Source organism: Capra hircus, chromosome 13 (assembly GCF_001704415.2).
Source record: "Capra hircus breed San Clemente chromosome 13, ASM170441v1, whole genome shotgun sequence".
Lineage (NCBI taxonomy): Eukaryota > Metazoa > Chordata > Mammalia > Artiodactyla > Bovidae > Capra > Capra hircus.
In genome coordinates, this window is record NC_030820.1 from 77,116,552 (window position 1) to 77,260,730 (window position 144,179).

A 144,179-nucleotide genomic window follows, 5' to 3' on the forward strand; every position below is an offset into this window, starting at 1 on the left:
CCACTCCTCAGCTGGAGGACATTGGGGTCGTTTCCACTTTGGAGTTATTTAATATTGACTCTTGAGTGACTGTTTCATTCTGATATGGAAGCTACTTTTCTGTGTTAGGGGTATTCAAATGTCCATTCACAGATTGTTAATGGAAGTAAATGACAAATGCATTTCTTAGTGTTCTTACCTGGCAAAATAAAACTCTGGAGTCTTTCTGTTAACTTTTATGGAACAGAATCTGAAAGGTCAAAACCCTGGAGCTGCATACTGCTGGTAGTCAATGGCTCAGAGAAGCCAAGTGTTGTCCCTCTGGCCCTGCGTGTGGCTCAGAGCATGGTTGGTAAACAAGAGAGCATAGTGCAGCACTTCTCAAGCTGGGGTACAGTCCCCTCCTCAGGCACATGTCGGTCTCCCGGAGATAAAGACTACATTTCCCAGACTCCTATGCAGTAAGGAGTGTCATGCAACTAAACTGTGACCAATGAGATAGAAGCAGATCTTTCTCTTTGCTCCTCTCTCCTTCCTGCTGGCTGGAATGTGGACAAAATGGCAGGAGCTCAAGCAGACATCCTGGACCCTGAGGTAGAAAGCACTGGTTACAGATGATGCTGGAGGGACCAAAAGGAAGAGCCTGGTGTGGAGATGCATTACCACCTCTGATCTCCTGTATCTGTATGAGAGAGAAAGCAATGTCTGCTGTATTGAATATAAACGTCTTAATGTGTGAAGTACTGCTGTGTAACTTTCAGATGTCTGTCACAGCCCAATCCAATCCCACCAAATGGGCCTCCGTGGGCCCCCACAGATGAGGAAACTGATACGACATTTGCCTCAGGACAGCATTTTTTCTTAAAGATTTGAGAGGGGAAAAAAGCAATTTTCCCTTTTCAAGTTTTCCCAAAGCTAATTTAATTAATTTCTTCCCAGGAATTCCTTGGTGATTGAGTGGTTAGGACTCAGCATTTCACTGCAAGGGGCATAGGTTCAATGCCTGGTCAGGGAACTAAGATCCCACATGCCTCGAGGTGTGGCCAAAAAAAAAAAAAAAGGAAAAACTTCTCTCGCCTTCTTTTAAATATTAAAACAAATGCATATATTTACATGAAGCATAGGGAACGTGGCAAATTTGTAAGAGACTCTCTCTGCTTGGTTTACTTTGGGTGGTAAGCCTCTTCCCCAAGGTCCTCTATGGACACCTGGTCCCTCCTCTGCCCTCAGGAGGATTGTTGATAGATTCTGAGCCTGGTCTCAGGAGGCAGGGAGCCTGTGATTGAATCCCGGGTCTACTACTTATTAATCGCGTGATCCTGGCCAGCCACTTCACTCTCTGACCCTCAGTCTCCTCCTCTAAAATGGAGACGGTCGTGTCACTTGGCGGGAGGCTGGGGGGTGTGACTTGATTCTGTCCATGAAAGGCTGTGTCCCAGAGCCAGGCACTCAGGTGCTCCATTCCCTTCCCAGGCGCTAAGCTCGCCTCTCTGGACATAGTCGACTCTTTTTTTTTTTTTCAGAGTCGACTCTTAATCTGACTCACAGTCAGAGGCAGTCCACAAACAGAATGATTTGATGTATTTCAGCACATTTCTGCTCGACAATATCTTATAAAAATAGAATTCTTTATTAAAACAGCAAGGCGGAACAATCACTGCTACTCACAAAACACCGTCTTTAAAAACAACAACAAAAAACATCCAGACGAATGTCGTTGGGCCAGAAGATTCAACTCTCAGGGCTGGTTTCTCCACCTGGAGAACGGGCAGGTGGGATGTCCCCCGCTCACTGTGGGCGGGAAGCACCGGAGGGAGATGACCAGGGTGGCCCTCGTGCTGGGCATGATGCCCCACTGTGGGGTGGGCACCTCGCTCCTCTTCCCGTCCCCTTCACCCCGTGACTGTCGAGGACCAAGTCTCAGGGTGCTGCTGGCGTGGTCGTAACGCCACTCAAACACCTGTCTGTTCCCTTTGTAACTCAGAAGAGACAGAGCTCAGGCTCTGAGCCTTGGTGACACCAGCACAGGGGACCCCTCCCCAGCAGATTTATCTTTCACAGTCACTTTCTATTTTTGGCAGCAAGTGATACATGTTGTTAGTTACCGGCAGTGGGAAAGAAGCTCCCTTTTTAAACAAATTTAAGTTTAAAAAAATGAGACCATTTAAAGGAAATAAACTGGTAAACAACAATACAAAATACAGCAAAAAATAATAATCATGATGTGGTACAGAAACACTCCATTAGGTCCGTGTCCGGGTATTTCCGACCTCGGTATTTTTAGAAGAAAGGGAAAAAAGAAAAAAGATGAAAACAAAGGTGGGTTCAAAGCACTTTCTCTCAAGCTGTACTTGATCTCCGATACCAGCTGGGGCTGCCTGGTGGGAGAATTGTCTCTTCCTAATGATTGTGGCTCCAAGGAGGTGTCCCCTTTAAAGGGAACAGGCTCTTTTTTGAACATGGGTGAGATCTAGTCTCGGCGACAAAGCAGCCCTAATGTGGAAGGGGATAATCAGAGGGCTTTTCCCAAGCGCATCAGGGTAGAAGCCACGCGCCAGAGATCTTCCCGGAGCTATTTCTGCCGGCCTCTTTCCTTCCCTTCCTAGTCAGGATAAGGCAGCTGAGGGTTGCCATGGAAACCGGCTCCTCCTCCCACAGGAGACTGCCAGCTCTGATTTCCTGCAGAGTTAAGAAGCACGCGGCAGCGGGGGTCACCCAGGCGTGAAGATGGGTTTCCCTAGGGATATCCTGCCTCCTGCCAATCACAGACTGTCTGGGAATCCTGGGGCCGCTTGGAGGCTGGGGGCCAGGGAAGCTCCCAAGCCCTGGTGCCTCTCTGAGAAGAGACCCCAGAACATTCAGAGATTTCAGGTCTTCTCTTATCCCTCCAGCTAAAGCTAAAGAAACCTAGTTATGTGTGTGTACGTGTGTCTGCATCTCATGAGACGCATCCACCCATGGGTGCCTCTGGCTCTGTCTGCTGTCTGATGCCAAACAGAACTGCCCCTGCCCCTCCACCACCCCTCTGAGCTCAAGGAGCACAGAGCCGCCCATCTAGCATTTGCTGCTGGGAGAGTAAGTCTGTGAGATTCTATCAGCTCGTAAGCTGTGCAAGTCACTTCGCCTTTCTGAAGCCCATTTCCTCATCTATGAAGAGCACGTAACCACCCTCTCTCCCCAGAGACGCCGTCAAAATAGAAGCTGGTCCTGTCACAGGCATTTAGAGGGTCTCCAATAAGCAGGACCTAATATTAACAAGAATACTTATCATCCTAATAACGGCTTCCAGGTAATTTTTCTCTTTGATCTGTTTTTTTTCCTCCCTAAATGCAAAGGCAGGTTGTCGTCACTGATCTGTTTGATCGAAGGGTGGCACACCCAGGACAGGAAGGACCGGTGGTCTGAGAAACAACCCATCAGCAGGGCCCTACACCTCCTACAACACCACCTCCAAAAGTAGGAACGGCGTTCTCAAACCGGTGCCTTTGGGGGACAGGAGGTACTGTGGATGGAAAAGCAGAAAGTAGAAATGCTGGTGAACCAGAGCACATGGGCACCAGATAAGGCAGACAGCTCTGGCTAACAGTGGCCCTCGGGAACACAGGCCCAGGGTGGACAGATCTTTCAAGCCTTCAAGAGAAGTTGGACATTTTCAATCAACTCTTCCAAAGATGACAAGGTAACATTACCGTATTTTCTATAAATGTGGGCCAAACGAAACAGGCCTGCAATCTAGATGGGGCCCAGAGCTGGAGCTCCTGAGCTAGAATGGAGGAAACCAAGGTCTCCTCTTGTTTGGCTCCATCAGCCCCAGGAGTTCTCGCTGCTTGCCTTCACAGGGGCCACCCAGTCTGGGCTGTCCTGCTAATTCCCTGCCTGAGTCCCAGCGCCGGGAGAGCCCATCCCATGTGGAGCCTGGAACTCTTAATGCTGAGAAGCCTGCTCCTCAGAGCCCTGCATCCAGAGGCCACCCCCAGCCCGTGGAAGCCCCAGCCTCGGGAAACCCTCCTGCGTTTTCTCAAGGATTGGTGTAAACGGAGAGATGGGGGAGGTGTCCAGTGAAGGGGACACCCAGGAAAGTGGATATGCTAAGAGACTCTTTGGCTTTAGGTAGTTTAATAACAGTTCAGGGACAGAGTTTATATCAACAGATGTACTGCTAGGCCCTGAATGGCCTTCTTATGGCCAGCGTCTGCTTTGACTCGTTATGACCTGGACCACACCCAGGGCATTGGATGGCAATCCCTTAGGGGTTGGGGACAGAGCAGTCTGCTGCAGCTGTAGGTGGCATAATATAAAGAGTCCACTTGCCAGTGCTAGCGACCCAAGAGATGCATGTTTGATCCCTGGGTTGGGAAGATCCCCTGGAGCAGGAAATGGCAACCCACTTCGGTATTCTTGCCTGGAACATTTCCGTGGACAGAGGAGCCTGGCAAACTACAGTCCATGGGGCCACAAAGAATCAGACACGACTGAACGGTGGGAGGAGCTGGGAGCAGAGAGAGTCTCATGTTGGAACTTTGCCGCAGATAATCTGTGCAGCTTTTGGTGTCTTTTCTTCACTCTCCTTCTCCCCCACCCCCCTCCACCACCCCCAGGCACAGTCTTCTGAAAAACAGCAGGGAAGGGGTAATGCTGGAACCACTGGATGTTCAAAGCCTGGCACCCGGGCTGAACGCACGCACGGGAAGTTGGGTGACGGGGCAGCTGGGCGAGGGGAGCTCACGGCCGGATGCGGTAGCGGACGGGCACATCGTGTTCCGGCTGCATCAGCCCGAAGCCGTACCTGCTGAGGTCAAACTCGGGGATGTCCACGTCCGGGGTGATCAGCTCCAGGTCAAACTGCGTCAGCACAAGGAACACGAATCTGGAGAGAGGCAGTGTCAGAGGCATGAAGAGGGAAAGAGAGGCGTCCGTTCAAAGTCAGGCAGGAAAACAAGGGCTTCCTCCTGGTCTGACCCCAGCTCTCATTCTGGGAAAACTGGGAAAGGAGGGTGAGCAAGCAGAGCACAAAGGCCACACCCTTCTGAGTCCTGGCTGACAGGCTGTGGGCAGGCATGACATGTGTCAATTCCAACCAAAGCATTTCAGAGCCAGTGCCTGCTCTCCAGCTCTCCTGGCTGCCTGGGCTTCATGTGGAGACGATGGGGTGGGAAGACGGGAAGAACCTGGCCCCTGAGTCCCTGCATGGAGGTGAAGAGCAACCCCCTAAACCCACAGCTGACACTGTATGAGTGGGAACCAAACCTGTAAAAGCTTGGGGGTCGACTTGGGTGTCATTTGCCACAGCAGCAAAACTGAGCTTCTCCTGGTTAATACGGACACTGACCCTTCCTGATTCTTCCCACCATCCTCAGCCCAGGCCCCAGCAAACTCCTGGAACCCCGACTGTCTACCCTGGTCTGGGCTGCTGCTAAACCACAGCCACCTTCGTGAGATCAGAAGCAGGCACCCCTCCTCCGGACAGCTGTGGGGATGCTGGGAGAGCAGGACGCACAGTAGGCACGGCCATCGCCTGGACGCTGTCCTGACAAGTACATGAACCGTGTGATGATGCTATCGGTAGGCCCGTAAAAGGGGTGTCAGGCCAACCCCCTGCAGTGTGAACTGGCTCCACCAGCCGGATTGTACCTCCGCCTGTGTTAGCTAAGCTCAGCCTGATCCTCTATTTCTCTGGGCCCTACCATCACCCCGCCCCCACTGCCACCCAGGTGCCCAATGCTGGCACAACACACGGCAGGGAAGGCCCTTTCATCTGACTAGACAAGTGCAAAAGAGGGAAGATGAGGACAGAGCAAAGTCAGCGCTCTGGGCAGGGGAGCTGGGCGCAGACTCGGGCTCTGCCTCTTAAGGGCATGTGACTCCTGTCGGGTTTCTTCCCCACCCTGGGCCTCAGTTTCCCCGTCTGGTCAAGGAGGGTCAAAGGGGTGGGCTGTGTTCCTTCCAGCTCTGAAGCTGCAGGGTGGTAGAGGGGGAGTTTATACCAGTGTGTTGGGGGGTCTGTACCCACACGCAGATTTGGAGCCTGGCACCTTCATTCACCAGGTGCCTGACCGTGAGGAATGCTTTGACCTGTAGAGTCAGTTATCATGACGATGAACTGAGACAAAAATAACAGATTAGCTAACCTATTGGACTCTGTGTGCCAGACACTTTGCTAAGCATTTCGTATCCATTATGTCTTTCATCTGTCCCAAAACTTCCTGGAGTAGGAGCTACAGTCAGTTCTGCTGTAACATTTGTTTTGAACACGAGAATTCGTGCCAGTGGGATTCATCCATCAGGGTGCAAACAAAGCGTAACGCAAATTTCACATCTGCCTGTGGTCACTTCATCCGCAAGGAACACTAAGAGAATGAAAAACTGCACCCAGCTGAATGAAGCTGAGCAGGAATTCACAAAATGCACACACCTAAACTCTGTCCCCTAGCTACCTTAGTACACCAGGTGGGTGGTGAGTCACACCATTCCCATCAGGCGTCCAACCTCAGATAACCCCCCTCCCAGGCTTCAGTGTGACTCAACGCTCCATCCAATGCCCACTTCCATGGCAAACGTCAGGTCATCGCCAAAGTAAAGCACCGTATTTATTGTACCACTTAGGTGTTTCTATTTATTCCATTTAACATGTGTAAACCTGTGGTAGGGCCCTAAAGTAAATCCTAAAGAAAATCAACCCTGAATATTCATTGGAAGACTGATGCTGAAGCTGAAACTCTAATACTTTGGCCACCTGATGTGAAGAACTGACTCACTTGGAAAAGACCCTGATGCTGGGAAAGATTGAAGCGGGAGGAGAAGGGGACGGCAGAGGATGAGATGGCTGGATGGCATCACCGACACGATGGACATGAGTCTGAGTAGGCTCCAGGAGCTGGTGATGGACAGGGAGGCCTGGCGTGCTGCAGTCCACGGGGTCGCAAAGAGTCACACGACTGAGCGACTGAACAACAACAATAAACCTGTGCTACCATATTTTCCAGGGTGCGTTCTCTTTCTGCGACAGTGATGAGGTTTCTGAGTGCTGGGCCCCGGCCCTATCTCCACCACAGCCCTGTGGTTTTTATTGTGTGGTTTCCCACAGCGCAGGGATTTTCAAGAATGCACTGGAAGTTTTAGAGTGGAACTAACTGTAAATGATCTCCATTTCACTGCTGCGAAAACTGAGGCCAAAGGTTAATGGAATGTGCCCATTCACTAGCATAATGCCTGCACATGAAGGTCGTAATAGTAGTAATTACAATCATAACTTGTATTAAAAGCCTACAATGAGCCAGGCAGTGGCTGAAGTACCTAGAAAGGTCCCATTTACTCATCCTGACACCTTTGGGATGTAAGATGATCAGTACCCCTATTTTACAGTTGCGGAAACAGAGGCAGAGGTTACCCAGCTGAACAGAAGGACAGGCGATGTCATACCCCTGGTTTGTTATCTGAGGGCCAAAGTGCACGGGGCCCGTGGCTCCATGTGCCCGGTACTCACTGCTTGATGCTGTTGACGGCGTAACCCCTCCCCAGGCACTGATTATGCCCTGCTCCCCACGGCAGGCTGTAGTTCTTCAGTCGCTTCCCATCTTTGTAAAAGTCTTTCTTCTCTGATCCATCAGGGTTCAGGAATCGGTTGTATTTAAATACCTGAAACAGGAAGAAGGTCCCTTTCTAACTCCATCCCCCAAACAGGGATGTATGGAGAAAAATGTCTGAAGATGTTTATCACAGTCTTGTTTATAAGAAAGAAACAGTGGACACAATGTAAAGCTCAACTGACAGGAACTGGCTAAAAATGGTGGCAGCTAATGATAAGGCTGAGCTTAGCCTGTGTGTGCTGACATTGGAAAGAACTTTCAAGACTGGCTGTCGGGTGAAAACACAAAGTGTCAGAATATAGTGTAATTCTGTGACTATACAAACACATACTTACTCACATGAGTGTAAGCATGTTGTGTGTCTATAAAAAGACATAAATATCTAAAGGACACGCTCCCAACCACAGTTAGGGAACCCTGAGGAACTGGAGGGGAAGGGGAACGAAGACAGATTTTTATTTGTAAATATATATATGTCTATATTTCTGTCTTAAAGTATATATCATTTTAAACATAAAACTATTTAAAATAAATGAAATTAAAATGATTTTTTACAAAAGAGAATGCCAGTTTCCTCTGGTTACATTGTAGATTGGTAACATGAAGAGTGTATCTGGGCACGGGGCTTTTTGGACAGAGTAGGTGGAAGGATAGGTGACTGGACCAGTGGACAGATGGGAGAGTGAGTTGATGATTGCTGCATGGATGGATGGATGGATGGTGGATGGATGCATGCAGGGATGGATGGCGGGTAGATGCATGCATGGATGGATGGATACAGGGATGGACGGTGGGTGGATGCATGCATGGATGGATGGATAGGTGGTGGGTGCATGCATGTATAGTACAGAACATGGCACACAGTAAACATCCCCAACTGTTAGAAATCGTGAAAGTTTGCCACATTTCGAAATCTGGGGAGATGGAAAAGCGTTGAGAAGCTAACATTATAAGATGCTAAAAATAGGAAAAATTGCTCAGCTGGCTCTTGCAAGGTGCTTAGTGTGTACCAGGTGCTGTGAAGATCTTTCTTAACATAATCACATGTAATCTTCCTGACAACCCCATGCTATTACGAGGTCCATTTCGCAGGTGAGGAAATAGACACACAGAGGTGGCAGTAATCTGGGCCAAGATTCACGGCAAATAAAGAGCCCAACGGGCTGCCGCTGAACGTGAATCCACTCATTTCCTCCCACGACCCCTGGTGTGCCTTTTACCTCCGGGTCTGTGTAGATCTCCGGGTCCTTCTGGGGACTCAGGAAGGGAAAGAGGAGGAGGCGGTCCCCACGTCGCAGGCTGAATTCCCGCCCATCCGCCATGGGCAAGGCCAGGTCGGCCACGACTTCGCGGGTGATGAAGGGCGCGGCGGTGAGCCTGAGGCTCTCACTCAGCACACTGTCTGCACGGGGCAGGTTCAAGGCGGGAACGGTCAGCGGCGTCCCCTCCACCACTGAAATGCCACCCCCTGGCCCTCATCTGACAGAGGCAGGTGCAGAGACAGAAAGGGTACATGGCTCTCCCGCCATCACAAAGCCAGGTCAAAACCGGCCGCGTGATGAGAGGCATTTGCCGCAGAGACCTCGGACATGAAGTTCTGGGTCTGATCCTAAAAGAAGCTGCGTGGGAAGGTGGGAGGCAGGCAGATATCAGAGAGGGCTGGAGAGACAGCGGGGTTTGGCTATGTCTGCCTGCCCAACAGACGGCCTCCTTCCGGAAACAGTTCCCTGTTTTCTTCCGGGGACCACCCCGTTACCTCCCTCAGGGGTTGGGCTGTGCATTCCACACCCAACACCTGGGATTGCACTGCGACTGGCTAATCAGAGCAGCCCAACCCTCCGAACCTCATGATTGGCTCCGGATGGGCACATGACCTGAAAAGAGCCAATGAAAGCCATTCCTGGGACTTTGGCTAGGAACGTGGCAGGGACGCACACCCTCCCCAGGCAGGCAACCTGGCGCCACTGGTGGCCATCTTGCCAGCTTGAGACTAGAGCGGAAAATGGAGCTGAGGACGGAGAGAGACTGAGACCCGCGGGTGTTGTTAAACCACCTGGATCTACCTGGGCCTGGAGCAAGTCCCTCTAGACTTTTTAGTTACCTGCCCCCAATGAAATCTCTTTACTGCTTCAGCCCCTTTAAGTTAGGTTTTCTGCCATCTGCAACCAAAAGCCTCCCACTAGACCATGAGACTCAGGTAGTGAAGACCGGGGCATGGAGACACCAGGTCTGTGAAGATAGGAGGCCCAGGGCAGGGGCCTTAGGTCAGAGGAACTGATGGGAACCCATGATGGGGAGGAAGGGCTTGGGGGGTGCCCATGATGCCCAGGTCTTTAGGGCTCTCTTGGAGGGTGTCTCACCCAGTACAGGCATGCTGTCCAGAACTTTCTGCGGGAGGCTGGTCATCTGTGAAATGGGCTGCTCTGCTCCCAAGAGGACAGTCTCTAGCTCTCCACGGACGGCGGCCAGGGCCTCAGGGTTCTTGAGGAGAAAGAGCAGAAGCCAGAAGGCGGCAGGACCCATGTTCCCCTGCAATAAGAAGCCCCAGAGGGCAAAGCTGGGGTGAGAGTTGATTGGTCTGTGCCATGAGCCCTGGCCCAGGTACAGGGGTTGGGAAGCCTGGGTTCCCACTCCACCCCCCGCATGACCCCCGTCTACCAGGACATGGCTCAAACATGCTCTGTGGTTTTGGCATAGCCCCGTGCCTACTTCAAGGCCGTTCTTGGTGTCCTGGACCTTGAGCAAAATGACTGCACTGAGGTCACACATGTAATCTCTGCAGCTAATCATTGAACTATTCACAGTGATTTCAGTGAATCTCTGTAGCTAACCAGACCACCTTACCTGCCTCCTAAGAAATCTGTATGCAGGTCAGGAAGCAACAGTTAGAACTGGACTTGGAACAACAGACTGGTTCCAAATTGAGAAGGGAGTACATCAAGGCTGTATATTGTCACCCTGCTTATTTAACTTATATGCACAGTACAGCATGAGAAATTTTGCACTGGATAAACACAAGGGGGAATCAAGATTGCCGGGAGAACTATCAATAACCTCAGATAGGCAGAAAGGGAAGAAGAACCAAAGCGCCTCTTGATGAAAGTGAAAGAAGGGAGTGAAAAAGTCGCTTAAAACTCAACTTTCAAAAAACTAAGATCATGGAATCCGGTCTTAGCACTTCATGGCAAATAGGGAAACAATGGAAACAGTGACAGACTTTATTTTGGGGGGCTCCAAAATCACTGCAGATGGTGACTGCAGCCATGAAATTAAAAGATGCTTGCTCCCTGGAAGAAAAGCTATGGCCAACGTAGACAGAATATCAAAAAGCAGAAATGTTACTTTGCTGACAAAAGTCCATCTAGTCCAAGCTATGGTTTTTCCAGTAGTCATGTATGGATGTGAGAGTTGGACTATAAAGAAAGCTAAGCACCAAAGAACTGATGCTTTTGAACTATGGTGTTGGAGAAGACTCTTGAGAGTCCCTTGGACTGCAAGGAGATCCAAGCAGTCCATCCTAAAGGAAATCAGTCCTGAATATTCACTGGAAGGACTGATGCTGAAGCTGAAACTCCAATACTTTGGCCATCTGATGTGAAGAAGGGACTTGCTGGAAAAGACCCTGATCCTGGGAAAGACTGAAGGCAGGAGAAGGGGACAACAGACGATGAGATGATTAGATGGCATCACTGACTTGATGGACATGAGTTTGAGCAAGGTCCGGGAGTTGGTGATGGACAGGGCAGCCTGGCTTGCTGCAGTCCATGGGGTCGCAAAGAGTCGGGCACAACTGAGCGACTGAACTGAAAGGAACTGAATCAGTGAAAATGTTGGCAATAAGAATACAATCTATCAATTAAGATTTCTGTTGGGACTTCCCTGGCAGGCCAGTGGTTAAGATTTCACCTTTCAATGCAGGGGGTATGGGTTTGATTCCTGGTCAGGAAGCTAAGATTCCACATGCCTTGCCAGCAAAAAACCCAAACATAAAACAGAAGCAATATTGTAATAAATTCAAGAAAAGATTTTAAAAACAAAGATTATTGTTAAATCTGAGGATGGATGCATCCTTAGCCCCAATTCCCCATGCTTCCATACATCCATGCCTCTTACCATGTGACTCTGTACTTCCTCCCATTAAAGGGGTAGGATGTATTTCCTGGCCCCATGGATTTGGGCTCAGCCATGTGATGTGTTTTGGCCAACAGAATGAGGTAGAACTGACTGAACACAGGCATTAAGAGACCTTGTGCATTTCTACTTGCCTGGCGAGCTACCTGATCCCAAGAGGAGACCAAGAAACACGGAGCAGAGCTGCGCTATCCAGTTAAGCCCAGTCTAGACCAGCTGACTCCTAGCAGCCCCAGACTGGTGAGTTAAATAAACACTCATCAGGGCATGCCACTGAGTTTTTGTGGTCAGTTGTCATGCAACAATAGGGAACTGGTACAATATCTGAATGTTTGCTTTCAAAAATTTGAGTATCGTATGTGGATATAGCAACGCAGCAATAACCAATGGTGATTGTGAAAGCTATTTGTTTCCTGAACAAAAATTATGTAAAACTGCTCAGGAGTTAGGTAATTAGGAAAATGGATAAAAACATCTTGCTCCAAGACTGCATCCTTGGCTGAGTAACACTCAGGTATTCAGCATGTGGCTAAATATGTATGGGGTACCCTTAAATGAACTACAGACATGGCTGGAATACAAATTAACCTTGATTTGGAGGAAGATTTTCATCTACCATAAATGACTCTCCTATCCAATCTTCATAATGGAATATTAAGTAGTCATCAAACGTCATGTTTACCCAGCAATTCTATTACAGACACAACTGCACGTGGACAAAAGGACATTTGCACAAGGATATTTATCACAGTGTTGTGTAACAGCAAAAGACTGGGAGCAGCCTCAATATCTAGCAACAGGAGATCAGTGAGATCACGATGATCCATCCATAGGCTGATGATACCGGAAGTGGTTAGAAAGGAACTGACTGTGCATTCAAATGTGTGACTAGAGCCAAGACGCACCGAAGCAAGCTGCAGGGTGGGGCTCAGTGTGCTACCCCTTGTGTGTATTTAAAGAGGGACGTATACATATGAAGAGCACAGACCAGCTCTGGAAAGACTCTAGAACCTGGCAGCTGAGGTTGCCTCTGGGACAGAAGCTGGGAGGGGCATCTGTGACAGAGGGATGGATTTTCTTTCTCTTGAATTTCTCATGAATTCAGAGGCGCCAGGTTCCCTCGTCCAGCAGGCACCGGTTATCACCCCACCTTTAACTGAAAAGGAAATCTAAGCACATCCAAGTCCTGCCCACTGCCCAGCGTATAGTGGGGGCTCAATGATATTTGTTGAATAAATTATTTGTGTCCTTTTGGGCTGGGGACCTCCAAGGAAGCCTGGAAGTGGGCTGGCAGAGCCCTGGACCAGGACCAAGTCCAGGCAGAATTGTGCAAATCCCGGCTGCCCACTTCCTGTGACTCTGTACAAGCCCCTCCCCTCTCTGGGTTTCAGAACCTCCCTCTTGGTAAAATGAGAGTAAAAACACACTCACTCCTGGGGTAGCTACAAGGAGTATAAAGGATTCCCTGCTCAGGCTGAGCTCAGAAATGGTCTCTCCCTCTCACCGGCCCCTCCCTCAGGCTGAGAACCCATGGGGGCCCTGGACTCTCTCTGAGGTTTCCTCCAGCACCTCAGGTCCAGCTGAGATAAGCAAGGTCACTTGCTGTCCATCACTTGAACAGCCGGTGGAATACAGGCGATAAATAATTCAGCTCTGGGTTAACTCAGTGCCAAGGCCCTTTTATCTTGTCCAGATGGTCAGATGGGGGCCACCGCTCATTAATTACAACGCAGGACTGGGAAAGGAGGCTGCTCAGTCAACTCTGCTTTCAGGAGGAAGCTGTGGAGAGTCAGCGAGGTGACAAAGACTGCCTTCTACCCAGCTGCACAGAGGTGTGAGTGTGCGCGTGTCTAATCACACAACCTTGAGATCTTTAGACCACTACCCTGGACGTTGAGTGTTCTCCCCTGGCGCCTTGCCTCAGCTCACCCAGGAGGACACTTCTGGTCTCATCTCATTCCCTCCCACAGCAAAGTCCACCTCCCAGCAGCATCCAGAAAACAGCATCCAGAACAGCATCCGAGCTCTCTTCTACCTTTTCTGTGAACGTCACCTGGGAGCTGACCTCCAGGGGGCGCTACTGGGGGCCAGACCCGGTGCGTGGTGACTCACGTGCGCCACCTTGTGGCCTCCTCACCGCACTGTCCGTCAACAGGAGCGGGGTTGGCCTGCAGCGTTGCCTGCTCCACATCGCTCCTCAGCCCATTTTCCTTTGGAGAACTGCCTCCACTTCACTCGAAGTCTGCGTGGACTGTCTGGGGCTGAACAAACCCCCTCCAGACCTCAGTGTGGTCATAGGAGCCGGCCTGGTCCAGTCAGTCAGTCAGTGATGGACTCAGAGGGGACGGGTGACCTGGGCTGGACCAGTGGGTACCAGACTTAGGATCTGCACTAGAATTCAAGAGAGAAGCCCTCCGCCGCTGGGAGGAGTGGCTGCCAGGAGCTGCTGGTGGCCTTTCCTGCCGCCCTCGGGGCAAGCCCGTCTGAGGCTCAAAAGAGCCCAGAACTGAGGGGTGGGGGAGATCACAGATAGCATTTCATTTTCGGGGGGATTAACATTTTTTTCTAAGGGAATGAAAGAATATGTGCAAAGCTGGTCCTGGACTGGACCCTGGAAGAGAAAAGGGACATGAGTGGGAAAACTGGGGAGATCTGAACGAAGTACGGACCTTCAATGACTAGTCAGCAGTGCTGACGGCTTAGTTTCTCCGCATGCACTGTGGTTCTGTGAGAGGTTAACACTGGGGGCCGCTGGGTGAAGGGTATTTGGGAACTCTCTGTACTATCTTTGTGACTCTCCTATAACCAAAAATTATCTCAAAATCAAACTACCGAAGGGGGAAAACCCAGTTCTGTGCACAGCTATTATTCTTATTACCCTGACCTCCTCTTTGCAGATGGTGATACTGAAGCGACCTGTTCAAGGTCGCACAGCTGGGATTCCACCCGAGTCTGTCTGACCTGAAACACCGCTTTTGCTTCTCATCCTCTTGGTGTGGCACCTCCACGATGGTGATTTCCCATCGGCAGAGCGTCTGTAGACCTCCTCTCTGGTCTCCCTGCCGCCACTCCCCACCTACTACAGTCTGTTCTCAACAACGTAGCCAGAATAACCCCCCTAAAGCAGAAGGCAGGCCATGTCCCTTCTCTGCTCAGAGCCTTTAAAGCGTTCCCATTTCAAGTCCTCCCCGTGGCCTGCAGGGCCCTCCCTGGTCTGGCATCTGCCACCTCCCTGCCCTGTCACCCTCGTCCCCGCCTCAGGACCTTTGCACTCACTGGCTTCCCTCCCCATCCTACATATCTACATGGCTCATGTCTCCCCTGCCTTTGAGTTTCTGCTCAGATGCCGCCTTCCTGGTGAGGCTTTCCTTGACCACTCAAAAAAAGCAGCCCCTCTTCACTCCCTTTCTCTGCCTTATCCATAGAACTCATTATCTGCAATACATCTTACAAGGTTGTCCACTGTCTTCTCTCACCAGAATGTCAGCTCCTTAAGGGCAGGGATCTTGGTTCTGCTCACTGCTCTATCCCCACCGTCTAAGAATGGTATCTGGCACATGGGTGGCACACTAAATACTTCTTGAATTTTTTAAATGACTTTTTAAAAATTGTATATATCTATCTAGCTGTGTATTTATTTGGCTGCACCAGGTCCTCACTCCAGCATGCAGGATATTTAGCTCTGGCACGTGGGATCTTTGAGTTTCAGTAAGAAACTCCTAGTTGCAGCACATGGGATCTAGTTTCCTGACCAGGGATTGAACTTGGGCCCTCAGCACTGAGAATAGAGTTCAGCCACTGGACCACCAGGGAAGTCCCTTGAATATGGTTATTAAGCTCTGGTTATCAGCTAAGCACAGTTACAGGACTTTACCTGGATCACTTCCTTTCACCCTCCCCACAATGCCTTAAGGAAGGTCTTGCTGTCTCTGTTTTACAGAGGAGTAAAATGAGCTTCCCCGGTGGCTCAGACAGTCAAGTGTCTGCCTGCAGTGCAGGAGACCCGGGTTCAATCCCTGGGTCAGGAAGATCCCCTGGAGAAGGAAATGGCATCCTACTCCAGTACTCTTGCCTGGAAAATTCCATGGACGGAGGAGCCTGGTGGGCTACAGTCCATGGGGTCACAAAGAGTTGGACACGACTGAGCGACTTCACTTTCACTCTAAACCGAGGCACCAAGAAGTTAAGGATCTGACTTTCCAGGAAGTGGCAGAGATTCAGGATCCAAGTTCAGGGAGGTTGGTCACAGAGCCTGTGCCCCAAACTGCTGAGCTACTCAACCTCTTGGCCCTGCTCTCAAGACTCAAGATCTCGAACGGTCTTCTACTGGCCTGAATGGTGGACGCTGCCAACAACTCAACCCGAGAGGACATCCGGACCCCAACTCCTTCCCGGTTCTCCTGGTGCCGCCAAAGGCTGTTCCCCAGACTTGCTGCCACTCAAGCCCCCAGGCCAGCATCCAGTTCCGCTGACAGAGGCCATTTCCATAAGGGATTCTGGGGACAGTTTGGAGCTCCAAGTCACTGCCCATAAATATGTTATTAGACACTGATGGGGCCCCAGCTGCTGACTAAACCCACTCCATCCCTTGCCAGCCTCTGCCTGCAAGGACATTTTACCATTCTGAGAGAAAACTAAAAATAAGTCGTAAGTCGATGGGAGAGGAATTACCCAGAAACGTCAGCCTGTGCAACCGCCCGTCACTGCCACTGCGAGGTGGGGCCGAGAGAAGGAGGGGCTCTGGGCTGGGGTGAGGGCTGGGGCCAGGCCTGGAGTTGCAGTGCCCTCACTCGGCTCGCTCTCGTTGCCAGCAGCGTGCGGGCATCACCAGCTCCACTGGCGCGGCCTCCCCTTTGTTCCCAGAGTCTGTCTAGTGCCTCCTCGTCTCCACGGCCACCACTGTCTGCTCACCATGTCCCCGCTTCTCAGAGCCTGTCCCTCCTCTGCTCAGAACCCTGCCAGGGCTTCCACTTCACCCAGAAAAAAAATCTCGAGTCTTTACTGAGTAGGGCCCAAGGGTCCTCCATGATCCCTGCCCTCAGTCCCACAGCCCACCCCCCGGCCCCCACTCTGCTTTGGCCACACTCAACTCCTCACTGCTACTCAAACACTTGGCATGAACCAACCCCAGGGCCTTTGCACATGCTGTTTCCCCTTCCTGGAATATTCTATCCCCATACCCTCCCCAAGTCCCCAAATCTAACTCCTTCTTATCATCCAGGGTTCAGCCCAGTCATCTCTTCCCCAGCGAGGCCACCCTGGCCAGAGTAGAGTAGACCCCCAGGACCTATCTAGTCATGACCTTGTTTTATATCCTTCATGTGAGCACCTAAAATCACCCTGCATGTTTTCTTGATGTTTCTCCCACCTCTACTCCTGGCTAAAATATAAGCAACACAGAGAGGTGTCTTTGAGGTCCATGGTAAGTTCTCGGTGGAACTTATATTTTTCTTGAGCAAGTAATGTATTTTCAGAATCCCCAATGCAAACATAATACATTGAATAATGAAGCAAAATTATCTAAGGTCATTGTAAGTAGGATTCAACCAAGTTTGGTTTCAATCAAAATGGATTTTAGGTCTATCTGTTTTCATTTTTTTTTAATTAAAAATTTTTTATTGGAGTATAGTTGCTTTACAATGTTGTGTTAGTTTCTGGATGATAAGCAAAGTGAATTAGCTATATGTACATATATATATATATATATATATATATATATTAGATATCCTTCCCATTTAGATCAACTCAGAGCACAGAACAGACCTCCTGGAACTTCTACATGAGTCTTCAAGACAACTGGTTTGCACACTTCAGTAATCTCAAGGTCATGAAAAACAATGAAAGGCACCAAAACTGTTCCATACTAAAGAAAACTAAGAAGGCATAATGACTAAATGCAGTCTGTGATCCTGGGTTCGGTGCTGGACCAAGATGAGATTATTAAAACAACTGGCAAAACTGGAACACAGACTGTATATTAGATAATGGTCCTGATTCTGGGTTAACTGTCCTGAATCTGATCACTGGGCTGTGGAGAGGGAGGAGAATATTCTTGCTTCTTAGGAGACGCACAATGAAGAAATTAGGGGCAAAGAATCATGATGCCTGCAACTAACTTGCAAATGATTCAATAAGATAATCAGAGTAGGGGAGAGAGAAAGCAAATGTGGCCAAATGTTTAAAACTGGGGAATCTAACATTGTGAATCAACTATACTCCAATAAAAATAAATAAAACTGAAGAATTAAGGTGAAGTATATATGAGTTCATGAAACTATTCATATAGCTTCTCTAAGTTTGCTATTTTTCCAAATTAAAAATTATATATTGAATGAAAGGTCCTGTTCATGAGACACTTTGACAGTTGAGAGAGTGAGGGAACGGGGGCAGATAGCTGGGTGTGTGTGCACAGACCCACACCCACACTCACAGTGGCCCACTCACACGTGTACAGGCACACACACAGGCCCATGCAAGCACATGCACACGGACTCGCAGGCACATTGCCTTAGTGTCCTCATAGTACACACGTGTGAGTGCACACACACACACACACAAGCACTCACATGCACAGCCTCACATCCGCAGCCGCTGGCACCCACCTGCGTGGCCCAGAGCTGCAGCACCAGGGCGCGGGCCTGCATCTCCTCCGGCACGCCCATCTCCTCCAGGTGCAGCAGGTAACTCTCCAGCCATCTGCTCCGTTGGGCCCGGCTGGCCAGCCTGGCTGGGGACAACAGCTTCCACAGGCGACCTTTGACCTTGCCCACCTGGTCCTTATCCCCTGCAGGGATGGAGCACAGGGGATTGAGGGGGGGCAGTTTACAGCTCCACCTCCAGCCCAGTGCCACCCTGCCTCGCCCTCCTCCCTGAGGCCAAGGGTCTTCGGGTGTCACCCCAGGGGGGTGGGTGGGGAGTGTCACCCCAGGGGGGTAGGTGGGGAGTGTCACCCCAGGGGGGTGGGTGGGGAGTGTCACCCCAGGGGGGTGGGTGGGGAGTTCCTTCAGGAGAAAGCTCCAGGAACCCCAGTCCTGAAATGCGGGCCTGGTTGAGAGGAGGTGCTCTGCCAGCATTTGTTAAATGAATGGGTTTCTTCGCAGAGCGGGGGAGGGAACAGGAAACAGGGAGCCGTGTGCTTCCTTCCCGGGGTCTGATCCCAGAGGAAAGCCAGCCCACGTGTGTGTAGAGACCTCGAGGGCACAGCGTCGGCCAGGAGAAATGACCGAGCAGACCACCAAGAGGGGACAGATGGATCTGAGCTTCAAACTCAACACCTGCAGGAAAGGGCAGGTCGAGTGCATGAGGGCGGAACTCCACCCCCGCCCAGCCCCCAGCTCCACCCCCCAGCCTCTCTGCCTGACAGAGAAGGCACAGCCGGGGAGCCTGTGATTCCAGGAGAAGCTGAAACCCAAATGTTCACGTGGAATCCTCTCATGTGTTTTAAAGTCAGCATCTCAGTAAGTCATTTTTAATCACCGTGCGGGTCACAAAAACTTCTCTGAGGGTCCGCTTTGGCACCCGGATCACCAGTTCACAAACACTATTAAATAATCGACGGCGTGTTTACATTCCGGAAAACTGTGCAGCGGCCCACACAGGCAGGCCATCGAAGGCCTAAAGTCAGTGCTCGCTCTTCATATATTTTGTTAATGCTGCAAGACGATGCTGCATTGACACGGGTGCAAATGTAAAATTTGTTCGTTTCTTTCCCCAAAATCACCCTTTGGAAAAGGAGTCACTCAGATTGCTACGAAATTCCAAAGTACTAGCAACTGTCCCACTGACTTTTTTGAGCCATAAAGCAGTGTTTCAGGAAGACCCATCTGCCCAGTGTCTCGAAATCAGGCCTCATGTGACAGAGCGTGAAATGGAGGCGAAACTTATTTAAGCATATTAATTAGGTTTTCACGTAATCTGCTCCACATACTTTTCTTCCACCTCTAGGCACTTTTTCAGGTGAAATACTTCTGAGTTTAAAGCAATGTGGCCACCTGTTCGTCTGAAATACATGATTTTCCTGTTATGTATATTTGCTATGTGTTATGTGTATTTTCGGGGCTTCCCTGGTGGCTTAGTGGTAAAGATGCCAAGGCAGGAGGCACAGGTTTTATCCCAGGTCCGGGAAGATCCCACAGGCTACGGAGCAACTAAGCCCGTGCAAGCTGCGACTACTAAGCCCACACACCTAGTACCTGTGCTCTGAAGCAGGAAAAGCCACCACAGTGAGAAGCCCTTGTTCCACAACTAGAGAGTAGCCGCCCCAACTACTTGCTGCAACTAGAGAAAAACCCCTGTAGCAACGAAGACCTACAGCAGCTCTTTAAAAAAAAGGAATCATAATAAAGTAAATAAATAAAACAAAAGATCCAGGAAAAAGTCTTTTAAAAAAATAAGCAAAAAAAAAAAAAAACCCACAACAACTATATTGGCAATTTGGTAAAATCAGCTTAACATTTTTAGAGCCCTTGGAATTATACAGGACACACAAAATCTTACACAAGATTTCATTATGGCTACTCTATTAGGAAAAAGCAGTGTCCACACCAGCGTGTTTACCATGCATTTGTGGGCAAAAGAGAAAAGAAAGAACAACATCATGTCCGCCTGTATTCGCATGAAGGAATTTTGGAAGGATCCAGGAGAAACTAGTAACACCAGCCGACCGTGGGTGGGCGGGGTGGGGGGGACAGGGGGGAAGGACGGATGGGAGACGTCTCACTGTCAGCATTTTATATCCTCAACGTTTAATCACGTGAACCAAAACCTGGCACCAAGCCCAGCCCTGTAAAGAATTTCCAGTGAAAGAGCATAGATTCATGGATGGATAGATTCCAAAAGTTCATTCTATATTTCAATCAGATGATACGGGAGTGAAGAAAGAGGTTCTGGAAAACTGAGTTTGGTGACTCCACCTGGCAGCCCGCTGACAGAGATGACACAGGAGCCTGAGATGGAGTCTGAATAGGCCACTTCCTGAAAGGTGAGGTGAGAAGAGAGCGACATCTCTAAACGGTTAGTTTACACAACGCTTAACCATGGTTGCTCAACAACATCGATAAGGAGATGTTGTTTCATTTCCAGTCCTAATTATTTCCACGTTTAGGTTGACTAAAAAGACAAACCAAGCCAAACAAAAAACAAAAAGCCCTTCCTGCTGGGAAAACCAGGGCTTGCTGTATTTGGAGCTGAGTATAACCGGGGTGTACCGTATTTCACATGTGTACCTGGAGAAGGGTCAAGACTAACTCTGTCCAGAAAGAAAGCCACAAGTCACATATGCTGACTCAGAATGGGGATGTCCTGTGAGTCAAAAGTACCTACCAGATTTCAAATCTTGGTGACAGACACAAAATGTAAAATTTCACAGTAACTCTATATTAATTACATGCTAAAATGCTAATAGTTTAGATATATTGGGTTGAAGAAAAATATTATTAAAGTTGATTTCACCTCTTTCTTTTTTAAATTTAATTTTGTGTATTTATTTTATTTTTATGGGATTTTTTTTCCCCTGGCTGCTCCCTGCGGCATGTGGAATCTTGGTTTCCCAACCAGGGATTGAACCCGTGTCCCCTGCAGTGGAAGCTTGGAGTCTTAACCACTGGAATGCTGTGGAATTCCTCTTTATCTTTTTTACAGCTTCCCTTGTAGCTCAGTAGGTAAAGAATCTGCCTGCAATGCAGGAGACTCGAGGTCGATCCCTAGGTTGGGAAGATCCCCTGGAGAAGGAAATGGCAACCCACTCCAGTATCCTTGCCTGGAAAATCTCATGGACAAAGGAGCCTGGTGGGCTGCAGTCCATGGGGTTGCAAAGAGTTGGGCATGACTGAGCGACTAACATTATTTTTTTTTAAACGTGTCTACTAGAAAATGTAAAGTTACATATATGGCCGGCATTCTATTTCTACAGGATGGCACTGTTCTAGCAGCTGTTGTTCAGTTGCTCAGTCTTGTCCAACTGTTCATGACCCCATGAACCATAGCAGTACAACACTCAATTGATAACAATGGTTACCTTGGAGATAGATGTAGAGTGAGTGAGGTCAAAACAGTATATGTCTTCTCTGCAATATTTTATTTTTTCACAAGAGGCAGGGGAGCCCACTTAAGAGCCCAAGCTCTGGAGCAGAGTGCCTGACCTTGAGTAAGGCACCTCACCTCTGAACACCTCAGTCTCCTCGCCTATAACCTCTGAACACCTTGGTCTCCTCGCCTATAAATTAGGGTAAGAGTACTCACCACATAGGGTTGTACAGGGATTGAATGCATTCACATATAAAGCCTGAAGAGTGATGCCTGGCCCAGGCCTAATAAACATTAGCTATACTATTAAACAAAGCTGAATGAATGTTAGTAAATTATTAGTCCAAGAGGAATGTATTCATGTATTATTTCCATAATTAAGAAATAATAAATGGTGAAATAAAGATCACCTAGTTTGCAGCCACAGCGACCCAGGTTGAGATCCCAGCTCTGTCCCTTCCTAGGAGGATAATCTTGGGTAAATCATTCTCTATTTCTGAGACTCAGTTCCCCATCTGAAAAACGGGGGCAACCTGGCTCAGAGGACCATTAGGAGGACTCAAAAAGATCACACACGGAGCACACTCCGTACTGGCAGGGGTTTGGCAAATTGCACTGGCTATATCCCGCCATTCTTATAAGGTATTATTTATCAGCCCCCATGTAATGACTCAAGGCTGTGAATCAGAACCGCCAGGCTCACATGATTGGTAACTTGGTCGGAAGCAGGAGAAACAGGTTCAGTCCCAGACTTCCGATGCTGTGTGGGCTTAGCTTGAGGCCCTGTCCCTCTCTGAGCCTCAGTCGCATTTTTTTTTTTTTCTCAAATATTTCTTTCTTTCTTTGGCTGCACCAGGTCTTAGCTGCAGCACTCAGGCTCTTCACTCTTCACTGAGGCACGCCAGATCTTTAGCTGTGTCCCGTGAACTCCTAGTTGCGGCCTGTGGGATCTAGTTCCCTGACCAGGGCCCCCTGCATTGGGAGTTCAGAGTAGCCACTGGACCACTAGGGAAGTCCCTCAGTCTCCCCATTTGTAAAGCAAGAGGTCTAGGTTTGGAAACACCTCTGTTCCCTGGAGACCCAAGAGTACAGTTCAGAAAGGCCCCCAGTGGAGACATATTTTTAAAGTCTTGTGTTTCACTTTTAAAATGCATTTGATTTTTGCAGTAGACCCTGTGATTCTTTAATATAAGAATGCTCCCCCCCAAAACAATATTCAAATAAAACACCCAATAATCCAGTGAAATGATTATTCCAAAAAGAAGCGATTTGCTTAGCTCAGGGCTCCATTTAACTCCCTACTGCCCCCTAATTCTCTCCTGTATGAGAAGCACCAAATTCGATTATCTGAGGGTCCCCAAAAGCTCAATCTTCTTTTAAAATGTTATATTTCTAAAACCAGAGGAGGAATAATGCATGAAAATAGTAAACAACAACAATAATAATAATAAAAGAAAAACCAAGTAATTCTAAGACAGTGGTCCCCAAACTTTTTGGCACCAGGGATCAGTTCAATTTTCCAGGGAAAACAGTCTTCCACAGATAACATGGCAATGAATATCTGTGGATTTGTAGACACATGGGAGCATCTCTGTGGGGTAACTCCAAGAAGCAGAAGTACGGGATCAAAGGTGTGTGTATTTTATGCTGATAGGTTCTACCAAATTGCTTTTCCAAAGTAGCTGCATAGCTTCACATGCCCCATAGCAAGCTCTGGGGGCCCTTCTGCACCCCAGCCTCCTGTCCTAAGTTGAGAAACAGTCCCCCACATTGCCACCTGCTGCCCATACTGAGAAATGCAGCCTTCCCATACCCAGCCCAGAGCTGCTCCGGGGATAAAAGGGAAGGTCCCTCTCTGCATCTACCCAGACTCCCCGGGAGTCTGGAATGGAAGACTTCTGTATACTTCTTCCATACTTCTGTATAGAAGAAACAGCAACAGAGAAACCATTCTTCCCTGGAGAAGCAATCAGTGCCATCCGTGCACTAGATTTTGCAATCAAACAGATCAAGCTTCTATCTTGCTGCTCTGCCACCTACCAGCTATGTGTCTATGAAAAATGACTTCACTTCTCTGAGCCTCAGTTTCTTTACCTGAAGAAAGAGTTTAATAATACCAACTTTCATCGGAAGGGCTGATGCTGAAGCGCCAATACTTTGGCCACCTGATGCGAAGAGCCAACTCATTGGAAAAGACCCTGATGCTGGCAAAGATTGAGGGCAGGAGGAGAAGGGGATGACAGAGGATGAGATGGTGGATGGCATCACCAACTCAATGAACGTGAGTTTGAGCAAACTCCAGGAGATGGTGAAGGATAGGGAAGCTTAGCATTCTACAGTCCGTGGGGTCGCAAAGAATTGGACACAACTTAGCGATTGCACGATGTCAGGATTCAAGATTCAATAAGATAAGGAGCTGTCTCAAAAAACACATTAAGAATCATGAACAAGCAACTCACAGAGGAAAAGCAAATGGCTGGTAACACTAAAACATGTTTTCTCATCACAGGATGAAATGCCCATCAAGCCAGATGCCCTTTTTTGCCCATCAGATTAGTAAGGATTTAAAGACTCATAACTGCATGCTCACAAGGTTGTGGGAAAACGCAAATTAAAACGACCAATTACCCACTTCTGCCCATTAGACTGGCAAACCATTGGAAAGACTGATAAAATCTGGTGAGGAATGAGCAGACGCCTTCCCTTTGGGTAGGCGTATGAATTGCTCCATGGTTTTGTAAAAGATACAGCAACAGCTAATAAAAATTTTAATGTGTATGCCCTTTAACCTGGCAAACCCACTTCCAGGAAACTGCTAGAGAAAAATAAAATCACCAGATTGTAGAAGAGATAACAAGTACAATCAAGTCCTATAACAGTCACACACACACAAAGGAAACAATTATAAATATCCATTGGAGGGGGTGGCTGTCTAAATAGTGACCTGAAAGAGCCAGAAGGATGTCTGGATTTTTTATGTTGATTTTCACATCCTTCTGCTTTGCTATGCAGTGTGTGTGTGTGTGTATATATATATATATATATAGTATGCTTGAGTTAATTTTATAGATTTTCTGGGGTTTTCTGAGTATAGTATCAGATCACTTGCAAATAGGGATAGTTTTATTTCTTATTTCTTATTATATCGGTAATTGATTTCCCTTATCTAATTGCATTGGCTAATGCCTCTAGAAGATGTTTGAATTAACAAGGGAGATTGTGCAGCTATATTGTTAGATTAGAAAATCAAGTTGTAGTTAATAAATATAATCCCTTTTTGTAAATACGCACAGTAACACTTCAGATATATATATTTGTCTCCATTTTTTAAATAGAGTATTCCTACAAAACACAGAAGGGATGTATCAGCATGTTAACACTGGTTTCCATAGGAAGATGGGTTTGAAGAGTATTATTTCTTTTTCCTGTCTACATCTATCACAAGAATGTGTTTCTTTTTGAAAACATATTTATTTATGTGGCTGTGTCAGGTCTTCACTGTGGCATACGGGATGTTCAGTTTTTGTTGTGGCACGAGGGCTGGGCTGCTGCAGCATGTGAACTCTTGGTTGAGACATGTGGGGCCTAGTTCTCTGACCAGGGATCAAACCCGGTCCCCGCATTGGGAGCACAGAGGCTCAGCCCCTAGACCCACCAGGGAAGTTCCTGTGTTTCTTTCTTTTTTATATGTATATAACTTTAAATGTTTACTTATCTTACTTTTGTTATATTGTTATTTCTGCCTTCACTGAGCCTTCGTTGCTTTGCACGGGCGTTCTCTAGCTGCGACGAGCACTAGTCTTTGTTGTGGCGCTCAGGCGTCTCACCGCGGTGGCTTCTCTTGCTGTGGAGCAGAGGCTCTAGGCGAGCAGGCTTCAGCAGCTGCTGTCAGGGGCTCAGTGGGTCAGCGTGCGGGCTCTGGGGCGAGGGCTCAGTAGTCGTGGTACACAGGCTTATTTGCTCCAAGGCACGTGGAATCTTCCCAGACCAGGCATTGAACCCTGTATCGCCTGGATTGGCAGGCAGATTCTTATCTACTGGGCCACCAGGGAAGTCCCCTATGTTTGTTTGTTTTGTTTTAACTTAAATAATATAATGTGTTAAAGTCTGATTTTTCAAAATATTAATATATAAATAAAGGAAATGGGGTCATGCACTGTTGTAAGCATTGAATGACACAGTATTCAACCTGGTATCTGGCACAAAGAAACTGCCCAACAAATAATGTTTTTTTTTCTTATTACCTCAGTCAATCCTAACAGCCACCTTCTAGGAAGATCCTACTGTTCTCTCCATTTTACAGATGGGATCACTGAGGCACGGAGAAAAAACATAAGAGCCAGTAAACCACTTCAAGCCACCTGAACCCAGAGTCTGTCTTAACCACTGCCTTCAACTGCCCCTCCAAAGAGAAGGCCCATAGCAAAAAGAAGTTAAATAACTTGCCCTAAACCACCAGCAAGGAAGAAGCAAAGTATTGATTCAAATCCAGGTCTTGCTGCAAGTTTCTGAGACCAGGACACAGTGTTTCTCCGCCTTCCCATGACTGATTGTCAGAAACTTGTCAAAAATGCACGTCCCAGTCTTCCTGAAGAAAGTGAAAGTGTTAGTCACCCAGTCCTGTCTGACTCTTTTCGACCTCACGGACTGTAGCCCGTCAGGCTCCTCTGCCCATGGAATTCTCCAAGCAAGAATATTGGAGTGGATTGCCATGCCCTTCTCCAAGGGATCTTCCCGACCCAGGGATCGAACCTGGGTCTCCTGCATTGCTTTGCCTACAAAAATCCATCTAATCAAAGCTATGGTTTTTCCAGTGGTCATGTATGGATGTGAGAGCTGGACCATAAAGAAGGCTGAGTGCCGAAGAACTGATGCTTTTGAACTGTGGTGTTGGAGAAGACTCTTGAGAGTCCCTTGGACTGCAAGGAGATCCAACCAGCCAATCCTAAAGGAAATCAGTCCTGAATATTCACTGGAAGGACTGATGCTGAAACTGAAGCGCCAATACTTTGGCCACCTGATGCTGACACATTGGAAAAGACCCTGATGCTGGGAAAGATTGAAGGCAGGAGGAGAAGGGGACAGAGGACGAGATGGCTGGGTGGCATCACCGACTTGATGGACATGAGTTTGAGCAAGCTCTGGGAGATGGTGAAAGACAGGGAAGCCTGGCGTGCTGCAGTACATGGGGTCGCAAAGAGTCAGACACGACTGAGTGACTGAACAACTCCTACATTGCTGGCAAATTATTTCCCCTCTGAGCCACCAGGGAAGCTCATTCAAATCAAAAGAACTGGCATGACGCTTGGAGACTTATTAACAAGGGCCCGAGAGGACTCTTCTCCCTGGGGAAGTCTGAGACACAGTGGCTGGGGGGGACTGAATCCCAGGGGTTCCTATGGGCCTGATGCCCTGAACGCAGCAGGAAGCTTTCTACCGATATTGATTCTCCTCTGTAGCCATGAAAACGAAGGCGGTGGGTTTTTGTAAACCCATGTGGGAAGTTCTAGATGAGGAGCTCAGTGAAAACTCTGTAGCAGAACAATTGCTCCAGAGTGCTACACCGACGTTACAAAAGCACAGGGCTAAACGCGAAGAGAAATGAAGGCATCTGCGCTCAGAAAGACACGGACAAGAACACACACGACCGCCTAATGCACAGCCACAAACTGGACGCCACCCAGGTGCCCCTCACCAGGAACATGTAACAAATTGCCATTATTACTCCAATTAAATACTGCAGAGCAACGAAAAAGAAACCACAGACACGTACAACAATCTCCATGAATCTTACAGACATAAAGTTGAGTGAAAAAAGTCAGACATCCAAGTGCACATATTCTATGATTCTTTTTAGAGGAAGTTCAAGAACAGGTAAAACTAGCCGAGGCGGAAGAAATCCATACAGCGGCTAACTCTAGGGGGTGGATATTGACTGGGACAGGGCATGGAAAGTTTAGATTTATCTCTCAGCTGTGCATTTAGGACTGTGTGCTTTCCTGTATAGAAAATATACCTCAATAAAAAAAAAAAAAAGAATTCTGTGTGTGTGTTTAGAGAAAACTCTCCACGCTAGGAATAAAGGTCACCTCTGTGGAGGGGAAGGGAAGTGGTAGACCGGGATGAGGAGGAGGTGGAGGACTCTTTTATTATTCCCTCTAAGTTATTCTATTTGGCTTGAAGTTCTTATAACCAGCATAAAGTACTTATAAGAATTTCTAAAGAAAACAAGAAAAGAATTTTTAAAGCAAATTAAGTCTTAAACCTGGAAAGGAAAGACACACACACAAAGGTCCCCAAGCCCCACTCCGGATGTGCTGTTTCAGAATTTCCAACAGGAACCCCAGCCCTAGTCCAGGCCCTGCCTCCCCACCAGTGCGCTCTTACACACCTCCCCCCAGGACGGGGACCTCACCACCTCAAAAGGCATTAGAATGTTTTCCTTCTCGTGTCGTCTATGATCCTTCGGCTTGAGGGTGGACATCCTCTCTGGGCCCCTCTGCCAGCCCCACAGCTCACCGAAGACCCCACGGTGCTTACCCGCTGACAGGGAGCCACGTGCCAGCTTGGGGAGCAGCAGGTCAAGCTGGCGGAAGGTGTGGAAGACGTCGGCTGAGTGGACGCGGTCCCGGGCCTGGCTCTCCTGGGTGTGCGGCGGTGCCTCGACGCCGTACTGGGTCAGGTAGCCGGCTCTGGGGGCGGCAAGCAGAGGGTCAGCAGGCCGTCTCTGAATGGTCCCAGCTGAGCTCTCAGGGCGGCCTACAAGCTCTTCTTCATTCGTACCCCTGGGGAGTACCAGGTTTTCCTATCCTGTGCCAGGGACAGTTCTGAGCCAGAGAGTCAGCAGAGAGGCAAACACACAAAACCCTCATGACAGAGGAGCGGAGGAGTCGTGGGCCAGCCGGGCTCGGAGGGAGGCGCAACGCGGGAGAGCGAGGGAGGAGCGCTCTTTCCGTTAAGCTGCAGGATGGGCAGAGGGCGGGGTCCAGGGCGCAGGGAAGAGCCAACCTCTGCCGCCGGAAGGAGCACGGATGCGCTGCTGGAAGCGGGTAAGCAGAGCAGGTGGAAGGGCGAGATGGGGTCCCTGGGTCAGGAAAAGAGGCTCCTGCCCCTGGAGAGGAAGTCAGGGCAGGCTCCTTGGAGGAGGCAGGATCTGAGCTGGAACCTGCAGCATAAGCAGAGGACAGGGGTTCTGGCAGAGGGCACAGCCCAGGCGAAGGCCTGGGGCCAAGGGAGCAGCCACAGCTGCGTCCGAGGACTGCCAGGTGCTGGGCTAGAGTGGCCTGGGAGTCGCCAGAGCCGGTCACACAGGTCTGGCCGTCAACGTGGGAAGGCTGGCCCTGACCTCGAGGGCGACCGTGGGGGGGGGGGGGGCGTCTGAGCAGGAGAGGGCCAGGGGCTGGTGGGGGAGCAGGGAGAGAGGATGAAACACAAGAGCAAGTGTAAGCCCTCGTGTGTGTGTGTGTGTGTGTGTACACACACACACACACACACACACATTCATACTGCCCGCAGGAATGCTCCCAGAGGAAATGTCTCCACCACCCAAGTTTTCCCTTTCAAAGCTCCAGGAGCCCAGCCCCACCGGCCTCAGTCCTGGGAGGGAAACCACAGGTTTTCACCTTTTCCACGTGGTGAGAGGGGCCAGGACTTCTGAGAGAGACACCGAGAGGCCCTAACCAGCCTCCCGCAGCTCCTCCTAAGTCCCTGGATCGCCCAGGTCAGGGATTCTCCCCAGGAGAGGATGGAAGCAGGGATGAGGGGGGTGGGGCTGAGAGACGCCTGTCTAGTCCCCACTTAACCCCTCATTTACAGTGCAGATGTGCAATAAGTCTTCAATGAACGTTCTATCAATGGATGGGTGGATGGATGGGATGGAGGCGGGGAGGACGGGTGGATGGATGAATGGATGGGTGGATGGGTGGATGGATGGATGGGAAAGAGGGAGGGAGACTGGGTGGATGGGAGGATGGGTGGATGGATGGATAGCTAGAACACAATCCCAAGAACACTGATCTTAGAAGAAAATACAGGGCCACCATGATTCTGAGCTCAGTTATCCGAGCTGTTCTCCTACCTTTTCCCTGCATCCCACTCCCCTCCCCTCCTCCCATCTTAGCCTCCACGTCCCCCAGAGATGGCAAGTTCAAGACCTGCCCATCCCACTGGACTAGGAGGAAGCAACCCTTCCTTCAGAATGGCTGGAACGAGCTCCCTCCAGAGTCTACCTCCGGGCCCCACTGATACCGCTGCATCAGCCCGGAAGGAATTCCCTGCTCCTTCTCCTCCAAACGTGTAAGCCCTGGGTCCTCATCTCCAGACAAATGCCCTCAGTCCCCTTATGGCAGAAGTAGTAAAGGTGCAGCCCACAGCCTGGATTCAGTCCAGAAATGTGTTTGGTTTGGTTAATCGTGTTTTCCTAAAAACAAACTGAATGCATGTTTAAACATTTGGGGAAATTCACACAAAATCTTGGATGGCATCACCAGCTCAATGGACATGAGTTTGAGTCAACTCTAGGAGTTGGTGATGGGCAGGGAGGCCTGGCGTGCTGCAGTCCATGGGGTCGCAAAGAGTCAGACATGACTGAGCGACTGAACTGAACTGAACACAAAACCTGGATTTCCCCCTCCATCTCGTCTTGAGAAAGGGGAGAGTCTGGCCACTGGCAGCCTGCAGTCCTGCCTGGCAGCCCGGGGCAGGAGTGGAGTCACTGCCACCCCTCTCAGACGGGAACGAGCTGGCAGAGTCACAGGGTCCTCCCCGGCCCTGAGGTCTCTGTGACATGGCAGTTAAACACCTGTCACCATTTGTCATCCTACTTGTACTGGTGTTGGTTTGTTTTTTTTTTTCTTAAAGCAGAAAACTAGTTCCTTAGATAAAATTTCTACCAAAAATAGGCAATGAAAAAAAAAAACCCTCCCCCCAAAAAAAAGAGAAAAAAAAGAAAATCAGGAAGAACCACGAGATTTCACACTGTGGAGGTAACACCCTTTCTAAGGCTCCTTCGCTTTGAAATAAAACCTAACAGCTGAAGACAGGCAGGAAGTGATTACATGACCTGTAAATACCTGTTTGGCCCGTAGGTGGCGCTAGGGGCCAGACAGAAAAAGCTGGAATAAGGCTGGGAATACGAGGTCTGTGTGCTCACTCCCTCACTCACGTCCGATTATTTGCCACCCCTTGGATGTAGCCCCCCAGGCTCCTCGGGCCATGGGATTTTTCAGGCAGGAATACTGGAGAGGGTTACCAATTCCTCCTCCGGGGAATCTTCCTGACCCAGGGATCAAATCTGCGTCTCCTGCATTGGAAGATGGACTCTTTATCACTGAGCCACCTGGGAAGCCCCGGGGACATCATAGTAAATGAGGGGTCAGGAAAGGCCTCCCTGAGGAGATAACCCTTGAGACGAGACTTGAATGAAGGGAGGTGGGAGCCGTGCAGACATGTAGAGAACAGCATTCTTGGGCAAGGGAACTGAAACTGCAAAGGCCTTGAGGCGGGAGCGTGTCTGGCCTGCTCAGCAAGGAGGCTGGTGAGGTGACCCCAGAGGAATCAAAGTCCGAACTTTGGATGGGACTGAGAGGGGCTGGGGTGCACACAGGACGGGCAGGATCCCGTGAGCTGGGCTCCGTGCAGACATGCCTCCCCGCCAGTGCACCTGTTGTCCAGCTCGCCCACTGCCCCAGGGGCTGCAGGTGGCTACAGAAAGGCGGGAGGCTGCTGCCAAGCCCGGAGGCAGAAGCTGCAGCCAGGGGTCAGGCCTTGAAAACACAGGAATCCACTTAAACCTGCCCCCGGCGCTGAGCCTGCTCTTAGCACGGACCTAAACAAAAGACTCCCCTGGACTGCAAGGAGATCCAGCCAGTCCATCCTAAAGGAGATCAGTCCTGGGTGTTCACTGGAAGGACTGATGTTGAAGCTGAAACTCCAATACTTTGGCCACCTGATGCGAAGAGCTGACTCATTGGAAAAGACCCTGATGCTGGGAAAAATTGAGGGCAGGAGGAGAAGGGGATGACAGAGGATGAGATGGTTGGATGGTATCACTGACTTAATGGATATGGGTTTGGGTAGATTCCGGCAGTTGGTGATGGACAGGGAGGCCTGGCATGCTTCGGTTCATGGGGTCACAAAGAGTCAGACACAACTGAGCAACTGAACTGAACTGAAACAGACCCAGCTGCCACCACATGGCCCCCTACCTCCCCCAGAGCCTCAGCTTCTCCTCTGACTTCTCTGCCCTCACAAGCATACAGGATGGCAGGAACCAGGAGATCCAGGGGCTCCCCACTGTGATCTTGCTTTGGAGGGCCTCTCTGTACCTCAGTCTCCCCACCATACGATGACAGGGTGGACCAGACCAGCATCACCCAGACCAGTCACAGCCCTTGAAGGTGTCTGCATCAGTCCAGGGTGAAATGAGAAAAAGTGAACCCAGCAAGGGTCATGCTTGAGGGTGTAGGCTCTGCAGCCAGCCCTCCCAGGGCCCCAGCTGTGAGATTCTGGGCAAATGACCTAGGCTCTCCAGGCCTTAGCTTTCTCATCCATCAAATGGGGTTTCTGAGGCACCTGCTTCATAGAGCTATTGTGCAGATTAAATGATTAGCACCCATTGAGCCTACATGTACACATGTGTCATAAACATCCCAGGGTACTCATATGTGTCAGGAAACGCCTGTCCTTTATTCTGAAACTGTGTTGCCATAATTTTTTCGAGCGGTTGAAATGTCTTGCTTTTATGAGGTGCTGGTCATTAATGGTGCCACCAAAAATTAACGCACTGTCCTTACTGACTCTCTTTTCCTCACTACCTGTGGCCATGTTCCTCCATCCATCAGGCCATCAAGTCCCTCAGCAGGTCCCATCAACCTCATCCCCCAGAGTGAAGTGGAAGTGAAAGTCGCTCAGTCGTGTCTGACTCTTTGTAACCCCATGGACTATACAGTCCATGGAATTCTCCAGGCCAAGATACCGGAGTGGGTAGCCTTTCCCTTCTCCAGGGGATCTTCCCGACCCGGGAATCGAACCAGGGTCTCCTGCATTGCAGGCAGATTCTTTACCAGCTGAGCCACAGGGGAAGCCCAAGAATACTGGAGTGGGTAGCCTATCCCTTCTCCAGGGGATCTTCCCGACCCAGGAATTGAACCAGGGTCTCCTGCATTGCAGGCAGATCCTTTACCTACTGCGCTATCAGGAAGCCCCAAGCTGCCCCCGTTCTCCCCACGGCCTGGTCCAGAGCGCCATCCTCTCACCTGGGCGGCTACAGCAGCCTTCTAACAGGTGCCCCGGCCTCTCTTTTGTTGTTACCCACCCAAACTATGATCCAGTCTCCATCTGGCAGACGAAGAGAGCTTTTAAAACACTAAGTCCAGGACTTCACTGGTGGTCCAGTGGCTAAGAACCTGCCTTCCAATGCAGGGGACACAGGTTTGCTCCCTGGTTGGGGAACTAAGATCTGGGGAGCTAGCATGCCATGGGGCTACTGAGCCTGCACATCGCAGTGAAGATCCTGCATGAAGCAATGAAGACCCCACGTGCACAGCTAAGACCCAGCACAGCCAGAGAAATAAATAAATATTCAGAAAAACAGTTCTAAGTCCAATAGCGTCACGTCCCCTGCTTACACCCTCAATGTCACTCATCTTACTTAGAATAAATTCCATAGCTTTGAGGTTCTGTGAGACCTGGTTTCTGCCAACTTCATCCTCATTGCCCTGCCCCATCTCCTCAGCTCATTAGGCTCCAGTCACACTGGCCTTCTTTTCCAAGCATCTGGGTGACCAGCAAGGCCCCTTTCCTGGCCTGTGTCTCCTTTACGGCCCATAGGCTGAGGACCAGGCGACCACTCGGAGTCCCAGGTACAAAATGTCATCTTGCAGCCTTGGCTCTGGAGCATCCCAAACTGCTTCTGCACCCATAAAGTCCTCTTGGTCCCCTTGGCCACTATTCACGGCGGTCCAGAGTGCTGGGCTCACCTGAGCAGGAAGCTGTAGCAGAACTCGAGGAGCCCCATCTCATGCCAGCCACTGCCCGCGTCCACGGTGTCACCCAGCAGGACAGTGCGGAGGTTGGTATACATGGCATCTGTGAGCGCCTGCAGTTCTTTGTGGAGGAGAGTCCTGGGCAAGGAACAAAGGAGTGAGAGTGTAGCTTCCAAAAATATATCTATATGCACACAAGCACCTCCTTCCCCAGACCTCAAGAGTCCCAGGGCTCCCGTCCTCTTTGGATGACCAGCTTAAACAGAATGATATTATTATTTCTATCACTGTCAACAACAGCAACAGTTACTATTTATTGTGCAAAGCACAATGATCTCACTTCATCTTCTGACCACACTAGGGATAGCAGTTACTGTTATGATACCCACTTTACAGATGGAGAGACTGAGGGACAGAGAAGACAGTGACTTGCCCAAGGTCACTCAGACAGTAAGTGATAGAGCTGAGACTGAAACCCTGATCTGCCCAACTCCAGAGTCCGAATGCTCAACCGTGATAGTCGTCCCTGCTTAGATAAGGAGCCCATAGACTTACAGAAAAGGTCTAATTAAGAAACCAACCATTTCTCCGTGAGATCCAAAGTTAGGGAGATCTGTTTGGATAAAGTGTCCCCAACCAAGGACTGCTGATAAGATATGACTCCGAGTGAAGGCTACATGCAGAGTAAGGGAATTTGGCTGGTGATCTGGTCTCATTATTTATGTACCTAGGATTCTGCGGAGAGGACCAGTTCTGGGAGAACGTGTGGCTGACGCTAGAAGCCTCTCTGTACTGAGCCTCCACAACATTCAACATTGAGCCATGACTGAGCATATGATTAGAAGCTGGGAAAGATGAGGTCTTCTATCTAAGTTTAAGGCCCCTCTACAGTTTGCAAGAACCTAGACCACTGCGTCAAGTGAAGAGTCCACGGGGTGGTGCAGCGCCAATGTTCAACAGCGCCACCTGGTGACAACAACGAGAACAGTACTAATGTCACAATCAGGCGCTCCAGCTCTCTGTCGCCTCCTGCTGTTTGGAAATAGGATAGATCCCTTTAGATAGAGCAAGCCCCTGGTTTTTTGTTTTTTGTTTTTTTTTCTTGAGGATTCAAGATGGGAAAACTTCCGGGGGGGGTTGTGAACTTCCAGATAATAAAAGCTTTTGGATGTTTCATTACTGGAAAAACAATAGACATGACCCACGTGAGACAGTATGTTAAAGGGCTTAACACAGTGCTTGGCACCTGGCAGCTGGCTCAGCGATCAACACTGATCACCCTACTCCAAGCGTGAGTCCTCAGTGGGGACTGTGGTCATTGACAGGTGCAGCAGCCATGCCCAGAGGACCTCATGCCAGCTTGTGAGAAAAGCCCAGAAGCTCTTGGGAGCAGACACTGGAGGAACCTGGGATCTTCCCTGGGTCAGGGGATAGCATGCAGTGAACTAACTGTGGACTCTTGTTGCTAAAGGGACCGTTGGAATAGCGGGATCCAGGACACTCAGGCTCAGGAATACTCCTAAAATCTGCTCCACAAAGCCAAGGTCAGACTGAGTACTGCCTCTCATCAATATTCACCTTATGATGCTGGCCTCTCCTCAGCTTTAGTGGTCCTGCAAAACCCAGACCCCTAGATGCTTTTCCTGACTCCAGGAGGTGACTCTTTCTAAAGATGACCGCCAGGCCGTATGCACTCTTGAGGCACAGATGCAGTCTTTTCTCCTCAGTATCTCGTGGGGAGGAGAATGGGCTGTGGACACAGCAGACCCGGGTTCAAATCCCAGCTCTGCCACTTGCTAGTAGTTGACCTTGGGTATGTCATGTCACTTCTCTGACCCTCAGTTTCCTCATCTGTAGAATATGGATTAAAAAAATAGCTACCTCTAAGGCTGTTGCACAGATATGAGCACGTGCCTATCAAAACACCTGCATTTGGCAGATGTCTTCAAAGGGAAGCCACCAGACTTCCCCGGTGGCTCAGAGGACAAAGCGTCTGCCTATAATGCGGGATATCTAGGTTCGATCCCTGGGTCGGGAAGATCCCCTGGAGAAGGAAATGGCAACCCACTCTGGTACTCTTGTCTGGACAATCCCGTGGACGGAGGAGCCTGGTGGGCTACAGTCCCTGGGGTTGCAAATTGGTGTCATTCTGTGCTTGTGAATCTAAGACAATGTCCAGCATGTAAGTGAAGACAGCAGATGTGCTCACAGGTCCTTTTGTCGGTGTGAACATCCTTTATGTTTTGGGACCTGCTGCGTGACCTCAGGCAAGTTGCTTCTCTTCTCTGAGCCCCCGTGTCCTCATCTATAAAATGGGGCCATAAGTTACCCTTCGGAATTGCTAGGAAGTCTCATGAGATCATATGATGCCCAGCACAGAGTACGGACTCAAAAACATTAATCATCCTACTACCTCCATTTGACAGATGCAGAAATAGAGGCTCAGAGAGGGTGGGTGACTTGCCCAAAGTCACAAAGATAAGCAGTGGGAAAGCTGGGATTTGAATCCATGTCTGGCTGACACCAACCCCAGTCTTCTACTAAAAATCAGCCCTGCCTCTTGAAAAGGAAAGAATTCTTCTTCATTTCAATTCCCTGCATTTTGTCTTTTGCCTTGTTTTTGCTTTCTCAAAACAAAACATCTTTTTTTTTTTGGTCACACCACAAAGCATGTGGGATCGTCCCCAACCAGGGATTGAACCCATGTCCCCTGCATTCCGGCAAGGAGTCTTAACCACTGGACCTCTAGGGAAGTCCAGAACGAAATGTCTTTACTGGACACCTGTTGTGGAGACCGGTTCAGCCCATGCAGGACTTGAACCACACAGGTAGAAGCCGACTGCCCACCCTGGCCCACCCATCGGGTGCTGTCTGAGGCCACTCACGGTTTCATCTTGGACTTTTCATCACCAGGGTTATAATGTGGAAGCTGCACATCGAAAATCCTCTCCATGAGGAAGATGGCGTAGGCGTGGAAGTCCAGCCTGCTGCGGGGCTCCCACACCACCGCGTCGTAGGAGTGGGGATCCAGGAGGACCGTGATGTACCTGCCGCCCACCAGCACCTGGGGAGTGGGCGGGGATGGAGCGAGGAGCATAGCCGTGTGCAACATTGGTTCTCAGGGACCGAGGGCTTCCCTGTGCCAGGCGCTGGCCCCACCAAGTACGTTACAGACAAGGTCCCCTCATCTACCCTCACAGCCACCCTGGGAGGCAAGGACTATCATTTACCCACTTAAAGCTGACATGTGAGGCTTAGAGAGGGCACAAATTGTGCCCAAGATGACCTAGCTGAGAAGGGGCAGAGCTGGGACTGGGATTCAGCACTTTTTTGCACTAAAGTTTATGCTCTTAACTACCTCACTTGTAAGCATCTGCCTTGGTTGTCTTAGTTGTTGTATTTCCAGCAGCCAGAAGACAGTCTGTCCACAGAAGGCAGCAGATGGACCTGTGTGCATCACAGGTGGAGGGACTGGATGGATGGAAGGATGGAAGGATGGATGGATGGATGGAGGGATGATGTTGGTAGATAAATGCTGGTGGATACATTATAGGTTCGTGTGGGTGAATGTATGAACAGGTTAAGGACAGAAAGAGTGGTGGACAAATGGATGAACTGGGTGGATGAATACATGGATGGATGGATGGATGAACGAATGTTGGTGGATAAATGGTAGTGGGTCCATTACAGGGGTGTGTGTGTGTGTGTGTGTGTGTGTGTGTGTGTGTGCGCATGGGTGGAAGGAAGGAAGGATATTGTTGGGTAAATGCTAGTGGATGTGAAAGCACTATCTACTTCTTGGGGGGCTGAACTCTGTATATAACACACTACTCAAGATGGGAAGGAAACTGGAGAACTGTGATCTTGTAGTCAACAAAGGTAAGGGTATTTCCCCTCAGAGGTCGGTGGAGGGTGTCACAGCTGTAACCACCCACTGTCCGGGCCCTGTTTTCAAAATGTGGTCCATGAGTCATGTTAATCGAATTCTTATAAAATGCAGGCCCAATACCCAAGAAAAAAATGCTACTGGATGGATAGTTAGATGGGTGGATCAGTGGAAGGACAGATCACTGAATATACATTGGATGGAAAGATGGATGCATGGGTGGCTACAAGTTGGTTGCAAACTAAACGTATGAATGCATGTTGGGTAGACAGATGGAAGGGTGCTAAGTGGACATTGGATCAACAGATTGAAAGGAGAATGCTGGACAGATGAAAGTTAGAAGGATACATGGAAGTGGACGGATCAGGTGACTGTTGGGATGCTGAAGTGCTGGATGGAGAGAGATATAAATAGATGTGGATGAAGCGGACAGACACTGGATGTTGAAAGGATGGATAATCGAAAGCTGGGTGGCGGCGGCAGATGAATGGCAGCGTGGGCAGGTAAGCAGAAGAATGGAAGCTGGTGGAAATTGAATCTGTGGAGTGAAGGTGGAGGGATTCTGGGTCCATGAGTGGAAGAATACCAGATAAATCTGAGTAGACAGATGGAGGATTGGATGACAAATAAATGAATAGAGAGATAATGGATAGATGTTTAGAAAGGTGGATAGAGGTTTGATGGAAATGGAATATGCGAATGAATACTAGATAGATACTAAGATGGAAGAAGGCTGCTTAGATACTGGGCAGAGAGGCAGGAGGATAAGATGTTGGATGGGTGGATTAGATGGAAGTTGAATGAATGGATAGAGGTCAGTTAGATGAATGTACATGCGTTTTATAGATCTTGAATGCATAGCTGGGTGTTGGGAAGATGCTGGAGGGGTAATGAAGGGACGTGTGTTAGGTGAGTGTTGGATATACAGTTGGATAGGCATACAGAAGGTTGGCTGGACCACTGGACAATTAGCATATGGATGGATATTGAAGAAATCAGTAAACAGCAGGTACGCCTGGTCCAGTTGCTCATCCCCTTCCTTCCCAAGAGGCACTTACAGTAAAGATGTCACCATGCTTCTCCTTCATCCTAGTGAGGAAGCCGGCAGCATCTTTTCCAAACTCCAAGGCGTGGCCCAGCCAGGGGATACTGCCCAGGTCCAGGGGAGGCTCGCCAGGTCGCCTGCAGAAGTCACGGCACTTGTCACCATTGGATAAAGCCGAGAAGAAGATAAACAGTGCAGTGCTGAGACCTTGGGAAGCCTGGGGCGCTGCAGTCCATGGGGTCACGAAGAGTGGGACATGACCTAGAGGCTGAACAACAACAAGGCCTCCCTGAGGAGACATTTGATCAAAGACTTGAAGGCGGAGAGGGAGGGAGCCACACGGATGGCTAGAAGGAGAGCTCCCAGGCAGAGAGAGCAAGGGCAAAGGCCCTGAGGTTGAATCATGCCTGGTGTGTTCGAAGAACAGTGAGGGGGCCAGTGTGGCTGGATTGGCAGAAGCAAGAAATAGCGGAAGTTGAGCCAGGGTGGTAACAGAGGCCAGACCACATGGAGTCTTGCAGGCAACGCTGGGGTCTTTAGCTTTTTCTCTAAGTGACGTGGGAGCAGAGGAGGGACTGGATTGGGCTCAGGTTATTACAAGATTCCTTTTACTGCTGATTAGGGAATTGACCACACGGGGCTGAGAGTAGAAGCTGGGGAACCAGTTGATGTTGCAACATATCAGGGGGTCCAATCAAGGTGGTCTTCTCCCTGCAGGTGTGTAAGGATACAGAGCTCTATGTTTAAGCCAGCAAGGACCAGGGTCCTGGTCATCTCACACTTCCTGTCATGTCCACCAAGAGAGGAAGAGGTTGGAGAGCATGGCAACGAACAAAACGAATAACCCAATTTAAAAATACACAGAGGAATCTGCATAGACAGTTCTCCAAGGAAGATACACAAACGGTCAGTAAGCACATGAAAAATACGCCCTACATCATGAATCACTGCGGAAATGCAAATCAAAACAACATGCGGTACCACTTCAAATCCACTAAGATGGCCATCATTATAAAAACAAAAAAAGGAAAATAAGGGCTGGCAATAATGTGGCGAAACGGAATCCTCATATATTTCTGGTGGGAATGTACAATGGTGCAGCTACTCCAGAAATGAAACTGGCAGTTTCTTGAAAGGAAGAGTGATTATACGACCCAGCGATAGATCCCAAAGAATTGAAAACACATGTTCATACATCAGTTCAGTTCAGTTCAGTTCACTTCAGTCGCTCAGTCATGTCCGACTCTTTGCGACCCCATGAATTGCAGCATGCCAGGCCTCCCTGTCCATCACCAACTCCCAGAGTTCACTCAAACTCACGTCCATCGAGTCAGTGATGCCATCCAGCCGTCTCATCCTCTGTCGTCCCCTTCTCCTCCTGCCCCCAATCCCTCCCAGCATCAGAGTCTTTTCCAATGAGTCAACTCTTCCTATGAGGTGGCCAAAGTACTGGAGTTTCAGCCTTAGCATCATTCCTTCGAAAGAACACCCAGGACTGATCTCCTTTAGAAAGGACTGGTTGGACCTCCTTGCAGTCCAAGGGACTCTCAAGAGTCTTCTCCAACACCACAGTTCAAAAGCATCAATTCTTCAGTGCTCAGCCTTCTTCACAGCCCAACTCTCACATCCATACATGAATACTGGAAAAACCATAGCCTTGACTAGATGGACCTTTGTTGGCAAAGTAATGTCTCTGCTTTTCAATATGCTATCTAGGTTGGTCATAACTTTCCTTCCAAGGAGTAAGCATCTTTTAATTTCATGGCTGCAGTCACCATCTACAGTAATTTTAGAGCCCCCCCAAAAGTAAAGTCTGACACTGTTTCCACTGTTTCCCCATCTATTTCCCATGAAGTGATGGGACCAGATGCCATGATCTTCGTTTTCTGAAAGTTGAGCTTTAAGCCAACTTTTTCACTCTCCCCTTTCACTTTCATCAAGAGGCTTTTTAGTTCCTCTTCACTTTCTGCCATAAGGGTGGTATCATCTGCGTATCTGAGGTTATTGATATTTCTCCCAGCAATCTTGATTCCAGCTTGTGCTTCTTCCAGCCCAGCGTTTCTCATGATGTACTCTGCATAGAAGTTAAATAAGCAGGGTGACAGTATACAGCCTTGACGTACTCCTTTTCCTATTTGGAACCAGTCTGTTGTTCCATGTCCAGGTCTAACTGCTGCTTCCTGACCTGCATATAGTTTTCTCAAGAGGCAGGTTAGGTGGTCTGGTATTCCCATCTCTTTCAGAATTTTCCACAGTTTATTGTGATCCACACAATCAAAGGCTTTGGCATAGTCAGTAAAGCAGAAATAGATGTTTTTCTGGAACTCTCTTGCTTTATCGATGATTCAGCGGATGTTGGCAATTTGATCTCTGGTTCCTCTGCCTTTTCTCAAACCAGCTTGAACATCTGGAAGTTCATGGTTCACATATTGCTGAAGCCTGGCTTGGAGAATTTTGAGCATTACTTTACTAGCATGTGAGAAGAGTGCAATTGTGTGGTAGTTTGAGCATTCTTTGGCATCGCCTTTCTTTGGAATTGGAATGAAAACTGACCTTTTCCAGTTCTGTGGCCACTGCTGAGTTTTCCAAATTTGCTGGCATATTGAGTGCAGCACTTTCACAGCATCATCTTTCAGGATTTGAAAGAGCTCAACTGGACTTCCATCACCTCCACTAGCTTTGTTCGTAGTGATGCTTTCTAAGGCCCACTTGACTTCACATTCCAGGATGTCTGGCTCTAGGTGAGTGATCATACCATTGTGATTATCCAGGTCGTGAAGATCTTTTTGATCTTCACAGTTCTTCTGTGTATTCTTGCCACCTCTTCTCAATATCTTCTGCTTCTGTTAGGTCCAGACCATTTCTGTCCTTTATCGAGCCCATCTTTGCATGAAATGTTCCCTTGGGATCTCTAATTTTCTTGAAGAGATCTCTAGTCTTTCCCATTCTGTTGTTTTCCTCTATTTCTTTGCACTGATCACTGAGGAAGGCTTTCTTATCTCTTCTTGCTATTCTTTGGAACTCTGCATTCAGATGCTTATATCTTTCCTTTTCTCCTTTGATTTTCCCTTCTTTTCTTTTCACAGCTATTTGTAAGGCCTCCCCAGACAGCCATTTTGCTTTTTTTGAATTTCTTTTCCATGGGGATGGTCTTGATCCCTGTCTCCTGTACAATGTCACAAACCTCTGTCCATAGTTCATCAGGCACTCTATCTATCGGATCTAGTCCCTTAAATCTATTTCTCACTTCCACTGTATAATCATAAGGGATTTGATTTAGGTCATACCTGAATGGTCTAGTGGTTTTCCCTACTTTCTTCAATTTCAGTCTGAATTTGGCAGTAAGGAGTTCATGATCTGAGCCACAGTCAGCTCCCAGTCTTGTTTTTGCTGACTGTATAGAGTTTCTCCATCTTTGGCTGCAAAGAATATAATCAATCTGATTTCGGTGTTGACCATCTGGTGATGTCCATGTGTAGACATGGACACATGTCTTCTCTTGTGTTGTTGGAAGACGGTGTTTGCTATGACCAGTGCGTTCTCTTGGCAAAACTCTATTAGCCTTTGCCCTGCTTCATTCAGTATTCCAAGGCCAAATTTGCCTGTTACTCCAGGTGTTTCTTGACTTCCTACTTTTGCATTCTAGTCCCCTATAATGAAAAGGACATCTTTTGGGGGTGTTAGTTTTAAAAGGTCTTGTAGGTCTTCAGAGAACCGTTCAACTTCAGCTTCTTCAGTTTTACTGGTTGGGGCATAGACTTGGATTACTGTGATATTGAATGGTTTGCCTTGGAAATGAACAGAGATCATTCTGTCGTTTTTGAGATTGCATCCAAGTACTGCATTTCGGACTCTTTTGTTGACCATGAGGGCTGCTCCATTTCTTCTGAGGGATTCCTGCCCATAGTAGTAGATGTAATGGTCATCTGAGTTAAATTCACCCATTCCAGTCCTTTTTAGTTTGCTGATTCCTAGAATGTCGACGTTCACTCTTGCCATCTCCTGTTTGACCACTTCCAATTTGCCTTGATCCATGGACCTGACATTCCAGGTTCCTATGCAATATTGCTCTTTACAGCATCGGATCTTGCTTCTATCACCAGTCACATCCACAGCTGGGTATTGTTTTTGCTTTGGCTCCATCCCTTCATTCTTTCTGGAGTTATTTCTCCACTGATCTCCAGTAGCATATTGGGCACCTACTGCCCTGGGGAGTTCCTCTTTCAGTATCCTATCATTTTGCCTTTTCATACTGTTCATGGGGTTCTCAAGGCACGAATACTGAAGTGGTTTGCCATTCCCTTCTCCAGTGGAGCACATTCATACATCAAGACACACACTATTGTTCATAGTAACATTAATCATAATAGCCCCAAAGTGGAGCCAATCCAAATGCCCACTGACTGATGAATGGACAAACACAGCCTGGTGTATTCATGCTGTGGAAGATTATGCAGTCATGAAAAGGAGTGGAATCCGGATTCCTGCCACAATGTGGAATCACCTCACAATCACCATGCTGAGCAAAAGAAGCCAGACACAAAAGGCCACACAGTGTGTGAGTCTATTTATATGGAATGTCCAGAAAAGGCAAACCAATGGAGAAGGAAAGGAGATTTGTGGTCTCCAGGGTCTGAGGGGAGAAGGGGATGGAGAGGGACAGCTCATCAGGACCAGGTTTCTTTTTGGAGAAATGAAAACACTCAGGAGTTAGATAGCAGTGATGGCTACACCACCGGTGACGATACTAAAAACGATACTAAAAACACATAATTCATTATATGTTTTGAAAGACTGAATCTTATAGTAGATGAACTATATCTCATTAAAGAAAAAAAAGAAGGTGATATGATACAGTGAGAGGGCTAGTTCACAGATGGTGGTCGGGGAGGGTCTCTCCAAGGAGGTGCCATGTGACTAGAGAGCTGAAGAAAGAGAGGGGTGAACTTTACAGGCAGAGGGGACAGCATGTGCAAAGGCCCTGGGGTAGGAGCACACAGGGTGAGGCTCTCAGGGTGGCAGGAACCCACGTGGCTGGAATGGAGGAGACTGTGGGGCTGAAAGGCTGGAGACACCCTGTGCACCGGAAGGGCCGATGGCCAAGGGGACAGTCCAGAGACCCTCTGGAGGGTTTGAAATAGGATTTAGGAAGTAATGTGATTATGCTTTTAAAAGGTTGCAAGAGGGAATTCCCTGACTGTCCAGTGGTTAGGACTCTGCACTTTCACTGCATAGGACACAGGTTCCATCCCTGGTCGGGGAACTAAGATACTAAGATGGTGCCTGCCGCGCAACACACCCCCAGCCCCCCAAAAAAGGCTGTAAGAGCGAGAGGCAGGAGGAAGATGTGTCAGGAGACCAAGCCAGGCCTAGCCTCTGACTTCCCCATTCCCAGGACAGGGGGCTTTGGTGCCATGCCCAGCAGGGGACCACCTTCCCTTCATTCTTTTCCCCATCCCAGTCTACCTTCCTCCACCATGGCCTCTGGCCTCCTTGGTCTGACTGTCCCCCAACATAACCCGAACGAGGAGACAGGTGGTGTATGGCAAGACTAGCTAGACTGGAGGGTGGGAGTCTGGGCAGTTTGGAAGCCCCAGCAGGGGTGAGGGTGCAGGGCAGCAGGAAGCACCTCCCCACCCACCACCTCCTCTCCCCACCCCCACCCTGCCCCTGAGCCCCTCACTGAGCAGACTCGCAAAGGTGCAGGCGGCTCTGGGACTTGAAGTGGGTGCAGCGGAGGACCCTTCTGTTCGCCCCTCATCTCTCTAGGAGCCAGCTTCTCCTGAAGGCTCCGTTTCTAGGATGGCAGAGCACAGGTGGGAGGAGCCCAGTGTGCACCAGCCCCCGCCCACCTCAGGTCTGAGCCCAAGGACGGGACACAGGAGTGGAGACTTTTGCACCAGAGCAGGGGTTCAGAGGGAACAGGCCAGGTCAGGGGCCCGACTTGAGCACCTCCTGGCTTCCAACCAGCCCTGCTTCTTGCTGGTCATGAGACTTTGCTTCTCCCTGCCCATTTCCTCATCTGTAAAACTGGAGTGTTGACACTACTGACTACATCGGGCTGTGACAAAGATGAAGTGGGTTACAGAACAGTGCCTGATGCCTGGCAACCGGGGAACAGCTGGAGCAGGTCTGAGAAGCAGGACCAACATGACTCTTGGGTGCATCGGCTATATGGCAGGTCCTATGCATTCTCCAAGGGGGCTTCCCTGGTGCCTCAGTGGTACAGAACCCACCTGCCAGTGAAGGAGACGCAGGTTCCATCTGTTAGGTAGGTAAAATAGGGAAAAGGAGTCCAAAATGGCAGTGGCTAAAAGACAAGGAAGGGAAAAGCCCATGAAAACAGAACAAAAGAAGGTCCGAGGACCTGAGGGAGGACCTCAGGTAAAACAAACAACACTCCTGGCTGGCCCAATTTACATAGGACAGGCCCAGAGAGAGAGAAGCATATAAATAGAGGAGCCAAAGCCAGGTCTCTCTCTCTCTCCCCCTGCACTGGGGCACTCTTCTCCTCGTGTCTTTGGATCGATGTGCCCTCACGCCTCAAAGATGGACTTTCCTGCTATCTTTAAATAAAATAGAGCCGTAACACTGAGCTATAACACTGATTTGTCTAAGAGCTGTAACACAGTCCATTCGAGACCTGAGAGCTATAACACGGTCTATCCAAGACCTGAGAGCTGTGACACGCCGAGGGGGCTTTAATGTCCGTCACTCCAAATCTTTGTTGTGACGAGACAAAGAACCGAGGAACATACACTCGCGTGACATCTAGGGTGCCGTGACTCGGATGTAACCTGGCTGAAACAACCTCCGCGTGGAAGAGGCCAAGCACAGCAGGAGCCCAACTCAGCAAAGCTCCCGCACTAGAAGCAAAAGGTGAAGAGACCCAGCGCAGGGGAACGCCCATCGTGCTGGAAACCGGGACAGCGGAAAGCCCACGCGGCCCAGTCTCAGATCCCAGAAGACCTCCGGTTAAGGTAAGAGGTCCTCGTTCCTATGGCTGGAGGGACATGCCTAACGAAATCTTAATTCCTTTACAATCTCTCGTTTCTTGTTCCCTCGAACCTCCCGCAAACAGGCGGGTGGCAGGGGGCACGATTGAGGGACTCTGGAGAGGCTACTCCTCACCATGTCCCAAAGGCGCTATCTTCTGAGCCCCAGTAGCTGTTACACAAGCCGGTGGGGGTTCTTCTGTCCTTTCTCTTCTCTGTGCCAAGGATCAGACCAATGAAATTGTGAGCACCGGTCAGATATTTAGCAAATTTTCCAGCAGACTATGAAGGGGATTCCTTGGCACGTTTTCCCCACTGCTTTTTCCTCCTGTCCTTCAGCGCTCTCCCGGGACTTGAGCCCGACCAAAACCCAGAATGGCTTCGGGTACCTAATAAAGCTCAGGTTCTGAGGTCTCATTGCGAAAATTCATTGAGAGAGAAAGCGATAAGAGGTGGACTTGTTAAGATTCAGAGAAAAGCGCCCACTCTACAGGGTACTGGCCATGAAATGCGGCCTGGCTAGGTTTTGCGAGCGGGGGGTGAATTCATATGCTAATGAGTGAGAGGATCATCCCAACCACTGGGAAACCACCCACTCCTCCCTCTTTTGACCACGCCTTGGAGCTGTCCTGCCACCTCTGGGTGTGTCTGCTGGCTTATAGCTTGGGGATTAAGGTTTACTTGAATTTGACTTGTCATCTTGGACCCAATTGATTTTAATTGGTTTATATTATACCCTTGTGCTATGTCATTCTTTCAAAGGTTGTGCTCTGCCCCCTTCCCTCCTGTTTCACGCTCTTTTCCTGAGCCCCATCCAGACCCACAAGGTTGCCTCTACAATCTTCTGGAGAGACAACCAGAAAATAGCTGGCCTTGGGAGGGAAATACTCTATAATATCCAACCCCCTAATCCTACCCAGTACTGGTTACACTGGAGATCTTGGGGACGCCCAACTCCAAGGAGGTCCCAGGAGGTCATCATGCCTTGACCTGCCTAGGGATCTGGTCCTCGAAAGGTTGTCATGCCTCAACCTGCTCGGGGATCCGCTAGTCCCAGGGGTCCCAGGGGTCCCAGGAGGTCATCACACCTCGACCTGCCCAGGAACCCAACTCTCGGGAGGCCATCATGCCTCGACCTGCCTGGGGATTCAATCTCTAGGAGGCTGTCACACCTCAGCCTGCCTGGGGATCTGCACCCTGACCCAGATATGCCTGGCTCTCAGGTTGCAACAGTTCTGGGTAGGATAAGCTTCAGAAAGACTCACCCCTAAGGAAGTCCACCCATGGAAACAGAAGGAAGCCTATTACTCATGCGACTGTGCCCAGTCTCAGCAATAACTCAGGAGCCCAATGAGAACCCCATTGCCTTTCTGGAAAGGCTAAAAGAGGCACTCCAAAAGTTTACCAATCTTGACTTAGACTCTTACAAGGGACAGGTGATTTTAAAGGACAAATTCCTGTCCCAATGTGCATCAGATATCAGAATTAAGTTACAACAGCTACAAAAGCAGGATCCTGCTGCCTCTTTAGATGAGATGGTCCAGACAGCCACCAATACCTTTTATAACAGAACAGGAAAAGGAGGCCAAGGCCCAGGAAAAGAGAAAATGAAAGAGACAAGGCATGCCCAGATGCTGGCCACCCTCCAGAGAAGCCCTATGGTAAACCCCGAGTCCTTGAAGGATAAGGCACAAGACAAATGCCTGATCTGTAGATAGGCGGGGCATTGAGCCAAAGAGTGTCCAAACCGTGACAAGTCTCCTAGAACGGCTTGCCACAAATGCCTTCAACTGGGACACTGGGTGGCACTCTGCCCTCAGGACGCAAGAGCCTCAAGGTCAAGCGCCAAGCCTACCCTCACGATGGTTCAAGAGGACTGAAGCGGCCTGCTCCAGCCAGCCCGCCTGTCACAGATAACCATTACGGGGCTGGAGCCAAGGGTGCAACTGGATGTGGCAGGTAGGTCCGAGAATTTCTTGGTTGGCACAGGGGCTACCTACTCTGTCTTTATCTCCTACTCCGGACACGTCTCCTCCCAAACCTGTACCATTTTGGATGCTACAGGAAAAGCAACTACTAAAAGATTCACCCGATCACTTCTTTGTTGCTGGGATGGACAAATATTTTCCCACCAGTGTCTGGTGGTCCCTGAGTGTGCTACTCTCTTATTGGGAAGAGATATACTCACTAAACTGGAGACCACCCTTGTGATGGGAAGTTTTTCAGCCCCTACAGCTCTATAGCTCCTGGTTACTACTGAAGAACCCATTACACCTTCAATAGAGAGGGACCAAAAACTATGGGAAGACAAAATTAACCCCCAGGTGTGGGACCAGGGGATTCCTGGACGAGCCCACCAAGCTGAACCTGTCATCATTGTCCTCCAAGATCCCACTTGGTTTCCTAACCGGAAACAGTATCCCCTCAAAAGAGAGGCTCAGGAGGGACTGCAGCCCCTAATAAATCAACTCCTTGCTTATGGGCTATTGGTCCCCACCAGTTCGCCATGGAACACCCCAATCCTCTAAGTAAAGAGAAAAGACGGAACCTGGTGAATGGTTCAAGATCTCCGGATCATAAATGAAGCTGTAGTCCCCCTCCATCCCACAGTACCCAATCCCTATGTAATCTTGGGAGAAATCCCACCCAGTGCCAAGTGGTTTACAGCCTTGGATCTCAAAGATACATTTTTTTGCATACCGCTGGCTAAAGAATCCCAATATCTTTTTGCCTTTGAGTGGGAGGCGCCAGGAGAAAAACGCCAGCAGATGACTTGGACAGTATCACCTCAGTATTACCTCTGAGCTGACTGTGGCTCAGATCATGAACTCCTTACTGCCAAATTCAGACTGAAATTGAAGAAAGTAGGGAAAACCACTAGACCATTCAGGTATGACCTAAATCAAATTCCTTTTGATTACACAGTGGAAATGAGAAATAGATTTAAGGGACTAGATCCAATAGATAGAGTGCCTGATGAACTATGGACAGAGGTTCATGACATTGTACAGGAGACAGGGATCAAGACCATCCCCATGGAAAAGAAATGCAAAAAAGCAAAATGGCTGTCTGAGGAAGCCTTACAAATAGCTGTGAAAAAGAAGAGAAGCAAAAATCAAAGGAGAAAAGGAAAGATATAAGCATCTGAATGCAGAGTTCCAAAGAATAGCAAGAAGAGATAAGAAAGCCTTCCTCAGTGATCAATGCAAAGAAATAGAGGAAAACAACAGAATGGAAAGCACTAGAGATCTCTTCAAGAAAATTAGAGATCCCAAGGGAACATTTCATGCAAAGATGGGCTCAATAAAGGACAGAAATGGTCTGGACCTAACAGAAGCAGAAGATATTGAGAAGAGGTGGCAAGAATACACAGAAGAACTGTACAAAAAAGATCTTCACGACCAAGATGATCATGATGGTGTGATCACTCACCTAGAGCCAGACATCCTGGAATGTGAAGTCAAGTGGGCCTTAGAAAGCATCACTACGAACAAAGCTAGTGGAGGTGATGGAATTCCAGTGGAGCTATTTCAAATCCTGATAGATGATGCTGTGAAAGTGCTGCACTCAACATGTCAGCAAATTTGGAAAACTCAGCAGTGGCCACAGAACTGGCAAAGGTCAGTTTTCATTCCAATCCCAAAGAAAGGCAATGCCAAAGAATGCTCAAACTACCACACAATTGCACTCATCTCACACGCCAGTAATGCTCAAAATTCTCTAAGCCAGGCTTCGGCAATATGTGAACCGTGAACTTCCAGATGTTTAAGCTGGTTTGAGAAAAGGCAGAGGAACCAGAGATCAAATTGCCAACATCCCCTGGATCGTGGAAAAAGCAAGAGAGTTCCAGAAAAACATCTATTTCTGCTTGATTGACTATGCCAAAGCCTTTGACTGTGTGGATCACAATTAACTGTGGAAAATTCTGAAAGAGATGGGAATACCAGACCACCTGACTTGCCTCTTGAGAAACCTATATGCAGGTCAGGAAGCAGCAGTTAGAAGTGGACATGGAACAACAGACTGGTTCCAAATAGGAAAAGGAGTACGTTAAGGCTGTATACTGTCACCCTGCTTATTTAACTTCTATGCAGAGTACATCATGAGAAACGCTGGGCTGGAAGAAGCACAAGCTGGAATCAAGATTGCTGGGAGAAATATCAATAACCTCAGATACGCAGATGATACCACCCTTATGGCAGAAAGTGAAGAGGAACTAAAAAGCCTCTTGATGAAAGTGAAAGGGGAGAGTGAAAAAGTTGGCTTAAAGCTCAACTTTCAGAAAACGAAGATCATGGCATCTGGTCCCATCACTTCATGGGAAATAGATGGGGAAACAGTGGAAACAGTGCCAGACTTTATTTTGGGGGGCTCCAAAATCACTGCAGATGGTGACTGCAGCCATGAAACTAAAAGACGCTTGCTCCTTGGAAGAAAAGTTATGACCAACCTAGACAGCATATTCAAAAGCAGAGACATTACTTTGCCAACAAAGTTCCATCTAGTCAAGGCTATGGTTTTTCCAGTAGTCATGTATGGATGTGAGAGTTGGACTGTGAAGAAAGCTGAGCACCAAAGAATTGATGCTTTTGAACTGTGGTATTAGAGAAGACTCTTGAGAGTCCCTTGGACTGCAAGGAGATCCAACCAGTCCATTCTGAAGGAGATCAGCCCTGGGATTTCTCTGGAGGGAATGATGCAAAAGCTGAAACTCCAGTACTTGGCCAGCTCATGTGAAGAGTTGACTCATTGGAAAAGACTCTGATGCTGAGAGGGATTGGGGGCAGGAGGAGAAGGGGACGGCAGAGGATGAGATGGCTGGATGGCATCACTGACTCGATGGACGTGAGTCTGAGGGAACTCTGGGAGTTGGTGATGGACAGGGAGGCCTGGCGTGCTGAGATTCATGGGGTCACGAAGAGTCAGACATGACTGAGTGACTGAATTGAACTGAACCTCAGGGATTCAGAGATAGCCCCCACCTGTTTGGACCAGCCCTTAGCCGGGATCTCCTAGATCTGGACCTGGGACATAATGGAAAAATATTACAATACATAGATGACCTACTAATCTGCTCTCCAGATGAGAAAAGTGCCCAACAATATGCAATTCAGGTTCTAAACTTCTTGGCAGAAAGGGGATATAAAGTCTTCCGTGCTAAGGCACAGATGGTCGAGACAAAGGTCACTTACCTGGGAGTTCAGATTACACATGGGTCCAGGAGGCTGTCCTCTGATCGGGTACAAGAAATCTTCCAGTTGCCCTCCCCCATGACTCGAAAACAATTGCAAGCTTTCCTGGGGCTAACTGGATATTGTAGAATCTGGATACCCAACTATGGTCTAATTGCCCAGCCCTTATATGAAAGCTTAAAGGGATGAGATGGTTCAATCCCACTGATGTGGGGAACTCCTCAAAAAAAGGCAGAGGCTACACTAAAACAGGCCTTAACTCAGGCACCTGCCTTGAGGTTGCCAGACCCAGAGAAAGCATTCCAACTTTACGTCCATGAAAGAGAGGGAATAGCCTTGGGAGTGTTAACTCAAAGGTTGGGATCTGAGCCCCAGCCTGTAGCTTACTTATCCAAGAGGCTCGATCCAACTACCCGAGGTTGGCCTCCCTGCCTTCGAAGTCTTGCAGCTATTGCAATCATGATAGAAGATGCTTTAAAACTTTCCTTTGGGGGGCAAACTAACTATTTTTACCAGCCACCAAGTAAAACAACTCCTAAATGGGAGAGGCCATTTATGGATGTCTGATCAAAGAATCCTCAGATACCAAGTAATGCTGATGGAAAATCCAGGCCTCACTATATCCCCTTGTGAGGTTCTTAACCCAGCCACCCTCCTGCCTACCCCCGAGGGCTCTCTCCCCTTTCACTCTTATCTAGAAACCCTGGACCAATGGACAAAACCCCGAGAAGGATTGTCAGAAGATCCTCTGACCAACCCTGAGGAAATCTGGTACACTGATGGAAGCCGCTTTGTCTTGGATGGAGAAAGAAGAGCCGGGTATGCAGTGGTCTCCAATTTTGAGACCATAGAAGCTAAGCCTCTGCCACCAGGTACTTCAGCCCAATTAGCTGAGCTCGTAGCCCTGACTCGAGCTTTAGAGCTGGGAAAAGGGAAAAGCATAGCCATTTACACTGATCCCAAGTATGCCTTTCTGGTGCTACATGCACATGCGGCTATTTGGAAAGAAAGGGGCCACTTGACCACCCAAGGGTCCCCAATCAAATATGGTGATCAGATTCTTAGATTCTTGGAGGCAGTTCATCCGCCCACCGAGGTTTAAGTCTCCCACTGTAAAGGACACCAAAAAGGGAGCACAGAAGTGGCACGAGGGAACCAAGCAGCTGATCAGGCAGCTAGGAGAGCAGCATTTACAGAACCATGTCCTAATAGGGGTTGCTACCCTAGTTCCACAGACTAATTTGCCAGAAACTCCTTCATATACTGAAGGTGAGACTCTTAAAGCTAAGAGCGAGGGCTTTCAAAAATATCACATGGGGTGGTTCCAAACAGAGGGGCTCCTTTTTCTGCCTGGGAACCTCCATTGGAAGTTGGTTAACTCCTTACATGCCAGTACTCATTTAGGAGAAAAGGCCCTCCAAAGACTACTAGAAAGGTCCTTCGGAGGAACAGGCTTCCAAACAACCATAAGATAGGTGGTCTCCTCTTCTCCCACTTGCCAATTAAACAACCTCCAAGGAGCTGGAAGACCTCAACTGGCCCAGCCTGTCCAACAACGTGGGGCCTACCCAGGAGAGGATGGGCAGATGGACTTCACCCAGATGCCAGTTTCTCAAGGGTATAAATAGCTATTAGTCATGATAGATACATTCACAGGATGGGCTGAAGGCTTTCCCACCCGGACTGAGAAGGCTGAGGAGGTGGTAAAAAAACTGCTCCATGAAATCATTCCAAGATTTGGTCTGCCCAGGTCATTACAAAGTGACAATGGGACATGATTTATTTCTAAGGTCACCCAAGGGGTCTCAAAAGCATTGGGCATTACTTATTATCTCCATTGTGCCTAGAGGCCTCAATCTTTAGGAAAAGTAGAAAGAGCCAATCAATTCTTAAAATCAGCGATAAAAAAAGATCACCCAGGAGACCTCCCTAGGGTGGAAGGAGGCTTTACCAATAGCTCTCCTCCACACCCGCATCGCCCCTAAGGAACAGCTTGGTCTTAGTCCTTATGAGATGCTATATGGGAGAACTTTTGTTTATGTCAATGACCTCTTCCTAGATCCAGAGGCTCAGACCCTCCAGTCTTACACCATGGCCATTGGGCAATTCCAACAGGATATACGCTTGTGGGGTATGAACCAGGACCCAGAAGATTCTAAGGAGTCACCACTATATGCTTCAGGGACTCAAGTCCTAATTAAAGTCTGGAAAGATGGGTCCCCAAAGGCTCAACTCCAGCCCACATGGAAGGGCCCCTACCCTGTAATACTTTCTACCCCCACAGCAGTCAAGGTATCAGGACATGACACCTGGATTCACTACTCACGAGTCAAGCCGTGGAAAAAAAACAGAAGAGGACACTCAATACACCTGTGAGCCTCTGGGAGATCTCAGATACCTATTCAGGACTACCAATGAGTGCCATTCTAATGAACACCCCCAAAATCTGGTTTCTGGAGATAAGATTTCTCAGGATAGCTCTAAAGAGCCAACACAGCTTGACAGAGACTGTACTCCAAAACAGACAAGAGATAGATCTTCTGATCCCTGAACAAGGAGGGACTTGAGCCATCCTGGCGATGTGAATTTAAAATTGACTAATGCCCCTACTAGTCCTTGTTATGCTATATTGATGATGCTTATGATTATACCATGTACTGTCAACTGTCTAACCTGTTTTGTCTCTGCCCAGGTCAACAAACTACAAAATGCAGTGCCATTTCAACAAAGATATAAAACTACAGCCGACCACGAAAAATATCACACACCCTTAGATGGGCACCGCTATAAGGACTCCGAGGCTTGAGATTAGCAAGAGGGGGAGGCCCAATACCCCTCGCCATCCCAGTTCAGCAGAAAGTAGCCAGAAAGACCTCAACACCCCTATTCCCAAAGAATTGGGCCCCCCATCTTTTGAGGGGGGAATGTTAGGTAGGTAGAGTAGGGAAAAGGAGTCCAAAATGGTGGTGGCTAAAAGACAAGGAAGGGAAAAGCCCATGAAAACAGAACAAAAGAAGGTCCGAGGACCTGAAGGAGGACCTCAGGTAAAACAAACAACACTCCTGGCTGGCCCAATTTACATAGGACAGGCCCAGGGAGAGAGAAGCATATAAATAGAGGAGCCAAAGCCAGGTCGCTCTCTCTCTCTCCCCTGCACTGGGGCGCTCTTCTCCTCGTGTCTTTGGATTGATGTGCCCTCACGCCTCGAAGATGGACTTTCCTGCTATCTTCTAAATAAAATAGAGCTGTAACACTGAGCTGTAACACTGATTTGTCTAAGAGCTTTAACATGGTCCATTCGAGACCTGAGAGCTATAACACGGTCTATCCAAGACCTGAGAGCTGTGACACGCCGAGGGGGCTTTAATGTCCATCACTCCAAATCCTTGTTGTGATGAGACAAAGAACCGAGGAACATACATCCCTGGGCTGGGAAGATTCCCCTGAAGAAGGAAATGGCAGCCCACTCCAGAGTTCTTGCCTGGAAAATCCCACGAACAGAGGATCCTGGTGGGCTCCAGTCCATGTGGTCGCAAAACAGTCGGATGTGCCTGAGTGGCTACACAACAGCATGAATTTTCCAGAGGTTTCCTTGCTTGGTAATAACAGCTGATGCCTGATGCGGCCTGAGGCTCACTGGTATTGAGAGAGTCAGTTCCCAGACAGGTTGATAAGAAGCTCCGAAGCGGTGGGGCTACAATATGTAGATGATATTCTGCTCTGTGCTGAGACAGAGGAAGCTTGTTCACAAGCCTCAGAAGATTTCTTAAACTTTCTGGCAGGCTGCGGTTACCAGGCATCAAGAGAAAAGGCTCAGAGATAGCTCAGATGGTTAAGCGTCTGTCTACAATGTGGGAGACCCGGGTTTGATCCCTGGGTCGGGAAGGAAATGGCAATCCACTCCAGTACTACTGCCTGGAAAATCCCATGGACAGAGGAGCCTGGTAGGCTACAGTCTATGGGGTCGCAAAGATTCGGACACGACTGAGCGACTTCACTTCACTTCACTTTTGTTAACAATCTGGGCCTAGATATCTGGGCCTAATTGTATCAGAAGGGACTAGGGCCATAGGCCCCGAGAGGATTAAACCTATACTAAATCATCCCCTACCTATGACTTTAAGACAATTGAGAGGATTTTGGGGGAATCACAGGCTACTGTTGCATTGGATTCCAGGTTATGGGGAACCTGCTTGGCCTTTGTATGAACTTAGAGCTGAGACTCAGCAGGCCCAAACCAACAGACTGGTTTGGTCTCCAGATACTCAAAAGGCTTTTAAGGTTCTTCAGACTGCTCTCCTGCAAGCTCCCACTTGGAGCTTGCCCACAGGGTCAGAATTTAATTTGTTAGTCACTGAAAGAAAAGGTATGGCCTTGGGAGTTTTGATACAACCCCGAGAGGGCCTCACCTGCAACCTATTTCTTATCTAAACAGAGAATTAGACGTAATTTCATGTGGGTGGCCACACTGTCCAGGAGTAATTGGGGCAATGGCTTTATTAACTCCTGAAACTTTAAAAATAATCCATGGACGAAATCTTACTGTATTGACTTCTCATGATATGAGTGGAATCTTAAATTCTAAGGTTAATACTTGGATGAGAGATCAGTCATTGTTGTTAGAAGGACCAGTAACTAAGCTTAAAGTTTGTGGAAATTTAAATCCTGCCACTTTCCTTCCTGAGAAGGAAAATGAAACACCTGATCACAATTGTTCCCAATTCCTAACTTTATGCAGCTCAGGAAGACCTAATGGATACCCTGTTAGACAATCCTGACATGGAAATATTTACAGATGCCAGTTCTTTTGTTTGGGAGGGGAAGAGTAAAGCAGGTTATGCCGTGGTGATGGCTGAACAGATTTTAGAAGCAAAATCTCTCCCCCAGGGAACCAGCGCTCAGCTAGCAGAGCTTGTGGCTTTGACCCAAGCTCTAGAGTTAAGCAAAGGGCAGCGTGTAAATATCTACACTGATTCTAAGTGTGCTTACTTGACTTTACATGCTCATGTTGCAACATGGAAAGAAAGAGTTTAAAATGGCAACAGGAGAACCTATTAAGCATTTCAGAGAGATCCAGAGACTTTTAACTGCTATATATTGTCCTAAAGAAGTAGCTGTTATGTATTGCAAAAGGCACAGCAGGGATGCAAGTAAAGAAGCCAAAGGTAACCAGACTGTCAAGCCAGAAAAGCGGCACTTTACGAAACCCCTCACTGCAGAGGCCTTTGATCTGGATAGGTGCTGTGAACAGGAAAAACCACAGTACACTGAGGAAGAATTAGAAAGATATGAGAAAAGAGGAACAAAGATGCCTGATAAAGGATGGTTATAGTCCGAGGATGGACAATTAGTAATTCCTGAAATTGATCAATGGAAAAGTTTTTCTAAAGCTTTAGAATTAACTAATCATGTAACTCAGCTCTCAGCTTTCCAACAGGCACTAACTGAACTCTGGGAGATGACTCCTGACCCAGTCTGAGTCAAGCAAGCCTCTATTTGAGCCAGAAACCGAGGTCCTGATAAAAACATTGGGGTCTGGGGTCCAATCTCTCAGGCCCCTCTGGGAAGGCCCTTACCAGGTTATTCTTTCTTCTCCCACTGCTGTCAAAGTGCCAGGAATTGATTCATGGGTGCAGCACACTCGAGTTAAGAGGTGGCACCCTGACCAGAACTAAGTGATGTCATTTTATGTCTTTACTTTCTGTGCTGACTTTGTACTTTTCAGATGGGCCTGATAATCTATGTGAGCCTACTTCTGCTGACTCCAAAAGTCCTGAGTCTGCCATTTGACCCTCAAGACAATGCCTTCCTGTCCTGGGCTCATTCCTACGCTGCATTCCACAATCGGTCTAATTGCTGGGTACTTTAATAAAACTTTATTATACAAAAGCTCTGAGCGATCAAGCCTCATCTCTGGCCCCGGATTGAATTCTTCTCCTCCAGAGGGCAAGGATCCTAGCATCTTTTCGTGGTTCAGCAACAACCTTTCAGTATTCTTTGCAAAAGGAAGTTCTATCAAGCCCATTTTACAGCAGACGAAACTGAGGCCCAGAAGGGGCTAAGCCACTTGCCCGAGGGCCCACCGTGGAGAGTGTAGGTCTCTAATCCAGGCAGGCCTGACTACAGAGCCCACAGTCTTCATGCAACCCTGGCCCCAATTCACCCCAAGTGGCCACGTGAACCCCCACTTTTCCGGTGAGGAGACTGAGACACAGAGAGGTTTCAGCGACCTGCCCAGATGCAGGAGGAGGTTTTCGCCCAAGACATCTTTCAGCGGAGTGGGTGGGGCTTCCCCTCCGTGCCTTTCACTCAGGCTGCCACCGGAGCTCCCCAGCGAGCCTGCTGTTATTGCTGGCATCACTCATCTTTCCCCAGAAAAGTCCCGAGGAGGCGCAGACAAAGGCAGGAAACTGGGGGCCCGGGCGTCTGACCCTTGAAGTGCCAGCGGCTCCTTCAGCCCACAGGCCTGGAATCCAACTCAGGCCCCAGTCACATTCCAGGGTGACTCAGCAGGAGGCCAGCAGGGCGAAGGAGGCTCTATTTTGGAGTCTGCGGTCTCTAGCCTCGCCCACTGACACTCTCACTGATTTGAGGCACTGCCAGGCCCTGGGGGACAGGGATGCTGGGCTTGACCCTCTCATCCACAGCTCCAGGCAATTCGGCTGACCACTGCCCGCCCTTCCTGGTTCAGATATGGAGGCAGCTCTTCTGATCCTCCCAGGAGCCTTGATTCTCACCATGGGAGTTCCTCAAAACCTGCTCATTGTTTGCTCACAGACCCCACCACCAACCCCACATCCTGTCCCGTCTCTCTCTCCCTTGAAACTTTGAGAGAATCAGGGAGGAAGTCATGCCTGGATATCACCCACCTTTGGGCCCCTTGGCGTATCCCATCCTTTCTGTACAGAAGGTGGACACTTCTTGTAGACCTAGTACTGAGACCAGTGGGGATCCTGGAGTGGGCTGCCATTTCCTCCTCTGTCTGGGACATAGCAGGCGCTTAATGCATATGTCTCAGATGAATGAGTCAAGCACACAGTTAGTGCTCAGTGAGCAGCACCTGCCTCCTGGACTTCAAAGAGGGTTCAGAGAGCTAGTGCAGGTCAGGCGCCTGACACACAGCCCATGTTCTGGACGGCCCAGAGCAGAAGCTGCTCGTTTAGCTGAGCAGTGTGGGTAGGTGGATTGCCGGACTTCTCTGCTCCGGAGTCTCAACTCCTTCAGGGCCTCGGGGAGGATTTCATGGGGGACCAGAGACGCTGTTTGCTGCCAAGTTGAGTTGGAACCTCCTGAGCTTCTATTTAAACTGCTTAACCCATTCCTTTCCCAGGATTCATTTGCAGGCTGCTGGCTGCTCACCAAGGGTTCCCCCTAACCCTCTTCCACTTTTCCCTCCCATTGCCTCCAGGGTATAGAAAAACCACATGGCTGTCTTGCTCTAGCTTGTTGTTTTCCCAGTTTTGCAATGGACACAGACTCACAGAACTGTTTCTCAGCATAACAAAAGAAAGAGACAGTAGAGCAAGCACAGCGATAAGTAGACAAATTGCACGTTGGAGAGGCAATAGGGAGTGGTGGGGACTGTGGCAAGGTTTAGAGAGGGTTCTGCTGCTGAGTGCCAGGCAATTGCCGCGAGATCTTCCAGGAGAAGCGGGAAGTCTGGAACTGTGTGTGTGGATGCCCCCAGTTTTCCCCCCTTGTACTGTGTGGTCCATACCAGACCCACTTGGGTCTGAATCCAGCCATGGACTATGATTTGGGGACCTCCAGTTACTGCACGTTGAAATGAGACAGAATTATTTGTGCCCAGTAATTCTATATCCTGGAAGGGCCCAGAGTGGCCCTTGTGCCTCTCAGAACCCTCATCTGATGCCACCAGGACCTCTGATTCCCTGCCCACCCCCCCCACCCGCCACCGAAAAGGGTCTCCCACCCAGGAGACCTCTTCCAATCCTCCCTGCAGCAGCCACACAAGCACAAAGAGGAAGACCAATGCATTCAGCCTGCTGCAGTGGGATGGGGCATGGGAGACCAGCTGCGTGAGCGATCTCAGAGCACAGATGGAGAAACTGAGGCCTGGAATGCAGGAAGGATGTTTCTGATACTCACCAGGGAGAGCATTAGCCCCAGAGGGCCCAGGAGTTAGACTTCCAAGTCCCAACCCAAGGCATCCTAACTCCACACTCACACCAGGGGAAGTACTCATGGTAACTGAGCCAGGTTTGAAAAATCTTTACCTTGATGGCAGAAATTTGAATTTGGACTGGGAACTAGATATTAAGAATTATCTTTTGGGTCGGGTGGAGGGGCGGCTCCCCTCGTGGCTCAAAGGTAAAGAACCCATCTGCCAATGCAAGAGACACAGGTTTGATCTCTGGGTCAGGAAGATCCCACATCCGACAACTACTCAGCTTGCTCTCTAGAGCCTGGGAGCTACAATTAGTGAAGCCCACGGCTGCTAGAGCCCGTGCTCCTCAACAAGAGAAACCGCCGACATGAGAAGTCCGCGTACCACAGCGAGAGAGTGGCCCCTGCTCACCCAAACTAGAGAAAAGCCCACACAGGAATGAAGACCCAGCACAGCCAAAAAACTAATAAACTGAAAAAAAAAAAAGAATTATCTTTTAGGGGACTCCCTGGCAGTCCAGTGGTTAGGACTCTGTTCTCACTGCCAAGGGCCCAGGTTTGATCCCTGGTGAGGGAACTAAAATCCCACAAGATGTGTGATGCATCTAAAAAAAAAAAAAAGACAGTAGAAATTTATTTTTTAAAAAAGAAATTTTAACATGTATGCTGAAATACTTAGTGTTGAGATATCATAATATCTGTAATTTTAAATATTATCAACTGTCAAATGAAGTGGTGGGTGCAAGGGTTTCCTATACAATTCTTTTTATTTTTTCTATATAGTTGAAATTTTTTATAATTAAAAATGTTTTGATTTTTTTTTTAAAGGCCAAAGGTAAAGACAAGAGTAATTGACTGGACTGAAGATGAAGGTGAGGTGAAGTTGCTCAGTCGTGTCCAGCTCTTTGCAACCCCACGGACTGTAGCCTACCAGGCTCTTCCGACCATGGGATTTTCCAGACTGACTGAAGTAGTGCTTTTTTTCTTCTTTGAGTGAGAAAAGCAACAATTTTGGAACCAGCTAGATGTACAGTATAACTTTCGTGCAGACGTAAGGAGGTCACTTAGCCTTCCTAAGTCCCAGCTGTCGGGTAGGGTAATGGACCTCCCTGGGGTGCTGAGCAGGCACGAGCAATGAGCTGTGGGAGAAGCATGGCCCTGAGCGTTTTGACTCAAACTTTGAATCACTGTCTACATAGCTCTCTTTTCCAGCACTTGATTATTTGTCCTTCTTTCCGTCTAGTCAAGGCTATGGTTTTTCCACTGGTCATGTATGGATGTGAGAGTTGGACTGTGAAGAAAGCTGAGCACCGAAGAATTGATGCTTTTGAACTGTGGTGTTAGAGAAGACTCTTGAGAGTCCCTTGGACTGCAAGGAGATCCAACCAGTCCATTCTAAAGGAGATCAGTCCTGGATGTTCTTTGGAAGGAATGATGCTAAAGCTGAAACTCCAGTACTTTGGCCACCTCATGCGAAGAGCTGACTCACTGGAAAAGACTCTGATGCTGGGAGGGATTGGGGGCAGGAGGAGAAGGGGACAACCGAGGATGAGATGGCTGGATGGCATCACTGACTCGATGGACATGAGCTTGGGTGGACTCTGGGAGTTGGTGATGGACAGGGAGGCCTGGCGTGCTGCAATTCATGAGGTCGCAAAGAGTCGGACATGACTGAGCAACTGAACTGAACTGAAGAATCTGATTGTAGCTGCTTCTCTTACTATCTTAACAACATGTGGTTTAAGACTTTTGGGCATTCAGATCACGAATAAAATGTGTGGGAAGAGTGAAAATTCATTTCTTCTGAAAATTAAAAATTCTTACAGCCTAGATTTTTAATCCAGGTGACTCAGTCTCAGTTTCCTCCTCTGTAAAACAGGGGTAACAAGAGTACCCCCTCGCTGAGCTGGAAGAAGAAAATGAGACTGGGGGTCTCAACTGGGGTCCCTGTGAGGTCTTCCAAGGGTCCAAGCAACTGCCCCCATGGTCTACATAACACTCCCCACCAGCTGTCAGTGACCCTCATACCCACCATAGAGCTATATGTGAAAGTCACTCAGTCGCGTCCAACTCTTTTCGACCCCATGGACTATACAGCCCACGGAATTCTCCAGGCCAGAATACTGGAGTACGTAGCCTTTCCCTTCTCCAGGGGATCTGTACAACCCAAGGATCAAACCCAGGTCTCCTGCATTGCAGGCGGATTCTTTACCAGCTAAGCCACCAGGGAAGTCCATAGAGCTACATGGACAGATGTCAAAACGAAACTCCAGAGGGAAACAGCAGAGGTGCAGTCCAAAACCAACTCTTTACAGCATTTCCAAAAAGCCTGACAACTTAGGAAAAATAATTCATAATCCATGGGGAAACTTATCTGTGGTCTTTTTTTTCTTTTTCATTTTTCCAGGCAAATGATTGAATGTATGGTTTTAAGTTTCACCTGGAAAGATGTCTAGAGGTTGAAGAAAACTAGGGTGAAATCATTGTTTGGAAATTCAGCCAACACTGTTTAAAACTAAAAGGTTTCCAGAAAATTTCTGCAAGCTTCAGACACACTGATTTAAACACACTTTCACTGCCCTGAGTTATCTATGGGCAAATGTCTGCGTGGATGAGGAAAGCTGGGAGGCTGAGAAGATATGGCAACCAAAGGCACCGAGGCACCCTGGATGAGATCCTGGCACAGAAAGAAGACGTTAATGGAAAAACAGACGAAATTCAAATAAAGCTTGGAGTCTGGCTAATTTTAACAGGCCAGTGTTGGTTTTTTAGCTTTAATGATTGTACCATGATAACGTAAGCCATTAACAATAGCTGGAATTTGGTGAAGGGTATCTGGGAACTCTTTGTACAACTTTCCTGTAATATAAAACCAATGTAAAATAAAAGGCGTACTTTTAAAAAGATCTGGAAAGTTCCTCCCAAATTAATCAACAGGAGAGGTACCGAATTGTTGGGAGGGTAGTTAGAAGGGCTTCAGTCTTATCTATAATGGGATAAATGCTTAAGTCAAATGTAATTCCTTGTTCAGTTTAAATTAATCTTCTAAACACTTTTTAAAAAGCGACTTAACTGCCATCTCCTTGATTTAAATTTTACTTTTCTCCTAAATGGCAGATTGTCAAAGGAGCAGGAGAATCTTTAGGACTAGGAAGATGAGACATCTGTTTCTCCTTCTCTGCCAGGCTACCAGACCTCAGCAGAAGGGAGCCCCCTTTCCTGGAGTGCGTTTCTCAGGCAGAAGGAAACACCGAGACTACTCAGCCCCTTCCCCTGGGTCGGGGAAGCCTGTGGAAGGTGGTTCCAGGCCCGGTAAGAGGGCATCCTTCAGAGCCTCTGCCTTCCTGGCCTTAACCATGCCATCTGTGTAATGGGGTGAGGAACAAGGCTGTCCACACGATGCTAAGAGCAGGGCTGGGGGCTGATGCGGAGTTGGTGCAGGACGCAGTCAGAGGGTGAAGGGCAGGAGAGAGCTTCTTCCCCCGGGAGTCACACGGAGCTTGCCCACGCACCCACTCTGCACCCCGGTTCTCACTGAAACCCCTTCTCAGGTACTGGCGCGGAGCTCTGGGCCAGGCCTGAGCTTCTTGCGGTCCAGCCCTGTTAGTGTGCGCAGTGGGTCATCAGCCCTCTGGGACCCTTGTCCCGGCACCTTCCCGCGCGCATCTCCCCAACGTTGGGCCTGGCGCCTTCCCCAGGGCGGGAGATGAGCGCATAAGTCCCCCTGACCGGAACCTGGACCCCCACCTCCAGGCTCGCCTGGGGGATGGTGGGGACGGCGGGAAGGTGACCCCCTCCTGCCCGGGGAACTGGAGCGGGGTGGGGGACTCCAACACGGGCCTGAGTGGGCTGGCGACCCCCTGGCTGCAGCCGGGAGGCGCGCGCCCGAGCGGAGACGCCCCTTTGTCTAGCCCGGGGCCGCGCGGGTTGTGGGGGGAGCCGGGACCCGGCCGGCTTGGGGGGCACTCACCGCGTGCGCCGGCGGGTCAGCAGCAGCAGCAGCAGCAGCGCGGCCAGGAGGCCGAAGACCACGGCCCAGGACATGGCAGGGGTAGCGTCCAGGCTGAGGCGGCGGAGCGCGGGAGGCTGGCTCGGGGGCCTCGCGGCCAAGGGGACCCAGTCCCGGGGGCGACCCCGCCCCCATCCCACGCCCCGCCCACCCGCCGGGGGCGGGGCCCGCGAGCGCTCCCGGGTCCCCAGGGCGGGTGGGATTGCTCCCGGGCTCAGCTCCAGGGGGCAGGCTCCCAACCGCTGGCCCGGGAGAGGGGGCTTGGCCGGACAAGCTGCGGAAAGTGCGGCTGCCGGGGAGGGGAGATGCGAGCTGGAAGGGAAGGCGGACGACGGGAGGGGTGATGTAGGAGAGAGGGGGTGACTACAGGGAAGGAGGGATCCTGCGGGGGTTGGGGGGCTGTTGAGTAGGGATGGGGGACCCGAAGAAGAGGAAGGAAAGGAGTATGGGGGGACGGAGGGGTGGCGGGGATAGAGAGGCAAGTGCTGCGATGAGGGGTCCCATGGTGGGAGAGGACAGACAGAAGCGGGAGAGGCGGGAAGGGGCCTTTCCTCCACCCTCCACCCAAGTATCCGCCACCACGGAAGACTCTCCCCTGCCCTCCCCTCGCCCCCTCCCCCCACCATCCCATCCCCCCACCAGAAGGGCTAGAGACCATTAATTAGTTTTCGATTCTGTTAGTCCAAGTGCAGTGGGGTTGGGCTGGATTATATCGCCCCTATATTGCCTTCAATAATACTTTGGGCCCCTGATTGCAAAGAACTGACTCACTGGAAAAGACCCTGATGCCGGGAAAGATTGAAGGCGGGAGGAAAAGGGGACCACAGAGAATGAGATGGTTGGATGGCATCACCGACTCAATGGACGTGAGTTTGAGTAAGCTCCAGGAGTTGGTGATGGACAAGGCAGGCTGGCGTGCTACAGTCCATGGGGTTGCAAAGAGACCAACTCGAGTGAGTGACTGAACTGAACTGAACTGAACTACAGTGGAGGGGACGCAAGAGCTCAGGGCATCTGGCTCTGAGTCGCCCATTCTCAATTGTAATGGACAAATCAATGAGCCTGAGTCCGTCACCTGTTCCAGAGCACAGTACACACTCAGAATACGGTGGCCATTGTTACCATCACCTGGTGCTTAGAGGGCTGGCTGGGCCTCCCAGGTGGCTCGGTGGTAAAGAATGCGCCTGCCAGTGCAGGAGACACGGGTTCGATCCTGGGTCAGGAGCATCCCCTGGAGAAGGAAATGGTCACCCCCTCCAGCATTCTTGCCTGGGAAATCCCATGGACAGAAAAGCCTGGTGCGCTACAGTCCATGAGGTCACAAGAGTCAGACACGATGGAGCACACACAGAGTGCTGGTCTCTGGTGCCAGTGGCTCTGCAGGAGACCACCCCTGGGCGCTGGCGAGAACTGGGCTCCCAGCTGGAAGGCCTGGACCTACACACCTCCCACCCCCATTTACGCCTGGGAAACCTTGGCTTCCCTGGTGGCTCAGATGGTAAAGAATCTGCCTGTAGTGCAGGCTAAGCTAAGCTAAGTCACTTCAGTAGTGTCCGACTCTGTGCGACCCCATAGACGGTAGCCCACCAGGCTCCCCCGTCCCTGGGATTCTCCAGGCAAGAACACTGGAGTGGGTTGCCATTTGGGGTTTAATCCCTGGGTTGGGAAGATCCCCTGGAGAAGGGAATGGCAACTCACTCCAGTGTTCTTGCCTGGAAAATTCCATGAACAGAGGAGACTGGCAGGCTACAGTCCATGGGGTTACAGAGTCAGACACAACTGAGCTACTAGCACTAACCTTGGCCAGGGAGCTTCACCTCTTTTAAGCCACTTCCTTGTCTGGGAACAGAGAGGTCAGAGCTGCACTTTACCTTGGCAGGTTGCTGTGAAGAATCCATGAGAGCTTGTCAGTGAAGGGAACTGCAAACTAGGAGTGCTGCACACATGTGGGTTTTCTGAGGCTGTGGGGCAGAGCGTGGAGGTAGGGCCCAGGAGGTCTGATCCTAATCCTGTGTCTGCCACTCGCTGCTTGGTGAATTAAGGCAGGTTTTGCTTCATCTTACTGATAGCCCTTGGAGGAGTTGTTACTCTCCCCGGGCCTCCTGGCTTCTGCCCTCATCTCTCTGCAGTTCATTCTCAGAAGGGCTTTTGTAGAACCTCAGTCAGATCCTCTAGTGAAGCCTGCTCAGAACCTCCATGGCTCCACGTTGCTCAGCCCACAGGGTCCTGTAAGGACTTTGACCTGCCCCCAACCACTGTTACCTCCCTGCCCTCCTCTCTCCTAGCTCTGCTCCAGCCACACCCACCTCCTGTGCCCTCACGAGTGTGCCAGACTCACTCTCACCTCAGGGCCCTTGCACTCACTCCTCCCGCTGGCTGGAACACTCCTCTCAGATCTGTGCACAGCTGGCTCTTTCCACTGCACCCCTCACCCCTCCGTCTCTGCTCAGTTGTCATCTCTTCAGAGAAGCCCTCCCTGTCTGCCTGTCTGGTCTCGAGCAGCCCCATCAACCTTGTCTGTTGCCTTGAACCGGTTTGTTTTTCTTGACAGTACTTAACATTTCCTGCTATCATATTAAAGATTCATTTATTTGCCTGTTTAATGTCGGCTGTCAAGGCAGTTGGATGACCCTCGTGTGGCCTCCAGCAGATTTAGAACATCAAGAGTCAAAAGGAGTTTCTTGAACCACTTGTTTATTTATCCAGCTTACCCGCCGGCGAAGCCAATAGTCCCAAAAAGGTCATGGAACAGGCCCTGGAGGGTTTTCTCCAAATTTGGGGAGCCCCACAGGGCTGCCTTCTGGCAACGGGGTTCACAGCTTATCCGGGCAAGTGCTAAACTGGGTGACCCCGGGTGGTCTGTGCCTCATCCTCGAGCCGAGGTGCCTCATGGGTGAAATGAGGCTGAGGTGAGGAGGAGATGACCTGATGCAGGTGGCACACCTGTCAGGGTGCCAGACCCCCAGTGAACGGCAGTGGGAGTCAGTTGCCATTAGCACTTATTCCAGCCCAGCCTCTCACCATACGAGATCAAGGTTTGGTCTCAGCTTCTGGTCTGAAAAATGGGAAGGGCAGTTCTTTCCTCATAAGACTATTATAAGGGCTGAATTAAATGATGAGGGAACGAAATCCCTTAGCACAGGGCCTGGTACACAGCAGGTGCTCAATAAATGTTATCTCTGCAATCCCACACCCTTGAGTGCAAACCACCATCACCTCAGCCCAAATGCCCCCCACCCATGAGATGTCCTTCTTCCCCTCTCAGCCCAGGGGAAGGAGGTCAACAGCTCACATACCAAGGAGAGAAGAACGTTTGCGGGCTTCTCCCTCGCGAGTGGAATCTAGTAGAATCTGATTTTGTTCAGGAATCAAACAGGTGTTTAGGGAGATGGCCCCACCCCTGTTCCCATGGAGTGAACCAGTGATGGCCTGAGCCAGCCAGGAACATCCCTCTTAGATAGAGACTCGGTCAAGGGTGGCCATGTGGGCACCATCTGGACATTTGTTGGGGGCTTCTGGGAATTTTTTCCTCCTTATTTGCCTCCTTATCTTTGGCGGGGGGGGGGGGGGACATTGTGTAAGGCATTTGTGAAGGGGGCATCTCCTGAGGGGGCAGGAAAATGACAGAACCCCAAACCAGAGCTGCCGAAGAACTGTCCCTGGAACCACTCACCTCCAAACTTCTTGTTTAATGAGATAACCAAACGCCTGTGTTGCTGAGGACACCATGAGTCAGATTTTCTCTTCCTTGCAGCCAAAACCTTCCCCAATTAAGATGACTTCAGTTATGGCTGTGCTGAGGACCACATGATCTCATTGGGTGTCCAAAGCACCTTGGCCCTGGGGAGCATTCAAAAATGTCACTTCTCCTCGTTAGTTTTGCCTTTTTTTTTTTTTTTTAACAGCTCAGTCTTTCTGTGCTTATCAGGCTAACAGAGGATTCAGCTCTCCAGTTATGGAGTATTGCAGAAACAGGCAGGCTCTGAAAAGCAGTAGAAAAATCCCAAACTCTCCTGACCCATGAGGACTGACAGGGCCCTGCAGAGGGCAGGGCTGGTGTGGCCTCAGGAATAAAGAGGAGGGGCGACAGCCCTAAGGGTGACCCCTCAGCCCGTGAAGAACGGCTGGAGAACCAGGTTCAAACCCAAACATTGTCCACTCATTTGCTGTATGAAACCTAAGCAAGGACTTCCCTGGTTAAGAATCCACCTGCCAACTCAGGGGACACAGGTTTGATCCCTGGTCTGGGAAGTTCCCACATGCAGCGGGGTTACCAAGCCCGTGAGCCACAACTGCTGAAGCCTGCATGCCCTAGTGCTCCACAAGAGAAGCCACCACAGTGAGAAGCCTGCGCCCCGCAACTAGAGAGTAGACCCCACTTGCCACAATGTCATTGCTGTGTGTGGCAGTGAAGACTCCGCACAGCCATAAATAAATAAGGACACGACTGAGCGACTGAACTGAATGAAAAAAAAAAAAAAAAACCTAAGCAAGTCACTTCATCTCTCTGAGCCTCAACTACTTCATCTGTGCAATGGGCATGTTGCTGGCAGTGATGTTTGCAGGCAGACATCCAGTGGAAGGTGAAGCATCTCAGCCTTCATCTGAAAAGTGAAGCCCACGTGTCAGGTGGACCTCAGGAAATGATTCCTTCCCTCCAGCTCCACCAGAGGCTGCCACCCAGTGACAAGCATCCTGGACTTTCCCCTGTAGGCGTCTCGGTACGTCCAGATGTCTGCTGTCCACTAGAGTGGAGACATCTGGGCCAATCCCCGAGCCCGCCCGATCTCCACTCTCTTATCTGACTGCTGTCGGGTCATAAGGATAATGTCAAGCCCCGACTCCTTCAGAAAACGAGGGGGCTTCGCCTGGGAAAGGGCAGCCCTTCCTACCCCATGCCCCTGCTTCCTCTCTTCCAGGTTCATGTCTGCATCCTAAAGGTCACAAACCAAACAGTCGGCTACACGCACAGGATGACCAACTCAGCCTGGCTTACCCAGACTTCCCTGGTTTTAGTTCTGAAAGTCCCACATCCCAGGAAATCCCTCGGTCCTGGACAAGCACGAGAGCTGGTCACACTATCAGCCCACATCTGTAGTGCGTGAGTGGGTGAGGCTGGTGGGAGATTGGTTCAGCGACTGACTGCCACCTTAGACCCTGAGAAGAGTCATCACCAAGTCACACAGCTAATTAACTACCCCAGAACGGCCCGGTGGTAGATTGGAACTCGGTCTCTAATTCTGACACTTTCCCTGTATTGGAATTAAACACACACACTCTCTGCCGCATGTCTGCAGTCCCTCCCATTATGGACAGAGAATATCCCCCTCACCCAGCCACGATGGGGTGCCAGTTCTGAGTAAAGATACAAGAGGAGGGGGACTTCCTTGGAGGTTCAGTGGTTAAAACTATATGCTTGACTGCAGGGGCTGTGGGTTTGATTCCTAGTCGGAGAAGGCAATGGCACCCCACTCCAGTACTCCTGCCTGGAAAATCCCATGGACAGAGAAGCCTGGAAGGCTGCAGTCCATGGGGTCGCTTAGGGTCGGACATGACTGAGCGACTTCACTTTCACTTTTCACTTTCACGCATTGGAGAAGGAAATGGCAACCCACTCCAGTGTTCTTGCCTGGAGAATCCCAGGGACGGGGGAGCCTGGCGGGCTCCCTGGGGAGCCGTCTATGGGGTCACACAGAGTCGGACACGACTGAAGTGACTTAGCAGCAGCAGCAGAGAATGAAGATCTCACATGCCACACCATGTGACTGATAATAAATAAAATTAAGTTACTTTATATTTAAAAAAACCTTAAATGTGTACACCTTAAAAAAACCAAAACATACAAAGGAACCACGTATCTCCATGTGACCTTCTTGGTTTCTGCCATTGGCCACGATACATGGAACAAGACTGAACTTAGCCTGCAGCCTAAAGCAAGACTCCACAGCTGACCTGTAGAGCTGTGAGTGAGGAAAATGAAAATTTGCTATTAAAAGTCATGGAGGTTTTGAGGATTTTGTTAGGCAGCAAAAACTGACTGTTCTAGGCTTTATCTCTTATCATCTTGGAGTCCATTTGGTTAGATGTTCTTTGTACCAGTTTGACACAGAATAGGCTACTTTCCATACTTTTCATATTTGGTTTTCTCATCTGTGCAAGGGGATAATGGCAAGGCCTCCCTCCCATGGTGGCTGAAAGGACTCAAGAAGGTCATGGATCTAGTTCATATAGTAGGCCCTTAATAAAAGGATTTTATTAGAGAAGTATAATTCTTTCAGCACTCACTTGCTGACCATATACTTACCAGCACTCTGTTAGCCTCTCTGTCAAGAATTTTAGAGGAAGAAATAGAGAAGGCCAACCTCCCCCATTTTTTCCATTTTCCAACAGGATTAGAAAAGGATTAGAGGCAGAGGGATGGAGGAAATGACCTCTTTTCTGACATCGAGGCCTTGGGGCTGAATTGTCTGCATGGTGGGGGCATGTCTGTGAATTAGGACACCTGAGGGTCTCTAATGAACAAGGATTTCAGCTGTAATAAGGCCAGCCTCCAGCGTCCTTCCCTGAGGAGAGCCAGGATTATGTAGGGAATGGAGTCGGCAGAAAGCCCAGAGGTGGGCAGTTGCGGGGGCGGTGGGGGGTGGCGGCGGGGGAGGGTGCAGCTGCCCAGATGGAAGCAGGACTGAGCTGGGTGGGCTTCTGTTCCACTTTCCCAGGCAAATTCCACTTGTGCCTCGTCTGGGGCTGAGAGATGATGCTTGGGGGTTGTCCTGCCCGTGTTCCAGGCTATTTGCCAGGGGGAGGGGAGGGATGGGGCTGGGGGCTAGGGGAGATGGGGCTGCAGCAAGTGTGCGCTCCTTTGATGCCCCAGGAAAAGGGGCCAAGGCGGCCTCATGGCTCCCAACCAGCTGCCTTGGCACTTTGGAATGGAAAAAATGAGGCTGCCAGACTTCAGTCTCTTCAACTCCCTGCTGCCCTGCCTGAGCGCCAGCCTGACCCAGAAGATAAGGAGATAAAAGACCTGTGTTGGTCAGATTCACAGACGGACCTCAAGTGCTGGCCCTGCTGCCACCTGCAGCGCCCTGAGAGCCTTCAGACCTCTGCTTTCTCATGTTAAAAAGGGGACAACAGTCAAAACTACTCTGTTTATGTCTCAGAGGACCTGAAAGGGCTCAATAAGAGGATGGGAATAGGAAAATGGTTGCAGAAGGTAACATATTCCCCTCTTCCTTCTAGAAATTATACCAAAGTATCAAAGAGAATGAAAAGGAAAAACCCCACAAACTCCATGTTTAGGAAAACCATGTTCCCAGGTAGCTCAAATGGTAAAGAATATGCCTGCACTCTGGGAGACCCAAGTTCGATCCCTGGGTTGGGTAGATGCCCTGGAAAAGGGAATGCAACCCACTCCAGTATTCTTGCCCGGAGGATCCCATGGACAGAAGGCTACAGTTTATGGCTTGCAAAGGATTAGACACATCTGAGTGACTAACACACACAGGAGAGAGTTATAATTCATAGGCTTCATACTATGTGCGAAATTTCCAAAAGTGGCTTTGAAATAGGGCAGAAGTCATACAGGAGGCAGCGAGTGGGTTCAGAGATGGCAAATCTTAGAAAGTATCAGCAAAGATGTACTTTCTGGGGAGGAGTGTTTATCTTGAGATGAACAACTGGATTCTTTATTTATAAAACTGAAGGTAGAACCAGGGTGAGTAGCAGAAGCCCTGTTAGACCTGATTTGATTCTGAGAAACAGAGATGATGTAACAAAGAATTAGAGAAAGGAGACATATTTTTAGGGAACAGTGTGTCTCTTTGACAGAGATGAGATAATCTTTTAGTTACGAAGTCCAAGAAAGTACCCTCCTTCTTCCCATAGAGACAGTAAGTACCTGACCCAGGAAGACCAAGCGCTTTCAATGATATGCTAAAAGAAAGACAAGTGTAAAAGCCTTGATACCATGATATTATAATAAACTATGCAGAAAAGAGCATAAAAATCTATCACAAATGAAAAATGTCATATCCAAATAATTTTGGCATGAATTAAAAAATTGAATGAGCAATTACCTCTATGAAGGAAAATAATAAAACAGATATAATTGAACGACTCAGGAAGAAGCTGGCAGGCAAAAGGAGGTAATGAATGTGAGCTGGCAGAACTCAAGAGAAAAACAGAAGGGAGAAAACTATGGAAATGAAGAAGACTTGGAAAGAGCATGAAGGAGGACAGATCTTGCAGAAAATACAATGAGGGACATGGATGACAGACGGGAGAAAAGGGGAAAATGAAAAAGAAGGGAAAATAGCGGAAGAAAGACTAGAAAGGAAATAATAGGTAAGGGGGAGCCAATGTATGCATAATCGGAAACTTCAGCAGAGAAACACGGAATAAGTGAACGGGACAAATATGTAGATCCAATTCAAGAAAACTTGATATAAAAGAAGCCCCAGGCCTGCTCAGTGAAAGGCAATACCATGTGCCAGGGAAAACGACCCAGAATAGCTGACACTAAACCACAGGCTAGTAAAGTTATTTTACATTAAAGATAAAGAAAGAGTCCTTTAGACAACTGGGCAAAAAAACCCCAGATGGTCTCATTTGCAGTATCAGGGAGCCAGAGTGTAGAACTCAATGCTGATACATCAAGTGATTATACTACAAGGCTATTTAACAACACAAAACTAAGCAGTAAGAAAGGTCGACTGAAATTAGAAAATGGAGGGAAAGAAAAGGGAGGATGAGAAAATGTAATTTTATGAGAAGGAACTAATATACACTGTCTTAAAAAATAAAGGACTAAAGATATATGCATAAAGTTAAACAATAGACAAAAACAAAAACAGACAAAAACTTTCCTAAATATTGGAAGAACTATCTACAAGAAACAAAGCAAATTTTTAAAAAGCAGACATCATAGTGGAATACTTTTAACTACTTTCTTCCACTCCCCCCACAAAAAGAAACCCAAAATGGAAGAATTCTGACTAACTGTATCACTATAGCAATTAATGGACTTCTCTGGTAGTCCAGTGGTTAAAATTCTGTACTTTCAATGCAGGGGGCGAGGGTTCAATCCCTGGTTGGGGAACTAAGATCCTACACAGACCCTAAGGCTGGGACGGCAGGAGGGCAGGAGGAGAAGTGGGCAACAGATGGTCGGATGGCATCACCAACTCAATGGACGTGAGTTTGAGCAAACTCCGGGAGATAGTGAAGGACAGGGAAGCCTGGCGTGCTGCAGACTATCAGGTCACTATGAGCCAGACACGACTTAGCCACAGAACCATAACGACATAGCAAGAAATATAAATGTGCTTAGTCGTGGAAAGAAAGAACATTTTCAGATTGAATCACAAAACAGAACCTGATTTTATGTTGTATAGAAGACAGTCTATATGTTTTATAGAAGACAGTCACAAAAATAAGTGTCTGAGAAAGAAGGAGAGGTAGAATATATCACACAAATGCAAACACGATGGAGGGAGAGACTGCAGTCTCCTGTGAGATGAAATTAGAGGAGGAAAGTAGTAAGCGAGATGAAGAAGAGCTCTGCCTAGTGCTAAGGGTTCAACTGTCATTAAAGATAGGAAGATGTGGCAACTATATACCAAATAACCCCAAAGTTAGTCATTTAAGAACTTAAGGCACTTCTCTCCGCCTTTGACAGATCAAGAAGACAGAAAATAAGGACATAGAAGCAAAAATAATGAACATATATCAGACTACAGCTTTGATATTGAAAGACAGCTTCCATAATTTTTTAAGTGAAATAGTACAAATGATACTCTCAGGTCACAATGCAATAAGGCTAGGAAAAAATAATACACTGATTTAAGAGGGTATATTCACCTTGAAAGCTGAGCTTTCAAGCTGAGCACTGAAAGAAAGCTGAGCCCTGAAAGAAAGCTGAGCGCTGAAGAATTGATGCTTTTGAACTGTGGTGTTGGAGAAGACTTTTGAGAGTCCCTTGGACTGCAAGGAGATCCAACCAGTCCATCCTAAAGGAGATCAGTCCTGAATATTCATTGGAAGGAGTGATGCTGAAGCTGAAGCTCCAATACTCTGGCCACCTGATGCAAAAAACTGACTCATTGGGAAAGACCCTGATGCTGGGAAAGATTGAAGGTGGGAGCTGAAGGGGACAACAGAGATGAGATGGTTGGATGGCATCACCGACTCGATGGACATGAGTTAGAGTAAACTCCAGGAGTTGGTGATGGACAGGGAGGTTTGGGACATGAGTTAGAGTAAACTCCAGGAGTTGGTGATGGACAGGGAGGTTTGGCGTGCTGCAGTCTATGAGGTCACAAAGAGTCAGACATGCCTGAGTAGTTGAACTGATTCACCTTGAAATGCTTTAACCTATCTCTTATCTGTTTAATGAAAGAGGAAATAAACCCAATATTGAAGAATTATCAGAATAATGATAATAGAAGTTCTATACATCAAAACCTGGGAGATTCATCTAAAGCAATATTTAGCCATAAATATCCTTATTAGCCTTGGCTCAGAGGGTAAAGAATCTGCCCGCAGTGCGGGAGAGTCAGGCTCAATCCCTGGGTCGGTAAGATCCCCTGGAGAAGGAAATGGTAACCCATCCCAGTATTCTTGCCTGGAGAATTCCATGGACAGAGGAGCCTGGCAGGCTACCATCCATGGCGCTGCAGAGTTGGACACAACTGAGTGACTAACAGTTTCATTTTATCACTAAAGAAAAGAAAAAGAAGAAACTGAATTAAGCATTTGACTCAAAAAGTTTTATGAAAAGGAATGACTGAACCAAACAAATGGAAGGAAAGCAAAAGTAACTAATATGAATAAAGCAGAAATCGTGGAGATGCAAAATAGAAAAAAAAAGGAAAATAACCAAAGCTTCTCTTTTGATGATGGCAGGGAATGGAGGCAACAACAATAAAACAGATAAACAGTTCACACAATCCGGGAAAAATGGACAGAGTGTAAGTATGTGGAGTACGACATGATAAGGAGAGAATTAACCACAGGGGGGAAAAAAAGAGAAAATTAAAAGGCTCACAAGAGTCTATTTTGTTTACCTCTATATAATTAAATTTAAAAATATGGATGAAAAGGATAATTTGTCAGGAAAATATAATTTACTACTTGGCTTCAGAACAAACAGAAAACAGAGTTCCATAGACACGCTTCTCCAACTTTAATGGACACACAAAACACCTGAAGTTTGTTTTGTGTTTTTTTTTTTTTTTTTTTAAATTCTCAGGGCTGCTGTTTTACTTTTTGGTATGCAGGATTTTAGTTTCCTGACTAAAATTCTGACAGGGATTGAACCCGCGCCCCCTGCAGTGAAAGTGTGAAGTCTTAACTACTGGACCAACAGGGAGGTTCCTCACCCAAAGTTCTTATTCAAGTTCAGACTCTGGTTCTGGGATTTTGCCCGGGATCCTGAATTCTATACAGTCCTGAGATGCTCTTGCTGTATTTGGTAAGTGTCAAGGCCGTAGAAGAAATAAAGGCTGACAAAAATCTGGCCACAAAAAAACCTATCTCATGAATTGTGCAGTCAAATTCTATGAAACTTTTAAAGACTAGATCATTCTGAAACTCTACGGCCCTTGCCCCCTTCACCGCGTTCTCTGCCTATTTTTTGCCTGTGGAAAACTTGAGTCAAAGAACAAGTTTAATCAAGGAAATGTGACCATATAAACACAAAGGAAAACAGTGAAAGGAAACCAAATAATAATAATATAGTCATTAAGCACAGTCAAGGACCTTTAGTTCCTTCTCGAGGACGGTAGATAATATTCTGAGCCATATCCTGTGAGCTGTCATAGATACTGAAACCCCAGGCGGAGGAACTTAACCACACGATGACCAGACTGGACCCAGGACACGAGCTGCCGCAGTTCCAAGCCCTCGCTACAAAGAAATAGGAACAAATGGGCCCTGGAACTGAAGATTAACTGGACCTAAAAGAAACAAGCTGCTGCTCAGACCACTGATGACCAATTTGAAGATGACGGTCAGAGATCTCTGTGCTGTTTCTGCATGTAGCCCCTCACCCCTCCACCATTTCTGTCTATAAAAGTTCTTGCTCCTCTGGTTGCCAGTAGGGGAGAGTTGGAGTTTGGACAGACACCCGCCACTCCCCTCTACCCCCAGTTGCCAGCATCTGATGTAAAGCAAACTTTCGTTTCCACCAGTCTGGCTTATTTACAGGCTTTTGAGTGGTGAGCAGTTGGACCCACCACACTCTTTCGATAACAATTCTAAGGTAGTCCAATTTTCTGAGAGCAAGGCAAAGAAAGAAAACTTTACAATTCCTTTTATGAAGCAGATATCATGTTGATACTTAAGCCTGACAAGAACTACACAGAGTAACAAATTTCACTTGTGAGTAATAATGCAAAAATTCTATTTTTTCAAGTTTTCCAGTGAAGTATAGTTGATTTACAGTGCCATGCCAATCTCTGCTATACAGCAAAGTGCCTCAGTTATACACGTATAGGCATTCTGTTTTTATATTCTTTTTATTAAGGTTTATCACAGGATATTGAATATAGCTCCCTGTAATGCAAAAATTCTAAATAAAATTTTAGTAAACAGAACCATAAGAAAGATACAAAAATAAAGAAAAAAGAAAAATACATCATGACCAAGTGGGTTTTATTCTAGGAATGCAAAGCTAGTTCAATGTTAGAAAACCTATTAATGTAATTCATGAAGAGAAAGGTCATATAGTTCTTTTTAGGGCTAAAAGGGCATTTGGGAAAGCTCAACGTCCATTCTTTATAAAAAACTCACACACATATTCAATAAGAATTCATGGATACTCAGTAAAATAAAAATAGATATTTACCTCTTAACATGGTAAAATATATTGGAGTACATCATACTTAATTGGAAAAACCCTTGGGGCATTTCGACTAGAGGACCAAGACAAAAATGTCCATTTTCACTGCTGTAGTTGAACCCGGAACTACATATTTAAGATAGTATTGGACGTACTAAAAACTCCAGGAGTTAGTGATGGACAGGGAGGCCTGGTGTGCTGCGATTTGTGGGGTCGCAGAGAGTCGGACACGACTGAGCGACTGAAATGAACTGAACTGAACTGAATCAGTACAAATGGATGACATAAAATTGTCAGTGTTACACATAATAAAATGACTCTGTCTGTAGGAAACACAAGATAATTCCGGAAAGTGTTGAGATACAAAATTAACATGTATAAATCAGTAGCTTTCGTTTATTCCAGCAGTCATCAGTTGGAAGATTTACTGAAAGGAAAGTTCCCATCTACAGTAACAAAATTAAGATTGAATGTTGTTGTTGTTCAGTCGTGTCTGACTCTCTGTGACTCCATGGACAACAGCTGCTCAAACTCATGTCCATTGAGTCAACGATGCCATCCAACCATCTCATGCCTCTGTCGGCCCCTTCTCTCTTTCGCCTTCAATCTTTTTCAGCATCGGGGTCTTTTCCAAAGAGTGAAGGGAAGTGAAAGTCACTCAGTCGTGTCCGACTCTTTGCAACCCCACAGACTGTACAGTCCATGGGATTCTCCAGGCCAGAATACTGGAGTGGGTAGCCTATTCCTTCTCCAGGGGATCTTTCAGACCCAGGAATTGAACGGGTGTCTCCTGCATTGCATTCTTTACCAGCTGAGCTATCAGGGAAGTCCAAAGAGGTGGCCAAAGTATTGGAGCTTCAGCTTCAGCACCAGACCTTCCAGTGAATATTCAGGGTCCATTTCCTTTTAATTGACTGGTTTGATCTCCTTGCTGTCCAAGGAACTCTCAAGAGTCTTCTCCAACAGCACAATTCAAAAGCATCAGTTCTTCGGTGCTCAGCCTTCTTTATGGTCCAACTCTCACAACTGTACATGGCTACTGGAGAAACCAAACCTAGGAATAAAACTAAACAAAAGGTGAGTAAGACCTACCCAAAGAAAACCTGAATTCACTATGGAATGACCCAAAACATACTTAACAAGTTGAAAGGTACACCATGATTTCAGATGGCAAGTTTCATCATGCAAACAATGTCTGTTATCCCTAAATTGATTTATAAATCCTTGTTATTATAATAAAAGTACCATCAGCCTTTTAAACAGAGAAGCTAATTTTCAAATTAATCCTATGAAAAATTAAGCAAAAATATCCAAGAAATCTCTGGAAGAGAGGGGAACAACATTATCAGATGTTAAACCATGTCATAAAATCTCAGTAATTCAGACACTGTGGTACTGGGCTGTCTTGATAGATTAATGGAACAAAACTGAAAGCCCAGAAATATATCGAATCCTTTCATGAATTTAGGATGTGATGACGTTAATCTGGCACGTAGTATTATCTTGGTTTTCTTTTTGTTGCTGTTATTTTGTTTATTGCCACGCTAAGCAGCATGTGGGATCTTAGTTGTATTTTCTAAAAATACTTGGAAACGATAGTAACAGATCAACTCTAGGGAACTGAGAAGTGGGAGCAGGGGCTTGGGGAATAGGAATCAAAGGGTGTAGGATGCCAATATTTTTTTCTGCTTAGCACTGGTTCCCCTTAAGTTTCTGGTTCTCCCAAGAGAAAGTCTGATTGGCTAGTTTAGGTCATGTGCCCACCCACTGATCTGGATGGACAGTCAAACAAGGTGTGAAATGTTGAGTCCCCACAGGAGGACCAGAACGTGGGGTGGGAAGGTTGGAAGTTGGGCAAGGATGGCCACATGCCTGTTTCACAGATGAGGAAAGGGAAGCCCAGAGACAGAGAGGGATTGGCAAGGCCACGGAGCCCAGGGACAGTGGATTCTGGGATCCGACTGGAGGCCCTAGCTGCCTTTCCCCTCCTGGGGCTCCAGGCTGGCAGGGGAACAAGAGGGCCTTGTGACTCCGGCACGGATGAATGGCTGGCTCTTGGGGACATGCCCTGACCCAGATGAGGCCTCTGCGGCTCAGGAAACCACCTCACACTGAGCTGCATTCAGGAGCTGAGATCTCCTCTTTCGGCTCCTCTTACCGTAGACAGACCAGACCCCCTTCACATGTGGCCCTGCCCTTCAACTCCAGCCCTAAGGTTTTTAGAAGAACCCTAGGGGGAAAAGCCTATTTTTCCAATATGTAAAGCACTGCATGGACCAAATAAAACATGTCTGGGTTGGAGGCAGCCCAAGGATGGCTAATTTGTAAGTCCTGGAATGCTCCTTTCTGCGCACAAACGTTAAAGCCCTATATTCATAGATACTACTAGGCTTGTGCTAGGCTTGCAGACTTCCTCACTTTGAATTCAGGCATGCCAAGAAAAATCAAGTGCAGCAATTATGAGTGAGGGATATTCTGGAGCCAGAGAATCTGGGTTCAGATCCCCAGCTCTGCCACATACTGTGTGGCCTCAGGCAAGTCATTTAACCTCTCTGGGCCCCAGCTTCCCTTGGTGAGGTGTGGGGACACACGTAAACAGTGGCTTTGTTGTTGCTGTTGTCCAGTCACTAAGTTGTGTCCAACTCTTTGCGACTCCATGCAGCATGCCAGGCTTCCCTGTCCTTCAGTATCTCCTGGAGTTTGTTCAATTTCATGTCCATTGAGTCAGTGATGCCATCCAACCTTCTCATCCTCTGTTGCCCCCTTCTCCTTTTGCCTTCAATCTTTCCCAGCATCACATATAGTAAAGACCACAAAAGGCTCTGCTATTGTCCTTGGTCCTTGGTCCGATCTTGTCATGAGCTTCATGTGGTTAAAAAAAAAACAAAACCTTAAGCCAGGCTAATCATTTAAACTGTTTAGGGGAGACCACCTTCACTTGGGTGTTTCAGGGACAAGCATGGCTGTTCAGTTCCCTGTTGTCCCCTGTTCCTCTCCAAGTTGGCTTCTCATCCAAGAGAAATATTAGGTTCTGAAGTGCCGTTTAGTGAGTGTCCCCTCTGCAGCAGCAGCAGCAGGTGTGTGAGCTCAAGGAGTGCTCATAACCAGCCCTGGGCGGGAGGAATTGCGACTCCTTGCACCAGTGTTGGGGAGCTTGCAGGCAATGCACACGTATGAGATTCCAGCATGTCAGACTCCAAAGCCTGGCTTTCCTCTGCTCCTATCAACTCTGTATCCCTTCCCAGTGTTGGAACAAGATTCAGTAGCTTCTCAGTTTTAAGTGGCCATGTCACTTGCTCCCTAAAGGAAAAGCTTTTTCTACCCTATCCACAAGACGTGTTCAGTATGACAGCCATTTGTCTACGTTTTTCATTGCAAATGATAGGAACTCAACTCAAATTGGCTTGAGACAAAAACAAACAAACAAACAAAACAGTAACTTATTAGCTCAAACAGGGAAATTCCAGGATTGCAACCCTGGCATTGGGGAGATGGGAGTAGGAGAAGGGCAGGATGAGGGGAACAGCTTCAGGTACAGCAGGAACCCCAAGGATGTCAGGATTCATTTCACTCCATCTTTCAGATCTCTTTCCTCTGTGTTGGCTTCACCGATAGACAGTCTGTTCCTGTGTTGCATCGTGATGGCTTTTAGCAGCGCTCACTTGCTGTGGGCTCAGCAACCACAACAGGAGAAGCGTCTCTTTGTCAATAATCTTAGTGAAAGTCTGAGGCTTATTCAGGTCGGCCTTATCTAAGTCAGATGCAAATCCCTTTACTAATCCCTGAAGCCATATGGGATGCTCACATGGGCCAGGCTGGATCTCCTGCCAGCTTCTGAAGGTGGAGTTGGAGACTGGAGTAGTTTCACTATAATGATGAGTAATTAGCGGCCTGCTTGGACTCAAGTCCTTTGCACTGCGAGTTTATCCCACATGTTCTGGCCTTGAGATTTGCTCTGAGTGATAGAATGCTGGGAAGTGATGCTGTACCTGTTCCCGGCATTGGCCTCAAGAATCTCTGCAGTTTCTGCTCTTTCTTGGAACCCTGCATAACCACTGTGAGAATCAGCCTGGAGGATGAGAAACCACAGGGAAGAGAGTCCAGTCCCTCGCAGAGGCTGGCCTAGACCAACAGACAGCCACCTGACCTCCCCACATGTGAGCATGCCCAGCCAAACTCAGCAGACTTGCTTAGCTGACCTGAAGCTGATCTCAGATGCATGAGACAAGCTGAGACCAAAACTGCTCCGTGCTTCCATTCGCTTGTGGGAAACGATAAATACTTTTTATTTATACATTTATTTTTGGCTGCCTCGAGTCTTGGCTGTGGCACACCATATCTTTGTGTCATGCAGAGTCTTTCTGTGGTAGCACTTGGACTCTCTAGTTGTGGCCCACGGGCTCAGTAGTCATGGTGCATGGGTTTAGTGGCTGTGCGGCATGTGGGATCTTAGCTACCCAACCAGGGATCGAACCCGCATCCCCTGCATTGCAAGGCAGATTCTTAACCACTGGACCACCAGGGAAGTCCCAATACTTATTATTTTAAGCCACTGAGATTCAGGACAATTTATGTACCAAAAACTGACAGATACATGGGTCAGTCCACTGGAATGATGTGGACTGAGTGGAGGAGGGGTGCTTGCTAAGAGGAGACATGTGTTCTATTACCAGAAGGGCAGGAAGAATCTTGGGCAATCTATTATTTCTTACTCTACAATTATCATCCCCATTTTGCAAGTAAGGAAACTGAAGCTCAGAAAGTTTCTTCAACTGGTGAGTGAGAGAGAAATCAATTTGCCCTTCAGCCTGGTCCAAGTTTCCCAGAACAAGTACAAAAATTGAGTTATGAACCTGGATTCAGTGGAACATGGACACAAATATGATCATGCATCTGAGATGAATCAAGCATGACAGTTGAATACTGATTTTAGTTGAGTTTCCTGGCAGCCAAGGTAAAAAGGGAAATGTATTGAGTTGCTTCGGTCTCTTTACTTAATATTTAATGAAGAAGGAAGTGGGGGAGAAGGAGGAAAGAAAAAAAGGAAAAAGACCTATATTCAAGGTTGAAAAGAACTATATCTAAGGAAAGAAAAAACAAAACTATATCCAAGACTGTCTGAAGACAAATGTTTTTCTAGCCTTGACTCCAAGATGGCAGTAAGGGCTTCTTACATAAGGAATCTAACAGGAAAAAAAAAAAAAAAAAGGTCTTTATGGTAGATGCTACTCATTTCATTCCCCATGAAAGTTAAAGGCAGCCTATGAACTCACAGGCTTTTCTGAGAGGAACTCAGATAATGAGATCCTTTCTCTTTCTTTTTCTTTCTTTCCTCTTTCCTCCCTCATGTCTTCCTTTCTTTCTTTCTAACAATATAGAAATTTATTTCTGTCTCTAGTGTAACAATTTAGAGATCACCGATCCAGGGATGCCTCAGCCATTCCTCCCATGCAGCTTCACCTTCTGGGTGCAGGGTGGCTGCTCTAGCACCTGCCATCACACATGTCCTCCAACCATCAGAAAATGGGAAGAAGCAAGAGTTTGCTTTTGAATAATTTTATTTACCTTCCTGGTAGGACTGGAACTGACAGAAGGCAAGGGAACAGAGGTAACGTGCATTTGTAAAGTTGAAAATTGAAAGGTTGCTAAGGTTCAAACCCTAACTCAGCCACTTACTAGCTGTGTTAGTTCCCTGTGACTGCCACAAATTACCACAGACTTGGTGATCTGCAACAACAGAAACTCATTCTCTCATGGTTCTGGAGGCCAGATGGTCAACATCAGTTTCATGGGATCAGAGCACCATGGCAAGATGTTGGCCGGGTAGAGCCCCCGCTGGGGCATCTAGGGGAGAATCCTTCCTCCAGCTCCTGGTGGCCGCTGGCATTCCTTTGCCTGCCGCCACATCACTGTCACCTCTGCCTCTGTCTTCAAGTTGTTTCCTTGTCTGCAAGTCCATCTACACTTCCTCGGCCTTGCTCTTATAACGACAAATGTGCTGGCCCTTACAGCCCTCCTGAACAGTCCAGAGTATTATTGATGAATATCATCTCAAAAGCCTTAATTTGGGCTTCCCTGGTGGCTCAGGAGTAGAGAATCCACTGACAGTACAGGAGATGAGGGTTCAATCCCTGGCCTGGCAAGATCCCACATGCCGTGGAGCAACTAAGTCCCTGCACCGCAACTATTGAGCCCCCGTGCTGCAACTGCTGAAGCCCACGCACCTAAAGCGCGTGCTCTGAAACAAACAAGCTCTGAGGCCACACACGGGAACTAGAGAGGAGCCCCTGCTCGCCACAACTAGAGAAAGGCCCACGCAGCCACAAAGACCCAGCGCAGCCCGAAATAAGTAAAGAAATATTTTTTAAAAGCCTTAATTTAACCACACCTGCAAAGACTTCACCATATTAGGGTAACCTTCACAGGAATTTATGACCTGATATCTTAGAAGTTCACCACCTAGCCCACTGCTCTAGTTGTGGGAGCCCAGGCAAGTGTCTTAACTTCCCTGTGTGTCATTTTTCTTACTGTAAAATGATAGGAGCCACCTCTGTAAGCTATTATGAGAATCAAATAAATTAATTACATATATTAATCACATAAAGATTACTTCAAAGGGTGACCAGCACACGGTAGGTTTTAATATGATCAAGACATTTCTGCTACGATGCAACTCCTCAGAAGGACAGTTGTCATCTTGGTCCTGTTCACCACTGTCTTCCTAGCACCCACCACACAGTAGGGACTTGCACACAGGAGGTCCTCAGTAAATATTTAATGCACGCATGCCGCAGGCTGACTGCGTGGCTTTCGGGAAGTTGTTTTCCCTCTCTGGGGCTTGGTTTCCTCCTGCCTCCATGAAGAACAGTTGTTGGGGAAAGTACATTCTCTATCTAGAAGGGCGTGTCCCTGTCAGGGGTAGAGGTTTGGGGGTGGAGGCAGGGGACAGCTGCAGCTGCTTTCTTTCTGAGTCACTAGATTTCTCAACTTAAGGTCAAGTGTTTAAATATTATGAGCAAGCCAATTGGAGATAAGGTGGGGAAACACTGATTTGGCCAAAGCGCTGGGTCTGGACTTTTCTGGAACTTTTCAGCAGCATGACTTGGAACTTAGCACCTGCCAGGAAAACGGGCTGCTGACTCACGACTAGGAGGGGCGTCCCAGATGCCTGATTTTCAAACCTGCTTTAACTGTCCCTGTTCACAGAGCTGATATCTACACAAATCCTCATGGTCTGAGTGGAGAAACTGAGACCCAAAAAAGAATGAAGACCTTGTCCAGAGTTATGCTGCCCGACGCAGCTACGATCTTCAGCCCAGCACCTGTAGCAGCCAACCTGGCAAAAAGAGAGGAAACCCTGCATGCAGGGCCTGTGGTGTGTGTAAATGCCTGGGGGTGAGAGGCGGGACACAGACTCGGAAACTCAGGCGGAGGAGAGAAAGGGGGCTACATCACATACCCAGAACTTTGGACTCAATTCTGAGGAGAAAGGGAAACCACTGATGCTTTTAGGAAGAGGACTAGCTAGACCTGAGAGTCTCTTTCCAAGTGTGGTCCCCAGACCATCAGCATGAGAACAACAGTGGGGATGAGGAGAAGGCAGTCAAAACAGATTCCTGGGGAAGGATAAACTGGGAGGTTGGGATTGAGGTACACATGCTGTTATATGTAAAATAGATAACTAATAAGGACCTACTGCATAGCACAAGGAACTCAATACTCTGTAATGATCTGTATGTGAAAAGAATCTAGAAAGAGTGCATATATGTATATGGATAACTGATTCATTTTACTGTACACCTGAAACTAACACAGCATTGTAAATCAACTATCAGTTCAGGTCAGTTCAGTCACTCAGTCGTGTCTGACTCTTTGCAACCCCATGAATCGCAGCACGCCAGGCCTCCTGTCCATCACCAACTCCCAGAGTTCACTCAGACTCACGTCCATCGAGTCCGTGATGCCATCCAGCTATCTCATCCTCGGTCGTCCCCTTCTCCTCCTGCCCCCAATCCCTTCCAGCATCAGAGTCTTGTCCAAAGAGTCAACTCTTCACATGAGCTGGCCAAAGTACTGGAGTTTCAGCTTTAGCATCATTCCTTCCAAAGAAATCCCAGGGCTGATCTCCTTCAGAATGGACTGGTTGGATTTCCTTGCAGTCCAAGGGACTCTCAAGAGTCTTCTCCAACACCACAGTCCAAAAGCATCAATTCTTCGGTGCTCAGCTTTCTTCACAGTCCAATCCTCACATCCATACATGACCACTGGAAAAACCATAGCCTTGACTAGATGGACCTTTGTTGGCAAAGTAATGTCTCTGCCGTTCAATATGCTATCTAGGTTGGTCATAACTTTTCTTCCAAGGAGCAAGCGTCTTTTAATTTCATGGCTGCAGTCACCATCTGCAGTGATTTTGGAGCTCAAAAAAATAAAATCTGACGATGTTTCCCCATCTATTTCCCATGGGAAATGGGAAATAGACCGGATGGGACTGGATGCCATGATCTTCATTTTCTGAATGTTGAGCTTTACGCCTACTTTTTTACTTTCACTTTCATCAAGAGGCTTTTTAGTTCCTCTTCACTTTCTGCCATAAAGGTGGTGTCATCTGCATATCTGAGGTAATTGATATTTCTCCCGGCAATCTTGATTCCAGCTTGTGCTTCTTCCAGTCCAGCGTTTCTCATGATGTACTCTGCATAGAAGTTAAATAAGCAGGGTGATAATATACAGTCTTGACGTACTCCTTTTCCTATTTGGAACCAGTCTGTTGTTCCATGTCCACTTCTAACTGTTGCTTCCTGACCTGCATACAGGTTTCTCAAGAGGCAGGTCAGGTGGTCTGGGATTCCCATCTCTTTCAGAATTTTCCACAGTTGATTGTGATCCACACAGTCAAAGGCTTTGGCATAGTCAATCAAGCAGAAATAGATGTTTTTCTGGAACTCTCTTGCTTTTTCCATGATCCAGGGGATGTTGGCAATTTGATCTCTGGTTCCTCTGCCTTTTCTAAAACCAGCTTGAACACCTGGAAGTTCACGATTCACGTATTGCTGAAGCCTGACTTGGAGAATTTTGAGCATTACTTTACTAGCATGTGAGAAGAGTGCAATTGTGTGGTAGTTTGAGCATTCTTTGGCATTGCCTTTCTTTGGAATTGGAATGAAAACTGACCTTTTCCAGTTCTGCGGCCACTGCTGAGTTTTCCAAATTTGCTGGCATATTGAGTGCAGCACTTTCACAGCATCATCTTTCAGGATTTGAAAGAGCTCAAATGGAATTCAATCACCTCCACCAGCTTTGTTCGTAGTGATGCTTTCTAAGGCCCACTTGACTTCACATTCCAGAATGTCTGGCTTTAGATGAGTGGTCACACCATCGTGATTATCCAGGTCGTGAAGATCTTTTTTGAACAGTTCTTCTGTGTATTCTTGCCACCTCTTCTTAATATCTTCTGCTTCTGTTAGGTCCAGACCATTGTCCTTTATTGAGCCCATCTTTGCATGAAATGTTCCCTTGGGATCTCTAATTTTCTTGAAGAGATCTCTAGTCTTTCCCATTCTGTTGTTTTCATCTATTTGTTTGCATTGATTGCTGAAGAAGGCTTTCTTATCTCTTCTTGCTATTCTTTGGAACTCTGCATTCAGATGTTTATATCTTTGCTTTTCTCCTTTGCTTTTCACCTCTCTTCTTTTCACAGCTATTTGTAAGGCCTCCCCAGACAGCCATTTTGCTTTTTTGCATTTCTTTTCCATGGGGATGGTCTTGATTCCTGTCTTCTGTACAATGTCATGAACCTCATTCCATAGTTCATCAGGCACTCTATCTGTCAGATCTAGGCCCTTAAATCTATTTCTCACTTCCACTGTATAATCATAAGGAATTTGATTTAGTCTAATGGTTTTCCCCACTTTCAATTTCAGTCTGAATTTGGCAATAAGGAGTTCATGATCTGAGCCACAGTCAGCTCCTGGTCTTGTTTTTGTTGACAGTATAGAGCTTCTCCATCTTTGGCTGGATAGAATTTAATCAATCTGATTTTGGTGTTGACCATCTGGTGATGTCCATGTGTAGAGTCTTCTCTTGTGTTGTTGGAAGAGGGTGTTTGTATGACCAGTGCATTTTCTTGGCAAGACTATTAGTCTTTGCCCTGCATCATTCCATATTCCAAGAAGCTGAAGTTAAACGGTTCTATGAAGACCTACAAGACCTTTTAGAACTAACACCCAAAAAGGATGTCCTTTTCTTTATAGGGGACTGGAATGCAAAAGCAGGAAGTCAAGAAACACCTGGAGTAACAGGCAAAATTGGCCTTGGAAATCAACTATACTCCAATAAAAATTATTTTTAAAAAAACATCAAAGAAATGTTAACCACTCATGGATGCTTCAGAATATAACAGGCAGTACAGTTTTAAATATACATGTTGGGGAAAGTACAGGAGTTATAAATCAATGAAACTCCATTTTGTGTAAAATCGCACTTCAGTACAACCATAATTAATAAATGCTCCTATGAGCGCCCCTCCCCGGCAAAAAAATGCCCCACAAACTCCTGGGATCTAACATAGATGGGCTCTTCATTTTAACAGACCCTCCTCCGAGGTGATTCTGAGGCACACCCACTGTTCTAGTGAGTCCAGAGATGCTGGGTAACATTCTAGTTTAAAGGTCTGGGCTCAGCCAGACCTGATTGCAAATCCCAGCTCTGCCACTCACTCACTGTGTGACTTTAGGACACTTACTGAACCTCTCTGAGCCTCAGTTTCCCCGTCTCTAAAATGAAGACAATCTTAATCTTTGTCTCTCAGGGTTCTTCTAAAGACCAAGTAAGATAATGTATATAAAGGGCTCAACACAGGTTGAAAACCTAGAACCTTTATAGTGCTCAAAATCACTGGTGCTTAGGGACTCGCCATGGTGGTGATGTGAAGAAACAGTTGGAAGGGAGCAGGCATGGAGGTCCATCTAGTCAAAGCTACAGTTTTTCCAGTAGTCATATGTGGATGTGAAAGCTGGACTATAAAGAAAGCTGAGTGCTGAAGAATTGATGCTTCTGAACTGTGGTGCTGGAGAAGACTCTTGAGAGTCCCTTGGACAGCAAGGAGATCCAACCAGTCCATCCTAAAGAAAGTCAGTCCTGAGTGTTCACTGGAAGGATTGGGGCTGAAGCTCCAATACTTTGGCCACCTGATGTGAAGAACTGACTCATTGGAAAAGACCCTGATGCTGGGAAAGACTGAAGGCAGGAGAAGGGGATGGCAGAGGATGAGATGGCTGGATGGCATCACTGGCTCAATGGACATGAGTTTGAGTTGGTAATGGACAGGAAGGCCTGGCGTGCTGCAGTCCATGGGGTTGCAAAGAATCGGACACGACTTTGAGATTGAACTGAACAGAGCTGAAGCATGGAGGCAGAGAGACCAGTGAGGAGGCGGCCCTAGGACGCACTTGAGGTTGGAATGTGGAAATAGCACAGGCAGGGTTCTCCCTGCAGAGACCTTGCAGTGCCCTGACATTCTGCTAGGAGATGGGCTGGGCCGGGAGAGAGGAGGGGGAAATAAACAGGAAGGAACAGCAGCTGCATCTGCAATCCTGACACCTGTGTGGGCTACTTCAAGAACTTCATCCTCGCCATAACCCTACGATGTGGGGATCACTTTATCCTCAGGGTTTCTCAGTCTCGGTACTATTGACATTGTGTGTGTGTTAGTTGACTGTATTCGACTCTTTGTGTCCCCATGGACTGTAGCCCACCATGCTCCTCTGTCCATGGGATTTCCCAGGCGAGAATACTGGAGCAGGTTGCCATTCTCTTCTCCAGGGATCTTCTCAACCCAGGGACCAAATACAGGTCTCCTGCACTGCGGGTAAATTCTTTACCATCTGAGCCAAGAGAAGCTCACACCAGGTAATTCTTTCTTGTGTAGGACCAGGCTGCACCATGGGATATTCTAGCAGCATCCCTGGCTAGATGACTGTAGTGCCCTCTGCTAGTGGTGACAACCGAAAATGTCTCCAGAATTTGCCAAATGTTCCCAGAGGACAGAATCACCCCAGTTAAGTCCCAGTGTGTTATCCTGATTATACAGGTAAAAGAGCCCCAGAGCCAAGCCATCTTGCCCACAGTCACGCAGCTAAGAAGCAGCAGGATTCAAATTCAGGTCTGGCTCAGAGCTCCGATGTTAACCTCTGCTGTGAAGGTCAACTCTTTGCAGTGGCAGATCCAGGCTGTCTCCATGGGAGGGTCTTGGGGGTGAAAGGTTATTGAACCATGAAAGATGCCTCATTAAGGCTATGGGGAGAACTTTAATCCAATTGTCCTGTGTCTCTTGAGTTAATTTGAGCAGATGTCTTTTGATAATATCCTTAGCTTTTTCAACCTTTCCTGAGGATTGGGGTCTCCAGGAACAGTGTAAGTGATATTCTATTCCTAGAGCTTTTGATACCCCCTGAGTTACAGCAGCTTTAAAGGTGGAGCCATTGTCACTCTGAAGGCTCCATGGCAGCCCAAACCTGGGGATAATTTCATGGATTAAAATCTTTATAACCTCCTTAGCCTGTTCACTACAACAGGGAAAAGCCTCAATCCATCCAGTAAAAATATCCAACCAAAACTGTAAGCAAGAATACCCATTAGCTTTTGACATATGAGTAAAATCACTTTCCCAGTCCTCTCCAGGATGCTTTCCACTTCGTTGTAATCCAGATTTTGCTAGCTTCTCAGCTTTGGGTTATTTTCCTGACAAACCTCACATCTTTTGATGATGTTCTTTAAAGTTTTCGTTGCATTTTTACCTTCAAATGAACAAGAAGCCATCTGGTAAGTACTCTTTACACCTAAATGAAAACTCTGGTGTAAACCCTTAAGAATTTTCCATTGAGCATTCTCAGGAATTATTAATTGTCCATCCTCGGACCATAACCATCCGTTATCAGTAATCTTTGCTCCTCTTCTCTCATATTGTTGTAGCCCCGTGTTCCAGGAAGTAAACTCACTCAGAAGGACAATGCGGATAGTAAAGTGCAGTTTATACACCGGTGGGCCCAAGGCAGAGTCTCCTCTTAGCCAAGGACCCCAACCAAACTTACCCCAAGGTAAGTTTTTGTGAAAACCTTATATACCCTAAGTGTATGTGCCCAAACCCACCTCCCCAAATTCCCTGAAACTAGTCTGAAGAGAGGAAGAGAAAGATACAATCAAAGTTAACCCGTGATTCATATGCCTTAAGCCTAGGTAGTTAACAGTGGACAATCATCAATAGGCCTGTGGTCATACCCCAATAAGCATAATAGAATTTATGATTCTATTTGGTTACACAGATAATTAAGGTATTCTTTTACGCAATGGAGAGTCTAGGTATGAGCCCTGGGGTTCTTTCTTCCGGGGGGCCTTGTTTTCCAGCTGGTATGTCGTTTCCATAGATACTGGGCATAGAGCTCAAAGTCCACAGTCCGACCCAAGATGGAGTCGTGCTTTCAAGATGGAGCCTGTTCTGTCCATTTCCCGCTCTTGACGCTCTTAACTCATAGTATGAGCATCACTCCTAGGGATATATTGCACCCTGGCTCTCTGACTGCCAATATGGGAGAATGACACCAACCTCTGGGTTACAAAGTTCATAACACATTGTAAAATGCAGGATCCACAAAGCAGAACTATCCAGACAACTATAACAATGGTAAATATAGTTTTCCACCAATCACTCTTCACCCAAGATAGGACCGAAGTCCAAAAAGAAAGATCGTCATCAGACATAGCTTTTACCTGACCTTTCATGTCACCTAGGGTGGCTGATATATTGCCAGATAAATCAGGAATATATACACAACATCCAACATTAATTATAGCACAGGTCCCTCCTTATGCTGAAACTATGGTTATTCTCAAGACGATACCAGCAAGTCTTTGTAGCAGCAGTTGATTGTAGAGCTTCACCTCTTTTTCTTCTTTAAGGTGATCTTGGTTTCACCCCTTGGCGTCTTCTGGGTCTGCATGATAAGCTCTCTTCACCCTCATGTGGTGGATCCAGGGAGTGACACCTGCAACTTTAACTGCTGTAGGAGTGGTTGGAACAACAGTACAGGGACCCTCCAATGTGGGGCCAAGGAGTCGTGTTTCCAGTCCTTGACCCATACCTGATCCCTGGGCACAAATTCGTGAATCTCTTCCCCAAGGGGGAACGGCACCCTTTCTTGTACAAACTTAGTTACCCGATTTACTACCTTACCTAGTTCCATCTGCTATGAAATCCCATCTCCCCTTACCTGAGGCAAATTTGTTGACACCTGTTTTATTATGGGAGGGGCCTCCCATACACAATTTCATATGGAGAATAGCCTTGGGACTGTGGGGTCATCCTGAGTCTAAGCAGAGCCATCGGAAGCAAGTCCACCCAGGAGCAGTCAGTCTCTGTGATCCACTTGGAGAGTCTCTAAGTGGCCGGTTGGTTCATTCCACCATCTCAGAAGAACTCTGGGCCTATATGCCATGTACAGTTTCTATTTGATATTTAAAGTTTTGCTTACTTGTTGTACTAAATCAGCTATGAAAGCCAGGCCATTGTCTGGTCCAATGCTGGTAGGAAATCCAAATCTGGGAACTATTTCCCTAAGCAGGCACCAGGCTACTTTGGATGCTCTTTCAGTCCAGGTAGGAAAAGCTTCTACCCATCTCAAGAAGTACATACCATGATCAGCAGGTAATGGTAGTGTCAGTGAGGTTTCATTTCAGTGAAGTCCACTCCCAGGTGTTCAAAGGGCAGCGTGCCTTTCAGCTGAATCTCTGGAGGTTTTTGTCTGTGTTGAGAGGCAGCATTAACCTGTGAGCAGGCAGCATGGCCTAGGTGGGTCGCTTGGTGTGTTTGGCTTACCAGAGTGTGTGCCAGCTCCTCTGATACCAATAATTTGCCACTTGGCAATTCCCACCATCCCTTTTCAGTCTTGATGGCCCCTTCCGCTTTGGCTAATCTGACAGCCATTGTCCTTGTTTTATCAGGCTAGTGATATCAGTATATAGGACCCAACTATAAACTGGAACCTTGTGTCCTTCTTTAAAACAAACCCCAGATACCATACCTCCTCCTTACAGATCTGTGCCTTCTTCTTCAATACCCGGTGACCTGCTTCCATCAGCAGCTGGAGCAGTGCTTTTGCCCCTTCCCATTTTTCCTTGGTCTCAGCAGCCAGCAGCTGGTCATCCACATATTGTAGGAGCCAACATCTATACTTTTCCGGGTGGAATGAGTCCAGGTCAGAAGCCAAGGCTTCCCCAAAGATGGTTGGGGAATTCTTAAGCCCTTGTTGGGGAGTCCAGGTGAACTGTTGTTTGGTGTCCCCGACTGGATCTTCCCATTCAAAGGCAAAGATGGACTGTGATGCTGAGGCGAGGTGTATGCAGAAGAAGACATCCTTGAGATCTAGGCAAGTATAAACTTTAGTCCTCGGTGGGAGGAGGCTAAGTAAGGTATAGGGGTTTGGAACAGTGGGGTGTAAAGTCACAGTAGCCTGGTTGACTAGCCTGAGATCCTGTACAGGCCTATAGTCCTGTCCTCCTTCCTTTTTGACTGGCAGGATTGGAGTATTCCAAGCCTACTTGGCACTCTACCAGACTGCCCGCTTGTTTCAATCTATTGATGTGGGGTAGTATGCCAGCCCGGGCCTCTATTTAGCCAGCCTGGTTGAGGGGCGGGGTGGGGGAGGTTGTCTTCTGCCTAGACTTCAGGGAATAATTGAGTTAGCTCTCTCTCATGCTCTTCCAGCCCACCTGGTTCTTCCTTCGGAGGCTCATGCAACCTTCACTTGTCTTGCGGGGGTATTGAGAGAGAGCAAATAAGTCATAGTGTCCATCCGGAAGGTGGGCCTCTCCTCCGGGGAGAAAGTCACTTGTGCTCCTAGTATGGAGAGCAAGTCTCTTCCCAACAGGGGTACTGGGCACTCAAGAATGTTTGGTCCCCACTTTTAAGGTTACCATGTGTTCTCAGGACCTAATATCTCTGAGCCCCGGCAGACCTATTTAATTTCCAAGTCAGCGAGCCCCACAATTGCGGGAGCTTCCTTCTCCTTTCTTGCCTTAGGGCATTCATTCTTCCAGTGTCCAAAAGCTTGGCACTGGGCACACTGGTTTGGCCGTAATGGGGCCTGGGGCCTCCTCTGGGACCGGGGAAGGACTGTCCTGTCCCTGGGGCAGATGAGGTTTTCTGGAGGGCCCGAGATAGACTTTCCCAAGCAGCAGCTAGCATTGCAAATCTCTTGTCCTCTTTCGTTCCCTCAGGCTCTCTGGCAGAGCGCAGTCTCTGCTTAATTCCAATGTCTCCCTCCCCTTCCTATCAGTACTCACCTGGAGAGGCGGATATGGCTTGGGTGGTTCAGCTGGAGCCGGATCCTAGAAGTGTTGGCCAGAGGCTTCTGTCACCGGGATCAGAGCCCGCCTAGGTGGCGGCTCTACGACCTCTGGGAGAGCTGGCGGAGGAGCAGCGGCTGCTGCAGGACTTCACTCGGCCCTGGATCGGGCAGTAAGGCGGCCTCCGGTCCTGGTGGAGCACTGGGCGGCCGGCACATCATTATCCACTATGGGGGAGGGGTCAGGTCGTCCCCGTCAAAATCCTGTAGAATTTCCCTTTTTATCATCAATTTTTGTGCCACTAATATTTTTCCCTTTCCCTTCTGGGTACAGAACCTTGTCCAGGTAGGAGGGTCTTGAGCTAAGCCTGGCCTTGAGTCAGTATATGGATATTGAGCCAGGTGTCCTGGCCCTCCTGTGACTACTGCATAGACTGCTTCCACTATTTTCAACTTCATGGTGTTCTCTGGTGGCCATCCTACTCCCATAGGGGGCCATTCGACCTCACAGAGTATGTGGAGGCAGTTAAGCTTCATCTTCACCCCATAGTCTCCTCCAAATCCCTTCTTTAAAATTTTAATCATGTACTCTAATACAGTTGCCTTAGATTCACTTTCCCTCATCTTGCTTACCTTCTGGGAACTTCTACTTTTCCTTTTCGTTCTGTCTGTAAAGTTCTCAGTACCCTATGTACTTCTGATATTTCCACTCAATGAAACACTTAAATTGCCATCCCGCCTCCTTCCTAACTGGGGTGAGAAGAGCCTTACCTGCCAGATCCCAGAGGGAGAAGGGGGATCGGCATGTCTTCACCTGCCGGTCAGCACAGCTGAACCAGAACACCACATGGTCCAAGACTGTTTCTCCCTTAACTTTCAAAGTCCATTCTGCTTTGGTGGACTTGATCAGGTGCAGATGAAAACACAGATGGGTTAAATATCCCATGTCCTAGGCCATCTCTGAAAAAGCCAATTCGTACTCACTTATGTATTTCCTTCCTTCTAGCCTGACAATTCCGACAGGGTCAAGAATTTCACAGCAGATGGGACACATCCCGGGGGAGGGTAGAATATGAGTACACAAGGACCAAGTTTCTTTTCCTAAAAATCCCCTGGCAATTGCTTGGTAATAATCTTCCCCAAGATGGTGTGGACACCACCTCCTAAATGACCTTCAAATTTCCTTTCTAAGCCCTAACACGCTCAGCGACCTGTGTACCAAGCAATTGCCGCCTGTCTATTCCAGGCTCCTGTGGGTCCCCGCTCCCTCTAGTCCATCCCAGGGGGGTGATCAGGCCCCCTCTTCCACCCTGCAGGCTGGGCTCCTCCCCACCTGAGTGCTCAGTTCCCCTGCTGCCGTTCACTACCTGCCAAAGCGAAGAAACCAGGCGTTGAAAGGCTGAATTCTTCCACAGGGCAAGGCCCCTTCCCCTCTCTAGGAGATTTAAGCCACAAAGCCTAGGGGTGGCCTCAGATGAGACCTCTCTCCTCAAAGAGAGCAGTTTCCCCGCGAATGCACCAAATGCTGTAGCCATGTGTTCCGGGAAGCAAACTCACTCAGAACGACAATGCAGATAGTGGAGTGAAGTTTGTTACACCGGCGGGCCCAAGGCAGAGTCTCCTAATAGCCAAGAACACCAACCATTTTTTGTGAAAACCTTATATACGCTAGGTGTACGTGCCCAAACCCACCTCTCCACATTCCCTGAAACTAGTCTGAAGAAAGGAAGAGAAAGATACAATCACAGTTAACCCGTGATTCATATGCCTTAAGCCTAGGTAGTTAACAGTGTGTTGTAGCCACGCGTTCCAGGAAGCAAACTCACTCAAGGACAATGCAGATAGTGGAGTGCAGTTTATTATACCGGCGGGCCCAAGGCAGAGTCTCCTCTTAGTCAAGGACCCAACCAGCATTTGTGAAAATCTTTATACCCCATGTGTACGTGTCTGAACCCACCACCCCTAATTCCTTGAGACTTACATAAACAAAGGAAGGGTAAATGCAATCACAATAACCCCATCATTCATGTCTTATGTGTTCAGACAGTTAATAATCAATAAGCTCGTGGTTACATTCCAACCAGTTAATAATCGGCAAGCCTGTGGCTACATTCCGATAGATACAGAAAAGATTTATGACCTGTCCAGAGGCAGCGGTGATTACAGTATGGTTTCTCTTAGGCGATGAGTAACCTGGAAGTGATCTTCAAGATTCCCCTGTCCAGAGCAGGGCTTATCCTTCTGTTGTAGTTTCCATAGGCACAAAGTCCAGAGTCCATTGGAAAAGGTGGCCGAGCATGATCAGCACAAACAGGCCTGAGATGGGGTCCAGGCCCTGTGAATTCCTTCTTCGTTGCCCCCTCTTGATGCGCTTAGTTTCCGTAACGAGCATCATTCATCGAGAGATTCATTATGCTTCTTCTGGGCAACCACATGAGAGAACGCTGTCAACCTCTGGGTTACAAAATTCTTAAGGATTTGTAATAAGCAGGGCCCACAAAGCAGTATGATTAAGATTATTATACCAATAGTAAAAATAGTTTTCCACCAGTCTAACTTTACCCAGGACAGGACTGAATTCCAAAAGGGAATCTTTACATTCATCATGACTTTCACTTGATTTTGCATATCCTCCATGGCAGCAGATACATTCCCAGACAGGTCTGGGATGTATACACAACATTCGACTTTAATTATGGCACAAGTCCCGCCCTGGGCTGCTGTGAGTATGTCTAATGCCATCCTATTTTGCAATACTGCCTTCCTCATCTGAGATTGTTCTTCGTTCAAAGCTTCAATGGCTTTTTTAGTGTCTAAGAGGGCCTGTTGAGTGAAATTATTTAAGGCGTTGACCTTAAGCATGATATCCACTGTCCCAATAGGAGGTACAAACGCAGCAGCGAGATATTCATACCATTGGAATATGGATCGTGTCCATCTTGCATGCCGATAGGGCAGGTTTGCTGGAGGATGGTGTAGGCTAGGCTTAATTCTGCCAGGAGCGAAAACAAATCCTAGTGTGCAATGCCCTACCCAGCCGACTGGTAACCATGGCCATATGTTAGACCCACAGACCCATTTGGTCCCATTGCGGGCTACCCAGCAGATTCTGGGACTATATCTCCAGTCAGAACCGGGCCACTGAGCAGACCGATTGAGGTGATAGGTTAAGTCCAAGATTTCTTGAAATTGTTCAGGGGACAAATAACCCACATGTTTTTTCTTTTGGGTCTACGGGGTGGTCTCCAAATCCAACTTTGTGTTTTTTTCATTCCCAGCAAATTGTAGTGGGAGCAATCAACTGTCCTTTCTCAGGAGTCACCCAAAATGTTCATCCCAGACCTGGTAGTATTGCTCAATGTACCGGGGTCCTGTCCCTCTTTTGTAATGGCACTGTTCACCGTTTTAATTTTCATATATGAGGTATAAGCCCTTGTTACCCCTGAAAGACTAGTGGTCATGTGAAATGTACGCTATATCCCAGGCCATTTGATGCCTCTTAGTCACACCAGGAGAGCAAAGAGAGATTATGATTGCTGAGAGAACGAAAGTTCCTTTCTGTTCTTCCAAGAAAGAGCACAGTGGTACAAGGTCTCCTTTCTGAAGTGGCGATACCCACCAGGGGAGTCCGTCCATTGCTGACAGGGGCATAGCCCCGCATACCCAGCAATTGGAGGAGTTGTGGAACTTTGCATAAGAATGTGCCCATGAGATGAAGAGGTTGCCTTGTACCGGAACAGCGATCAGGCTCAGAATTGCATTGGTGAGGCCGAGTAGCAGGAGTCGCTTACCCAGCTCCATCCTATAGAGGGCTCGTCCGGGACCTCGTTTTCTTCTTCCTCTTCAGGATGATCCTGGTTTCCCGTGGGTCGGTTGGGTCCTTCTGGGTGGTCCGCTCGGCGTCTTCTGGGTCAGCGTGTTATGCCTTCTTCGCTCTGGTGTGATGGATCCAAGGGGCGATTCCTGCAACTTTAATTGCGGCAGGGGTGGTTAAAACAACAGTATAAGGACCTTTCCATCAGGGGCTAGTGGGTCACGTTTCCAGTCATTCACCCATACCTGGTCCCCTGGTATAAACTCATGCATTTGCTCCCCCAGGGGGAACGGTATTCTTTCTTGCACAAACTTAGTTACTTGATTCATTACCTTACCTAGTTGTTCCATCTGCTGTGATATCCCGTCTCCTCTCACCTGAAGTATACCAGTTGTTACTCTGTCTTATTATGGGAGGAGGCCTCCCGTATGCAGTCTCGTAGGGAGAGTAGCCACGGGATCCGTGCAGTCATCCTGAGTTTGAGCAAGGCCGTGGGCAGCACATCTACACAGGAACAGTCATTCTCTATAATCCATTTAGAAAGCGTCTCCTTTAGGGTCCGGTTAGTTCATTCTACCATTCCGGAGCTCTGAGGCCGGTGGGCAGAGTGTAACTTCCGTTTATATTCATGGCTTTCCTTACTTGCGGTATCAGAGCTGATATGAAGGCTGGGCCGTTATCTGATCCTATGCTGGTGGGGAATCCAAATCGAGGAACTATTTCCCTAAGCAGGCTCTGAGCCACTTCTGATGCTCTTTCAGTTCAGGTGGGAAGGCCTCCACCCATCCCGAGAATGTACATACCAAGACCAACAGGTAACGAAAACGGCGATATGGTTTCATCTCAGTGAAGTCCACTTCCAGATGTTCTAAAGGAAGGGTACCTTTTAATTGGATGGCTGGGGGTTTTGATGTGCACCCCGGAGCTGCGTTAATCTGAGAGCAGGTGTTGCAATTTTGGGATTCCGGTCTACACAGAGAGGCGAGGCGAGGAACCAGAAAATACCTTCGGATGGATTCCTCCAATTTGTCATGTCCTAGGTGAGTCGTACGATGAGCTTGGCTCACCAGAGAGGGGGCCGTCTCCTCGGGCACTAGTAGCTTACCACCTGGCAGCTCCCACCATCCTTTGTCTGTTTGGGTGGCTCCCTCTGCTTCAGCTAGTTGGGTTTGAGCCTCAGTGTATGTCGGGGAGTCTAGGGCCAGCTCGGGTAGCTCAGCTAGGACAAATGTTCTCGTGGGGATTTCCGCGCATTCCTTTCTGTCCTCGGCTGCTCGTCTGGGGGTCTCATCAGCCAGTCTATTTCCTCGAGCCTGTGGGATGTCTTCCTTCTGGTGCCCACGGCAGTGCACGACTGCTCCCTCCGTGGGGCTCCAGACAGCATCTAGCAGAGTCAGAATCTCCTCCTTATTCTTAATGTCCTCTCCATTGGTGTTAGAAGGCCTCCCTTCTGGTGCAGCGCCCCATGTACGTGGAGCATAGGGAAAGCTTATCGGGAGTCGGTGTAGACGTTCACTCTCTTACCCTTTGACAATTGCAGTGCCCAGACTAAGGCCCATAACTCTGCTCGCTGGGCTGACCAGTGCTGTGGTAAGGAGCCGGCCTCGACAACAGTCCTCTCTGTGGCTACAGCCTAGCCTGACAGTCGCTGTCCTAGCTTTACCAGGCTGGCGCCATCAGTATACAGAGTCCAGTCAGGATTTGAAATCGGCCTGTCTCGGAGGTCTGGACGGCTAGCATAGACCTCCTCTAAGACTTCCTTGCAATCGTGGGTAGGTCCACCTTCTCCCATTGGGAGAAGCGTTGCTAGGTTTAAACCCTTCCAAGGCTCGATACGGAGGCTGGGGTTTTCACATAGCAGTCCCTGGTATTCACTAATCCGGGAATTTGACAGCCATTTGTGGGGGTCTCCTCGAAGGAGGGTGTTGACTTCATGTGGGACCTTTACGATCAGGTCCTGGCTGAAAGTCAACTTTGTGGCTTCACGTACCAGTAAGGCGACCGTGGCCACTGCCCACGGACAGCTAGGCCACCCGGTGGCAACGTTATCAAGTCGCTTTGAAAGGTCAGCTATTGGCCTGTCCCATGTTCCCAAAGTGAAGTGAAGTCACTCAGCCGTGTCCGACTCTTCGTGACCGCAAGGACTGCAGCCTACCAGGCTCCTCCGTCCATGGGAAATTCCAGGCAAGAGTACTGGAGTGCTCCCAAGGTCTGAGTCAAAACCCCCATGGCTGTTTTATCTTTCCCGGTCACATACAAGGTGAATGGTTTGGTGAGGTCCGGCAGTCCCAAGGCGGGGGTGGAGGTGATTGCTAGCCTTAGCTCCTTGAAAGCTTTCTGCTGTTTCTCAGTCCAGTTTACTGGATTTTCCTCAGGCCCTGTCAGGAGCTCAAATAGGGGCTGGGCTATTTGAGAATACCTTGGAATGCAAATCCTGCAGAATCCAGTGGCCCCTAGGACCTCCCTGACTTGCCATCGAGTTTTAGGCGTGGGGGGCCTCTTTTCTAGATTGGTCTAGCAACCTTGTGCCTCCCCTTAAGACAAACCACAAATACCTTACCTCCTCCTTACAGAGTTCTGCCTTTTCCTTGGCACTCAGTATCCCGCCTCTGCCAGCAAGTGGAGGAGCGCTGGGGTCCCTTCACAGCATTCCTCCCAGGTCTCAGTGGCTAACAACAGGTCATCCACATATTGTAGGAGCCAACATCCATACCTTTCAGGCTGGAAAGGTTCCAGGTCCAAGGCCAAGGCTTCTCCAAAGATGGTTGGTGTGTTTTTGAATCCTTGTGAGAGGTGTGTCCAAGTGAGCTGCTCCTTATTGCCTCTGATTGGGTCCTCCCATTCAAAGGCAAAGATGGGTTGTGATGCAGGTGCTAGGCGTATGTGGAAAAAGGCATCTTTGAGGTCCAAGCAAGTATAGATCCTCGTCTTAGGTGGGAGGAGGCTAAGTAAGGCATAGGGGTCTGGGACAGACAGGTGCAGAGTTACAGTGGCCTGATTGACCAAGCTGAGATCCTGTACGGGCCTATAGCCTTGTCCTCCTTCCTCCTTTACCGGTGACATTGGTGTGTTCCAGGCTGACTGACATTCCGCCAGGATGCCTGCCTGTTTAGGCCTGCTGATGGGAGGCAGAATCCCAGTTCGGGCGCCTACGGGCATTGGGTATTGACGCTTTCTCCCTGGGGTGGCACCAGGTGTGAGTTCTGTTATTACAGGGGCTTGGTGGTTGGCCAGTCCAGGGGCGTTATCTTCAGCCCAGACCTCAGGGAACTGCTGAGTTAGCCTTCTCTCCAACTCTGTTGCCTGGTCTTGTTTATCTCCAGGGGGCTCATGTAGCCTCCAACGTCTTGAGGGGACACAGAGAGGGAGAGTAAGTAGGTTGTTGTGCCCACCCGAAAAGCGGGCCTCCCTTCAGGAGAGAAAGTCACTTGTGCTCCCAGCTTGGAGACTAAGTCTCTCCCCAGCAGGGGTACTGGGCACTCAGGGATAGAGAGGAACTCATAAGTCACTTGGTGACCCCCCATTTGACATTTCCTGGGTTGGCAAAACGGCTTAACTATTTCTACTCCTGAAACCCCAGTTACAGCGGCGGTCCTTTTAGACAGTGGTGCCACGGGTTTAGTTACCACGGACAATTCTGCCCCGGTGTCTGCCATAAAGTCAATGTCTTGGTCCCCAATTTTTAAAGTTACCATGGACTCTCGGGGACCTGAAGTCTTCGAGCCCCGGCATCCCTCTTCAGTCTCTATGTTAATGAGTTCTGCAACCGGGAGGGATTTATTCTCCCTCGTTGAAGGTCAGGAACGGGAGCGGTAAGGAGATACCCCTCGTCCAAGGTAAGGAGCAGTGGCTGTGCTTTGCTGGAGCAACCATGAAGAGATACCCCACGCCCAAGGTAAGAGAAACCCAAGTAAGATGGTAGGTGTGGCAAGAGGGCATCAGAGGGCAAACGCACTGAAACCATACTCACAGAAAACTAGTCAATCTAATCACACTAGGACCACAGCTTGTCTAACTCAATGAAACCAAGCCATGCCTGTGGGGCAACCCAAGACAGGCGGGTCATGGTGGAGAGGTCTGACAGAGCGTGGTCCACTGGAGAAGGGAATGGCAAGCCACTTCAATATTCTTGCCTTGAGAACCCCATGAACAGTATGAAAAGGCAAAATGATAGGATACTGAAAGAGGAACTCCCCAGGTCAGTAGGTGCCCAATATGCTACTGGAGATCAGTGGAGAAATAGCTACAGAAAAAATGAAAGGATGGAGCCAAACAAAAAACAATACCCAGTTTTGGATGTGACTGGTGATAGAAGCAAGATCCGATGCTGTAAAGAGCAATATTACATAGAAACCTGGAATGTCAGGTCCATGAATCAAGGCAAATTGGAAGTGGTCAAACAGGAGATGGCAAGGGTGAACGTCAACATTCTAGGTATCAGTGAACTAAAATGTATTGGAATGGGTGAATTTAACTCAGATGACCATTATATCTACTACTGTGGGCAGGAATCCCTCAGAAGAAGTGGAGTAGCCATCATGGTCAACCAAAGAGTCCAAAATGCAGTACTTGGATGCAATCTCAAAAATAAACAGAATGATCTCTGTTCGTCTCCAAGGCAAACCATTCAATATCACAGTTATCCAAGTCTATGCCCCAACCAGTAATCCTGAAGAAACTGAAGTTGAACAGTTTTATGAAGACCTACAAGACCTTTCAGAACTAACACCCAAAAAAGATGTCTTTTCCATTATAGGGGACTGGAATGCAAAAGTAGGAAGTCAAGAAACACCTGGAGTAACAGGTAAATTTGGCCTTGGAATGCGGAATGAAGCAGGGCAAAGACTAATAAAGTTTTGCCAAGAAAGTGCACTGGTCATAGCAAACACCCTCTTCCAACAACACAAGAGAAGACTCTACACATGGACATCACCAGATGGTCAACACCAAAATCAGATTGATTAAATTCTATCCAGCCAAAGATGGAGAAGCTCTATACTGTCAACAAAAACAAGACCAGGAGCTGACTGTGGCTCAGATCATGAACTCCTTATTGCCAAATTCAGACTGAAATTGAAAGTAGGGAAAACCGCTAGACCATTCAGGTAGGACCTAAATCAAATCCCTTATGATTATACAGTGGAAGTGAGAAATAAAATTAAGGGCCTAGATCTGATAGATAGAGTCCCTGATGAACTATGGAATGAGGTTCATGACATTGTACAGAAGACAGGAATCAAGACCATCCCCATGGAAAAGAAATGCAAAAAAGCAAAATGGCTGTCTGGGGAGGCCTTACAAATAGCTGTGAAAAGAAGAGAGGCGAAAAGCAAAGGAGAAAAGCAAAGATATAAACATCTGAATGCAGACTTCCAAAGAATAGCAAGAAGAGATAAGAAAGCCGTCTTCAGCGATCAATGCAAACAAATAGAGGAAAACAACAGAATGGGAAAGACTAGAGATCTCTTCAAGAAAATTAGAGATCCCAAGGGAACATTTCATGCAAAGATGGGCTCAATAAAGAACAGAAATGGTCTGGACCTAACAGAAGCAGAAGATATTAAGAAGAGGTGGCAAGAATACACAGAAGAACTGTTCTAAAAAGATCTTCACGACCCAGTAATCATGATGATGTGATCACTCATCTAGAGCCAGACATCTTGGAATGTGAAGTCAAGTGGGCCTTAGAAAGCATCACTACGAATAAAGCTAGTGGAGGTGATGGAAGTCCAGTTGAGCTCTTTCAAATCCTGATAGATGATGCTGTGAAAGTGCTGCATTCAATATGCCAGCAAATTTGGAAAACTCAGCAGTGGCCACAGGACTGGAAAAGGTCAGTTTTCATTCCAGTCCCAAAGAAAGGCAATGCCAAAGAATGTTCAAACTACCACACAATTGCACTCATCTCACATGCTAGTAAAGTAATGCTCAAAATTCTCCAAGCCAGGCTTCAGCAATACATGAACCGTGAACTTCCAGGTGTTCAAGCTGGTTTTAGAAAAGGCAGAGGAACCAGAGCTCAAATTGCCAACATCCCCTGGATCATGGAAAAAGCAAGAGAGTTCCAGAAAAACATCTATTTCTGCTTTATTGACTATGCCAAAGCCTTTGACTGTGTGGATCACAATCAACTGTGGAAAATTCTGAAAGAGATGGGAATACCAGACCACCTAACCTGCTTCTTGAGAAATCTGTATGCAGGTCAGGAAGCAACACTTAGAACTGGACATGGAACAACAGACTGGTTCCAAATAGGAAAAGGAGTACATCAAGGCTGTATATTGTCACCCTGCTTATTTAACTTCTATGCAGAGTACATCATGAGAAACACTGGACTGGAAGAAAAACAAGCTGGAATCAAGATTGCTGGGAGAAATATCAATAACCTCAGATATGCAGATGACACCACGCTTATGGCAGAAAGTGAAGAGGGACTAAAAAGCTTCTTGATGAAAGTGAAGGAGGAGAGCGAAAAAGTTGACTTAAAGCTCAACATTCAGTAAATGAAGATCATGGCATCCGGCCCCATCACTTCATGGGAACTAGATGGGGAAACAGTGGAAACAGTGTCAGGCTTTATTTTGGGGGGCTCCAAAATCACTGCAGATGGTGATTGCAGCCATGAAATTAAAAGGCGCTTACTCCTTGAAGAAAAGTTATGACCAACCTAGATAGTATATTCAAAAGCAGAGACATTATGTTGCCGACTAAGATCCGTCTCGTCAAGCTATGGTTTTTCCTGTGGTCATGTATGGATGTGACAGTTGGACTGTGAAGAAGGCTGAGCGCCGAAGAACTGATGCTTTTGAACTGTGGTGTTGGAGAAGACTCTTGAGAGTCCCTTGGATTGCAAGGAGATCCAACCAGGCCATTCTGAAGGAGATCAGCCCTGGGATTTCTTTGGAAGGAATGATGCTAAAGCTGAAACTCCAGTACTTTGGCCACCTCATGCGAAGAGTTGACTCATTGGAAAAGACTCTGACGCTGGGAAGGATTGGGGGCAGGAGGAGAAGGGGACAACAGAGGATGAGATGGCTGGATGGCATCACGGACTCAATGGATGTGAGTCCGAGTGAACTCCAGGAGAAGTGATGAATAGGGAGGCCTGGCGTGCTGCGATTCATGGCGTTGCAGAGTCAGACACGACTGAGCGACTAACTGAACTGAACTGAACTTCCTTCTGGGCACTCATTCTTCCAATGACCGAACCCACGGCTTCGGGCTCATTGTTTTGGCTGTAGTTGAGCCCGTGGCCTCCGTTGGGACCGGTTGGAGGGCTGTCCTGACCTCGAAGCTAGGGGGATGAGGGGGGGCTTCTTTGCTTCGGCGGTGAAAAAATCTTCGGAAGACTTTCCAAGCGCAGCAGCCAACATTGCAAACCTCTCGTCTGTTCTCCTCTGCTCGTCTTTATACCTTTTCTCCTACTTCTTTTCTATTTCCGTGTCCCTGTTCCAGAACACCTTATCTGCTCTTTCAATCAGCCGAGAACTAGATACGGATAGAACTCTCTCAGTCTTTGGAAGCATTAGTTTTATGTCAGGACATGCTTGCGAGATAAATGCTGAATTGATAACAATCTGGGAGCCAGTAGCTTCTGGATCTATGGGTGTATAGAGTCTTTAGACCTCACAAAGTCTCTCATAAAATTCGGAAGGTGACTCATTCCCCTTCTGAACTATTCTGGCCAGAATAGTTTAGACATGTCCACTGGCCTCTGGGCTCCCCTTTTAAGTCTTTGTATAATCTCCGGCTGTTATCTGTCTAATTGGATTTTTCCTTCCTCTGTATTATAGTCCCGATTAGGTCTGTCAGTGGGGAAGCCTTGCTCTATCCACCTCTGTGCATTAGCAGTGCCCTCAGGAACCATCTCCTGTAGCCATTTCCTTGCCTCGGTGTTGATACTATAACTCTCTTCTGTACTGAAGAGAGATGCTAGTAATTGCATTATATCATCCCAGGTTGGTCAATGAGTGCGGAAAATAGTCTCCACTAGTCTAGCCATGCCCTGGGGTTCCACCGAGTAAGAGGGGTGTGTTTTTGCCAGTTCAGTATATCGGTTGATGAAAAGGGCTGATAGTAATAGGTTACAGGAGCCTGCTGATAGTCACTGCCCTCCCGTATCACTGGGGGTTGCTGAGCTTCTCTGAGGGGCCTCTGCAAGGGTATTCTTTCCTCTGGCTCTTTGGCAGAGTGGAACCTTTGTTTAATCCCAGGAGTTCTTCCCCCTTGTCTGGGAGTACTTACTGGGAGTGGAGGGTAGAGTTTAGGGAACGTAGGGGCAGCATTCAGGCTGGTAGTAGAGTCCAGTGGGCTCATTGTCTCTCCAGCTGAGGCTGGAGCCTGCCGGGTCTGGCGGGGCCAGGGCGGCTCTACAACCTGTGGAGCTGTCAGGACCATTGAGGAGTCTGGAAGGCTTACCGGTCTCGGGCTGGTTCCTCCGGTTGTGCCTCTGGTGGCCGCGGTGCTACTAGCTGGCAGAACCATCATCTAATACAAGGTGGGGGAAGCTCATCTCCTTCAGGGTCCTGTAAAATTTCCTCCTCATCCTTGGTTACCTTTGGGGCCATCAAGATTTTTCCTTCCCCACCATGAGCATAAAAACGGGCCCATTTTGGGGGGAGGGTCTTGGGCTATTCCCAGCCAAGGGTCTATATACGGGAACTGGTTGGGGTGTCCAGGCTTTCCCATAACTATAGCATAGACTGCCTTTATGATTTAAGCTCACAGTTCCCTCTGGTGGCCAGTCAACTCCCACCGAAGGCCATTCAACTTCACAAAATGTACGCAGCTGGCCAGGCATCATTTTCCTCCCATAGTCTCCATCGAATCCTTAAAATTCTTAATCATGTTCTCCAATACAGTGGCCTTAGAGCCGCTTCCTCCCATTTCCTTATCTCTGGATTCCCACATCCCAGGGCCATCCCCAGAAACCAATCTATCTTTTCACTGACAGGGGAAATGATGGGTCACACAGCAGATGGGTACCTCCTGGGGAGGGCAGAATACCAGCGGCAGAAATCCATAGCCTCTTTCTAAAACCCTGTTTTAGAAAGCTCGGCACGTTCCCTAAGACGGCGTGGACACACCTCCTAAATGGCTTTCTCACACCTTAAGTTCCCTTTCTTTATCCCTGTCACAGCGGTCGACCTGAGTGCCGAACAGCTATTGCCGCCAACCTAAACCAGTTTCCTGTGCGTCTCTCTTCTGGTTCCTTGCAGAGGGGTGATCAGGCCCCCTCTTCCACCCTGCAGGCTGGGCTCCTCCCCACCTGAGTGCTCAATTCCCCTGCTGCCGTTCACTACCTGCCAAAGCGAAGAAACCAGGCGTTGAAAGGCCGAATTCTTCCAAGGAGCAAGGCGCCTTCCTCCCTCTAGGAGATTCGAGCCACAAAGCCTCGGGGTGGCCTCAGAGACCTGTCCCTCAAAGCAAGGAGATTCCCAGCCAATGCACCAAATGTTACAGCCACGTGTTCCAGGAAGCAAACTCACTCTCAAGGACAATGCAGATAGTTCAGTGCAGTTTATTACACCGGCGGGCCCAAGGTAGAGTCTCCTAATAGCCAAGGACCACAACCAGTTTTCGTGAAAACCTTATATACCCAAAGTGTATGTGCCCAAACCCACCTCCCCAAACTCCCGGAAACTAGTCTGAAGGAAGGAAGAGAAAGATACAATCACAGTTAACCCGTGATTCGTATGCCTTAAGCCTAGGTAGTTAACAGTGTGTTGTAGCCACGCGTTCCAGGAAGCAAACTCACTCAAGGACAATGCAGATAGTGGAGTGCAGTTTATTACACCGGCGGGCCCAAGGCAGAGTCTCCTCTTAGTCAAGGACCCGACCAGCATTTGTGAAAATCTTTATACCCCATGTGTACGTGTCTGAACCCACCACCCCTAATTCCTTGAGACTTACATAAATAAAGGAAGGGTAAATACAATCACAATAACCCCATCATTCATGTCTTATGTGTTCAGACAGTTAATAATCAATAAGCTCGTGGTTACATTCCAACCAGTTAATAATCGGCAAGCCTGTGGCTACATTCCGATAGATACAGAAAAGATTTATGACCTGTCCAGAGGCAGCGGTGATTACAGTATGGTTTCTCTTAGGCGATGAGTAACCTGGAAGTGATCTTCAAGATTCCCCTGTTCAGAGCGGGGCTTATCCTTCTGTTGTAGTTTCCATAGGCACAAAGTCCAGAGTCCATTGGAAAAGGTGGCCGAGCATGATCAGCACAAACAGGCCTGAGATGGGGTCCAGGCCCTGTGAATTCCTTCTTCGTTGCCCCCTCTTGATGCTCTTAGTTTCCGTAACGAGCATCATTCATCGAGAGATTCATTATGCTTCTTCTGGGCAACCACATGAGAGAACGCTGTCAACCTCTGGGTTACAAAATTCTTAAGGATTTGTAATAAGCAGGGCCCACAAAGCAGTATGATTAAGATTATTATACAAATAGTAAAAACAGTTTTCCACCAGTCTGACTTTACCCAGGACATGACCGAATTCCAAAAGGGAATCTTTACATTCGACATGGCATCCACTTGATTTTGCATATCCTCCATGGCAGCAGATACATTCCCAGACAGGTCAGGGATGTATACACAACATTCGACTTTAATTATGGCACAAGTCCCGCCCTGGGCTGCTGTGAGTATGTCTAATGCCATCCTATTTTGCAATACTGCCTTCCTCATCTGAGATTGTTCTTCGTTCAAAGCTTCAATGGCTTTTTTAGTGTCTAAGAGGGCCTTTTGAGTGAAATTATTTAAGGCGTTGACCTTAAGCATGATATCCATTGTCCCTAAAGAAGGTACAAACGCGGCAGCGAGATATTCATACCATTGGAATGTGGATCGTGTCCATCTTGCCTGCAGATAGGGCAGGTTTGCTGGAGGATGGTGTAGGTTAGGCCTAATTCTGCCAGGAGCAAAAACAAATCCTAGTGTGCAACGCCCTACCCAGCCGACTGGTAACCATGGCCATATGTTAGACCCACAGATCCATTTGGTCCCGTTGGGGGCTACCCAGCGAATTTCAGGACTATATTTCCAATCAGAACCGGGCCACTGAGGAGACTGACTGGGGTGATAGGTTACGTCCAAGATTTGTTTACATTGTTGCTGGGACAGATAACCCATGTATTTTAAATGTTTTGGGTCTAGGGGGTGACCTGCAAATCCAATTTTGTGTTCTTTTTGTTCCCAGCAAATTGTAGCTGGAGCAGCCACCTGTCCTTTCTCAGAAGTCATCCAGAAATGTTCATCCCAGACCTGGTAGTAATCTGCAAGGTACCGAGCGAACTTTTTCTCTTTTGCAAGGGTGTTGTTCTTATCTGATTGTTTTATATATGAGTTATAAGCACTAGTTAGTGCCGCATAACTAGCGTTGACGTCAAATGTAACCCTATGTCCCGGGTCCATTGATGGCCCTTTCTCACACCAGGAGAGCAAAGAAACATCATGATTAATGAGACTAACGAAACTTTCTTTCAGTTGTTCCAAGAAGGAGCACAGTGGTACAAGGTCTCCTTTCTGAAGTGGCGATACCCACCAGGGGAGTCCGTCCATTGCTGACAGGGGCATAGCCCCGCATACCCAGCAATTGGAGGAGTTGTGGAACTTTGCATAAGAATGTGCCCATGAGATGAAGAGGTTGCCTTGTACCGGAACAGCGATCAGGCTCAGAATTGCATTGGTGAGGCCGAGTAGCAGGAGTCGCTTACCCAGCTCCATCCTATAGAGGGCTCGTCCGGGACCTCGTTTTCTTCTTCCTCTTCAGGATGATCCTGGTTTCCCGTGGGTCGGTTGGGTCCTTCTGGGTGGTCCGCTCGGCGTCTTCTGGGTCAGCGTGTTATGCCTTCTTCGCTCTGGTGTGATGGATCCAAGGGGCGATTCCTGCAACTTTAATTGCGGCAGGGGTGGTTAAAACAACAGTGTAAGGACCTTTCCATCAGGGGCTAGTGGGTCACGTTTCCAGTCGTTCACCCATACCTGGTCCCCTGGTATAAACTCATGCATTTGCTCCCCCAGGGGGAACGGTATTCTTTCTTGCACAAACTTAGTTACTTGATTCTTTACCTTACCTAGTTGTTCCATCTGCTGTGATATCCCATCTCCTCTCACCTGAAGTATACCAGTTGTTACTCTGTCTTATTATGGGAGGAGGCCTCCCATATGCAGTCTCGTAGGGAGAGCAGCCACGGGATCCGTGCAGTCATCCTGAGTTTGAGCAAGGCCGTGGGCAGCACATCTGCACAGGAACAGTCATTCTCTCTAATCCATTTAGAAAGCGTCTCCTTTAGGGTCCATTAGTTCATTCTACCATTCCGGAGCTCTGAGGCCGGTGGGCAGAGTGTAGCTTCCGTTTATAGTCATGGCTTTCCTTACTTGCGGTATCAGAGCTGATATGAAGGCTGGGCCGTTATCTGATCCTATGCTGGTGGGGAATCCAAATCGAGGAACTATTTCCCTAAGCAGGCTCCGAGCCACTTCTGATGCTCTTTCAGTTCAGGTGGGAAGGCCTCCACCCATCCCGAGAATGTACATACCAAGACCAACAGGTAACGAAAACGGCGATATGGTTTCATCTCAGTGAAGTCCACTTCCAGATGTTCTAAAGGAAGGGTACCTTTTAATTGGATGCCTGGGGGTTTTGATGTGCACCCCGGAGCGGCGTTAATCTGAGAGCAGGTGTTGCAATTTTGGGATTCCGGTCTACACAGAGAGGCGAGGCGAGGAACCAGAAAATACCTTCGGATGGATTCCTCCAATTTGTCATGTCCTAGGTGAGTCGTACGATGAGCTTGGCTCACCAGAGAGGGGGCCGTCTCCTCGGGCACTAGTAGCTTACCACCTGGCAGCTCCCACCATCCTTTGTCTGTTTGGGTGGCTCCCTCTGCTTCAGCTAGTTGGGTTTGAGCCTCAGTGTATGTCGGGGAGTCTAGGGCCAGCTCGGGTAGCTCAGCTAGGACAAATGTTCTCGTGGGGATTTCCATGCGTTCCTTTCTGTCCTCGGCTGCTCGTCTGGGGGTCTCATCAGCCAGTCTATTTCCTCGAGCCTGTGGGATGTCTTCCTTCTGGTGCCCACGGCAGTGCACGACTGCTACCTCCGTGGGGCTCCAGACAGCATCTAGCAGAGTCAGAATCTCCTCCTTATTCTTAATGTCCTCTCCACTGGTGTTAGAAGGCCTCCCTTCTGGTGCAGCGCCCCATGTACGTGGAGCATAGGGAAAGCTTATCGGGAGTCGGTGTAGGCGTTCACTCTCTTACCCTTTGACAATTGCAGTGCCCAGACTAAGGCCCATAACTCTGCTCGCTGGGCTGACCAGTGCTGTGGTAAGGAGCCGGCCTCGACAACAGTCCTCTCTGTGGCTACAGCCTAGCCTGACAGTCGCTGTCCTAGCTTTACCAGGCTGGTGCCATCAGTATACAGAGTCCAGTCAGGATTTGAAATCGGCCTGTCTCGGAGGTCTGGACGGCTAGCATAGACCTCCTCTAAGACTGCCTTGCAATCCAGGCAAGAGTACTGGAGTGTTCCCAAGGTCTAAGTCAAAACCCCCATGGCTGTTTTATCTTTCCCGGTCACATACAAGGTGAATGGTTTGGTGAGAGTCCGGCAGTCCCAAGGCGGGGGTGGAGGTGATTGCTAGCCTTAGCTCCTCGAAGGCTTTCTGCTGTTTCTCAGTCCAGTTTACTGGATTTTCCTCAGGCCCTGTCAGGAGCTCAAATAGGGGCTGGGCTATTTGAGAATACCTTGGAATACAAATCCTGCAGAATCCAGTGGCCCCTAGGACCTCCCTGACTTGCCATCGAGTCTTAGGCGTGGGGGGCCTCTTTTCTAGATTGGTCTAGCAACCCTGTGCCTCCCCTTAAGACAAACCACAAATACCTTACCTCCTCCTTACAGAGTTCTGCCTTTTCCTTGACACTCAGTATCCCGCCTCTGCCAGCAAGTGGAGGAGCGCTGGGGTCCCTTCACAGCATTCCTCCCAGGTCTCAGTGGCTAACAACAGGTCATCCACATATTGTAGGAGCCAACATCCATACCTTTCAGGCTGGAAAGGTTCCAGGTCCGAGGCCAAGGCTTCTCCAAAGATGGTTGGTGTGTTTTTGAATCCTTGTGAGAGGTGTGTCCAAGTGAGCTGCTCCTTATTGCCTCTGATTGGGTCCTCCCATTCAAAGGCAAAGATGGGTTGTGATGCAGGTGCTAGGCGTATATGGAAAAAGGCATCTTTGAGGTCCAAGCAAGTATAGATCCTTGTCTTAGGTGGGAGGAGGCTAAGTAAGGCATAGGGGTCTGGGACAGACAGGTGCAGAGTTACAGTGGCCTGATTGACCAAGCTGAGATCCTGTACGGGCCTATAGCCTTGTCCTCCTTCCTCCTTTACCGGTGACATTGGTGTGTTCCAGGCTGACTGACATTCCGCCAGGATGCCTGCCTGTTTAGGCCTGCTGATGGGAGGCAGAATCCCAGTTCGGGCGCCTACGGGCATTGGGTATTGACGCTTTCTCCCTGGGGTGGCACCAGGTGTGAGTTCTGTTATTACAGGGGCTTGGTGGTTGGCCAGTCCAGGGGCGTTATCTTCAGCCCAGACCTCAGGGAACTGCTGAGTTAGCCTTCTCTCCAACTCTGTTGCCTGGTCTTGTTTATCTCCAGGGGGCTCATGTAGCCTCCAACGTCTTGAGGGGACACAGAGAGGGAGAGTAAGTAGGTTGTTGTGCCCACCCGAAAAGCGGGCCTCCCTTCAGGAGAGAAAGTCACTTGTGCTCCCAGCTTGGAGACTAAGTCTCTCCCCAGCAGGGGTACTGGGCACTCAGAGATAGAGAGGAACTCATGAGTCACTTGGTGACCCCTCATTTGACATTTCCTGGGTTGGCAAAATGGCGTAACTATTTCTACTCCTGAAACCACAGTTAGGGCGGCGGTCCTTTCAGACAGTGGCACACGGGTTTAGTTACCATGGACAATTCTGCCCCGGTGTCTGCCATAAAATCAATGTCTTGGTCCCCAATTTTTAAAGTTACCATGGACTCTCGGGGACCTGAAGTCTTCGAGCCCCGGCATCCCTATTCAGTCTCTATGTTAATGAGTTCTGCAACCGGGAGGGATTTATTCTCCCTTCTTCCTTCTGGGTACTCATTCTTCCAATGACCGAACCCACGGCTTCGGGCGCATTAATTTGGCTGTAATGGAGCCCATGGCCTCCGTTGGGACCGGTTGGAGGGCTGTCCTGACCTCGAAGCTGGGGACGGGTAGAGGGGTCCTTCTTTGCTTCGGCGGTGGGAAAGTCTTCGGAAGACTTTCCAAGCGCAGCAGCCAACATTGCAAACCTCTCGTCTATTCTCCTCTCCTCGTCTTTATACATTTTCTCATATTTCTTTTCTATTTAAGTGTCCCTATTCCGGAACCTTATCTGGTCTTTCAATCAGCCAAGAACTAGACATGGATAGAACTCCCTCCGTCTTTTGAAGCGTTAGTTTTATGTCAGAACATGCTTGCGAGATAAATGCTGAATTGATAACAATCTGGGAACCCGTAGCTTCTGGATCTGTGGGTGTATAGAGTCTGTAGTCCTCACAAAGTCTCTCATAAAATTTGGAAGGTGACTCGTTTCCCTTCTGAACTATTCTGGCCAGTTTAGACATGTCTATCGGCCTCCAGGCTCCCCCTTTAAGCCCTTGTGTAATCGCTCTCCAGTGTGTGTCTAATTGGACTTTTCTTTCCTCTGTATTGTAGTCCCAATTAGGTCTGTCAATGTGGAAGGCTTGCTTTATCCATTTCTCTGGGTTGTCAGTGCCCTCAGGAACCATCTCCTGTAGCCATTTCCTTGCCTCGGTGTTGATACTATAACTCTCTTCTGTACTGAAGAGAGATGCTAATAATTGCATTATATCGTCCAAGGTTGGTCGATGAGTGCGGAAAATAGTCTCCACTAGTCTAGCCATGCCCTGGGGTTCCACCAAGTAAGAGGGGTGTGTTTTTGCCAGTTCAGTATATCGGTTGATGAAAAGGGCTGATAGTAATAGGTTACAGGAGCCTGCTGATAGTCACTGCCCTCCCGTATCACTGGGGGTTGCTGAGCTTCTCTGAGGGGCCTCTGCAAGGGTATTCTTTCCTCTGGCACTTTGGCAGAGTGGAACCTTTTTTTAATCCCAGGGGTTCCTCCCCCTTGTCTGGGAGTACTTACCGCAAGTGGAGGGTAGAGTTTAGGGAACGTAGGGGCAGCATTCGGGCTGGTAGTAGAGTCCAGTGGGCTCATTGTCTCTCCAGCTGAGGCTGGAGCCTGCCGGGTCTGGCGGGGCCAGGGCGGCTCTACAACCTGTGGAGCTGTCAGGACCGTTGAGGAGTCAGGAAGGCTTACCAACTCGGGCTGGTTCCTCTGGTTGGGCCTCCAGTGGCCGCGGTGCTACTAGCTGGCAGAACCATCATCTAATACAAGGTGGAGGAAGCTCATCTTCTTCAGGGTCCTGTAAAATTTCCTCCTCATCCTTGGTTACCTTTGGGGCCATCAATATTTTTCCTTCCCCACCATGAGCATAAAAACGGGCCCATTTTGGGGGGAGGGTCTTGGGCTATTCCCAGCCAAGGGTCTATATACGGGAACTGGTTGGGGTGTCCAGGCTTTCCCATAACTATAGCATAGACTGCCTTTATGAGATTTAAGTCCATATTTCCGTCTGGTGGCCAGCCAACTCCCATTGAAGGCCATTCAACTTCACAGAGGGTTTGGAGCCGGCGGGCATCATTTTCCTCCCATAGTCTCCATCGATGCTTTCTTAAAATTGTTAATCATATTCTCCAATACAGTGGCCTTAGAGCCGCTTCCTCCCATTTCCTTATCTCTGGATTCCCACGTCCCAGGGCCTTCCCCAGAAGCCAATCTTATCTTTTCACTGACAGGGGAGATGATGGGTCACACAGCAGATGGGTACCTCCTGGGGAGGGCAGAATACCAGTGGCAGAAATCCATAGCCTCTTTCTAAAACCCTGTTTTAGAAAGCTCGGCACATTTCCTAAGATGGCGTGGACACACCTCCTAACTGGCTTTCTCAAACCTTACGTTCCCTTTCTTTATCCCTGTCACGGCCATCGACCTGAGTGCCGAGCAGCTATTGTCGCCCACCTAAACCAGTTTCCTATGTGTCTCTCTTCTGGTCCCTCACAGGGGGGTGATCAGGCCCCCTCTTCCACCCTGCAGGCTGGGCTCCTCCCCACCTGAGCGCTCAGTTCCCTGCTGCCATTCACTACCTGCCAAAGCGAAGAAACCAGGCGTTGAAAGGCTGAATTCTTCCAGAGGGGCAAGGCGCCTTCCTCCCTCTAGGAGATTCGAGCCACAAAGCCTCAGGGTGGCCTCAGATGAGACCTGGCCCTCAAAGCGAGGAGATTCCTGGCCAATGCACCAAATGTTACAGCCACGCATTCTGGGAAGCAAACTCACTCTCAAGGAAAATGCAGATAGTTCAGTACAGTTTATTACACCAGGGGGCCCAAGGCAGAGAAATCTACTAGCCCAGGACCGCAACCAGTTTTTGTGAAAACCTTATATACCCAAAGTGTACGTGCCCAAACCCACCTCTCCAAATTCCCTGAAACTAGTCTGAAAAAAGGAAGAGAAAGATACAATCACAGTTAACCCGTGATTCGTATGCCTTAAGCCTAGGTAGTTAAAAGTGTGTTGTAGCCACGTGTTTCAGGAAGCAAACTCACTGTCAAGGACAATGCAGATAGTGGAGTGCAGTTTATTACACCGGCGGGCCCAAGGCAGAGTCTCCTCTTAGTCAAGGACCCGACCAGCATTTGTGAAAATCTTTTATACCCCATGTGTACGTGTCTGAACCCACCACCCCTAATTCCTTGAGACTTACATAAATAAAGGAAGGGTAAATACAATCACAATAACCCCATCATTCATGTCTTATGTGTTCAGACAGTTAATAATTAGTAAGCTCGTGGTTACAGTCCAACCAGTTAATAATCAATAAGCCTGTAGTTACATTCCAATAGATACAGAAAAGTTTTATGAAGGCGGTCCTAAGATTGTGTCAGAATAGGATGGGGAAACCACTTTCTCCCCCACAAATTCATCAAAAGAACATTTAAATGCTGAGTAAATTCCACAAACAACTCTGAATCTGGCAGAGGACATCAGGCACCCTTAAAAGCAGCCCATTGTCTTCGAAAGGAGTTAGGAAAAAAACTAAAAGACAAAAAAAGAGACCAAAGAGGGAGGGACAGAGCTCCGTCCCGGGAAGGGAGTCTTAAAAACATGAGGAAACACTGTCACTGCCAAGTCTGTGGCGAGCCTTGGAAACACAGGGCAACATAGCTGGGAGGAAAAATAAATAAATAATTAAACCCACAGATTATGAGCCCAACGTAACTCCCCCAGCAGAGAAGCAGCGCAGACTCCTGTACCGGCCACTAGCAAGCAGGGGCTGGGCAGGGAGGCATGGGCTGCATTGCTTAGAGTAAGGACCGGGCCTGAATGCCCGAGGGCTACCTGAGCGATCTAACTTGGACTAGCAAACCAGACTGCGGGTTAGCTACCACGCCCAAAGCCCTAACCTAAGACACCGCCAGACCCGCGCACAGAACAAAGGACTGAACAGAGCTAGCCGGCTGCAGACCATCCCCCTCCGGGGACAGGCAGCCAGAGCTGGCTCTCTGGGCCTTAGCAAACTGCAAGCAGGCTTCTTTGCTAAGACTTCTTGGCATTCTGGACGTCCACTTGCGAAGGTGCGCCGTTGTACACCCAGAAACCCGAGCAGCAGGGATGTGGGAGGCAATAAGTCACAGCAACCGCGCTCGCCAAACACCTCATCACCTGAGCTGCTTGGACGTGGGAAGAGCACAAAACGCAGGCCCAGCCGATGTAGGCCTCTGAGGTCTACCCGAGTGCCTGAACCTGAGCGGCTTAGACCTGGGAAGTGCATGCAGCCCAGGGCCGGCATCGGATGGTTACCGGCGGAGCAACCTAGAGCCTGAGCAGCGTGGGCAGGGAGGGCACACGCACAGTGAGCGGGGGCGGGCCCAGTGTGGCTGAGACACTGCGAGCGCACACCAATGTTGGTTGCAGTGTCCCTCCCTCCCAACAGTGAGACTGAACAAGTGAGCCTCAAACAGTGTCCACCAACGCCCCCTGTGTTAGAGCGGAAATCAGACACCGAAGAGACCAGCAAACAGAAGAAGCTAAACCAGAGGGAACCGCCTTGGAAGTGACAGGTGCAATAGATTAAAACCCTGTCATTAGTACCGACTACACAGGAAGGGGCCTATAGATCTTGAGAAGTAAAAGCCGGACCAAGCCATGAAATTAAAAGACATTTACTCCTTGGAAGAAAAGTTATGAGCAACCTAGACAGCATATTGAAAAGCAGAGACATTACTTTGCCAACCAAGGTATGTCTAGTCAAGGATATGGTTTTTCCAGTGGTCATGTATGGATGTGAGAGTTGGACTGTGAAGAAGGCTGAGTGCCGAAGAATTGATGCTTTTGAACTGTGATGTTGGAGAAGACTCTTGAGAGTCCCTTGGACTGCAAGGAGATCCAACCAGTCCATTCTGAAGGAGATCAGCCCTGGGATTTCTTTGGAAGGAATGATGCTAAAGCTGAAACTCCAGTACTTTAGCCACCTCGTGCGAAGAGTTGACTCATTGGAAAAGACTCTGATGCTGGGAGGGATTGGGGGCAGGAGGAGAAGGGGACGACAGAGGATGAGATGGCTGGATGGCATCACCGACTCGATGGATGTGAGTCTGAGTGAACTCCGGGAGATGGTGATGAACAGGGAGGCCTCGCGTGCTGGGATTCATGGGGTTGCCAAGAGTCGGACACGACTGAGTGACTGAACTGAACTGAAGGAACTATCCAAAAATGAACTGACCCCACACTGCCCACAACACCACCAGAGAAAGTCCTAGATATATTTTTACTATTTTTATGATCATTCTCTTTTTTTAATTTTTTTAAATTTTAAGTCCTCTATTACTCCTTTAATTTTCATTTTTACAACCTACTATTACTTTGCAAAAAAAAGACTATTTTTAAAGCAAACTTCATATATATATATGTATTATTTTTTTAATAATTTTTGTGACTTTGTTTTTTTTCTTCTTTTCTTTAATATTGTATTTTTGAAAATCCAACCTCTACTCTAGATTTTTAATCTTTGCTTTTTGGTATTTGTTATCAATTTTGTACCTTTAAGAACCCAATCTTCAGTACCCATTTTTACTTGGGAGTGAGATTACTGGCTTGACTGCTGTCTCCCCCTTTGAACTCTCCTTTTTCTCTACCAGGTTGCCTCTGTCTCCTCCCTCCCCCATCTCTTCTCTACCCAACTCTGAATCTTTGTGTGTTCCAGATGGTGGAGAACACTTAGGGAACTGATTACTGGCTGGATCTGTCTCTCTCCTTTTCATCCCCCACTTTTATCCTCCTGGCCACCTCTGTCTCCTTCCTCCCTCTTCTCTTCTCTGTATAACTCTGCGAACATCTCTGAGCAGTCCAGACTGTGGAGAGCACATAAGAAAGTGATTACTGGCTTGTTTGCTCTCTCCTCTTTTGATTCCACCTCATCTCATTCGGGTCACTTCTAACTCCCTCCTCCCCCTTCTCTTCTCCATGTAACTCTGTGAACCTCTCTGGGTGTCCCTCACTGTGGAGAAACTTTTCATCTTTAACCTAAATGTTCTATCAATGGTGCTGTATAGATGGAGAAGTCTTGAGACTCCTGTAAAAATAAGACTGAAAACCAGAAGCAGGAGGCTTAAGTCCAAATCTTGAGAACACCAGAGCACTGACTCCAGGGAACATTAATCGACAGGAACTCATCAAACGCCTCCATACCGCCACTGAAACCAAGCACCACCCAAGGGCCAACAAGTTCCAGAGCAAGACATACCACACAAATTCTCCAGCAACACAGGAACACAGCCCTGAGCTTCAATATACAGGCTGCCCAAAGTTACTCCAAACCCACTGACATCTCATAACACATTACTGGACATTTCATTGCACTCCAGAGAGAAGAAATCCACCTCCACCCACCAGAACACCGACACAAGCTTCCCTAACCAAGAAACCTTGACAAGCCACCCATACAACCCCACCCACAGTGAAGAAACTCCACAATAAAGAGAACTCCACAAACTGCCAGAATACAGAAAGGCCACCTCAAACTCAGCAATATAAACAAGATGAAGAGACTGAGGAATACCCAGCAGGTAAAGGAACAGGATAAATGCCCACCAAACCAAACAAAAGAGGAAAAGATAGGGAATCTACCTGATAAAGAATTCCAAATAATGATAGTGAAAATGATCCAAAACTTTGAAATCAAAATGGAGTCACAGATAAACAGCCTGGAGACAAGGATTGAGAAGATGCAAGAAAGGTTTAACAAGGACCTAGAAGAAATAAAAAAGAGTCAATATATGATGAATAGTGCAATAAATGAGATCAAAAACACTCTAGAGGCAACAAATAGTAGAATAACGGGGGCAGAAGATAGGATTAGTGAAGTAGAAGATAGAACGGTAGAAATAAATGAAGCAGAGAGGAAAAAAGAAAAATGAATTAAAAGAAATGAGGACAACCTCAGAGAACTCCAGGACAATATTAAATGCCCCAACACTCAAATCATAGGAGTCCCAGAAGAAGAAGACAAAAAGACCATGAAAAAATACTTGAGGAGATAATAGTTGAAAACTTCCCTAAAATGGGGAAGGAAATAGTCACCCAAGTCCAAGAAACCCAGAGAGTCCCAAACAGGATAAACCCAAGGCAAAACACCCCGAGACACATATTAATCAAATTAGCAAAGATCAAACACAAAGAACAAATATTAAAAGCAGCAAGGGAAAAACAACAAATAACACACAAGGGGTTTCTAAGGATAACAGCTGATCTTTCAATAGAAACTCTTCAGGCCAGGAGGGAATAGCAAGACATACTTAAAGTGATGAAAGAAAATAACCTACAGCCCACATTACTGTACCCAGCAAGGATCTCATTCAAATATGAAGCAGAAATCAAAAGCTTTACAGACAAGCAAAAGCTGAGAGAATTGAGCACCACCAAATCAGCTCTCCAACAAATGCTAAAGGATATCCTCTAAACAGGAAACACAAAAAGGGTGTATAAACTCGAACCCAAAACAGTACAGTAAATGGCAACAGGATCATACTCATCAATAATTACCTTAAATGTAAATGGGTTGAATGCCCCAACCAAAAGACAAAGACTGGCTGAATGGATAAAAAAAAACAAGACCCCTATATATGTTGTCTACAAGAGACCCACCTCAAAACAGGGGACACATACAGACTGAAAGTGAAGGGTTGGAAAAAGATATTCCATGCAAACAGAGACCAAAAGAAAGCAGGAGTAGCAATATTCATATCAGATAAAATAGACTTTAAAACAAAGGCTGTGAAAAGAGACAAAGAAGGACACTATATAATGATCAAAGGATTAATCCAAGAAGAAGATATAACAATTATAAATATATATGCACCCAACATAGGAGCACCCCAATATGTAAGACAAATGCTAACAAGTATGAAAGGGGAAATTAACAATAACACAATAATAGTGGGAGACTTTAATACCCCTCTCACACCTATGGATAGATCAACTAAACAGAAAATTAACAAATAAACACAAACTTTAAATGATACAATAGACCAGTTAGACCTAATTGATATCTATAGGACATTTCACCCCAAAACAATGAATTTCAACTTTTTCTCAAGCGTACACAGAACCTTCTCCAGGATAGATCACATCCTGGGCCATAAATCTAGCCTTGGTAAATTCAAAAAAAATGAAATCATTCCAAGCATCTTTTCTGACCACAATGCGGTAAGATTAGATCTCAATTACAGGAGAAAAACTATTAAAAATTCCAACATATGGAGGCTGAACAACACGCTGCTGAATAACCAACAAATCACAGAAGAAATCAAAAAGAAATCAAAATATGCATAGAAACGAGTGAAAATGAAAACACAACAACCCAAAACCTGTAGGACACTGTAAAAGCAGTGCTAAGGGAAAAGTTCATAGCAATACAGGCATACCTCAAGTAACAAGAAAAAAGTCAAATAAATAACCTAACTCTACACCTAAAGCAACTAGAAAAGGAAGAAATGCAGAACCCCAGGGTTAGTAGAAGGAAAGAAATCTTAAAAATTAGGGCAGAAATAAATGCAAAATAAACAAAAGAGACCATAGCAAAAATCAACAAAGCCAAAAGCTGGTTCTTTGAAAGAATAAATTAAGTTGACAAACCATTAGCTGCCGAGGTCCAGCCTCAGCAGGGTCCAGGGATATCCTCAGGATGGACGACGTCGGCGAATGAAGAAAGATAGAGAAAGAGATAAGGAAAGAACGACACGGGGTGACCAAGCTTCAGTGAGCAAGGCCCATTTTACTTTATTTTCCTCGGGGCTTTTATACCCTGAGTTGTACATACAGCAAGGTGAAAAATGCAGAGTCAACTCAACATTCCATCAGTAACAACCTTGATCGATATCAGGCTCCTTCCTGTAAGAGTCTTATTTTCTGTAAATCATCTTCTGTTCCGGAGGCCTGTTGAAATTCCATGACCTCTTTTGGATAAATGTTGGTCAGTCAGAACAATAATTTTCCCTTAAAGTGTTTCTTCTTAAATTCTTAGCCTGTGTCACCTTTAAAGTACAGAGTTACATTTTTATGGAGCAAAGATTCAGTGGGTTACAGCAAAGAAAGAACTTATTAACTCAATGTCCAATGTTGCTAATGCTAAAGCTACTGCTTGTTATTTCTATATCTTAACTATATGCACTCCCAGGAACACAGTGGATAAGGGATGTGAGAACTTGGCAGCAAGTATTGGCTCAACAATGTTGCAAGAGTCTGGATAAACCTGCCAAGCAAGCTAGAATGCTAACAGAGGGTTTGAAACACTCCTTTCATGCCCAGGAGATTTATTAACTAAAGCCCTAAGTTAACTCTTACCAGAGAAAGGTGGTAGGGAGACAGCCCCCTGCTAATGTCAGAAGAGCTGGTGAAAGACATAAAATAGTAAGACAGACAGATTCTGGTTTGGGGGTAGATGTTCGAGCAGGTCCAAGGCGTCCGTCGAGTCCTGAGGCCTTGCTTATCAGGACTCTTCCACATGACCTTGTTATGGGTGGGATGGCCCAGGGAGTCCCTCGAGTCCTGCATGACCTTGTCATGGGTGGCATCTCCCATGCTGGCTCCTGGCAATTAGCCAGACTCATCAAGAAACAAAGGGAGAAAAATCAAATCAATAAAATTAGAAATGAAAATGGAGAGATCACAACAGATAACACAGAAATACAAAGGATCATAAGAGATTATCAGCAATTATATGCCAATAAAATGGACAATGTGGAAAAAAATGGACAAATTCTTAGAAAAGTACAAGTTTCCAAAACTTAAAAAAACTTAGAAAATCTTAACAGACCCATCACAAGCACAGAAATTGAAACTCTAATCAGAAATCTTCCAGCAAGCAAAAGCCCAGGTCCAGACAGCTTCACAGCTGAATTCTACCAAAATTTTAGAGAAGAGCTAACACCTATCCTACTCAAACTCTTCCAGAAAATTGCAGAGGAAGGTAAACTTCCAAAATCATTCTATGAGGCCACCATCACCCTAATACCAAAACCTGACAAAGACACCACAAAAAAAGAAAACTACAGGCCAATATCACTGATGAACATAAATGCAAAAATCCTTAACAAAATTCTAGCATTCAGAATCCAACAACACATTAACAAGATCATACACCATGACCAAGTGGGCTTTATCCCAGGGATGCAAGGATTCTTCAATATCCGCAAATCAATCAATGACTCTTTGCGACCCCATGGACTGTAGCCTACCAGGCTTCTCTATCCATGGGATTTTCCAGGCAAGGATACTGGAGTGGGTTGCCATTTCCTTCTCCAGCGGATCTTTCTGACCCAGGAATCGAACCCAGGTCTCCTGCATTGCAGGCAGATGCTTTACCCTCTGAGCCACCAGGGAAGCCCTGTAATACACTACCTTAACAAATTGAAAAACAAAAGCCATATGATTATCTCAATAGATGCAGAGAAAGCCTTTGACAAAATTCAACACCCATTTATGATAAAAACTCTCCAGAAAGCAGGAATAGAAGGAACATACCTCAACATAATAAAAGCTATATATGACAAACCCACAGCAAACAGTATCCTCAATGGTGAAAAAATTGAAAGCATTTCCCCTAAAGTCAGGAACAAGACAAGGGTGCCCCCTTTCACCACTACTATTCAACATAGTTTTGGAAGTTTTGGCCACAGCAATCAGAGCAGAAAATGAAATAAAAGGTTGCCAAATTGGAAAAGAAGTGAAACTCTCACTGTTTGCAGATGACATGATCCTCTACATAGCAAACCCTAAAGACTCCACCAGAAAATTACTAGAGCTAATCAATGAATATAGTAAAGTTACAGGATATAAAATCAACACACAGAAATCCTTTGCATTCCCATACACTAATAATGAGAAAATAGAAAGAGAAATTAAGGAAACAATTCCATTCGCCATTGTAACGAAAAATACTTAGGAATGTATCTACCTAAAGAAACTAAAGACCTATATATAGAAAAGCATAAAACACTGGTGAAAGAAATCAAAGAGGACACTAATAGATGGAGAAATATACCATGTTCATGGATTGGAAGAATCAATATAGTGAAAATGAGTATACTACCCAAAGCAATCTATAGATTCAATGCAATCCCTATCAAGCTACCAACAGTATTTTTCACAGAGCTAGAACAAATAATTTCACAATTTGTATGGAAAGACAAAAAACCTGGAATAGCCAAAGCAATCTTGAGAAAGAAGAATGGAACTGGAGGAATCAACCTGCCTGACTTCAGGCTCTACTACAAAGCCACAGTCATCAAGACAGTATGGTACTGGCACAAAGACAGAAATATAGATCAATGGAACAAAATAGAAAGCCCAGAGATAAATCCACGCACCTATGGACACCTTATCTTTGACAAAGGAGGCAAGAATATACAATGGAGAAAAGACAATCTCTTTAACAAGTGGTGTTGGGAAAACTGGTCAACCACTTGTAAAAGAATGAAACTAGAATACTTTCTAACACCATACACAAAAATAAACTCAAAATGGATTAAAGATCTAAACCTAAGACCAGAAACTATAAAACTCCTAGAGGAGAGCATAGGCAAAACACTCTCCGACATAAATCACAGCAGGATCCTCTATGACCCACCTCCCAGAATACTGGAAATAAAAGCAAAAATTAACAAACGGGGCCTAATTAAAATTAAAAGCTTCTGCACAACAAAGGAAACTAAGCAAGGTGAAAAGACAGCCTTCAGAATGGGAGAAAGTAATAGCAAATGAAGCAACTGGCAAACAACTAATCTCAAAAATATACAAGTAACTCCTGCAGCTCAATTCCAGAAAAATAAACGACCCAGTCAAAAAATGGGCCAAAGAACTAAATAGACATTTCTCCAAAGAAGACATACAGATGACTAACAAACACATGAAAGGATGCTCAACATCACTCATTATCAGAGAAATACTAATCAAGACCACAATAAGGTACCATTTCACACCAGTCAGAATGGCTGTGATCCAAAAGTCTACAAGCAATAAATGCTGGAGAGGGTGTGGAGAAAAGGGAACCCTCTTACACTGTTGGTGGAACTGCAAACTAGTACGGCCACTATGGAGAACAGTGTGGAGATTCCTTAAAAAACTGGAAATTGAACTGCCTTATGACCCAGCAATCCCACTGCTGGGCATACACACCGAGGAAACCAGAACTGAAAGAGACACGTGTACCCCAATGTTCATCGCAGCACTGTTTATAATAGCCAGGACATGGAAGCAACCTAGATGTCCATCAGCAGATGAATGGATAAGAAAGCTGTGGTACAAAAAAAAAAAAAAAGAAAGAAAGAAAGCTGTGGTACATATACACAATGGAGTATTACTCAGCCATTAAAAAGAATACATTTGAATCAGTTCTGATGAGATGGATGAAACTGGAGCCGATCATACAGAGTGAAGTAAGCCAGAAAGAAAAACACCAATACAGTATACTAACGCATATATATGGAATTTAGAAAGATGGTAACAATAACCCTGTATGCGAGACAGCAAAAGAGACACAGATGTATAGAACAGAGGGAGAGGGTGGGATGATTTGGGAGAATGGCATTGAAACGTGTAATATCATATAAGAAACGAATCGCCAGTCTAGGTTCGATGCAGGATACAGGATGCTTGGGGCTGGTGCACTGGGATGACCCAGAGGGGTGGTACGGGGAGGGAGGTCGGAGGGAGGTTCAGGATGGGGAACACATGTACACGTGTACACATGTACACGTGTACACATGTACCCGTGTCAGATTCATGTTGATGTATGGCAAAACCAATACAATATTGTAATTAGCCTCCAATTAAAATAAATAAATTTAAATTTTAAAGAAAGAATATTATCTATAGCCCCTGAGGAGGAACTTAAGGTCCTTGACTTTTGTTTAATGACTAAACTATTAAATATTATTAGTTGGTCTCAAAAAAAAAAAAAAAAAAACACAGAGATTTATGACCTGTCCAGAGGCAGAGGTGATTAGAGTATGTTTTCTCTTAGGCGATGAGTAACCTGGATGTGATCTTCAAGATTCCCTTGTCCAGAGGGGGTCTTATCCTTCTGTTGTAGTTTCCATAGGCATTAAGCACAGAGTCCAGAGTCCATTGGAGAGGTGGCCGAGCATGATCAGCATGAACAGGCCTGAGATGGGGTCCAGGCCCTGTTAATTCTTTTTTCAAGTGGACAGTTATCAACAGGCCTGTGGTCATACCCCAGTAAGCATAATAGAATTTATGATTCTATTTGATTACACTGATAATTAGGGTATTCTTTTAGGCAATGGAGAGTCTAGGTATGAGCTCTGGGGTTCTTCCATCTGGGGGGTCTGGTTTTCCAGTTGGTATGTTGTTTCCATAGATACTGGGCATAGAGCTCAAAGTCCACAGTCCAGCCCAAGATGGAGTTGTGCTTTCAAGATGGAGCCTGTTCTGTCCGTTTCCTCCTACATTATCTTTCTAATTCTTCCTCAATATATTGTCGTTTCTCCTGTTCCACAGGACCTGTCCAGTTCAAAGGCATCTGGAGTGAAGGGGTTTTGTAAAATGCCGCTTTTCTGGCTTGACAGTCAGCCAGCTGATTACCTTTGGCTTCTTTACTTGCATCCCTGCTGTGCCTTTTGCAATGCATAACAGCTACTTCTTTAGGACAATATCTAGCAGTTAAAAGTCTCTCGAGCTCTCTGAAATGCTTAATAGGTTCTCCTGTTGCCATTTTGAACTCTTTCTTTCCATGTTGCAGCATGAGCATGTAAAGTCAAGTAAGCATACTTAGAATCAGTGTAGATATTTACCCGCAGCCTTTGCTTATCTCTAGAGCTCAGGTCAGAGCCACAAGCTCTGCTAGCTGAGCGCTGGTTCCCTGGGGGAGAGGTTTTGCTTCTAAAACCTGTTCAGCCATCACCACGGCATAACCTGCTTTACACTTCCTCTCCCGAACAAGAAAACTGGCATCTGTAAATATTTCCATGTCAGGATTGTCTAACAGGGTGTCCATGAGATCTTCCTGAGCTGCATAAAGTTAGGAATTGGGAACAATTGTGATCAGGTGTTTCATTTTCCTTCTCAGGAAGGAAAGTGGCAGGATTTGAATTTCCACAAACTTTAAGCTTAGTTACTGGTCCTTCTAACAACAATGACTGATCTTTAAGAAGCCTACTGTCTCTCATCCAAGTATTAACCTTAGAATTTAAGATTCCACTCACATCATGAGAAGTCAATACAGTAAGATTTCGTCCATGGATTATTTTTAAAGTTTCAGGAGTTAATAAAGCCATTGCCCCAATTACTCCTGGACAGTGTGGCCACCCACATGAAATTACGTCTAATTCTCTGTTTAGATAAGAAATAGGTTGCAGGTGAGGCCCTCTCGGGGTTGTATCAAAACTCCCAAGGCCATACCTTTTCTTTCAGTGACTAACAAATTAAATTCTGACCCTGTGGGCAAGCTCCAAGTGGGAGCTTGCAGGAGAGCAGTCTGAAGAACCTTAAAAGCCTTTTGAGTATCTGGAGACCAAACCAGTCCGTTGGTTTGGGCCTGCTGAGTCTCAGCTCTAAGTTCATACAAAGGCCGGGCAGGTTCCCCATAACCTGGAATCCAATGCAACAGTAGCCTGTGATTCCCCCAAATCCTCTCAATTGTCTTAAAGTCATAGGTAGGGGATGATTTAGTATAGGTTTAATCCTCTCGGGGCCTATGGCCCTAGTCCCTTCTGATACAATTAGGCCCAGATATCTAACAGATTGTTGACAAAGCTGAGCCTTTTCTCTTGATGCCTGGTAACCGCAGCCTGCCAGAAAGTTTAAGAAATCTTCTGAGGCTTGTGAACAAGCTTCCTCTGTCTCGCACAGAGCAGAATATCATCTACATATTGTAGTACCACTGCTTCGGAGCTATTAAAGTTAGTAGATCCTGTGACAAACTGTCCAAATAAGTGAAGGCTGTCACGAAATCCCTGGGGCAAAACTGTCCAGGTTAACTAAGAAGCTGGCTTTGTAGGGCCTTCAAAGGCAAATAGAAATTGACTTTCCTCTGCCAAAGGCACTGAATAGAAGGCATCTTTTAAATCAATTACTGAGAAGTATTTGGCTCGTTCAGGAATTTCAGACAATAGAGTGTAAGGATTAGGCACCGTAGCGTGTAAAGGAACTACAGCCTCATTTATTCGTAAATCTTGAACTAGTCTCTATTTACCATTTGATTTCTTTATACCCAAAATAGGAGTGTTGCATGGACTGTTACAGGAAATTAATAGTCCCTGCTCCTTTAAATTCTTGACGATGGGTTTTAACCCTTCCTTAACCTCAGGTTTCAGTGGATATTGCTTCTTATGTGGAAATAAGTGGGGGTCTTTGAGCTTGACAACTACAGGAATAGCATTTTGTGCTCAACCCACAGATTTTCCATCAGCCCGTACTCTAGGATTTACATTTTGTTCAATTAAAGGGAAAGAAAGGGAGGGCTCCATAATCATGAAATCCATGAGGCATGGACCTTGCTCAGTATATCCTTCCCCAAAAGGGGTGAGGGAGACTCTGGCACGATCAGAAACTCAGAAAATCGGAAGATCGGAAAATAGCACAGAGTCCCAGTTATAGCTTAAAGAACAACTGAAATTTATACCCTTAAGACATAAGTCTGGCATATTTTGAAGAGAGAAAAAGGACAACAAATATGCTACTTCTACCCATTTCCCTTGTTTTCTACAGAACCAGTCTAATTGTAAAACAGTCTTATGCTTAAGGGACCCTTCAACTGGCCACCGTTCGCCATCCTCCAGTGGGTACCACGGCCATGCAGTATCATATAGGAAGACCAGGCATGTCTTCTTTAAGCTCTGGAGATCAAATTTATCCCAGTTTTTCAGGACACAGTTCAAATGAGTGAGGCTGGAATTGTTAGCTCCCATCTGTAAGAGAGAAAAAAAGTGACCAGCACCATCATTCTACCAGAGGCGTCTCTCCCTGCTCTAGAGGGGGATGTAGACAGACTTTACACCAAAGCTTTCCTTCCCTGATAGCACTTTGTCCCTTACCGACACAGGTGCTGTACTTGCTCCTCCTGGTTGTACCACTGAGACGGGGTGGAGATGCACCAGGGGTAGACCTGACAGCATTCCAGACTGACATCCAGCTCCTCACCATTAAAGCCTTGCTTGCCTCTGATGCCACCCAGGGTGCAATCAGAGTAACCTCCCGGAATGCCTCCCCAGCTAAGACCGCTGGGGGAAACATTTGTCACCTGAGTGCGTGTGCACAACCCTGAGTATATTCCTGACCACAATAAGACCGGTACGAACATAAAACTGAGATGTTCCTTCCAAGGATTACCATACCAGTATAAACGATAGCAAAAGAGAAGGGCTGGCTAGTGAGGAAAAAGTGATTTTTGTAATCGAGTTTTTTTAGGGCCAGTCCTTCCAGTTCATTCCCACAGATTCCACAGAAAGAATATCTAAGGAGTTTGGGACAAAATCCACTGGAAAGCCTCCTCTGGTCCACTAAGAGCTAGCGTTACCAAAGGAAGAAACCCATTGCACATCAAATCTGAGTAACCTTTAACCTCCGAGATGCTCCTGGAGCTAGAGCTCCATCTAGCTTCCGAACTTTTGATTCCTAGCGAGGCTAGGCGCGTCCTGACTACCAATCCAAGTTTGGGACCTAAGTAACAGTACACAGTGACAGCGTAGATCACAAGTCCCTTGAAAGTCTATGATCCAACAGATTAGATTAGTAGTTCTAATTCCCAACGAGTTATGAAATGGTCAAAGAAACCAGATAGTTTGACTGAGAAAGGAGAGTTCGGTCCACACGCTTTGGCCATTTCTGGTCAGTCCCTGAAGGAGACATTGGGTGTCTCTTGATATTGGTAGGTCAGTATAAACTCCGGACGGGTATCTGCCATAAGCCATATGAGGTCACCGTAGAACAGCAGAGCAGGGCTCCTCACTTGCTTAGCGCAGGGCGTGTCATTCATTCACACAAGCACACTGTAGAGTTAGTAAGTGAAAGTGAAGTCGCTCAGTCGTGTCTGACTCTTTGCGACCCCATGAACTGTAGCCTACCAGGCTACTCCGCCTGTGGGATTCTCCAGGCAAGAGTACTGGAGTGGGTTTCCATTTCCTTCTCCAGGAGATCTTCCCAACCCAGGGATCGAACCCAGGTTGATCCCTGCATTGCAGGCAGATGCTTTGGGGTCGCCAAGAGTCGGACACGACTGAGCGACTTCACTTTCACTTTTCACTTTCATGCATTGGAGAAGGTAGTGGCAGCCCACTCCAGTGTTCTTGCCTGGAGAATCCCAGGGACGGGGAGCCTGGTGGGCTGCCGTCTCTGGGGTCGCACAGAGTCGGACACAACTGAAGTGACTTAGCAGCAGCAGCTTTACCATCTGAGCCACCAGGGAAGTTAGTAAAGTACAGCAGAAAAAGTGTTTGCTAGGAGAACAAAGATCTAGAGCTTCAAGCATCCTTACCTTGTCCTGAAGAATCCCGGACGAGCCCCCAGGATGAAAGGTTGTTGCTGAACCATGAAAGATACTGGGATTCCTGGCCTCCAGAGGAGAAGAATTCAATCCAGGGCCAAAGATGAGGCTTAACACTCAGAGCTTTTGTGTAAAGTGAAGTCGCTCAGTCGTCTCCAACTCTTTGCAGCCCCATGGACACCAGGCTCCGCTGTCCATGGGATTTTCTAGGCAAGAGTACTAGAGTGGGTTGCCATTTCCTTCTCCAGGGAACTTCCCGACCCAGGGATCGAACTCAGGTCTCTCACATTGTAGACAGACACTTTACCGGGTGAGCCACCAGGGAAGTCAAAGTATAAAGGAGACAGAGAAAGCTTCTGACATTGACATCAGAAGGGGGCAGAGAGTACCCCCTCACTAGTGTTAGCAATGGAGTTATATACTTTTTAATTACTTATTACAGTGAATCAAAAGAATGTCTGGAGGTTGTAAAGGCCTCACTAGACCCACTCCCATAATTTACATTTTAAGATAACAGGATTAGCCAGGTTTTTTCCAGAGGCTGTCCTCAGGCAGGATACATTATTGTTATATAATCCTAAGGAATGTAGAGAGGAAAAAAAAACGATGGTCCTTTCTTCCTCCTTGAGACTTCCAGACCTCTCTCTCCTTGGGGACCCCTGGAATTCTTATCAACCTGCCTAGGAATTGACTGTCTCAGGGGCAGTGGTCTGGGAGGTGATCTAGGGTTAGCCTGCTGGGGAGGCAAATCACATTAACTTAGGTCTTATGCTTATGGGGCTGGCTTTGGGAGCAGTGATAGAGATTATGGGGGAGCCAGATTCACCCATCACCACCAAGCATCCTCTAGGTTGCCCTGGATGATAGGGCTGAGGGAGACGAGGACAGGGGGAGGACCAAGATGGGGCTGTTGGGAGAAGCAGTGAGGGCGTCCTAGCCTGGAACCTTGCTGCTAGGACTCTCCCCCAAACTCTGTCCGAGACCTTCAGGCTAAATATTTACAGTGTAAACTCTCTTTTCCTTCCTGGGTAGACAGATGGAGACTTAGAGGTGGTCCAGGAGATCTGGGGAGACAGAATCCAGGGAAAGGGAAAAGAGCTGAGGCCAGAGGCCAGGAGACTGGAGACTGGAAAAAAACGTCTGTTTCTCTGTTTGACATCCAAAGCCTTCCAGGGCAGAACTGGGTGCCAGCAGTCACCTCCCTCAGGGAGCCGTGGAATTCAAATTGTTTTTGTTTTCTTAAGAGATGTGGAAGAAAATGATATGTTTCTTTAAGCCCAGTCTTGCAAGGAGTTAGACGTGAGGGGACAATTATGTTTAAAAATGGTGCACAGAGAAGAACCACTTTTCTTGACTCCAAAATACTTTGTTTATACAGATGGTTGCCATACAAGAAGTGACTCTGAGCTGTTGAAGAAGGTGGATTTGTGACGGAGGGGCCTTCGGGTGAGTTATTAGAGTCAAGGTCCTGACAATGACCCAGCCACTGGGTTCTCCTTCCAGGCGATGAAAAGACTGAAAGGGGCCTTCATGCTATTGGTTTTACCACGACTGTCCTTTAAGTGTCTGAAGCATCACCTCTGACCTCTCGCCTGGGATGGCTCCCAGAGCTCGACGATCTCGGTGGGAGAATGCATGGAGCATCGCACTTACTTTGGCAGGAAATGGTGTTCATTAAAGAAACAGGTGCTTGTTAGCCATCACGTGAGTGGTGGTGACGTTGCCTGTGCTGCGTGCATGCATGCGTGTCCACAGGCACACAGGCGACTGTGTTCGCATCTTCTTTTCCTTCTCTGTTCTTCCACCAAAGTGGAAAGTGTTGAAAGGTGTTTGAGAGGTGTGAAAACAGAGAGACACAGCAGTTCACTCCACTCTTCTCTCTTGTAGGATAAAAGCATGTTTCTGGAGGTTTCTGAACCAAAACTGGTCCTTCTCCATCTTTTAAGTGCATCGGAGACAGCTGGAGGTCTCAGTTTTGTTTTGTTTTTAATTTTGGCTGCTCTGGGTCTTCACTGTGTTATGGCACACATCCGCTGCGTGTGGGATTCTTGTTCCCTTACCAGGGACTGAACCTGTTTTTTCCGTATGAGATGGCAGATGCTGGACCACCAGGGAAGTTCTTAGGGGTTTTGTTAAAAGCAGAGCTGACTCAGTAGATCTGCAGCAGAGCAGGAGATTCTGCCTTTCCAATAGGCTCTCGGGCAGGGCTGATGCTGCACCTGGAGGGGTGGGTGGGTGCCTTAGCACCTGGCTTGAAGCTTGAGGTCATTGCCAGGGAGAGTTTTATCATTGGTTACCAAGCATGCTTCTTGTGCCCCTGCTGCCTGGCACACCCTCTCTTTCTCTGCTAAACCTCTCTGTGAGCTCCCCACCTTCTTATACAGGACACCTCCTCCAGCTGGTATGCACTCCACTTAAGGCTTCAGGAAATGTCTACACTTGAAGGATCTTTGGAATAATCTCCTCAACACTCCCTAGAGTTCCAGGTGCTTTAGTGGTAAGAGCAAAAATCTCAGCTCAACCCAGCCAAAGCAGAAAAAAAATTTTAGTGACTTATTGCCTCATAGAAATGAGAAATCCAAAAATATTTATTGAAGCAATGTTTGTAATAATCCCAAACTGGAACCAATCTTCATGTGTCCTGCCGTTAAAAAAAAAAAAAAAAAAAAGGTTGGGAAGGTTTGCATATCCTGACCCCAAAAATCTCCAAAATATATTTTTAAGCAAGAAAAGCAAGCTCAGAATGATAGATACAGTATTATGCCACTTATTTTAAAACACCCACCCCCAAAAATCTTTATATCTTCTACATGTCTGTATACATTTGTGTGGCTGCACAGAATAAGAATTAGGCAAGGTTTCTCAACTGGGACACAATTTGGGGCAGATAATTTTCCATTGGGGAGTGTCCTGGGCTTTCAGAATGTTTGTAAACATCCCTGGCTTCTACCCAGTAGATGCTGGTAGAAGCACTCCCCCAGGTGTGACACCAAACTGTCACCAGGCACTGCCAAATGTGCCCTGCTGGCAAAATCCTCCGTGGTTTAGAACCACTGGAATAAGATCTGGAAGAAATAAGATCAGCTACCTCTGGGGGATGGGAAGGACTGGGATGGAGGTTTTTCATTCATTACGGATTCATTCATTCATCTGTTTGATACATTCTGTGTCTTTGGTGGGCCCTGACTGACTCAGGAAGGATAAATAATACTTAGAAAGTCTGGCACAAAACAAATGCTCAAGAAATACCAACACCATTGTGGTTGCTTGTATGGCTCCCCTTCCCTCACCTAAAAGGGCAGACCTTGTCTTGAAGTCATTCTGAGACCAGCAGACAGAGCTAAAAGAGCTCATCCCTAGATCCCCTGGAGAAGGGAATGGCTACCCACTCCAGTGTTCTTGCCTGGAGAATCCCATGAACAGCGAAGCCTGGTGGGCTACAGTCTATGGGGTCTCAAACAGTCAGACACAACTGAGTGACTTTTCATTTTTTAAAAAAATTTATTTTTAAAATCCCTTCCTAGTGAGATCGCTGAGGCTCCACTTGCTCCATCTGCAGGATGTCAGTAATCTTACCTCTCACCAGCTGGCTGTGATTAGATGCCCTTGTGACTAACACCTGGGACACCAGAGCTGCCTGATTAAAGTTGGTGGGCTCCACGTGTGTTTATTTATTCAGCTTGTAGCAGGCACAAATGCATTGCACTGAGCATCAAGGGGGGTTAAAACCCACACAGGATCCAGGGCAGCGCATGGCTCAGTCCCCAAAGGGAGATGCACCGAGAGATGCTTGAACTTGAGGGAGCCGGGAGGGAGGGGAGTTGCCCTTGGTCTCAGTGAGTCTGTGGTCAGGATCGTGATGATCCAGTAACTTTCCTCCAAGATCAGTGTTCTCAGGATTAAGTCCTAACCATCCATCCATCCATCCACCCACCCATCCTTTGATAGAATATTATTGAAGACCTACTATGTGTCTGCACTGTGTGAAAGAGGTGGGGACTACACAGGCCTTTCTCAGCCCCACCCCACCCCACCCCCATCTCTGCTTCCATCCTCTCCTTGGAAGAATCCCTGTCCCGGGAGATCCAGGGACTAGGAGGAACTGCGAGAGGCTGGGTCAGAGCTTTACGGTGTCTCTCTGCAGAGGTCCTGGCCCCTCTCAGCATGTGGAGAAGGTGAAAACCTGCATTTCCTTCCCAAGCCTGAGGTCAGTGGGGCTGGGCTCCTGGGACACTGAAGGTAAAAACGTGGGTGGTGAAAACATTTCCTCCAGTACCTTCCTGGTGGGAGTGAACAGCGGAGGGTCCCACCCAGATCCCAACCTCCTGTCTGCCCAAGGGGCTGCCCAGGCTCCTCCACTGGGTGGAAAATTCCCACAGGTAGAGTCAGTGGCGGGTTCTGATCCCACTGTTGTGCATGCGGTTCCCCAGGAATGTGTCCTGCAACCCCGTCTTCCTCCCACTACCCCACCCTCCAGGGAGCGGGTACTCTGTAGTCTATTTAGCATCCGGACTCTCCCCAGTGGAAGGACTTTTTGGTCACAGTTCCTGATGACTGAGCCCCAGCTACATCCTAGGCGACTGTAATTGGTCATTCATTTCGCATCACCACCAATGCCCTTGGGTGGTAGATACCCATACTGTCTCCATTTTACAGACTTGGAAACTGAGGCACAGAGAGGCTAAGCCCCTTGTCCAAGTTCACACAGCAGGTAAGCAGCAGGACTGGGACTCCAGAGCCACACGTCACCAGAATCTTAGTGGAAAGTCAGCGCCTGGAGAGGAACAGGTCTCAGCGAAGTGTCCATGATGGACACAGAAGGAGGAAGGGGGAGCTCGAGGCTCGAGCCTCAAGCCCTCACTCCATGGGAAGCAGCTCCAGCATCACCTCCTCCCTCCTGGGCCTGCCACCACCCTGCTCATCTACCTCTCTCCTGGAATCCCAGGTTCTCCTGGTTGATGGCTGTGGCTCCAGGAACAACATCAGCCCATAAAGGCAGGACCTGGGCTGTCCAGTTCAGGGCCATGGCCCTGGCCCGTGTCAGTACTTAATACATTTTGGCGAAAGATCTTCGGGATCAGTTGTCAATCATTTGTGGCTCAGATGCAGCCTCAATGCCGACTGTGAGCCTAGTAAACCACAGTCCCCCCTTCCCTGACCTTCACTTCCCTCGTCTATAAAACAGGCTTGTGAGGCTTCTCTCGTAGGTCCTACACATACTAAATGCTCAAGGAATAGCCGTTGAGTGAACGAAATTGGAGCTGAAAGGCCTGCAATGTCCAGGGCTATAAACTCAGACGTCCCAGCATCTCAACACACGAGTCAGAAATGACAGAGTGGGTGGGGCACTGACCGTGATAGCCCCGAGTCAGCTCCAGGCACCACCTGCCAGATCTTCTCATTTCTTAAAAGAAGCCAGAAATCTGGAGTTTACGAGAAGTTTCTCAACTCTTGAGTGCTGACCATTAATCTAAAACACATAAACATGTCTGTGGGCAGGATGTGGTTACAGGCTGTCAGTTAGAGACCCCTGATTAATCCAACCTCTTTTGCCTTTGGATGTGGAGACTGGGGCCCAGAGAGGGTGAGCCACCAGCCCCAGGTCACAGAGCACAGATAGTAGAGGGGAGGTGGCTGGCGACTTTCATCCTCCAGCCGCCAGCCCAGCTGCTCAAGCCCAGGGCACAGGAGCTCCTGCTTGGCCTTGATCCCAAGGGAGGCAGAGCAGCCATCTCCTCCCAGGCCTGGCAGTTCTAGGGTGAGATGGAGGTCACGGTGTCTCTGCCCACCCCGCCTAGACCAGGCTGTATCAGGCGTTGAGATTCAGAGAAGGATTCCAAGCAACAGGCTGACCTAGGAAGCAAGACCTGGGATGGGACAATGGCATAGGGGGTGGGCACGTTCCTTCTTCCCTTTAGTGAGCGGGAAATCATGGCAGCAGCCTGAGCAGACCTGGGGATGGGGCTGATCTTTTCTTTTTAATTAATTAATCCATTGTTTTGGGATGTGCTGGGTCTTCATTGCTGCTCATGGACTTGCTCTAGTGGCCCTGAGCTGGGGCTACTCTTCGTTGTGGGGCGCAGGCTCTAGGGCGTGCAGGCTTCAGCAGTTGCAGCCTCTGGGCCACAGCACGGGCTCAATAGTTGCGGCGAACAGGCTTAGTTACTCCGTGTCATGTGGGGTCTTCTCAACCCAGGGAGGGTGGCTCCTGCATGCCAAGCCCCCTCAGCAGAGCTCGCTTGACGCCCACAATCCCCCTGGCCTCCCTGCCTCCATCCCCCCAGCTCCCTCTGCCACAGTCACGTGAGCTGCCCTGCTCTGCCTCGAACATACCAAGCTCACTCCCACCTCAGGGCCTTTGCACCTGCCTGTCCCTCCAGCTGGTGCCATGTTCCCCCATTAACCGCCTGGCTCACGTCCTTACCTCCTTCAGGTCTCCATGAAGTGTGACTGTTTCAGGGAGGCCTCGCCTGCCTGTTTCCTCTGCTCAAAAATGCAAACCACACAGACATGCCCTGTCCTCCACCTGGCTTTATTTTTCCCCACGGCACTTACCGCCATCTCATGGATGAGATGCCTCACGTGTTTGTTGGGTATGAGTTTCCTTTTGCAGCTGTAACACATCACAATTTGGTTGCTTAAAACAATACAAATTTATCTTACAGTTCTGGAGGTCAGAAGTTCAAATGAGATCTTCTTTGGCCACCATTAAAGGGCAGGGTTGAGCTCCACGGGGAGATCCAGAGAGAAACATCTGCTTCCGTGTCTTTTCTGGCTTCTCCAGGCCGCCTGCGTTCCTGGGCTCGCGGCCCCACCTCTGTCCTCAGAGGTGCAGAGGGGGGTCCGGTCTGTCTCATGCTGCGTCCCTCTGGCTCTGACTCTCCTCCTTCCTTCTTGGATTACAAGGACTCTTGCAATTAAATTGGGCCCAGTAGGGACTTCCCTTGGTCCCATGGCTAGGACTCCACGCTCCCAACACAGGGGATCAGGGTTTGATGCCTGGTCAGGGAACTAGACGCTGCATGCTGCAACCAAAGGTCCCATACGCCGCAGCAAAGATCGAAGATCTCATGTGCAGCAACTAAGACCTGGCACAGCCAAATAAAGAAATATTTAAAGCAAATAAATAAAAACAGGGCCCAGTAGATAATCCAGGACCATCTCCCAGCTCAAGGTCAGCTGCACAACAACCTTAATTCTGCCTGCCACCTTAACTCCCCATGTGACCTCACATATTTGCTGGTTCCAGGGTTTAGGACGTGGATGGGGGTGAGATGGCTATTAGTCTACCTACCACACACACACACGCACACACACACACGCATCAGAGCTCCAGGAGGACAGATTGTTGTCCATCTGGTTTACTACTTTATGCCCAGTGCCCAGTACTTAACCAGAGCTCAATAACATTTGGTGAGTGGATGGGTGAATGGAGCAGACTGTGGGGAAATGAAGGAAAGGGAGGCAGGGGAGGCGATTCTGACACCCAGGGGTCCTCCCTGCCTTACTCAGGAGACCTTGGTCCAGAGGAAGCCCACGCACTTGGGGCTGGGTGCCGTGACTTAGCCGCTGGCCTTGCAATACCCGCCAGAGAGCATCCCACGAAGTCATTCCGACCCCACAAGGAGGGGATGGGTGTGCGCGGCCTCCCTCCCTTACCGCTTGGCTCTGCCCATTCCCGGACCAGCTGCTCGTGGCTCTGTCAGGCCGAGAGAGAAGGCCAGAGGTCTGGGCAGCTCTGAAGGTGGACTGTCCCGGCCCTGACCCCATCTCTGCTTGCCCCGACAATCCTCCCTAAGCCCCCTCCCACGGCCTCCAGCGGGTGCAGACAGCTGCCCCGGCCCAGCAGGACCCCATTAGTCACATAGCAGCTGGAGATTTCTCCTCCTCCCAGCAGTGTGGGCCCTCCTGGCTTCAAAGGAGGCAGGCTCAGGGCCCAGGTTTTCTCATGACAAAAAAATGTTCTGCGCCAAAGGACATGAGCAAATGGCCTGCTAGGAAGGAAGCAGAAATAAATGACTTTTCAGCATAGCAGCACGCAGAGATCTTGGAGACAGAATGTTGAATGAAAGAGGAGAGAAAACAGAAGAACTTGTCTCTAAATTAAAAACACCCATGCATAAAATAATGCTAGTTGTTTTACAAAAGCCACATACACAACCAGAGACAGCTGTCATGGGCCTGGGCATTAAGGATGAGGGGCAAAAACACAACAAAACAAAACAAAGTAAGTCATGGAGATCCCTGACACAAACCAATAATAGCATGTTTAACTCAACAAATAAAAGGTGTCTCCCTCACTCTCAATTTAAAAACAGAAAAGGGAAAGTCACTCAGTCATGTCTGACTCTTTGTGACCCCATGGACTATACAGTCCATGGAGTTCTCCAGGCCAGAATACTGGAGTGGGTAGCTGTTCCCTTCTCCAGGGGATATTCCCAACCCAGGGATTGAACTCAGGTCTCCTGCACTGCAGGCAGATTCTTTGCCAGCTGAGCTTCCACGGAAGCCCAAGAATACTGGAGTGGGTAACCTATCCCTTCTTCAGTGGATCTTCCTGACCCAGGCATCAAACCGGGGTCTCCTGCATTACAAGCAGATTCTTTACCAGCTGAGTTATCAGGGAAGCCCTGGTTAAAACAGAAGTTCACTATAATAGCCAGGACATGGAGACAACCTTAATGTCCATCAGCGGATGAATGGATAAAGAAGGTATAGCACATATATGCAACAGAATATTACTAAGCCAAAAAAAAGAATGAAATAATGCAACTTGCCGTGGCAAGGATGCACCTGAAGATTGTCACACTGGGTGAGGTAAGTTTACACGGGATTTAAGACAAAGATGAACATATGATATCGCTTATGCAAGGAATCAGAAAAGATGACACACATTGACACAAGAGGAAAAAGTGGTGGCCTGATCAAGATTCCAGTAAAGGAGGAACTTCTCATGTCTCGTGACCCCTATTTGGGCTCTGGAAATTAAGTGGGAAAATGGAATTATAGGAAAATATATGGATGTACCTCCCCACCTCGCACACACACACAAATCACTACCGTTAATGACTTTTCATATTTAATATATGGTCTTAAATTGTGGTGTTGGAGAAGACCCTTGAAAGTCCCCTGGACTGCAAGGATATCAAACCAGTCGATCCTAGAGGAAATCAGTCCTGAATATTCACTGGAGGGACTGATGCTGAGACCGAATCTCCAATACTTTGGCCACCTGATGCGAAGAGCCGACTCACTAGGAAAGACCCTGATGGAGGGAAAGATTAAAGGCAGGAGGAGAAGGGGATGACAGAGGATGAGATGGTTGGATGGCTTCATTGACTCGATGGACATGGATTTGAGCAAACGCTGGGAGACGGTGAAGGACAGGGAAGCCTAGCGAGCTGCAGTCCATGGGGTCGCAAAGAGTCGGATACGACGTGGCAAATGAATGACAGCTCAAATGTTGACATGTTTCTGTATTGTTTGAACTTGTATGAGAGGCACCATGACTTGAAGTTAAACATACAACCACTTTCTTTTTAACTCAAGATATGAGCAAGGAAGTGTTTGTAGTAATAAAGGTGAGGAAAGATGGTGACCTGGACAGGCCGTGTAGACAGCAAAGTGGCCAGTGGCTGAAGACACGTATCAGGGACAAGTGTGCAGGCGGGTAAGGACAGAAGGGAAAACATGCCGTGATCTCACGCCCAGGGGACACCAACGCGCTGGTCTCCGTCAGGACAGGGGAGACTGGAGTCAGGGTCAGAAACTCAGTGATGGGGTCACAGGGCTCAAGGAGTCCTGGATTTTAGGGGCTGGGAACTTCGGGGTCAGAGCAAGTTTCATGGATGAGAAACTCAGTTTCAAGAGTTAAACTCCAGGTTTACACGGAGTTCTGGAGGCTGGATTCACAGCTGGGAAGTCTGGAGGGAGATGATAAGATTCTAATAATGAGTAACAGCAGCCAACACTTCCTAGCACTTACTAGAAGCCACGTGCTTTAGATGTGTTAATAACTGCCTCTAGAGAGGTGCCATCATCCCCATTTCACAGATGAGAAAACTAAGTCACAGAAGAAGTAACTTGCCCAAGTCACAGCTTATGGGAGATGCAGGCGGGCGGGCAGGATGCACCCCTGAGCCCAAAGGAGGTCCCTTCGCCCCAGAGTCCCAAATCTAACCTTCCTCAGTCCCTGCACCTCTCCCGCCACCACTGCATGGACAACCGCCATAAGCCTCCTCCTCAGCCTCCCTGCCTCCACCCTCAGCACCCTCACCAGCCACCAGCTGATCAAACTGAACATCACTAATAAATGTTCAGTTCAGTTCAGTCGCTCAGTCGTGTCCAAATCTTTGCGACCCCATGAATCGCAGCACGCCAGGCCTCCCTGTCCATCACCAACTCCCGGAGTTCACTCAGACTCACGTCCATCGAGTCAGCGATGCCAGCCAGCAATCTTATCCTCTGTCATCCCCTTCTCCTCCTGCCCCCAATCCCTCCCAGCATCAGAGTCTTTTCCAATAAGTCAACTCTTTTCATGAGGTGGCCAAAGTACTGGAGTTTCAGCTTTAGCATCATTCCTTCCAAAGAAATCCCAGGGCTGATGTCGTTTAAAATGGACTGGTTGGATCTCCTTGCAGTCCAAGGGACTCTCAAGAGTCTTCTCCAACACCACAGTTCAAAAGCATCAATTCTTTGGCGCTCAGCCTTCTTCACAGTCCAACTCTCACATCCATTCATGACTACTGGAAAAACCATAGCCTTGACTAGATGGACCTTAGTCGGCAAAGTAATGTCTCTGCTTTTGAATATGCTATCTAGGTTGGTGATAACTTTTCTTCCAAGGAGTAAGCGTCTTTTAATTTCATGGCTGCAGTCACCATCTGCAGTGATTTTGGAGCCCAAAAAAATAGTCTGACACTGTTTCCACTGTTTCCCCATCTATTTGCCATGAAGTGATGGGACCGGATGCCATGATCTTCCTTTTCTGAATGTTGAACTTTAAGTCAACTTTTTCACTCTTCTCTTTCACTTTCATCAAGAGGCTTTTTAGTTCCTCCTCACTTTCTGCCATAAGGGTGGTGTCATCTGCATATCTGAGGTTATTGATATTTCTCCCAGCAATCTTGATTCCAGCTTGTGTTTCTTCCAGTCCAGCGTTTCTCATGATGTACTCTGCATATAAGTTAAATAAGCAGGGTGACAATATACAGCCTTGATGTACTCCTTTTCCTATTTGGAACCAGTCTGTTGTTCCATGTCCAGTTCTAAGTGTTGCTTCCTGACCTGCATACAGATTTCTCAAGAGGCAGGTCAGGCCGTCTGGTATTCCCATCTCTCTCAGAATTTTCCACAGTTTATTGTGATCCACACATTAATAAATGATAATGATGATAAATATTTCAACAACTGGCCTGTACTCCTCAAAAACTATCAAGATTCAGAACAGAATCTCTCAGATAAAAAGAGATGAAATGAACACGGTCTGTGTACCACAGGGAATTATACACTGGAGAAGGAAGTGACTACCCACTCCGGTATTCTTGCCTAGGAAATCCCATGGACAGAGGAGCCTGGCGGGCTACAGTCCAAGGGGTCTCAAGGGTCAGGCTCGACTTAGCTACTAGACCACCCCCAGCCAGTAGCCCCTGGAGAGGTATTTCCATTCAATTCTGCCAGCCTAGTCGTACCATGTTTTATCCAGAATCTCTGGGTGTCCTGGTGGGAGAGACTCCTGACCAGCCCCACTGATCAGCCTCCCAGTGCTGGGAGGTGGGAGCGCGTCTCTCTCACCCCCAGGCCCCGGCACAGACTCTGGGATTACAGGTTGGGTTCCGATCTCAGGTCTCTACTCACCCCTGGGAAAGCCACTCCACTCCGCCAAGCCTCCCTTCCTTGATCTGCATGGGGACATTTCCATTAAAAAAAAAAAATTTTTTTTTTTTTTTTCAGTTCAGTCGCTCAGTCGTGTCTGACTCTTTGCGACCCCATGGACTGCAGCACACCCGTCCTCCCTGTCCATCATCAACTCCCAGAGTCCAGCCAAACCCATGTCCACTGAGTCGGTGACGCCATCCAACCACCTCATCCTCTGTTGCCCCCTTCTCCTCCTGCCTTCAGTCTTTCCCTTCAATCTTTTTTTTTTTTTAATGAAACACAGATATGGAAGAGCACACGGCGCAAACACATACCTTCGTGATTCTGATCAGGCAGCTGGACTTCCCTGTGACCATCTCCTGGGGAAGAGCAGAACTTGGGCAGTTACCCCAGAAGCCCCCGCAGGACCCTGTCCCACTCAGGGACAGCCCCTCCCTCTTTCCAGAAGGACCCAGACTTCTAGAGTCAACGTTTGTGTTTCTTTACAGTTTTATCACTTCTGTATGGATCCCTAGACTATATTTTGTCTTGCCCATTAAAAAAATTTTTTTTGATGAGGAATTCCCTGGTGGTCCAGCGGTTAGGAGTCTGTACTTTCACAGCTGAGGGCTCTGGTTCGATCCCTGCGGGGGGGAAACTACGATGCCACAAGCCAGCGAGGCCAAAACAACAAAACTGATAATCTGTTCAGTCTTTCAATGTCTGCTTCCCCTGCCATTCGCTCCCTTTCCCAGTGGTTTATCTGTGGCAGAGCCTGGGCCGTCTGTTTCCCTGGAGCTGATGGCAACACAACACCCTCTAGCCTTGGCGTTTCCTGCAAATTGGCAGTCAAGTGCAGACGCTTGACTGGGGATGTTCGTGAGGAATAAGGATGGGTGAGGAGCCTGGCATGGGTGGGCAGCCTCAGAACGCGGTAGTCGGGAAGGTTCCCTGGGGTGCCCCGTGACCAGACTGCAGCTCACCCAGGCTCAGCCATCCACCCTCCCTTCTCTCCGCAACTCAGACCCGGCCACCCCACCTCCGGAAAGTTCCAGGGCCAAGGCTGGCTTGTCCCAGTGGGAGCTGGCAGCAAACTGGTCCGTAATTTTAGCCGTTCCTCTCCCCTAAAATTATTCCCCATCTGGAGATGGTTTCCAAACCCTGCCCAGGAAAGAGTTGGTGGTGCAGGGAACATTTTTCTATTAAAAACAGCAAAACGAGACCAAACTGGATGCTGAGCTCCTGCCAGCCAGGCTCTGGAGGTCTGGCTGAGTGCCAGCTGTATACCCTCCTCGGGGGACTCTGCTCGGAAGGTGCAGACAGTGAGAAGGACAGTTGGGCCCTGTCCCCTGGATCACCCATCCCACCCTGGGTGCGTGGACTCTGGCTGCAGGGCCAGGGGAGGGGTAGGTTGGATGAACAGCGGAGAAGGCTCTGGGGCTGGGGCTGAGCCGCCAGGAGACTTGACGCCTGTGGGCTGTTCTAGGTCACGTGGGGCATCGAGTCCCAGAGAGGCAGTTTTCTTCACAAGGATCCTCTTCAATCAGCTGCTCTGAGCACTTCAGGGAAGAGCTCCCTTGCTGCTCCCGGCTCCTCATCACCTCTGAGCCTCAGCTTCCCCATCTGTCAAAGGGGGCCACTGGCAGTCCTTTGAGGTTCCTGCAGGAAGTGGGAGGTGCCTTCTGGGACCCCACGGCACCCTGCGTGTCCTGGGTCCATGCCTGCCTCTCGGCCTCAGTGAATTGCACCCTAACATCTCTCCACCTGTTCCTGACTCCCCACACCCCACCTTCTTGATGCTCTTTCAGCCAGACTTGGCTGTTGAGGTTCCTGAGCCACTCCAGGGCTTTTGTGTACACGGTTCCTTCAGTCTGAAATATCCTGCTGCTTCCAGGTGGGTACCTTTGCTCCTCCTGGGAAAATCAGGCAGGCTTCCTGCCCTCCCTGGAGCATCCCCTGAGGCAAGGCCAAGCTTCCTCTCTCAGGCCCATCCCAGCTCCTCAATCCTCCATTTTCTCATATGGAGGATCCATGAACGCTGTAAACAAATAATTCTCTCTTGGGCATAACATCGGCCTCCCTTTCCTCAGCAGAAGCCCTCACCCCTTCCCCAAAGGAGACCATGCAAATATCTGATACACACAGTCATGGCTTATGATCCAAAGGCGCACAATCTGCCTCCATGCACCGAATACACATTGTGGAACAGCACTGCCTCTGGCCAACGGCCTCAGCTCTCTGGCCTCAGTTACCGCTTCTGAATAATGGGGCGATAACCATAGCCACCTCATTCTGACTGCCGCGAGGGTTAATGTGTGTGGGAAGTTCTGAGCACACTGCTCAATGCAGGGCAGGAGAAAGGTATCTCTCGGTAGAAGGGACCGCTCAGATTAGGGCTGGGACTAGGGCGAGGCTAGTGATGTGCTTAGGGTATGAAATGTAAGGAGGGCTCCATCTCAGGACGGTGCAGACCCAGAGATGCTCGGAGTTGCAAAGGAAGCCGGATGTCTGCTGCCCCCTGCTGGTTACTCCTCAGAATGACACTCCTTTCCTCTGCCCCCAAAGGTCCCTGACTTCACCCAAGAATAGTAAAGAATCTGCCTGCAATCCGGGGCTGCTGCTGCTGCTAAGTCGCTTCAGTCGTGTCCAACTCTATGCGACCCCAGAGACGGCAGCCCACCAGGCTCCCCCGTCCCTGGGACTCGCCAGGCAAGAACACTGGAGTGGGCTGCCATTTCCTTCTCCAGTGCATGAAAGTGAAAAGTGAAAGTGAAGTCGCTCAGTTGTGTCCAACTACTAGTGACCCCATGAACTGCAGCCCACCAGGCTCCTCCATCCATGGGATTTTCCAGGCAAGAGTACTGGAGTGGGGTGCCATTGGGGCACCCAGGTTCAATCCCTGGGTTCGGAAGATCCCCTGGAGAAGGGAATGGCTACCCACTTCAGGATTCCTGCCTGGAGAATCCCACGGACAGAGGAGCCTGGCGGGCTACACTCCATGGGGTTGCAAAGAGTCGGACACAACTGAGCAACTAACACTGCACCCTCAGAGCTGGATGGAAGGAAGTCACCTCGCCAGCTTTGAGGGACAGGTCCTGCTTCTGCCACTGTGGAAGCCTCAGTTTCTTCACCCATAAACCAGGGCAGGAGAGCTTGTCTAATAGTGCATGGCAAACAGGAGGCCCTCCTCAATCGTCAGTGTCCTTCTCTCAACACGGGATTTAAGGAGCACCTACTGTGCAGAGGACTCTTAGGAGACTGAGACTCGGAGCCGTTCCCTTTGGGGTGGACAGGGGAGGGGGATGAAGGCCAGGAATGGGGTCTGAGGTACAGGACTGCCCCCTTATTAAGCACCCACTGGGCGCCACACTGTTGTAAACCCTTGTGGAGGAATGCACCTCATGCTTTCAGAATGCAGTGAGGAGGGTACTGTTTTTATTCTTAGGAAGCCGAGGCCCAGAGAGGTTAATGAGCCTGATCAAGGTCACACAGCCTTGGTGATGGAGGTGAGATTAAAACCCACAAAGTTCCAAGTGCCAGACGGGAAAGGTTGGGCAGATCCATCCCCGTCCATTCATTCAACAAGTGTTTGTTGCACACCTACTGTGTACCAGGCCTGGGGCTGAGTGCCAGAGAGAGACCAGTGAACAAACAGCTCCTGCCCCCAGGGAGCTGTTCACCTAGAGGAGATGGGCAAGATAAATAAGCCACTTGGTGATTCTCATTGTATATAAAAAAATAAGAGTGAGAAGGAGGGGAAAGCAGGCTGCAGTGTGTTTTGACTTTCAGTAGGAGGGCAGGGGCCTTTGGAGCCATCTAGGGACTTTGGTTTTTTCTGTGAATGAGAAGTGGGAGCCATGTTCTGAGCAGGAGATGGGCTGGGGATGACCGACTCCCTGAGCTTCTGGGGCAGGCTCAGGGAGTGGGGATGTGGAGTCTGAGCTCATCGGAATAAAATATCCTGCACTGACCTGGCACACTGCGAGTCACCGGCAAGCACTGCACGGATGTTACTGGTGTCACTGTGGCAGGGAGACTCAGCGCCTCCGGAAGCTGGTGCAGTGTGTCATGAGACCACCAGGTGGCACCAGCGCACAGCAGGCGGACCCGAGGCTGCCCTCGGCGGACACAGTCGGCTCCGCCCTCCCCGCTCAGGCCAGCCTCTCAGCTAGCCACGTCTGAACAGGGCCTCTGTGATCAGAGGTGTCCGGA

General features: G+C 48.1%; 1 protein-coding gene and 1 long non-coding RNA gene across 2 annotated transcripts; one reads left to right on the top strand and one right to left on the bottom strand.

The window, feature by feature from the left end:
- PTGIS (prostaglandin I2 (prostacyclin) synthase) lies at positions 1,589-63,367 on the bottom strand. Its single transcript, XM_018058008.1, has 10 exons — positions 62,919-63,367; positions 38,648-38,771; positions 36,589-36,767; positions 33,698-33,841; positions 28,260-28,411; positions 18,299-18,480; positions 9,926-10,094; positions 8,786-8,967; positions 7,463-7,614; positions 1,589-4,846 (listed from the first exon to the last, which is right to left on the bottom strand). The coding sequence occupies exons 1-10, from the start codon at positions 62,990-62,992 to the stop codon at positions 4,702-4,704; spliced, it is 1,503 nt and encodes a 500-aa protein (XP_017913497.1). The 5' UTR covers positions 62,993-63,367; the 3' UTR covers positions 1,589-4,701.
- Positions 45,317-53,722, top strand: LOC108637428. The gene is made up of 3 exons (XR_001919083.1): positions 45,317-45,614; positions 51,520-51,640; positions 53,514-53,722. It is a non-coding gene; the product is annotated as an uncharacterized LOC108637428 (long non-coding RNA).

Excerpts from the sequence above, each read along its gene's own strand:
- PTGIS (XM_018058008.1), bottom strand. The coding sequence starts at position 62,992 with ATGTCCTGGGCCGTGGTCTTCGGCCTCCTGGCCGCGCTGCTGCTGCTG. Across the intron at positions 36,768-38,647 it reads AGCATGGTGACATCTTTACT|GTGCTGGTGGGCGGCAGGTA; the intron begins GTAAGTGCCTCT and ends CCCACTCCCCAG. Across the intron at positions 18,481-28,259 it reads ACGTGGCTCCCTGTCAGCGG|GGGATAAGGACCAGGTGGGC; the intron begins GTAAGCACCGTG and ends CCATCCCTGCAG.